The sequence below is a fragment of the Pinus tabuliformis genome, chromosome 3_1 (genome assembly GCF_031772625.1).
Source record: "Pinus tabuliformis cultivar Carrire ecotype Pingquan chromosome 3_1, CPIR1, whole genome shotgun sequence".
Classification (NCBI taxonomy): Eukaryota; Viridiplantae; Streptophyta; class Pinopsida; order Pinales; family Pinaceae; genus Pinus; species Pinus tabuliformis.
The window spans coordinates 875,269,301-875,413,479 of NC_142301.1; the positions used below are offsets into that span (position 1 = coordinate 875,269,301).

The 144,179-nt window shown below is 36.6% G+C and overlaps 2 protein-coding genes and 1 pseudogene across 2 annotated transcripts; 2 read left to right on the forward strand and 1 right to left on the reverse strand.

Annotated features, from left to right (window-relative positions):
• Positions 1-28,891: 28,891 nt before the first annotated feature.
• On the reverse strand, positions 28,892-30,757 carry LOC149190376 (DNA sliding clamp PCNA-like). The gene is made up of 3 exons (XM_089412131.1): positions 30,333-30,757; positions 30,063-30,215; positions 28,892-29,577 (listed from the first exon to the last, which is right to left on the reverse strand). Exons 1-3 carry the CDS (start codon positions 30,649-30,651, stop codon positions 29,438-29,440), a joined length of 612 nt encoding a protein of 203 aa, XP_089268257.1. The 5' UTR covers positions 30,652-30,757; the 3' UTR covers positions 28,892-29,437.
• A 787-nt stretch (positions 30,758-31,544) lies between these two features.
• Positions 31,545-70,646, forward strand: LOC149190377 (jacalin-related lectin 3-like). Its single transcript, XM_089410495.1, has 8 exons — positions 31,545-31,755; positions 31,880-31,935; positions 64,470-64,742; positions 64,841-65,098; positions 68,583-68,783; positions 68,882-69,127; positions 70,097-70,309; positions 70,410-70,646. The coding sequence occupies exons 2-8, from the start codon at positions 31,915-31,917 to the stop codon at positions 70,644-70,646; spliced, it is 1,449 nt and encodes a 482-aa protein (XP_089266621.1). The 5' UTR covers positions 31,545-31,755; positions 31,880-31,914.
• A 28,561-nt stretch (positions 70,647-99,207) lies between these two features.
• On the forward strand, positions 99,208-101,041 carry LOC149190378 (putative sugar phosphate/phosphate translocator At5g25400 pseudogene; annotated as a pseudogene).
• Positions 101,042-144,179: the final 43,138 nt, after the last annotated feature.

Sequence of the window (144,179 nt, forward strand, 5' to 3'; positions counted from 1 at the left end):
ATCCTTCCAAACATTTGTTTACTATCTCAGTTTGCCCATCAGATTGAGGATGATAAGATGAGCTATGAGCTAACTGAGTACCAAGACAAGAAAATAATTCTGTCCAAAAATTTCCAGTGAAAATGGGATCTCTGTCACTTACAATAATCTTTGGGTTTCCATGTAGCTTTTGAACTGTTTCCATAAATGCAGTAGAAACTGTACTGGCTTTAAATGGATGTGATAATGCACAAAAGTGTGCATACTTGGTAAGTCTGTCAACTACCACCATGATGACACTCTTTCCCTCAGACTTGGGTAAACCTGTGATAAAATCCATTGAAACCTCCTCCCAACGTTGGCTTGGAATGGATAAAGGTTGTAATAGACCCGGTGTCTTAATTGTTTCAACTTTATTTTGTTGGCAAACCAAACATTCCGCCACAAACTTTTGAATATCTGATTTAAGGCCATCCCAAAAAAATTCCTTCTTAACCCTGTGGTAAGTTTTTAAAAATCCTGAGTGCCCTCCTAAGGGAGAAGTGTGCAATTCCATAAGAATCTTTTGTTTTAGCTGGGAATTCTTACAGAGGTATAAGCGATCTTTGTACCATAACGAATCATTTTGCCAGCTAAATGTATCAGAAGTACTGGAATCTTGTTGTAGCTTTCGAATAAGTGCCCACACTTCTTCGTCATTCTTCCATTCCTCCCTTGCTTCGTTTATCCAATCTGGTTGGATAATAGAAATGGCACACAACAATGCTTCCACATCCTCATCCTTTCTTGAGAGTGCATCTGCCACCACATTTTGCTTCCCTTTTTTGTAGATGATTTCAAAGTCATAACCCAACATCTTTGTGACCCACTTTTGTTGCTCTTCAGAGGATAATCTTTGTTCTAAAAAGTATTTAAGGCTATCATGATCCGTTTTTACCTTGAAGTGTCTTCCCATTAGGTAGGGTCGCCATTTCTTAAGTGCATGGAGTATTGCCAACATTTCCTTCTCATAAATAGCTTTGCTTAAAAACTTTCCCTTGATTGGACGACTTTCAAAAGCAATGGGTCTTTCATCTTGCATTAGAACAGCACCAATTCCATTTCCTGAAGCATCACATTCCACAATAAAGGTTTTTGTGAAGTCCGGTGTAGCTAAGACCGGTGCTTGGCACATTGCCTCTTTAAGATGTTCAAAGGCCTTTGTTGCTTCCGGAGTCCATGAAAATGAATCTTTCTTCAATAATGTTGTTAGAGGTGCTGCTATTCTCCCATAATTCTTAACAAACTTGCGATAATACCCTGTCAACCCAAGAAATCCTCGCAGATGCTTTATGGATGTGGGGATTTTCCATTCCTTAATGGCTTTAATTTTGCTAGGGTCTACCTTAACTCCTTCATGAGATACAATATGACCCAAATATTCCACCTCCTGGACTCCAAAGAAACATTTGGATCTTTTTGCATATAATTGTTTCTCCTCCAATAGTTGTAGCACCCTGTCAACATGTTCAACATGATCCTTCCAAGACTTGCTGTAGATTAGTATATCATCAAAAAATACTAACACAAATTTTCTAAGGAATGGTTTGAAAATTGAATTCATCAAACCTTGAAATGTTGAAGGTGCATTGGTAAGGCCAAAAGGCATGACCAAAAATTCATAATGACCCTCATGAGTTCTAAATGCCGTTTTCGGAATGTCTTCAATCTTCATTCTGATTTGATGATATCCCGAACGAAGATCCAACTTGGTGAAGTAAATTGATCCATGCAATTCATCCAGTAATTCATCAATGACAGGAATGGGAACTTATCTTTAATAGTGAGCTTGTTGAGCTCCCTATAATCTGGACACATGCGCCATGATCCATCCTTCTTGTGCACCAATACTACTGGAGCTGAGAAAGAACTTTGACTCGGTTGAATTATACCAGCCTCTAGCATTTCTGCAACCATACGTTCAATTTCACTTTTTTGGACATATGGATATCTGTACGGCCTGATGTTTGGAGGAACACTTCCTGGAATCAGATGAATAGCATGATCATGATCACGCATAGGTGGGAGACCTTTGGGAGTCTCAAATACCTTGGAATGATTGTCCAGGACTTTTTGGAGATCTGGAGAAATAGATGATTCCAATGTGGAAACATCTAGCGAACATAATTGTGCAATTACACCTCTTTGCTCCTTTTTTAGAAGCTTTGTCATGCCATTAGAGCTGATTATCTTTCCTGGTTTCCCTGCAATACCCCTTAATTCAACTTCCTTTCCTTCCACAGAAAATTTCATGAAAAGTTCTTGAAAATTAAAAGCTATTGTACCCAAGGATTGTAGCCATTGGACTCCTAGTACAACATCAGCACCTCCCATTGGAATGGAAAGCATTGGGCTAGTCAATACATATTCTCCCATGGATAGCTTGATATTATGGCACTTTCCAGAACAATTTATTGTTCCTCCATTTGCAATCATCACTTGACACTCTGGTGCTGGATATAGGAAGCAATTCAATTCTTTTGCTACCCTACAATGAATAAAATTGTGGGTGCTTCCTGAATCAATCAACACTATTACCTTTTTCTTCTTGATTTGTCCTTCTATCTTGATGGTTTGAGGAGTGGTAATTCCCGCCAATGCATTACAAGATATGGTCGGATTTATTTGTTCTTCATCTAGGCTTTGTTCCTGGAATATATCCTCTTCTTTTGACCTTTCTTGCTCCTTTTCTTCTTCCTCTTCACAATCTATGTAGAATAATTTCTTCTCAGCACACTTATGACCTTTTGTGTATTTGCTATCACAATTGTAACAAAGCCCTTTTGCTCTTTTTTCTTCCAATTGTTGTGGTGTCAACCTTGTAGGTTGTGGAAGACTATGGGCAACAACACTTCCGTCTTTATAGTTGTGAGTGGTATGCTTCCTAGTTGCCATAATTTTGCTTTCCATTTTTCTTGCTAACCTGAATGCCTTCTCTAATGAATCAGGTTCCCAAAGGCGAACATCATGTTGGATATTATCCTTTAAAGACCCTATGAACACATCAATCCTATGCTCCTCTGGAATATCTTTTACCCTTATGTTCAATTTTTGGAACTCCTCAATGTGCTCCATTATTGAACCCTTTTGTTTGAGACTTATCAATTGGCTAAAAAAAGTGTTGCTTTTTGTATCCTCATAATGTGCTATCAATTCTTCCGTAAAAATTGCCCAAGTGATAAATTGTTTACGAGAACAAAGCCATTGATACCATACAAACTGATTTGGTTCCAAATATAAAGTTGCCATACGTACCTTTTGTGTGTTTTGCACATTATTGAGATCGAAGAATTGCTCCATCTGTAATATCCATGTGGCGGGATCCTTGCCATCAAACTTCCTCATATCGATTTTTGGAATATGGTGATTCTTCGATCCAACATTAGATCTATGGAATCATGATTAACATTTCTTTTGTTCTCATCATGAGTTTCCTTTACTACCTTTTCACCATTAGTAAGTATTTCTTGTAGAAAATTAGTCAAATCTGTCTTCAAATCTGCCATGCCTGTCTTCAAATTGTGTTCAAATCTATCTTCAAATTGTCCATCTTAGCTTCCATGCCATTCATCTTAGCTTCCACGCCATTTATCTTAGATTCCACGCCATTTATCTTAGCATCTGTTAGCTTTTGTGAGCGTGACATTTGTTGCACTTGTTCTTGTAATTTTGATATATCATGTAGCATTTCTTCCTCTTCTTCATGAGTCATGCTAGAGCTTTCAGGTTCCTTACTAGGTGTTTGCATTTTCTTTCCTCGGGGCATCAGTTACCGATAATAATGCTCTACTATGCCCTTTGAATTCCTTCAAAATAAATTTTCAAACCAAGCTTAAGCAAAAATTTTAAAAAAATCTACACACCTTTTTTCACTTTGTAGGAGCTCGATATTTCCTCTGATGTATCTCTGTACTTTCCAATCATCTAGTTCTGAACTTGTGACCTGTAGTAGCTCTCTGTGTCCTCTTTCCAATGCCACAAGTCTGACCCAAATTGGATTCTCCAAGGAAGAGTTATGCGAAATCTCCCACAGTGACTTGATTATAGACTAGTTCAGTAGAGCGAACTTGTACGACGTGCCACGAGTCACTGTTTCAACCTTTGGATCTGAAAAAACACCCACAAGAAACTACAGTCCGTCCTCTTTCTGTACCTTCTTACGAAATTTCAATCCGATCCCCAGAGAGAAAGTTATGACGATTTTCCCCAGGTCACCTGTTTTGAATGTAATTCAGGAGTCTGCAAAAAGACCAACTTCCTCAGATCATATCTCCGCAAATATCATGCGAAAAGCTCTGAAATTCGGACCCAAGGTTCAGCGCGATTTCTTCTCAAATGGGTTTTTTTTGCGACTTCTGAAACGTCACAGAAAAAAAGTTATAGCGAAAATGCCACGATGACCTGTTTGGAGCAGCGAAACCCTAGAATCCAAAGCTCTGATACCAAATGTTATGAAACCAGCTCAAGAAAAGATAGAAAAGATAGATCAACGCCTTAGAATTCAGCCTCTTCGAGGGGGAAACCTCCTTTACATTACATAAATGAACAATTCTTGGATGATACAAATGACAAAACCTCCTTTCTATATATAGGAGTCTAAGGAGTCACAATATAATCCAGCCGACCTAACAATAATAATATAAAGCCACAAAAATAACAATAGAGGGATTCTATGGGGCACAGAAATAACAATATGGGGGTAATAGGGGCACAACAATATAAATAAGGGGTATAACTACAATAGTAATGGGGTAATCACTAGTATTATAGGGACCCAACAAGCCTTAAGAGAAATGTGATAGCGATTCCAAGCGAAACAACGTGAACCGTTGATCAAGCGCCCAAATCAACGGTCCAGATTAACTGCCAAAATCACATCATAGTAAACTAATGGGAGGACTTAACACAAGCGTGAAGGCTTTCAGCAAGCCCGAGGTATTTATGAATTAAAAAGCGAAGGATTTGAGTTCTGTGGTAAACGATAATTTGGGCAGGCTATAGGCGATAAGTGGCATGGGAAGGGCTTCACCCAAATCCATACACTCGCCAACACATAGCATGGCGTAGGAGAGAGAAAACCACCTTTTTCGGTGGGTAATCCTCATACAAATTGGCCACCCGAAATGGCCGGCAGCTGTCGAATTAACGAGCATAGATCAATGGTGGAGCTTTAGAGTTCAATATCGCATTGATGTAATACAAAGGATGGACTTACTAAGAGGTCGAGGACTTGTGATATGTGATATCCAACCGCGATATCACATCGCAATATCGCATCACTGTAATACAAAGGATGGACTTACCGAGGCTCGAGGACTTGTGATATGCGATCGCTGATCGCGATATCGCATCACAGCAGCGCATCACGGAAATACAAAGGAGCGGCACTATGCGACATGCGATAAAGCAGACCCAAAAGGATTATAAACATAGTCTCATATTATATTTGAGTTCCAATAAAAATTTTCTATCAGGATTTCTATGATTTCTGTGTATTTCTTTGTATTCCGATAATATCATATGTGGACCAAATATGTGTTATATCGAGGATTTAGGCTAGAGGAAGGCTAAACGATCGCTTTGCCCACGCCCGCTAATCCTTTCGTTTCTAAAAGGAGTTCTTTGTGCCTTAAGCGTTTTGTTTTAACAAAATGTGTCCAACACCGAAAAGGGAGGTGAACAGAAAAAGGCCAGAAGATAGAGAGCCCGAAGAGGGGAGGTCGATAGACAGGGCCAAGAGGCTTAAAAACCACTCAATGGCAGAACAAGGGGACGGGGAGAGAGCAAAAAGGAAGCAAAAGACAGACGGAAAACAGGAGAGGCTATGTACTCAACTAGACTCGAGGATTTCAACTGAATCCCTGTTGTTTTTGTCACTATTGTGTGGAGACTCTGTTTCAGCTTACACTTGTAATATTCTACTCTTAAAGACATAATATAGAGGTCGACACTAAAAGCTTGGACCAAGTGACATAGCCAAGGGGTCTGGGGAACTCCATTATTTTAAATGTGTTGATGTATGCTTATTATGTTTTATAACTATTCATTCTTTGTACTATTCACAGTCTTTTCGATCCATTGCACTAAGTAATATAGGCATTTTCCTGCACATGAGTCTGCAAGTCCTTCTTCTTGATTGAAGATCTCATTACAGATCAAGTGTTATCATAGAATTTGGTTTTGGTTTTGCTAAGGTTAGACAAGCTTGTGTTTTATTTTGAATGCTAACTAGATTAAAGCTCAGACTAGGAGAAGGAGAACTTGTTGAGGCTAATCCAGAGATTGGAAGAGTCTATTCTTAGAGGAGAATGGTAGAAGAATGTCCATTGGGATTAGAATCTCAATTTATAGAAAGTTTTATGACAATCTGAGCTATGGTGGAAGAGATGTATCTGGAGTTTAAGAAGGGTCGAGGTGAAAGCACTGCAACACCCAAACCAGACAAAGGAGCAGAGGAACCTTTTCTAGTTTCCCCTCTAGAGGCAAAGGAAAAGGAGGAATGCCTCCTCCACCATCTCCTCCATCATCACCTTCATCATCCTCATCATCTTCTTGGCATAATACTAGCTCTTCTACGAAGAAGAAGAAGACGCATTTAATCAAATTAGATGTAAAGTTTGATTTGCCAATTTATGATGTAGAACTCAATGTAGAAAAGCTAGATAAATGGATAAGACAAATTGATGTATATTTTAGGGTATAGAACATTGATTTGGAAAGGAAGAAGATTCAGTTGGCTAGCCTTCGACTTGGAGGAACTGCACTAGTATGGTGGGAAGGCAAGACACAAGCTGATCTGCAAAAACATGGTAAAATCATTTCTACCTGGAATGAATTTGTTTTTTCTATCAAAAAGAAATTATATCCTTTAGCTTACATGTAGTAGGTAATGATGAGTTGGCAAACTCTTCGTCAGTTGAAGGGTCAAATTGTACAAAGTTATACTCAGGAATTCAGAAAGAGAGCTTTAACTCTAGGTATATCATTAGACTCACCTGAGACTTTATTGAAGTATATAGGTGGTCTTCATAGCTATTTAAAGCATACTATTCTCATGTTTAATCCCACTAGCTTAGATGATGTGTCAGTTCAAGCCACACATCTAGAAGCTAGAGGTAAGAATGTAAACCCAGAGGTTGGGGGATCATCTAAATATTTTGTAAGCAAGAGCAAGGAAAAGAAGAAACTGAAATGGAAGGAGAGGAAATAAAACACTGTAAAGAAGGATAAACCTTCATGCACTCATTGCAAGAAAGAAGGACATGATGAGGCACACTATTGGTCTTTGCATCCAGAATGGAAACCTAAAAATTTCGGTGGTAAGGAGAGAAAGAATGTTGCTGCTATTCAGCAAGACGTGGGATCAAATTCTGGTAATGAAACAACAATTACAGCCACATGTATTAAAGGTAAATATTCATAAGCATCCATGAGTAATTCTTCACAATCTGTTGATAATGAAAATAATGAGAGGGAAAGAAATGAGCTTTTTCCTATTAGAATAATTTCCAAGCATAATGAGATTGATACTTTATTTGATAGTGGATCACAAGTAAATTTGATTTCTAAAACAATTGTAAAGAAGTTGGGATTACAAACAAAACCTCATGAGAAGCCATATCCATTAGGTTGGGTGTGTGATAGAAAAAAGCTACAAGTAACGAGACAATGTAAACTTAGGTTTGCTATTGGATCAACATTTGTAGATGAGGTTTAGTTAGATATAGTTCCATTGTATATATGTGATATTGTTTTGGGAAGTCCATACTTGTATGATAGGAAATCTATTTTCTATAGAGCTGAAAATAAGTATCAACTCACCAAAGATGGAATAGAATATATTGTAAGAGCTCATAAACTCAAGGGTAACTATTCTCTCATAAACTCAGGATAGATGAAAAAAATTGTGAATTCAAGTAAGCAATTTTTACTAATGGTTGTAAAGGTAAAGGATCCTGAAAAATCCAATTCATTTGAAGGTTATCATTCTAATGAGAATGCTGATTTAGTTAAAGTTGTTTTAGAGTATGATGTTCTATTTCAAGAACCTAAAGGTTTGCCACCCAAGCGAAATATAGAACATGATATTTATTTGCAGCAAGATGCTCCATTACCTAACATTGGAATGTATAGGTTGTTAGCTTTAGAGAATGCAGAGATAAAGAAACAGGTACAGGAGTTGCTCGAAAAAAGGTTTATACGACCAAGCACATCACCATGTGGATCTCTAATCGTGTTGGTGAGAAAGAAAGATGGTTCGTGGAGATTCAATGTGCATTGATTATAGAGCACTAAATAAAATAACAATCAAGAATCGTTATCCTCTTCCTCGTACTGATGATTTGTTAGTCAATTAAAAGAAACAGTTTACTTTTCTAAGTTAGATTTACGAAGTGGCTATCATCAGGCTAGAGTTGCAGAATAGGATGCATGGAAGGTTGCTTTCAAGACGAAGCAAGGACTTTATGAATGGTTGGTTATGCCTTTTGGCTTAACTAATGTTCCTGCTACATTTATGAGAGTCATGAATGATGTACTCATACCTTTTATTGATGATTTTGTAATTGTTTATCTAGATGAAATTCTTGTTTTTAGTAAGACATGGGAAGACCATGTAAAGCAGACTTTAAATGTTTTATAAAGAGAAAATCTCTATGTAAAACTGTCAAAATGTGAATTTGACAGAACATCTTTAAATTATTTGGGTTATGTTGTAGGGGGTAGTGAATTGAAGATAGATCCCTCTAAGGTTGAAGTCATTGTGAACTAACCTAAACCCAAATCTGCTACATAGGTTAGGAGTTTCCTAGGAGCAACACAATACTGGAGAAAGTTTATTGCTAAATTTTCTTTGATTGCAGCTCCATTATATGCTTTAACATGATTGAAACAAGTGTTTAATTGGGGAGGAAAACAGCAGAAAACCTTCGACACCTTAAGAGAGAAAATCAGTACAACACTAGTACTAGCACATATCTTCCGTATATGCGTAACTTTCTTATATGTGTATATTTTCCGTATATGCATGTCTTTTATATATGTGAATCTACAGTATATGCGCAACTTCCATATATAGAAATTGCACATATACGGAAATGTGCACATATAAGAAAGTTATGTATATACGGAAGATATGCATATATCTTCCGTATATGCACAAATTCCATATATGTGCAATTTTCATATACGGAAATTGCGCATATACGGAAATTGTGCATACGGAAGATATGCGCATATCTTCGATATATCCTTAACTTTATTATATGTGCATATCTTCTGTATATGCACGTCGTTTATGTATCTTCATCGTATATGCGCAAATTCCATTTACATAAATTGCACATGTACGGAAATTGTGCATATACAGAAGATATGTGTAGATTCACATATATAAAAAAACATGCATATACGGGAGATATACACATATAAAAAGTTACGCATATACGAAAGATATGTGTAAGCGGTTGAGTATGATAGAGAGAGATACAATGGCATCCATACAGTAGCCTAGGGCAAACGAAACAAGGGTATCAGTATGGGGTTTTTCCATAAACTATGCAGAGTAGCTATGCAATTCCTCACCCTAAACGTGGTGGCAGAATGGTGGAATGTGAAGCAGGGTTACAGTAACAAAATGAATCAGGGTTGCAAGTTTAGCTACACCATTGATTTCTATTGGAGCACATCGCCACCATTGAACAATTACCAAGAAAACCCTGATGCATCACATGGGTGCCCTGCCTCATCACATGAAGAGGGTGTCATGGAAAACCCCTACTAGCTCGGTTGATAATCTATAGGTGGGACAAAGGGGTCCACAAGTAAACCAAGAGTGCCAAGTATCTCGAGTAAGCCAAATGTCCATGGAGGGGGTGCGTAGACATATATTTTAAGAAACATAAACATTAGCACTAATGAATGAGGTCCTAAGTATGACCATATATCATTTGAGGGGTTAACCAAAAATTATAACGTGTATATCATAAAAAAACATTGCAATATGTGAAACCATCGAATTATATCCACACTGAAATCTAACCTTAGCAAAGAGGTGTGTGAACCTAGGAGTAATCATGGTAGGTGTCAGATCGCGGTAGCAACATTAGGATAATTGTGAACCAATTATAAAAACACATAAAGTGGAGTCGATCTTACTTCCATAAGGCATATAGGTCAAACCTGAGATAGTTGCAGTAATTCTGGAAGAGGATGGGTGTATTTATGACAATAAAGGAGTTATTGTTATAGATAAGTTCATTTAGTCTAGAATGTTAATGCGAATAAATTAAGTTATGAATTGGAAAAAAAATTGGTTATGTTTCTTTATAGAGGGGAAATCTGATAGTACAAGAGTTGTGCCTCCTAGTCAAAGAGATACAAAATGGATCTTTGCCTCATCCTCTTCAATCTATTGTATTCTGCAATATACTTCAATCTGTCTTATCCAATTGTTTATATTTTCTGCATTAGGTTCTTCGTTAAACATGGGGAAATCAAATTTTACATCCAACTTAAAAAAAAAAGGATTTTTAGAAGAATTGCTATGCTGATTAGTAGAATGGTGGAAATAAGATGAAGAAGTGGAACATTCACTTGAATGTGGAGATGGAGGCTCAAGAGGTTCTCCTCCATTTCGTTGAAGCATTGTCCTCTACTTTCTCTTTCTTCTTTTCCTTTTTTTGCCACTCTCTTCTCATATTCTACAAACAACTTATCTACCTTATTTTCCATGTTGTAGAAGGAATTTACAAAATCTTTCTCATTCCCACTAGAAGCATCATCATCTACCATTTTCCTTATTCATTTTGCATGTCCAATATCTGAGTCAAAAGACTTAAGTTTTCCTTCACCCTTTTTGAGCTTAGCCTTATTCATACTCGTAATTCACATCAGCGAGAAAATCACTTTGATACCAAACTTGATCTAGTATGTCTCTGATACCAGCAAGATCCAAGATCTTTTCTTTGGTTGATTTTAGCAGAATTGCATGCAAGATAATGTAAAAGACATGTACGAAAATACTTAAATAAAAAGAAATATAAAGGATACCATAAAGACAACACACACATAAATTTGACAATAGAGTTCATCTAATGTGGACTTCATCTCCAAGCCCTACTTCAATACAAGGGGAGGTCACTTCATTCATCTCAACAAAAATTAAAATGAGTACATGGAAAAATACATCATTATACCTCCAATCTTGGGATTGACTTGAAGTTTCGTTGCTCAAAACATAATAATCACAACACTAGCAGGCATGTCTCATCCTTTTAATACTTTTGACTATAAACATAAGCCACTTAAGGTGCATTGTTGTCTCGAACGTCATGTCCAGGAATTAATAAAAAATGTGAGCTTCTGCCATGAGTCCGGATATCCACTACTCATATGCAAAAATAAACCATTCCATTGAAATCCTTGTGAAATTATAGTTAAAATGAGTATCAAATCATCTATATTCTGCCATTGTCATACCTAGACCCCACTGAGAATCTTTAAGATTCCTCAATAGCATTTAAAAATAATATTCTAAGAATATTTTTGGGAATATTCCACTATAATATGATTTTTCAACATGCGTGGCCATGGCAAAGTTCCACCCACCTGGTCATGGTTCCATTACCTTTGAATTTTGCCTGTTAGCCTCTGCTCACAGCTTCGCTCTGTGACCCCTCCATCGGTCCATTGATTAATGAAATTACAAGTTTATATACCACTATGTCGGTGGATATTCTAACATCCACCCCACTTAGCACATTGGTTGACATGGTTAAATAAAGTCATTGGTTGGTTCGGAGGTCGGGGATTCCAACCTTTCTGACCCCATATTTATAACACAAACAACATACAATTGGACTGTCTATTGTAACGAGCTTTACAACATGTCATATGTCTATTGCAATGCTAACAATCATGTGTTATATTAATAAATTTTGTTAAAACAAAATATAATCGTTCACTGTTATAGTTGGGTTGGAACTACGCATTTCGTCGTGTTGTCGTCGAACTAGTTATTTTTGGTTATATTATATCATCATTACACCATAAACCAGTTGTCGACATTCATCGTAATCATTTCCTATAATTGTGACCGCAAATAAAAACTATTGATAGACTTCCATATTAAATCAGTCAAATTGTCGTGCCATTTTTGGCCAAAATCTTGTCATTTTTTGTTGATCTAATTTCCAACCATTTGTATAACCGTTATATATATATATATATATATATATATATATATATATATATATATATATATATATATATATATATATATATATATATATATATATATATATATATATATATCGAGAGAGAGAGAGAGAGATCATTTAAAACTCATGTCGAAATATATATATGTATTAAGCCAATAAGCCAATTGCTAACCACTAAACAACTAACCATCGAACGAGTTTAAGTATATGTGTTTTAATATAACATTTTCCATATAATTTAAATTGTGGGCCATTGGTTAGATTTGTTTTCCATTTAATTTAAAACTGTCCACCAAGTACATAACTGCCACAAAGTTTATTTTGTTGGATTGGACCAATAGGCCACCAACGAGGTGCGAAGTGGGACCATCTGATTGGGCCACATGGCTTCTTACTATTGGGCTACTTAATGCCACTAAATCTAGCGAGGTGCCACCATATTTTCTGGTGCTCCTAACTTTAACCCTAACTAATACCTTCACCACATTTAGTGAGACTATGCCAACTTTAGCTGTTAAGTTGGCCGGAGTGCAATTTTGGCTGAACATAAATTCTACATACGAACCCAAATTGACGCTTCTTTTGCAGTATTGGAAAAATTATGACGAGTTCTCCAATCTAGTCTTAATTTCATTGCAATATGAGAACCTTTATTTTTGTGCCATTAGGGATCCACCTAGATCAGTACCCTTTAATATTCCTAGATTTCCTATTGTTAATGGAAATGTTCCCCTAGGGCTTTTGGGTTGAAACCCTAGCAGACTGAAAGTTGTCTATACAGAGAAACACACATTCACACAACCATTATGCTAATATAAGCAAATTCTATGATAAGGGGCGTACCTGAGGTCCTACATTTGAGAAGGTCCTTTAGGGTCCAAACCCTTCTTGGAGTTCCTTTTGCTCCTTTGACCTGCAAAACAACCAATTCAAGAGAGTACAACAGTATATGGACTAAATCTTATAAAGAAACCATCTTCATATTATAAAGAAAGGTAGTTAGTTATGAAATTTAAACAACCATTCACATATGAATTCTAACATGAATATCGTAAACATGAAGAAGATTTATATCAGGAACAAAGACATGTGTTTCTTTTATTATAGACAAATAAAGTACGGAAAGGAATAATTTCACCAGTCTTCCTTTCGTAGGCTCCAAGCAAAGCCTTCTTCCGGATTTGTCCAGTCTCAAGACTTTAACAAACTCCTTCCATGACTTACTCCATGATATCACAAGTAGTGGATGGACATCAACACACAAGGAAACAAGGGTTTCTTGTACAAATGGGGGAAGTGCAAGAGGCACAAGGATCTTTAGACCTGGTCAGGGAAATCTCAGAATAATAACCTTTCTCTCTCTCCTCTCCTCCCTTAGGCCTTCCCATTGAAGCCTTTTTATACTTCTCCCAAAGTAGTTTTTTAGTTGGGATTTGGTTGGGAACAGTTGGGCCACGGGCACTAACAGGTGATCAGCAGGTAAAACCCGCGATCTCCGCCCAAAATTAAGGAGTTTTATATTTTTTTAAGTGTTTTAATACATATACACGGGTTGGGTATATGCCTACCCGTGTATATACACGTTTAACTCAAGGCAATGTCGCGTATAAGGGATAAAACACTGTTTTTTAAATTTTGGACCAAGTCTGGAAGGAGGGGTTGCCCTAGGCCATGAGTGCAGCATCACAAACCATAAGAGTGAGATTTGGAGCTATAACATATGCCCCCTAATATATGAGGTCAGAAGGGGTACATGATGGCCGAAATGTATTAAGCAAGTACATGGAAAGGAAATCTGTCAAAAACCAAGAAGGACTTCACCAGAGTTCAGCCTGCCAAGCCACAAAAGGAGATCAGAAAGAAACACTGTCTGAGGCGGGAATACCCATGCTCAGAAAAGTAAAGCATGTCCGCATATCAAGTACAAGCGGATCCACTAAGTATAAAATTATAAATGATTGGAAAATACATAATGGATCATCTGATCATGATTGAACAAGTACATGTTTGAATATCACATATAAGACTATCAATGATGCCGAAAGATGCAACAGATCACTGATATCAAAGACTGATCCCAAAATATACCTACTGAACATGATGGAATAGGATGGTACTACACTGCAAACTCAGGTGCCAACATATAGAATGTTGCCATGACTGACTGCAACATATAAGGTGGAGTGGTATCAACTAGCAGCAACAGGAGCAACTGTCAAGTGAACCAATGAATGTTGATACAACCTGAGGTCTTCACCGACCGTCGTGGTACATTTCTACACCATGGGAATAAATGATCTGAAGTCGACCATGTGAGAAATCATTTGATTACCGGTCATTGATGTATACCATTAACAAACGCGAGACTACTCACCGATAATGATAATGAGTGTCAAGGTACCCAGTACAATATAAAAAGTGTGAATAGATGAGCTGGAGTCGAACACCTGTAAGAATCTATCGATCAGGAAACAATGATGGTTTCCCACTATCGATAGCGAAGGATCTACCACTAATGACTGCAAACCCCAAGGCACTACCAAATGGACTCTAGATCTTTGCCCCAGAGCAACAAGTCGGAGTCGATAGGGAAAGATCCGCTAGAAGGAAGGCATTAAGGCATCCTTCATCAATCTAGCGCGAGTGTAACCCGTAGGCCAATAATGTGGAAGGAATCGGATGAAAGAGATGTAGTAACCCAACCGAAGTACGTTTCCGGCATACACAAGATGTGGCTAGCGCACAACAGAAACCCTCTAAACCAACCAATAATGGAAGCTGACACAGAGGCGAGGTATCCACCAATAGGGTCAAATGGAAACCAAGGTACTGCACGAATCCCAATGTGTGATAATGTAAGTTGATGTCGAACACACGGGAAACCACTCAGTCAAAGACCCATGATACTGATCGATGCTGAGCACAATTTGACTTATCAATAATGAAAATAGGGCCAGGGTGCAGCTCTAGGCCTGTCCTCAGAGCAAGATGTCATCGTTGATAAGGACAAGACCCGCCAGCAAGAAGTCAATGGAGACCTTCTCAAACTGGCATGAGTAAAGGACCAATATAGCTGATGTGATGATAGACATGACATTGACAACCAGGGATGGCCGACTGAAAAATGAGTCAAGAGACACCGCAGAGAGTCCGACTCAGGCTAACTTCCCTTGAACAAAAGCACGACTCAATGTGACTATGTGGTAACATATGATGACTCTGTATAAGTCCGTCATGCAGGAGGCACGAACGAACTCTCCATATGATTGGAAGAGATAACCAATCGAGGGAGTACTAACTCAAAAACAAGGTTAAGGCGTACCTAAGTCAAACTAAATCCCGCCCAAACGGAGGAGACTTTGCTTTGAGTACTTTGTTCAAGGGTGACACGACTGACTCTAGCTGCCAACAATAAATGGAAATATTGTCCCGTTCCCGCTCTTTTTGGAATATTTAATTTTTTTGTCTTTTTCTATTAAGCTTGAAAAAGAATAAAATAATGCTATGGTATAGTGGAAAGAACGAGTGTCAGTGAAACAGATGATCAAGTTCCTGGGAAAGGAACATTCCTATGCTCAATGCAGGGAGGTGAAAATTGGTCAGTGACACTCAAAGGTGCGTTCCTTCCATGGGTCAAGGTGTGTCAAGCTGTAGAAGTCAAAGATATGCAAGGTTGATTTTGCAGTTGTCATGGTCAAAAGTTGGCTTAAACACGAGTCCAAGTGAAGCTGGCTCTAGGCCAAAAGGTGCAAGTAGTCAACATGCAATGCAGTAGTACAACTCAACACAAAGGAGCCTCTAGGGTATAAGGCCAGAACGAAGCGAAGAAGCTAAGAGGAATGAGTCTTCAACGCATAATTCATGGCGGGACTACAGAGGACTCCCGAGCCTACTCAAATCAGAGCAGCATGGGCAACAAATGTCAGTGAGGTGCTAACTACGATGCCCATGTAAAGGATGGCTCTACCATCGTGTCATGATTTAAAGAATCGGCGAGTGAAGATGGCTTACGAACCATAACACGATGGGGTCGACCCTATGGCAGATGTATCGACAAATGGAGGCTAGTATGCATAATGCAACAGAAAAATGGTGTCCCTAACCTATATGCCAGTGAGAAAACGATACTTGCCATGACGGGTTAGTAGTCATGGAACCGTCTCGAAACTATTGAAAAAATGTCCAAAATGTCCTGAAAATCAAACCATTCTCGACATTCCAAGCTCCCAAGTTAAAAGTCACATGAGGCCAAACAAAATAAAATTTTGAAAAAATTTTGCATTTTCAAAACCTATAAAAGAGCTTTTGGACTCACCATTTTCACCATTTGAGTTTGAGAGCAAAGAATTGGAGCAAAAGGAGCAAACTTCCCATACGCCAAATTCAACTGTTCAGATTCTTCAAAAACCTCCAGGTAACTCTTATACTTGTCTTGCAATTGATTGTGACTAGTTTTAAGATTTTTAATTAATGTTTTACTGTTGAATTTTTTGCCAAAAATTTCACCGCGGCATATACGCGGGTTGGTAATATGAAACCCGCGTACACGCGGGCCCTATACGCGACTGTGTGCACAGGGACCCGCGTATACGCCGCGAACATTTTTAAACAAAAAACTAACGGTTGAAAATCATTTTTTCCTCAGGATGCCGGTCACCTGGCGAGAAAGAGAGCATGCCGCGGTGGATAATGAAGTCATGAACGATCCTGATGCTTTGGATGCCCTACGGGGATGTGGTTTGCTTAAATTCTTCAAACTACCGAATATGAAAGCAAATACACATCTGCTTGAGATGCTCATTGATTATTGGAATATCGAGGAGGATGCCATTATGATTGACTAGATGCCACTCAGGATAGAAGTGGAAGATATCTATTTCATCACGGGCCTTTCCCGAAGGGGAGAATTAGTACATTCCCGCGGCAGGACACGGAGCAGTCTCTCGATTGAGGACTACGTACAGATATATTGCCCGAGACATCCCAAGAAGGTTGGGAGTCAGATTTCCATCACACATGTGGCGAGTTTATCACTAAGGATAATCTTGTTCACCATAGCTCGAGTGAATGGATCAGCCTCTCTTCATCAGGCATCACGGCTAACCATGAGCTTGGCAGTTGACTGTCTCACCATTGTATTTGACTGGTGTACTCCACTTCTGCCCAACATGAAGAGCCAGCTCACTTCTATCAAGAGGGGACAGACCAAAAACTTTGGATATGGGACTATCCTATGTTCTTTATTTTTTGAGAAGGTCCCCGCACTCCGCCCTAGGGTAGTAGTTTCCATCAGCACCCCACGAGATCCACGCATGGGCCGGTGGGCTAACCTGATGAAACGTCTAGGGGGTGGGGAGGTCCCACAGACTGCATTTGACAATGACTTCTTTACCTGGTGGGATCAATAGATCATCGCCATAGATGACTACCCTTATGCTGGGTCGGATTTCCGAGGAGATCCTGATCTAGCATTACCACCGACCGCAGCATGGGGTGACATTGGTAAGTATTTTTTGATTTTATGATTTTTTTTTGGATTTTTCAAATATAATGATGAAATTTGAAAAATATTTTTGATGGGATTCAAATGACTAATATGATGATCATGTTCCAGATATTGGGCCGGTACGACCAGATGGGTTCCCGCGGCATGGATGGCGCGGCCGAGGAGCCGAAGAGGCGGCTGATAATACAGAACGAATTCTACATAATGTCCAACGACACTTGGCGAGACTGAGTCACCGAGTACCGATGGCTGCTGTAGAGGACCTTCCTGAGGATATGCAGCGTCATGTGGTTGGCATGCCACGTGACTAGGTTCGCATTTTTCGTTGTGTGGCCAATGCGATAGTTACCTACTTAGCCGCTCATCCTAAACCGGGGCATTAGATATGTCAGACATGATTATGGGCATTTGAGTCCTAATTTTGTATATTTTTGGAAAAACATATGTACACTCAAGATGCTTTATGATATATATATATATATATATATATATATATATATATATATATATATATATATATATATATATATATATAGATATATATAGTTTGACTTTTTGATTCTTGATTTTATTGTGATGAATGATTGATGTGCCAGTCTAATGCTTGATTAGCGATAGAATCGGCTAACCAATTATGAGATCTTGGAATGTGCAAATAATTAATATAAGTAAATTATCTTTGCAGCAACCTCACCCTTAAATACTGGTGATATAAACATGGATCCCTTACCCGATAAATGTTGTTTAATTGTGACACTATCAATTGAGAATCAAGATAAACTACCAACGAGTCGATTTCGTGAGAAATTGCCTCAGATAGTAAATTAATAACGGCAGTATACTCCACCATATTGTTTGAAGCAGGACCAATGCATACTCCCCTTGATACCATCAACTGACCAGTTGGATAATAAAGTACCCAAGCTGCGGAAGCAAGATTCCGAGTGTGCTGACTAGCACCATCGGCGAACCCAAAATGGACCAAGTCATCCATCAACACCTGTCACAACAGACCAAAAAGTGTTGATATCAAAAAAATCTCAATGATATATGTACAAATATACATAATGTACAAAGAAGCCATTGCCTAACTCCTACTTAAGCAAAGTACTTCTTTAGGTAGAGCCCGTTTTGGGGCTCCGCCAACTTGTTTCCCTCAAAATCGATTAACTCATACGACCCTTTTTCTAAAACTCATTTAATAATGAAAGGACCGTACCACATAGGCTTAAACTTGCCTGCCCCCAAGGTGTACTTATCTTGGTCATAGACCAAGACAAGGTCACCTTCAGAAAAGACTTAAGCACAGACAGCTTTATCATACTGCATTTTAACCCCTTTCTTATGAGCCTCATTCATCATGGTGGCATCTCGACGCTGCTCATGGAGATGTTCCAAGTGAAGGAGGCACTCTTTGAGACTTGAAGTCTCTGGAAGGAGCTCAACAGCTAACTTAAGAGATGGAATTTCACATTCAACCGGAAAGATAGATTCCATCCCATAAACCAACTAAAAAGGTGTAAAACCAGTAGCAGTCTTTACGGAGGTTCGGTATGCCCAAAGAGTCGGATACAACATAACGTGCCAATTGGACCGATTTTTGTCGATTGTCTGTTGGAGGATCGTCTTAATAGTTTTATTGACTGCCTCGACCTGTCCATTGGCTTGAGGATAATAAGGAGATGAATGCTCCTGCCAGAAACCCAATTTTAGAGCCAATTCAAACATCAGTTGATTCTGGAAATGACTGCCATGATCAGTGACAATCTCTCTCGGGATACCGAATCTTGAGATAATCTGATTAAAAAGGAACAATGCTGCCATGTCACTATCATTTTTATAAGTGGGCATGGCCTTAGCCCACTTCGTAAAGTAGTCTACAGCCACGATAATGTACCTGTGATTCGTCGCTGAAGGCAGATTACAAGTTGTAAAATCAATACCCCACTTAGTAAAGGGACCGACGGTGACAATGGGAAAAAGAGGAGCTAGATGTGCACGCATCTTCCGAGTATAAATTTGACAGGGGTGACAGCGTTTGACCGCTTCCACACAGTCTTTAAAGAGTGAAGGCCAAAAATAGCTAGCACGTAAGATGCGCTGGGCTGTAGCAAGCCCTGATAGATGACCACCACAAGCTCCATTGTGGCAGTCATTTAGCACTAACTCTGCTTCCTCTAAGGTTAAACAGCGCCGAAGGATTGAATCAACCCCTCGACGGTATAATGTATCACCAATGATAACATAATTTTTAGCCAGGTGACGTAATTTTCGACGTTCATCCTTGGAGAAAGTAGAGGGAAACTTCGAAGTCTGGAGATAGACAATGATATCTCCATACCAAGGGTCGAGTGAAGAGATGAGGAATAAATGTTCGTCGGGAAAACTTTCCTCATAAACAGTATCCTCTCCACAAGGCAGCTTAGAAATTAACTCAGCGAAAACCATGGATTTCTTAGACTTGGCAGATAAGAACTCGAGATCAAATTCTTGCAAAATGACTATCCATCGATTATATTTGCCCCCAATCACTCGCCTACTGACGACAAATTAAAATGGATTGACCGCCGCTAAGACAAAAGTTTTACGTAGCAGGATATAATGACGGAGCCGCTGGACAGCATGGACAGCTGCCAATTCCAACTTCTCAACCGAAGAATAGCGAATTTCAGGACCTATTAAGCCTCGGCTCAAATAATAAATCACATGCTCGGTGAGAGCATCATCCTCTTGAATGAGAACCATACCAATGGTTGATTCTGCTGCAGCGAGATATAAAAGGAAGTCTCTACCATAATTCGGTGGACTCAAAAGCAGGGCAGAGCTAATGCCTTTTTCAAAGCATTGAACGACCGCTACGCAAAGTCGTCCCACACAAATGGAACTCCTTTCCGTAGCAAGCGCATGAACCCTTTAGTGATCTTGGCATAGTTTTCTACAAACCGTCTTAAGAAATTAGCCTTCCCTTGAAGACTTTGAAGTTGTCGAATTGAGGACGGGGGAGGCAACCGAATTATTGCCTCAACCTTGAAGGGATCAACCCGAATCCCTTCATTTGAAACAATGAACCCTAACAACCGACCAGACGTAACCGCGAAAACGCACTTGTTGGGATTCAACCGGATTTTATAAAAATGACATCGCTCGAAAACCATTCGAAGATGACTAGGGTGATCAGTTCTCTTTGGACGGCATTAATCGAAGAGGTTTGGGAAGCCGGAGGGTTAGACGATGTGACTTGGTTGTTAGAAGCAGTTTGTAAAGACAACTGCTGCAATTGGTTCAACAAGTTCACTGCATTTGTGTCTACCGACCCAATGATACCATCTGCATGGGGACCTGGCTTCGACTTGGCTATGTCAACCTTAGACCCAGGAGCATCTAGCAAGTATTTTTGTAGGATCCCAGACTGAGAGTAGATCAATTCTAATTTTTGGGCCCTAAAAATGGCTTGCTCCTCAAAATAGACTCCAGACATGGAGACATCCTTAGAGATCTCAGGTTGTAAAGATTTCAAAAACCATTCGCGACGATACTCCAGAGGGATTTCGGCTTTAATGAGCCTCTTTCTTCGTCTCCATTCCTGAATGTGGTCAGAAATGTGAGTTGCCTTATCCTGACGAAAAGTGGCCAGAAGTTCAGTTTTGGCATCATAATGGACAAGCAACTGGAAATGATTTAAGAAAATATTAGCTAAGTCAGCGAAAGATGTAAAGTTGTCCCCTGGCAACTCTATATACCATTTGGCCGCATTACAAGTCAAGGTGCATTGAAAAAGTCTCAACCTAATTGAGTCATCAATAAGGGAGTTCGATGAGCACCACAAATGGAATGTGGTTACATGGTCGCCTGGGTCTTCACCGCTCTTCCCTTCGAATTTTGGAATGTCCGAAGGGAGTTTGGTTGGGACTGGACGCCACGCCAGATTGTATTTGATTGGATCGTTTGTTAACTTAGTGAGATCTGGCAAGTTCAAAGTTGCCAGAAACCGAAGCCTAGGAGGACCTTGGGGATTCCACCCAGACTGGGCGGAGCTCCCAAAGCTCTGAAAAGATTGGCCTGGATTTTGGAAGGCACCAGGCTGCCCGAAGTAACTAGCAAAACCAGCTGAACCAAAAGGCAAGCCTTGTGATCCAGCAAAATTCAGAGTTTGACCAACTCCGGCCATAAAGCCTCCATAACTAGCAAAGTTTCCTCCTAAAGGATTATAAGGAGTTGATAACCCCTGATACGGATTCCAAGCCGAAGCTAAGGGAGGAATACTTTGAAACGAACTAACTGTGGAGTACGACCTATTCCCTTATTGGCCGAAAAATGGATTCCCAGTTCCCGTGCCACTAACCCCAGGTTTAGTCCAACCTTGGAAAGGATTGCTGCTTTGTCCTATAGAAGAAAAAGGCATGGATCCTATTGTCAGGTTGGAATGTGGTATATGACCACTTCCAAAAGGAAAACCCTGGAATGAAGCCGATCCACCCATCATGGACGTGGCAGCACTAAACGGAACTGATGGAATACCCTGTGAATGGGTGCCAAATGGGAAGAATCTAGAACTAAAAGCATTGGTTTGGGAATTTCCACTCATGGACAGAATGGAGGTAGACCCAACTAAAGATGTGCTAGCAAAAGATCCAAACAAAGAAGCAGAGGAGATGGAAATCGTTCCTCCCCCCTGTACCGATGTTGGAGTCTGCATAGTTGTAGCACTTGTAGTAGAAGCCATGCTTCCAGTAGTGGTCATCGACGATAAGCGCGTAATGTGACATCGACTTGACGGTTTATGCATCGGAGTCCCAACGTATTATAATACTTCTGGATGGCTAGATGGTAGGGGAGAATTCGGAGCCGCTAACGACTCTGAGAGTTCTTCTACCTCTATGTTATTCTCTGTTTGAAAGAGAACTCGAGAAAGAACTGGAGTGTTCCTCTCTTGTTCTGCGGAAGTGCCAGGCCTTGCTTGAACACTAATGCCCCCGAGAGGAGGATCAATCCCCGATGCGTCAACTGCCATGGGACGAAACCCACCAGCAGTATTACCTCTGCGCCTTCTAGGAGAAGGCTCTAAACTTGGTGGTGAAAGACCACGAAGTCTTCGAGACCGTCTAGGTGATCGGTCAGCCACTTTGAATTTTTTGTTAAGATCTAACTAAAGACTCAAAAAATTGAAAGCTAGGCCAACTAAGAGCACAGAGCACACACTATAAAGTCCCTAAAGATATCAGCCAGTCAAACAACTTCCAAGTATTTCCGCTCCGGGTGATTAGGACCGGACACCAAAATACAAGAAAGTGAATTAAGGGGCCTTCCGAAGATAGTCTGGGATGATGAGGGCCCAGTCCTATCAGCGAAGGTAACAAAGGAAGTTACGCTGACCTCCTAACAACAACCTGCGCTGGTACAAGCCCCCAAACTTCGCAAGGGTGCCCTCCCAAACTAGGAACAACAACAGTGTTGTCCCCAGTGGAGTCGCCAATTCTATTAAGGGAAATGTTCCCCTAGGGCTTTTGGGTTGAAACCCTAGCAGACTGAAAGTTGTCTATACAGAGAAACACACATTCACATAGCCATTATGCTAATACAAGCAAATTATATGATAAGGGGCGTACCTGAGGTCCTACGTTTGAGAAGGTCCTTTAGGGTCCAAACCCTTCTTCGAGTTCCTTTTGCTCCTTTGACCTGCAAAACAACCAATTCAAGAGAGTACAACAGTGTATGGACTAAATCTTATAAAGAAACCATCTTCATATTATAAAGAAAGGTAGTTAGTTATGAAATTTAAACAACCATTCACATATGAATTCTAACATGAATACCATAAACATGAAGAAGATTTATATCAGGAACAAAGACATGTGTTTCTTTTATTATATAAAAATAAAGTACAAAAAGGAATAATTTCACCTGAGTCATCCTTTCGCAGGCTCCAAGCAAAGCCTTCTTCCGGATTCGTCCAGTCTCAAGCCTTTAACAAAATCCTTCCATGACTTACTCCATGATATCACAAGTAGTGGATGGACATCAACACACAAGGAAACAAGGGTTTCCTGTACAAATGGGGGAAGTGCAGGAGGCACAAGGATCTTTAGGCCTGGTTAGAGAAATCTCAGCATAATAACCTCTCTCTCTCTCCTCTCCTCCCTTAGGCCTTCCCATTGAATCCTGTTTATACTTCTCCCAAAGTAGTTTTTTAATTGGGAGTTGGTTGGGAACAGTTGGGCCACGGGCACTAACAGGTGATCAACAGGTAAAACCCGCGATCTCCGCCCGAAATTAAGGAGTTTTATATTTTTTTAAGTGTTTTAATACATATACGCGGGTTGGGTATATGCCTACCCGCGTATACACGCGTTTAACTCAGGGCAATGTCGCATATAAGGGATAAAACACTGTTTTTTAAATTTTGGACCAGGTCTGGAAGGAGGGGTTGCCCTAGGCCATGAGTGTAGCATCACAAACCATAAGAGTGTGATTTGGAGCTATAACAACTATTAGCAAGCTTCTTAATCCTGAACTTGACATCTTCTAAAGAAAAAATATTTTCCTTTATAGGAGTATTTGTAATGTTTCCCGTGGCGTCCAAGGAGTCATAAAGATTCTTAATATAGATATTCTGATCCTTCAAGAGGATCGAGTTATCTTCTTTCATTTTACGAACAAGAATATTCCTCCAAAACTTTATGGGCTGAACTTTAGAGAGGTGAAGAAGACACTCATGCCTCTTATTCATATAACACATTTTCTTCCTTTTCATAAGAGCTTTATACAGTCTTATTTTTTCAAGTTCTATACTCTTGTTAGGAGCATCTCTAATCACTTTCTTGACAAACTTACAATCCTTATCATACCAAGGATTGGAAGTTTTATCGTTCTTTTATATGATACCTCGGTAGAGAATTTGTTAATGGTAGTGGGGAGGGTTGTAGTAAAATTGTGGTAGATGTGATCATATTATCATTATATGTTAAGAGACCTAAATCCCTTATTAAATATTTTAATAATAGATCCATTTTACTTTTGTCAAAATGAGTGTTCTTTTGGCTCTCACCTTTATTTTGCATGTGGTTGGTGTGGATATCAATATTTAGGGTCAAGAATAAAGGTTTGTGGTCAGAATCATGCTCATGGTCATCTAGGAGGTCAAAATTAACAATACAGTTGAGAACCCATGTATCAGATATTGCATAGTCCATAACATTGCTTCCAAGCCCATGAATATAATTCATTTGGCCAAGTGTGGGCCACTTATTAATCTTGTTACAAATAATCAAGTCTTGGGAGTTGCAAAGCTTGATTAACTCAATACCAAATAAGTTATTGGTTATATCTTTTGAATTTACTAGCTAAGTCATAATCCTTAATAAATCATAAGGAATTAGGGTTAGTGTTATTACTTAGTAGAGTGTCATGGTTGGTAGCAGTTCTAGCATTGAAGTCCCCAAGCATAAGAATAGTTGTAGTCTAACTTATAGACAAAATGAATTTTTTCATAATTTGGTAGAGATTTTTAAATACTTGAGTTGAACTTGTCTAATCTGTAGAATTCTAGTGCCCCTAGGGTTTTTGATAGTACTTTCTCCCTTTATGTATGCAAAAATGTGTTTTAAACAAGTACTAAATACATCTAAACATCCAAAAATATTTTTTAAACAACAAAAAATCACACTCTTGTTTCAGATTGTTGTCTGGTGAAAATACCATTTTATCACTACACAACTATATATATGTATATATATTGATATCCTACAAGAAAATCAAAATTTTAGTTAATAGAATTAATTATTTTTTAATAAAAAAATTCTATTTTATTTAATTTTTAAATAGAATTAATACATTCCATTTTAGAAAATATTGATAATAATTTAAAATATATATATAGGAAGTAAAAATATTATTATTATTTTCTTTTAAATTGAAAACATGCTATAAAATCTTTGTCAACCAAAAAAAATTATAAAATACTTTATTGTTACCTATCAAAATCATAAGTAAAAAACTTTTTTATTTTAATATTTTTATATTAATATAAAAAAACCTTAATAACCATAACCATTTCTATACATAATAGTTATAATTATATATACATATTGTAATGTAATATATTATTTCAAAATATATATATAACTAACTTTATTGTTGCCTATCAAAATATATATATGTATATTATTTTTCTTTGTATTAATATAAAAAAACTTTAATAACCATAATCATTTCTATATATAATAGTTAACTTATATTTTAATGTAAAATTATAAATAAATTAGTTTGTATAATTCATATAAAAAATTTAATAACTATAATCATTTCCATATATATTATAATTATCTTACATTTTAATCTAAAATTATAAATAAATTGGATTGTATAATATACATGAAGGTCTGGTCATTGGTCCCATTTATTCTTATTTTCTCTAATTTGATGGGGAGCAGGTGGCATGGAAAGGAGGTAAAGTAAAAAAATGGGAAGGTGACATGAAAAAGACGTAAAGTAATTTAGTTATCTTACATTTTATTCTAAAATTATAAATAAATTTGATTGTAAATTCATATATACATATTGTAATGTATTGCCTCTATATATATATATATATATATATATATATTATTTTTCTTTGTATTAATATAAAAAAACTTTAATAACCATAATATCATAATATTCTCTTTCAACTCTTATCTCTTTGCCAATATGCCTTTCTTTATTTGCATAGAAAAGTATTTCTTTCCACGTGTATCTTTATTTAGGATTTGAGAATATCTCAGAAATCTGGAAAATATGAGTAATTGATTAGCTCATATTTATTATATTTTACAATTTATAATTAAATTACTTCCATATAAATCTATTTTTTTCTTATATTTCACACTATTATAGTGTCTCGAAATCGATTGTTTCATTGTGCATTTTAGAGTTGATTGTAAAAGAAAAGTATACAAATATATAAAATACAATTAATATTTACCATTGGAAATTAAAATAAATCTGGTTTATATAAATTTATTGATTATAATATTTATAAGAATTTATAATGAAAATTATTTACTTTAAAAAATTAAAAAATATTAAATTGACAATATTAACAAAAAAAATTATCTACTTTAAAAAATACAAAAATATTAAATTGACCATATTAATTTTGGTGATTATATTTGGTAAACAATGTTATTGATTATCTTTTATCATATTAAATTTTAGTGTTTTGTTAATGAATTTTAAAAAAATTATTTAAATTTCAAATTTTATCTCAAACCTAATTCTATATGTATCTTGTCATTGTCGTGAGAGGCATCAAATCTATGCAATTTTTTTTCAAAAGTTCTACACTCCAAAAATAAGATTATGCATATCGAGAAATTTGTTCCCTATTGATGCTTAATAGATGAGAAATTTATTCCCTATTGATGCTTAATAGATAAAGAGTTAGATGGATCTAAGTTGTATCCACTTAAATGAGAGCAATATCATGGAACTAAATAAATCGAGAATCCCAAAGCAAATAAAAAATTCTATTTAATATAATTGGATGCTATTAATTAATGTTATAAATTAAAAAATATTATTCATAAACTAGCAATTAACTGAACTAAGAGTGTCTACATTACTCTCTATTTAAACTGGTATCATGATCTGCCTCCTCACTTTGCCTTACTAACCATAGTGAATAATTCGAAACACGTTTTTAAACAACAACAAAAAAATAAAAAAATAAATCTCATATATATTGATCAGATTTTTTTTTCTCATTAAAATGAGTCAAAGGCTGATTTGAAATGTGAACTCAAATAACACATTGTCACGAATCCAGAAAAATCATTATAAAACTTTACATATTTACAACATTTTTGTAAACCAAAAATTTCTCCAGAATATTTCAAATTCTACATTACATAGTTTTTTTACGTGTAAACATTGTGCTGGGCTTCTTTTGTGACGCCCGCAATCTTACGTCCTGTGGCTTTCGTCACGGTGCTTGCGTGGGTAAACTTTATGGAATAAGAATTTAACTTTTATACCGCCATTGTATCTGTTGAGATGAGATTCTATACCATCCCACCTATGATCACACAAAGAAGATTTATGGAATAAGAATTTAACTTTTATACCGCCATTGTATCCGTTGAGATGAGATTCTATACCATCCCACCTATGATTGTGTCTGTTGGGATGTGATAACACACACCTCATTCCGTCATTCACGTGATGCATGTTAAATAAAATGATTTTCGGATCACATCGATGTTTTATCAGCGTAATTTAAGGACCGAAAAAGAAGTTTGAAAGGCCTCGAAGGTAACACGCACCACGTGAATGAAAATTGAAATTGAATAGTCGTACACCGTATTATTTCATATTGAAAATACTGAGCATCGAGTAATCGACCCACGGCTTAAAGCAACAGAGTCTCTTCGCATGGCAATTCCTATTTCCAACCCCATTGAAACATAAATGCAGCCTGACATGCAAGGGATATAGCAGTTCTCTTGTATTTATGTTTCAATGGGGTTGACTTTGGCATTTTAGCAACAAGAGAACTGCTATATCCCTTGCATGTCAGGCTGCATTTATGTTTCAATGGGGTTGGAAATAGGAATTGCCCTGTGGAAAGTAAAGATGGGAAGGACGCATGGAATGGGTGAGGATGATGGACAGATTGAAAGGATGTGTGACACTCACCTGCGACACAGTCTCATGGAAAAGATGTAAAGTAAAGATGGGAAGGACGTACGACACAGACCTGACCAGCCCCAGCACCGCCTCGGGATTACCCGAATGGGGGCGGTTGACACTGAGTTAAGATTGAGTACATTACATAGTTTTTTTACGTGTAAACATTGTGCTGGGCTTCTTTTGTGACGTCCGCAATCTTACGTCCTGTGGCTTTCGTCACGGTCCTTGCGTGGGTAAACTTTATGGAATAATAATTTAACTTTTATATAGCGGGGTTAAATTTGACGGGTGACCCTACCGGTCAAGGAATTTTTTTATGACGTTTTTATTTTTAAACTGACCATCATATGACTTTTAAAATTTATTTGTACAAGTTTTATCTAATTTCAAATTGTACTCATAATTGTTCAAATTTTTCATTTAAAAACGAGGACCTAGGCTAAGAACATCACATCTGATCAAGTCAGGCACACTAATCCAAGGTTAAGCAAACCCATCTAAAAAAGATAGGGACCCATCTAATCCATCTAAAAACATAGAGGCCGCTCTAACCATTATAGGTACAGGAACCTATGTAGTCCATGTTTAGCACAGGCTCGTATGAAAAAATGGGGAGATATCTAACCCATCTAAAAAAATTGGGGACTGACCTGTAAAAAATATAGCAACCTACCAAACCTGGATTTAGGATAGACCCATGTTAACTAAATTGGGACTGTAATTCAGGATTTAGCAGGGCCCCATCTAAAAAATCAGGGGCCTGTACAATCAAGTGTTTAGCACAAACCCATCGAAAACTACAGGCACTATCCAGTACTTAGCACAGGCCCATTTTAAAAAACGACCTACCTAACCTAGAGTTTAGCCCGGATCCATCTAAACAACCAGGGTCTGTAATGTGTCTTGAGATTTTAAGATGCATACATCAACTGGCCAGCTATCAAATATTAGAATTCAAACATAAAGGAAACCTTAAGGTTGACAACTTCCAACTGGAACTGAATATCAAAGCTATGGGTTTGTGCTAACTTCATAAAGCATTGAAAATTATGAAATAACACGTGAAGCTTACCTTATCAACAGAAGGGTTTTGCCTACACACAATGTTAGCACTACCAATATCTCCCCTGGTTGAGAACTTCACTCCTTCCTTGCTCACAGAGATCACAACTGCAAGCAACACAATATGCAAGGGGAACATTATTGAATAAAACACATAACTGCATTGACAACCATTACACTAACAGAGTACTAAGATGAAATCAACCACATTAAGAAATATCTAGGTGCCTATAGTCAGGTTGGGACTGGAATCAGCCAAACTGTGCATGTGTAATAGCACATTGATGCATTTGACATGAGATACCCATATAGGCCCCAGGTTAATATGCATATGGCCTGGGCCTAGATTGGTTCATGTTACTCAAGTATGATATGCACCTGATCCCACTTTACATGGATTTTATCCTTATAGTAGCATGGATATGCCAAGCCCATCCCATTTTCTCAAGACCTGGCATTACCTTGGTTAGGTTATGGCTCAGCAGAACCAGTGGATTCACTCCAACCGACATTAACTGGCCTAGGTTCAAATACCAGGCCAAACAAAACGAGAGCTTTATGTTCAAAAACTCAGTAGCATGATTGTCACTCACCAGTGTCCCCAATGGAGCTGAGATCCTTGCAGATGCGAGCAAATTCTTGAGATGGCATTCTCACAATGGCATGGTACTCTGACTCTGGAATGCCCAAATGCTCGCTGTCAATGTCCATTAACTTCATTTCGAAGTCGGAAATCTTGTCCTGGTCTGAACCCACAGAAAAACAAAACCCATCAATTATAAAACCTAAAAGGAAAACGAAAGATTGAATGATTGGAAAAAAAAAAATGACACACTAGGTATATTGAGGTCGTTTCAACTTACTGGGGCTTTCGAACATGAAGGTAACGGTGTCGCCTCCATCGTCGGCCTTGATGGTGATGATGTCATCGTTGCCGGCGCACTTGAGCATCTTGGCCATGTTATTGAGGTTCATCCCCATGGACATGTTGCGGTCGCAGCGATAGTGCTCGAAGCCCTCAGATCTGAGCAACAGGGAAACGAGGGCAACGTGGCTCGAGTCCATGGCCTGCAGGGAGAAGCCCGTGGCCGAGCAATCGAAGTTAGCATCGGTGACGAGGTCCTTGATGGACTCCAGCACCTTCTTCAGAAGACTCCCCTGCACAAGCCTTAGTTCCAACATCGTTACAGTGAAAACAAACTCTGAGAGAAGAGGACTCTTTCCCTTGTGACAGAGCTCGAGAGAAACGTAATTCGTTCCGAGAGAAGAAAGATGGGTTGCGAGTGAGTGTGGATGTGTGTTTGTAGACTGAAATGGCGGGAACTCTGCTCTGTTTTCCCGCCAGAATAAAAGCATTACACCATATTTGACCAGGGCATCTACCAAAGACAAATGCCAACCAAGTTATTACCGATCCCGACTTGGATGTTAAATATATATATATATATATATATATATCAAAAAATTATTAAAAAAAAATTAAAACTTTTCATTTTCAAACATGCCCGTCAATATGACGGTATTAAAAATTAATAACACATTACCGCTGACGTGGATATTTGAAATTAGAACGTATTTTACGTGTAAAAGACCTAAAAATGGGTAGACGGGCGTCAAATTTAACCCCTGCCACCATTGTATCTGTTGAGATGAGATTCTGTCGCCATTCTCTCGGCTTGGATGGGATTTTATGCCATTCCCATCTCTGTAGATGTAAAGTAAAGATGGGAAGGACAGAAGACTAATGGGGGCTGGCGGCCCACAAAGAAGATTTATGGAATAAGAATTTAACTTTTATACCGCCATTGTGTCTGTTGAGATGAGATTCTGTCGCCATTCTCTCGGCTTGGATGGGATTTTATGCCATTCCCATCTCTGTAGATGTAAAGTAAAGATGGGAAGGACAGAAGACGAATGGGGGCGGTTGACAGTGAGCATCGAGTAAGGGACCCACAACTTAAAGCAACACAGTCTCTTCGCATGTGGAAAGTAAAGATGGGAAGGACGTACGACACAGACCTGACCAGCGCCAGCACCGCCTCGGGATTCCTCTTGTATCGACGGTATTGAGGCCTGTTGAGCGATCCAACGGCCAGCATTGGTTCCTTCAACTTTCAATACCCTTGGTGTCGCATCGAGGTTTCATTCTTCCGTCAGTGCTCACGACTCCTGCTTGGTCTCATTCCAGCTTCGAACCAGAGCTCTGTTGAGGTTTTTGAAAGGCTCTCGAAGTGCCAATCCTTGTCCTCACTGCCAGAGTTGGCATTCCGGCTAAGTTAGCAGTTGGTTGGTTTTCCTGATTTCGTTTTTCTTTCCTGCAACCATGTTTTAACCTTTCTTCACAGCAGACTAAGCTCTTTTCTAAGGAAATCTTCGAATGCTTAATCTATTTGTGGTGGTTTGCTCGTAGGTACACTTTGCTCTCGTTTTCGAGTTTGCTACCAGATGGCAGCGAATCCCAACCAGGTATGAAGGTTTTCGATTTTGTATTATAGTTACTCTTCCTGGGTTATGTTCCACAGAGAACATTTTCTAAAGTTATGCGATGCTGCCATAGGTTGTTGGCTTATCGACTATTATTTTCTTTGTGTCCTTCTGGTTAAGCTATTCTGTAGAGGGTTTGGTTTGGTAAATCGTCTCGGTTACCGGACAGTATACTTATTCGCTATTTCTTCATGTGCTTTTATATGGAATTATCTCCGTTGATATTTGTTGGGTTTGATTACCGTTGGGGTTTGGTTACAGTTGGGGTTTGGAAGCTCGTCTACCCGGAAACGGGGTCGAACCATGTTTTTCTTTAAAGAATTTAAACAAGTAATCCATCTGAGTTTAATTCTGTTACGTCGAGCGACAGGGTTTAGGCCCGAATCCTCACATTCAGGGTCTTGGACTCCCCTCTGGTTGCATACTTTCCTTCGAAAGAACTAGCTTAATTCTCTGTTGCAGAGTCATGACCAGACGCCGGTTTCCCTGTTCCACCGCATTCTGACACCTATTTTTCTTTTAATAAGAATATAGTCTAATTTATTTCTGAATCATGTCTCTATTTTTTTAGGAAGCTTGTTAAATTTGAGGGGATTTCACCTCTTATATTTTGAGCCACACTGGCCAACTCTGTAATTGTAATAGCTACCTTCTGTAAGTCCATTCTCTGTTTTAATTTTGGCTCTGAAAGACATGAAAGACATTTACGCTCTTAAGCTTGTTAATGTGTAATAAAATGGTCGATTTTGTATTATCCTGAGTTACTCTTCGTGGGTTATGTTCCACAGAACGTTTTCTAAAATTATGTGATGCTGCCATACGTTACTGGCTTGTCAACTATTATTTTCTTTATGTCCTTCTGGTGATGCTATTCTGTAGAGGGTTTGGTTTGGTGAATCGTCTCGGTTACCGGACAATATACTTATTCGCTCTTTCTTGATGTGCTTTTAGCTGGAATTATCTCCGTTGATATTTGTTGGGGTTGATTACAGTTGGGGTTTGGAAGCTCGTCCACCCGGAAACAGGGTAATCCCTCTGAGTCTAATCTGTTATGTGGAGCGACAGGGTTTAGGCCTGAGTCCTCACATTTAGGGGCTTGGACTCGCCTTTCGTTGCATGCTTTCCTTTGAAAGAACTAGCTTAATTCTTTGTTGCAGAGTCATGACCAGAACCTGGTCTTTAGGAAAATATTTCCATGTTCCAACGCATTTTCTTGATGTGCTTTTAGCTGGAATTATCTCCGTTGATATTTGTTGGGTTTGATTACAGTTGGGGTTTGAAAGCTGGTCCACTCGGAAACGGGGTCGAACCATGTTTTTCTTTAAAGAATTTAAACGAGTAATCCCTCTGAGTTTAATTCTGTTAAGCAGAGCGACAGGGTTTAGGCCTGAGTCCTCAGATTCAGGGTCTTGTACTCCCTCTGGTTGTGTACTTTACTTTTTAAAAACTAGCTTTATTCTCTATTGTAGAGTCATGACCAGAACTTGGTCTTTAGGAAAATGTTTCCCTGTCCCACCCCATTCTGACCCTGTCTTTTTAATAAGAATATAGTCTAATTTATTTCTGAATCATGTCTTTTATTTTTTTTTTAAGAAGCTTGCTAAATTTAAGGGGATTTCACCTTTGATATCTTGAGCCTGACCAACTCTGTGTTTTAATTTTGGCACGGAAAGACATTTACGCTCTTGAGCTTGTTAATGTGTAATAAAATGGTCGCTTTTGTATTATCTTGAGTTACTCTTCATGGGTTATGTTCCACAGAGAACGTTTTCTAAAGTTATGCGATGCTGCCATACGTTGCTGGCTTATTGACTATTACTTTCTTTATGTCCTTCTGGTTACGCTATTCTGCAGAGGGTTTGGTTTGGTTTGGTATCGTCTAGGTTACCGGACAGTATACTTGTTCGCTATTTCTTGATGTGCTTTGAGCCGGAATTATCTCTGTTGATATTTGTTGGGTTTGATTACAGTTGGGGTTTGGAAACTCGTCCACCCGGAAACGGGGTCGAACCATGTTTTTCTTTAAAGAATTTAAACGAGTAATCCCTCTGAGTTTAATTCTGTTACTTCGAGCGATAGGGTTTAGGCCTGAGTCCTCACATTCAGGGTCTTGGACTTGCCTCTGGTCGCGTACTTTCCTTTAGAAGAACTAGATTAATTCTCTATTGCAGAGTCATGACGAGAACCTGGTCTTTAGGAAAATATTTCCCTGTTCCATCGCATTCCGACCCTGTTTTTTTAATAAGAATATAGTCAAATTTATTTCTGAATGTCGATGAACGTTCGTGTATAAGGGTTGCACAGCTTCCCACAGATTATGTAGTCTCTGCTGCAGTGGGATACGCTGACCAACATGAGTCCTCCCACAGACTGTCTTCAGTACATACCCTCAATACTGCATTGGCCACGCACCTTAACAAACGCGCAATTCAGCGGAAATATCATAGATACAGTTTCAAATCCGGTAATTAAAAAAAAACACGGGGAAAACGAATACGCCATTACAGAGAAAACAAAAAACACTATACGCACTGCCAAAAGAAAACTCTTATGACTCAAATTTGCCCTGCTGCAATCTATTTTAAGAATTTGTGGCATATCAAGAATATAGCATACCATATGAACTTGGAATACGTGAAATAGGAGATTAATAAACTGGCATCAAGACGGTACCTTTCGGCGCTTCTTCGAATTTTACCTGCACACGAACAGAGGACGATGATAGGCCGTGGCTTCAGTCACGCAAGGAGGGTGTGGATTGCTGGTTTCCACCATTTGCAGATGTTACGGAGGAAGAAGGGTTGTGTGCAGCTTCGCCGTTAACTGTGAATGCAACTATGGGCGCTTCAAGGTTTGCCCCAACTGTTAGTGCGGTTTTAAACACATTGTCATGAGTCCAGAAAAATCAAAATAGAACTTTACATGTTTACAACATTTTTGTAAAACAAAAGTTTCTCCGGAATATTTAAAATTCTACAGTACATACATTGTGTTGGGCTTCTTTTGTACGCCCGCAATCTTACGTCCTCTGGCTTTCGTCACGGTGCTTGCGTGGGTAAACTATGGCAGCCCACAAAGAAGATCTATGGCAGCCCATTGTGTCTGTTGAGATGAGATTCTATACCATCCCACCTATGATTGTGTCTGTCTGATGAGATTCTATACCATCCCACCTGTGATAACACACCATCCCAACCCTGAAAGATGCGACGATATCCTTGAAAAGATTTGTGGAATAAGAATAACTTTCTGTCGCCATTCTGTCGGCTTGGATGGCGTTTTATGCCATTCCCATCTCTGCACCTGTTTCTTTTTTGCTTTTTTTGGTCGCTTGAATGGTCTGAGTTATACCCAATAGTTCCCATGAAAGATGCTTTCACTTCAAAAATTCCCATGCATTTCAGATTGAATGTACCCATTCAGCCACTCTCTCTCTCTCTATATTGCTCGGTTTCCACCTGAAATCTCAGAATTCAAGGTAGGTTTATGCCACCTCAATTTCAATCAAATTCTCTGCGCCTCCGCCTCCTTCTCCTTTTGAAGTAAACGTTAAGGTAATTCTCAATCGAAAGCATCTATCTATTTTGGAAGGATGACACTAATTTAAACTCCACTCCATTGGGTTTCAAGGCACGCTGTAAATGATGTATTTTATGGTTTACCAAACCCACAGGAATATAATTGCAACTTGAGTTGAATCCCGTTTTGAATGAATTTTTGGAACAATTCAAACTTAGGACAAACTAACATCAGCCATGGTACGTAATGTCTATATGTGCTTTGATCATCTATATAATTTTTTTCCTTTCTTTTATTTTAATATTTTATTTAAATTATTAATTAAGATCGGCATGAGAATATCGTCTCATATCAAGTTTTTATTTGTATACTCAAGTATATATATATATTATATTTTTTTCTTTTATTTATTTATTGTTAATTTTTTTTATTTAAATTAATATTTAAATATATTTTAGAATCTGCTATATATGTGAGAATAAGAACACATAGAGGATGAAAACCACTTCTTCTTAGAGTGTTCCGCGTATAACCACATTAGATCTAAGTTTCACAATCTTTGTTACAACACTGACCTTCCTAGCCTTTTACAATGTCAAAATTATAGTGAGCTCGGGAGGCTTCTCTCCAAGCTTTTTGAGCATAGGAATAAAATCTTAAATCAAAATAGATAATTTGTTTCTTTAGGTCCTATAGACCTTTATTTGGTCTGAGCGAACGTTAACCACCATCATCATCATCATATTTTAAATTTAATTATTATTTATAATTATATTTATTTTTCTTTAAATTTATATGTTTATTTTAAAAAATAATTAAAAAGCAATTTATTTATATTGATACATATAGAATGGTGTTCGATGGAGATTGTGATTGCTTTAATTATATATCTCAATAAAATAATTAAATTAATTAAATTGTAATTGTTTTAATTTTATTCACGAAAAAAGTTAGGCACAATAGTTATTTTAAATTTTATTTAATAAAAAAATATATTTTTATATAATCATATTATTATAAATGATAAATTTTTTATAAAATAAAATTATATAAAAAGAATAATTATCGTTAAAAATAAGTTTTTTTAATGTTTATTAAATGTTCAATTATTAATAAAAATGTCTTAAAAAAATATTGATCATATTTACAATTGGTTATTTTCTATATAAAATCTAAATAAAAAAATAATATTAAATTTTATTATAATTATAATATTATTTGTTTATTTTAGGAAATGAGGAAGTTAATTATTTGAAATTTGGTTTTTTCAAAATTTGGAGACTATATCAGTTGGCCCATGGGGAGGTAATGGTGGAAATTCATGGGATGATGGGGAAGATGGGGTGAATGCCGACATTTTTATAAGGAGTATGTTTTGTGTCATTTGCAAGAAAAATGGAATTAAGTCGGCAATCTTGAAAATTCCAGAAAAAATCATGTCGACAAGTCATGTGTTGAGTTGCCTCAGAATCCAAGATCCAGGGATCTTCATAATCACTACTAAGATGGGATGAAAGTTGTGATACTGGTGAGGAAGTAAAAACATATTTTGAGTTATCGTCATCTTGATCATTTGCAAATTGCGTTGAGTGCTGCTAGAACTTGGGAATTTTATTAAGAGATGTTCGACAATCTTTAGCATAATCCTCAACTTTATTACATCTTCGACACACAATTTGACTTAAGTCTCTTCCTTTTCCTCAAGATTGTGCTATGCCTCTGCTTTGACTTCTATGTTGAGATTGCCCTCTTCCTTGATTATTATTTCCTTGTCCCTGAAAATTGCCTCTTCCTTGGTTGTTTCCTCTACCTTGAAAATTGTTCCTTCCTGAACTGATGCCGTTGTTAAAGTTGTTTCCTCTACTTTGGCTTTAACCTCGACTTTGTGCATTATGTGTTGCTTAATTTTGATTGCCTCTGCCTATGCGTCGAGAATTGTTTGTTGATGATTTACTAGTGCTGGCCTCTGAGAAAAACATCTTCACCAACTTTCTTCTTCTTCCCAAAGGTTTTATCATGTTGAGTCAACATTTCACAAAGTTCCTCAAACTTTAGTTTCTCTAATTTCCTAGTTAATTGTAGAGTCTCCAAAAAATGTGTGTAGGAAGAAGGAAGTCCAACAATTACAATTGTTATCATAAATCTATCATCTATTGCTGGAAAACCAACATTAATCATTTTATGCGTAATATTCTTAAGTCTTGAGATATATTCAAGTACATCATCTCCTTCAGTCAATTTTTGTTGCAACAATTTTAATTGTAGATCAACTTTCTTTGATTCAGGCCGAGTATCAAAGAGGTCTTTAAAAGTTTTCAAAGCAGACCATGCATCTGTAGCATTTTCTATATGGACATACATTTCATCATTCACAGAAGATTTAATAAGAGCTAAGGCTTTGGCATTCTTAACTTCCCATTTTGCTAGGGCAGCTACATCTGTGGGTTTATTTGGCTTAATATCTCCATCACATATACCTTGCCATAATTCGTTGTAAATGAGAGTGCTTTCGATGAGACGGTGCCATGTTTTATAAGATTTTGTGCCTTCAAGTTTGTAGGAATCAAAAAACAAATTAATCAACTTAGGCATTGTAGTGTTGAAGCTTCGCACTAAGAATCAAAACAAAAATTTCAAGATGGATAACACAACAACATGCAAAAAAAATGATCTATCGGGGCTTGGCCTTTACCCTCGTATAGTCATTTAAGCAGGAGAAAAATGACTCAGCTTTGCACTTGGCTCTAGTCAATTTCTCAAAAATTACAGGGCAACTTTCAAAATTTGACTTTTACGAAGATGCTCTTGCAAAACTTGGTAAAAAAAAAAGTCCCCCCCCCCCCAAGTAAAATTACTTTGAGTTACACTTATCCCTTTAAAAAATTACAATTAAAATCCCCTTATTACTCCAAAATTTACAAATCATCTTATTACTCCACAAACAATAAATTCCAAAAATTAAAAAATCACCAAATCTCTCCAAAATACAATATGCATTATATTAAAAAAAAACTTTATGATCCAAGCTGATAGGCTTCACTCTGGCCTTACGCTGGCTTCTTTTGCTAGTTACACGCTGGTTGGCTTCTCTGATCTGTGATACCAATACATTATACCAATAAGTTATATTAACTAGTTGCTAACATAACTTCGGTGTTTTTTTTTTGAATTGGTTCCATCGTCAATGGAGATCAGTGGAGGGAAACTTTGGAGATGTATCTTTGCTTGAGACAGCCAATTTCAATTTCGATTGAGAGAACCGTTACAGATTTCAATCTCTGTGTATGATTGAGAGAACTGTGACAGATTTCATTCTCTGTGTACAATTTAGAGAACCGTGACATATTTTTTGCTAAAGGTAGCCACTTTCATTTTTGATTGAGAGAACCTTTACAGATTTCGCTGAAAACAATGTTGGAGAAGGGACAGTCATCATCTCACTCTTGCATACTTCGTTGTTTTGGCCCTGGTCATCCTCAATGCTCTTGATCAGGTTGATGCAAAACGGATTATGGATTGGGTCTATCACCTTCAAGTCCATCCATCAGATGATGTTAAAGATAGACATGGATTTTTTTTACAGCGTCCAAGGATCATCTTTAATCCAATTGTCAAAACATGCCAGATTTTTTATATCATTCCCCATCTGTAACTATAAATGCGGTTGAACGTCATGATCTAGGGGATGTTTTACCAAAAATTTAGAACTAACGCCATGTCATAACTCACACAAATTATTTATGAAAGAATTGAAAAGGACAGAGCAAATCTAGAGCTATATTCTGACTTTCCTAATAAATCCTTTAAGGCTTTCAGATCTAACTAGTATACTCACAATTTAAACATCATGGGACCATGGTTGAGTGGTCGGTCGGTTGTATATTGGATGTATATATTCATCGTAAAAAGCACAAGAAATCCTTTAAAATGGAAAAAGAAATATGGCATTCATCGTAATCTTGTGTATATCCTTCTGGTTTGCAAAAGCATTAGTGGGAGCGTCTAAGTAGCACTGCCAACCTAGGCCATAATCTGCGATAGGGTTTTGAAAAAAAACAAGACGCTTTGATAATGATGAATGAGAATACGATGGCAGGTGAGGAATATGATGGCTTTGTTGTCCAAAATAGTCAGGCACGACCTCGACCTCCCAAATATTAGATATTTAGCTAGCTCCACAATAATACATATTCAAGACAACAATGTTGATAATAATTCAAAAAATTGGTTTTCAGATTTCAAAATCTAGAATCAATAAAATAATGAAATTTCTTCTCTTTTGAACAAAAACTTGACAAATTTCATACCAAACATTCGTTGAATAATTCAATGGAGTTTTCCAAAAACTTGTAGAGCTGGAATCTCCTCCTCACATCAACTGCAGCATTACTGGAGCTTTGATACCACAATAATGGTAGAAGTGTCCTCAGACACATAATTTTATTAATTAGAAAAAAATAATTACATAATTTGATTTTGCAAGAGTTTACGCCCGAACATCCAAACACTCTTGCAATGAGCTATTTATAAGCTCCATGTCCTAACTAACTCTAATTATGGATCACTTATTAAATAACAAGTGTACATTTACAATAAATGCTATTCAAACGAACTAGCTAACAAATCTCCTGAAATAGATCCTAAGATACGACACATTTGGGGAGTCATATCTAGTTACAACAATATACTAATTCTAAATAATTAAACACTCTAGAATAATAATTATTAATTTAATATCTTAAATTAATAATTATATTATTTTAATTTTATAACCTATGAACTTAGTAAATTTTATTCTACCAAGCAGTTTCGTGAAAATGTTAAAGATCTGATCTTCGGAAGGACAATAAACTAGCTTGAGGACATCTTTGGATGATAGGGGGGAATGTTAGATGATCCAAAAATACGATTTTATAACCTATGATAAAATTGTATTTTTAGATTATCTAAATTTTTCTTCATAATTTTTTCACACATTACCCTACTAATTTTCATCAAAACTAAAATAATAGCTTAAAGTCCCAATGCATACAAGATTAAGTTTAAAAAATGGATTTTGACATTATGCAACACCCTAGAGATAAGAAAACATAGTTCTTTCTTGTCATATTGGCTTCATATGAGCTTAGTCATCAAAAATAATTGGAAAAGGAGAGAAAAAAATATAAAGGAATGAGGAACAAAAAAAAGAGGGAATGCGAAATTAGGGGAAAAGTGGTAGAATTTAACCATGATAATGTCGAGTGTTTCATATTGTCGTCAAGAGTGGAAGTATACTAAGCACATATCCCAAAACATAATTAAATTTAATAATTTCTCTTGTTAAGAGAAAAATCATCAAGTGAGGCAGATAATGTTAATAGGTTTTGGAAAATCACTAAGTTTGATAGTCAGTAAGCACAATTATCAGCTTTGGAAGATAAGAAACACTCCATGGTGGTTGATTTGACTTTTGAGGGTGAACCACTAACATCAAGTACTAAGAATATTGACTCAATGGCGTTCATGTATTACTAGATTACCCAACCAACCATTTACCTTTTATTAGGGAAAATATAAAAAAATAGTAAAGTTTGTAATGTGCATATACTCTTATATGAGCTATAATTCCAACTTTATGCACATTGTATATTTCAAAATTATTTCAACTTAGCTCATAGTTGGCTCTTGCAACTAGATTCTATACTTTAATACCTCAATTTCACATTGTGGTCACTCTACTAGGTATAATTCCTTCATTAGGGTGCCCTCGATACAATAATGATTCCCTATAATGCAATATGATGTATACTATCATTATATTAAACACATAAAATAACAAGAGCAACATTATCAACATGCATAAGCACATATAAACCACACACACAGAGAAGATGTAGCACAACATTAAGCACATGGAACCATATTTCTAACACTTATCTTGTGCAAATGACATTGATTAGCTATAGACCTTCGACATTCCATCTATCCATAAACCTTGTTACTCTAGCTCTATCAATAGTAGGTCACCTGAGAATTGGGACTATGATTCCATAATGGAAATGGCTATCTAATCCAATCAAGTCTCATAATCAGTACAAGTAATGTTTAGGATAAGGTATAAAACTCTAATAACAGTTCCAACCACACTCTCATTCCAATCAAACTACATAAACTCAAGGAATTGTACCCACTTCTCAACTTCAAAGTCCCTCAATTTGTCCAACTTCACATCTAGGGACCTAACCTAGACCAACTAAGATGTCTTAGAGTTGTGGCTCTAGGAACTATAACTAGAATAATGGACTCTTTAGGTTCCCTCCAAGCCTCACATTTTGGTTATTCGTACTGACCCAATTCCCCCTCCAGTGCTCCAACCTTCCCCTAATAAATGGAAGGAGTATTGGCAATAGAATCCCACCTATGATTCACAAGTTTCATGGTGAAATAGGGCCTCATTCCTTTATAAGATAAGGCACACCATACATAGACAATAAAGGAAAAGAATAACAATGAAAATGAATGTATTTTTCACTATTTCCATGCTTTAATATGTATCTCTCTATTGGAAAGCTGTTATCAAGGATCATATGCCCGTGACTTGGGAACTCATACCTATACTTATGAACTTAGGAAATAATATATGAATTATGACACATTTTGGTTATTCGTATTGATTTCTCTGTCGCCCTAGATGACCCAAATATTTTGAAATGTTTAACTCTAGGTATTCAAACCAAAGGATATGAAAATTTCCATGCAAAATCAAAAAATTTGACAGTCTTTTATATTACCTGTGTCCGTTTTTATAATACTACCATTCCTGCAGTTTTACATTCTCCTGGTAAAGATTCTGGTAGAGTAACCCTTGTACAATATGACTCTGCCTATAATCTAGTCGCCCCTGTATATGTCTCCCATAAAGATCTTTGTCTGCCAGATGATTGGGTTACCAATTGGGGAAAACCCACAAAGAAAATTGTTGTTGCCGCCCAGTCTATTATCACCGAAACAGATGGTAAGGTTATCACCAGATTCCCCAGAGTAAACACAGCTCAGCGTGGTGGACCTTCTATCACTTCAGTACCTACAACAGTTTCTGTCAACCAATTACATCCTGCTCAGTCTAATCCTCCACCGCAGTTTGTAATTGACCAAGCAGTGTATGAGTCTATCCGAAGACTTCTCTCACAACTAGGCCCATCTCAGCCTTTTAGTTCAGTTTGTGACCATCCACACCGCTCGAAAACATTTTGTCAATTCTCATCTGATCCTCCTACTCCTCATGGAGAATCATCCAGTAATCACCGTGTAAATATGATCAAGTTTGTGCCGCCTTTTGATGAAGATCCTTCTGAGCAAAGTTACAAAAAAGTTTCTTTCTTCAATCCTCAAGAAGATCTTCTTGTAAATTCTCTTAATCCTACTAGAGCTTTGGGTTTTGTACATGAGTCTAGCATCCCAGCCTATAGGAAAAATCCTATTGATAAAATTCCCAGTTCAATAGAAATTCCTTCAGATGAAGAGATAATTGCATTCTTGAAGATTTTCAAAGGAATTGGTCCTTATGATCCAGAAAATGTCTGGAAGAAGAAAATGTTTAATTGGGATATTTATACTCATGAAAAAGAACATTTATATATGCAAGAAATGCTCCTTCTAGAAAAGAAGGACAGAAAAGCTTTCAACCAGCAGAACAATGAGAGATGGAAAGAATACATGAAAGCTCAAGACATGTGGATATCATTCTATGAATGGTATTATCCCTCTGCAAGTCAAGTAGAGAAATTACTAATAAAACAATTTAGGAAGGAGGCTAAACAAAAAAGAATCAAAGCACCTGAACAATATATAGAAAAGAAATTAGAGGAGAACCATGTTATCATTCCTTCTCCTCTCCGCACTCCTGAATTCTCTCCTAAGATCCAAAATATGCTCTCAAAGCCTAATCTGCCAAAACATTTGATTGCAGTAAGAGAAAAAGGAGAAGAATTAATAAAGTATGTATGCTCCCAGTTTTATGTTAACATGATTAGATCAAGAACCCCAGGGAAGCATAAGTGGGAACTTCTAGATGGTTTTATCCAAGAGATAGATACAAAATTCCCGCCATGGAAGAATTTTGTAATCCGACAGCAAGATGGGAAAATGTATAAACTTCTTCTTTCTCATCCTGATGATCCTTCTTTGTCTGCAAGAGAAGCAATTGCAGCAACAAATTGGACAAACTTAGCCATATCAAGTTTAGAAAAGTTTGTCAGAAGTAAATTCAATTCTGTAGAACATGCTTGTGAAGAGATGAAATTGATGCTGGAAAGAGTTTTGCAGAAACAAGACTACAATACAGTCTGTCTGAATGATAGTGTCAAGACCATTGCGGAAAATGATCAGACCATCGCCCAGAGCCTGGACAGGGTATCAATTCAAACATATAAGAAGATCCATGAAGTTGCTAAAGCTCATGGAAGAGAAATTATGAAGGTAAACAAAAGCTTTGATATTGTAAAACATCAAGTATGGGTTGTATCTATTGGAGTGGAATCATTGAAAAAGAAGCCTAGTGCAGAGGCTTACAAATCCACCGCTCTGTTTTTCGAACCTAAAACATCTATCCGATACTCTATAACCCCTTAAGTGGAAAGTTTGATTAAAGCTCCCAGTGCTATAAACTTTCCACCACCTACTTCTACACATCCTTATTCTTTGTTTGCCAATCCCAATATTTTCAGTAAAGTTCCTTATTTGTCAGAAAAACATCCATCTGATACTCTATAACCCCTTAAGTGGAAAGTTTGATTAAATCTCTCAGTGCTATAAACTTTCCACCACCTACTTCTACACATCCTTATTCTTTGTTTGCCAATCCCAGTATTTTCAGTAAAGTTCCTTATTTGTCAGAAAAACCACATGAAGAAAAGTCTGATGAATTCAAAGGAGATAGTTTTGAATTCATATTTGGTGAATCTTCCCATGACAAGGATGAAGTAAATACAAGCCTCCACAAGATAGAAGCAGCTCCAGAACTTGAAGATCTTGAGGCTTGTATTAACAATTTTTCTACACAAGATAAAGAGCAATTTGGCATCACAGAGCCAAAAGAAGGTATTGAACACCAGGTTAATGCCACCTCTTCCAGATCCAAGTGGAATTCTACTTGGGATCTAGCCCTAGACCGAAGAGATTTAATGAAATTTGAATATCACAAAGATTGGTCTGCCAATTCCACCTATTCGTGGAATATTGATAACTGCATTGAGGCAGAGGTCATGTCAGTTTTACATTCTATGCTAGTATGCTATAGAACATATCTTGCAGATGACATTGGCCCTATTAATGCCATTAGAAGAATAATTGGAGGTTTTGAAGGTACTTTGGATGCATGGTTAAGAGCAGAAACATTAAAAGAACCAAACCTTCTTCCTTCTTGGGAACAATCAGTCATGCTGAATGAAGATGGAACCACATATATGGATCCTGTTACCCATCTTCCTGTAAATAATATGATAGGAAAGCTACTTTATGGAATCACAATGAATTTTGTTGGTTTTCCTCAGATCACAAATGAAATCACAACCATAACATTGTTTGCTATGAAGTTGCATAATATGCAACATTTTGATGAATATTTTAATGAATTCTTGCATAGGCTCCATACTTTCCCCTGATTTGATTTTAGAACCTAAATGGAAGAAAATTTTTGTTGCCTCACTTCCACAATGGGTATCTTCGGCAATTGTAAACAAACTTCCAGGGAAAGTACGAGACTACAAATTTGGTGTGATCAGGCAAGCAGTCAAAGTTGTAATTGTTGAACTTTGTTCACAAATGAAGATTGCGCGTGCTACTACAAATCCAAGAAAACCACATGGTTACCAGTAGCTCTGCAAGCAATGGCACTTTGGAAAAGCTGGTAATTGTAAGGGCAGAGGCGAAGGAAAAAATTCCTTCTAAGAAGAATTCCCAGCATCCCAAGAACAAACCAAAGAGACATTTCAAAAAGAAGCCATACAAACATACAAAAATTTTTTCAAAAGAAAATGAAATAATCTGTTACAACTGCAACAAAAAAGGGCATTAATCAAACAAGTGTCCCGAAAAGAAAAAGGAGTCTTCTAAGAAGAAGATTATATACATGAATAATAAAGGAAAGGTCAACTTCTTTGATCTTCCAAGAAGTTGTGATGAACTGATCAGTTTTGAGTCTGACTCAGAAAATGAATGAACTATGCAGATTACTCTTCATCATTAGAAGAAATATGCAGGGATCTTCATTGCATTAAATGTAGATATTGTGAATGCAGTGATTCAGATGTCTGCAACTGCAACGCAGTAAGAATGATGAAGACAGATTATTAAGAAACTAGCTGGGATCTCTTCGCACAAATGATGGCCGCAACAGATCCACAGTGGAAAGACATGTATAAAACATTATTGATGGATCATTTGAAAGAGGTACCCCCAATCTTAAAAAATCAGCCACATAAAGGGTATGGTCCTCTTGCTACATTATTCTCAGTAGAAGCATTAACAAGGTAGTTCAGGACTAAAGACTTTGGAGAAGATCTTCCACAGACTCTTACAGCCATTCATCATTCTATCAAAATTGCTAAGGAACACTGTGAAATAAAATAAGAAACTATGTATTGAAAACCGTCGAGATCTTTCAGTAAAAATGATGGGATTTAAAGGTGCTTCTACTTCAAAGAATCCTTCTCTTTCAAGTCAAACAGAGAACTGGGTTTATGTTGTGAATCTTATCTCTGAACAGATGCACAGGCAAGAGCCACCAGAAGAAACAAACGAAGATGATAGGATATCATTAGGATGCAATATCATGAACCGAGATGTCATGTATTGTATCAAGATGAGAGTAAGGATTGGGAACCAGTATGAAGACTCGAAAGTCTTAATGGATACTGGTTCAAGATTAAACATTGTTAGTGATGCAGTAGTCAGTGCCCATTTGAGATGACCTACTGAATGTCCAAGAGTTATTACAGCCAGTGGAGAAATAGAAACAAAGGAGGAGGCAGAAATTGAAATATTTTTGACAAAAGATATGGGAGTAAGAGTGGTATGCCCCATAGTTTCTAATATGGATTGTGCTAGGTATTTAGGAACTCTATTTTTTCAAAATTTAACAAAACATGGAGCCAAGCTTGACGTCGCTACTCAAAGGTATGGCTATTTTGTCAGCTTAAATGATGGAGAGATATTCTTTCATTTTATTAATTCAAATGCACCAAATATACTAAGGAGAATAGAAAGATTAGAGAGTCTATTGGCTAAGATGGAAGTAAAGAAGGAATCCCTAAAAACAGAGGAACTTTTAAATAATGGGAAATATGCAAAGGAAATAGCTGACCCCACTGCCAAATTAAAATAATTTTGTTCAGATGATTCTAATGCCTTTTGGCATATCCATAAGCATGAGGTTGAACTCACACTAAAAGCTGATTTTAGTCGTAAACTCAGGAGATCCAAAGTAGTTCCGATGAATGAAGAACAAATGAAATTTTGCAAAGAAGAAATTAAAGATCTTTTGAGAAAGGATTGATAAGGAAAAGCAAGAGCCCTATTTCTTACGTTGCATTTGATGTCAATAAACATGCAGAGATTGCTAGAGGTAAGCTTAGACTGGTGGTTAACTATAAACGTCTGAATGGCATTCTAGACTATGACGCTTATCCCTTGCCAAAACGATCTACCATTCTGGCCCAAATATCAAAATCAAAGTTATTTTCTAAATTTGATCTAAAGTCGGGATTTTGGCAGGTTGGTATCAAAGAAGTAGACAAATGGAAAACAACTTTCTCTATTCCACAAGGACATTATGAGTGGAACATCATGCCTTTTTGGTCTCATCTGTGTGCCTTCAACATGCCTTTTGGTCTCATCTGTGTGCCTTCAACGTTTCAAAGAATAATGGATGAAACTTTCGAAGGTATGGATGAATTCCTAAAGAAATACATTGATGATCTGTTGATATATTCTGATAACATACCAGATCATATCAAACATTTAAAAAATTTTCTGAGAAGATTCAAAGAGATGGGTATAGTATTATCCGCATCCAAGATGAAGCTCTTCAAGACCATGATAGATTTTCTGGGATATAATATCCAATATGGCTCTTATACTGTGATCCAAAGAAGTGTTAATTTTGTTGATCATTTGCCAGATGAAATAACTGATAAGAATCAGTTACAAAGATTTCTAGGGAGTTTTAATTATATCTCAAAATTTCTGAGTCATTGTGCACAAAATAGGAAATTATTGAATAAAAGACTCCAGAAGATCCCAATTCCATGAGATGAAAACTGTACCCAAGCACTAAAAAGAATAACGGAAAGAGTAAAGAATATCCAGCCTTTGTCTCCAATAAGGGAAGAATGGAAGAAAATAATCATGACAGATGCCAGTGAGGCTGGATGGGGAGCAGTTTTGTGCCAAGAAAATCCAAAAGACCGGAGAAAAGAAAGAAATAGAGGTATGCCAGTATGCCTCTGGACTTTGGGCCAAGAAACAGTTAAATTGGTCCAGCTTGAAGAAAGAATTGAGAGCAGTCTGCCTTGGCATAACCAAGTTTATATATTTTGTAATATATACTAAGTTCACAGTAAAGACAAACTGCCAAACTTTGAAGTATGCAATCCATAAATGCCAATTTGAAGACGCAGCAATGGTCAAGTGGATCATGGAACGAGTCAATATTCTTTTGATATTTGGATTTGTTCCTGGAGATAAAAATAGTTTTGCAGATATGTTGAGTAGGGAATTTTTATCAGAACATTCCATCTTTTCTTTAAGTAGAAATTTCATAAGAAGATATGGAAGCACTGTTGAAATTGAAACGCCAAATGTGTGGGTAAGCTATGATTTTGAAATTCCATTACTTGTTCATGATGAAGCTTGGTATTCAATCAAAGAAGTCAGATATAGAGAAGATATTTCATATCTCTGGACAGAGACAATGCAAGATGAAATGAATGAAGAATCAATCGAGGCCTTGGAATATTTGGAACACATTGGTAGTGTATTTTATACTCTTGAGAAAGATGATGAGGACGATGACAGAATGACAAGTTGCCACATCACATTCAGGAGATTTGATAACCATTTTCATCAGGATAATTAGGACCCTGATAGACATAAAGAATCATTCTTTATAGCTATGAATCTCTAAAATTGTTCAGCCAATTTATTTTATTATGTACAGTCTTCGTTTCTATTTGAAGGAATGACAGCAGAGGCCCTAGAACGAGAAGACCCCACACCAGATTGGTCCATTGAATGGTGGCAAATATATGGAATCTCAGCTTTGGTCATTAAGCAGTATACCCTACACATGCTAAAGATTCCTGGATTCAGTGAACCAAGAGCCCACATGAATGGAAGTGTAAAAATCTGTTGAAGATATTGCCGACATTGAAGATCTTTCATTTCTGCAAGGAATCCGACGTTGTCGTCATATCAGATGGTTTTTCACGAATCATTACAAGGCAAGGACAATATCTTCCAGTACAAATTATGAAGATTTTCATAATCAAGTGGATCTAACATCAAATCCTTTTCAGTACATCAATTTCCAGGAGCCACATGACAATCACAATTCGCAGACTTGTGAATCAGAAAAAGAAGTGAGGGACCAGTACTTCAATAATTACTTGGTCAAAAGATTCTGGTATCAGCGTTATACACACCCTCAGATAAACTATTACATGATGGATTAGTGTTGTCTTTCCAACCGACAATGGTGTTGGACAAGCTTTCGTGGGTTCCCTTGTCCTGGAATCTTCACTGTATAATTATTGTACAAAAAGAGATTTGCATATCTCTACTTTATGTATTTTCGAGCTTTCATGGGTTCATTCATCTCTTGAACCTCCACTGTGTGAATAAAATTGAGTCCTAGATTCGGTCTCCACATGCCTCTGGCTATCCGTAAAAGGAGAAGAGATGAGATAACATGGGACAGCCTTCCCATGCCCGAATCTAGATTTCGGTGATCTGATCAGCCTTGATTAGCATCTTGCTTTTGAGTCATCAGCGTTGTACATTCTGCTTTCGGCAATTCACAAATACTTGTCCCCTTTGTTGGTTTTATAAATATTTCGAATCACAAGGTAAGGGGAATTTGGGAATGAAGAGTTAGAGAGTCTAGAGGTTTGAGTCGAACTTTTCCCTGCTCTGCATCTGCGGACTTTTAGTCTGAACTGCTTGCACCACGAGAAGAGTTCTAATTTGTAAGTGATTTGAGAACCCTGCGCATTATTACTTGATGCTAATGTGAACTTAAAGTTGCCAATTCATATGTTGTTCTATGAGTTTGTAAGTCTGTAAGTTTTTGAGAGACAGCGTGCACGAATGCGAGGTAGTCCACGAATTTTTTAAGATTTTGGCTTAAGATATATTCGTTAAATGCTGCTGCAGTCAATCTAGGGAAGAAAATTCAGCGTTGGAAGTGTCCACTGTAATCTTCAATATTTCAATCAATAAAGAAAATAATTTCTGCATACCTATGTACCATTTTCAGGATCAACACACTCAAATACATAGGTATGCAGAAATTTCTTTCTTTATTGATTAAAATATTGAAGATTACAGTAATGGACACTTGCAAGGCTGAGTTTTCTTCTTCAGATTGACTGCAGTAGCGTTTAACGAATATATCTTAGCCAAAAGCTTAAGAAATTTGTAGGCTACCTGGCATGCGTGCAGGCCGAGTCTCAAAAACTTACAGACTTACAAACTCATAAAACAACATATGATTTGGCCACTTTAGGTTCAAATTAGCATCATGTACTAATGCGCAGGGTTCTCAAATCACTTACAAATTGGAACTCTTATCGTGGTACGAACAGTTTAGACTAAAAGTCCGCAGATGCAGAGCAGGAGAAAGTTCGACTCAAACCTCTAGACTCTCTAACTCTTCATTCCCTAATGCCCCTTACCTTGTGATTCGAAATATTTATAGAACCAACAAGTGGGATAAGTATTCGGGAATTGCCGAAAGCAGAATGTACAAAGCTGATGACTTGAAAGCAAGATGTTGATTAGTTCTGATTAGATCACCGAAAGCTAGATTCGGGCGTGGGAGGACTGTCCCATGTTATCTCATTCCTTTTCCTTTTACGGATTGCCAGAGGCATGTGAGGATCGAATCTAGGAGTCAGTTTTATTCACACAGTGGGGGTTCAAGAGATGAGTGAACTCACGAAAGCTTGGAAATACATAAAGTAGAGATATGCAAATTTCTTTTGGTACAATAATTACACAGTGGAGATTTCAGGACAAGGGAACCCACGAAAGCTTGTCCAACACCATCATCGGTTGGAAAGACGGATATGACCGCAGCGTCAGATTTCTTGCAAAAATGAAATATCATTGATATCAGCGACATCTTCGACAGTCTTGTAAATTATTTTGTTCATGTGGGCTCTTGGTTCACTAAAGCCAGGAATCTTTAGCATGTGTAGAGTATACGGTTTAATGACCAAAGCTGAGAGTCCATATATTTGCCGCCATTTAATGAACAAATCTGGTCTGGGGTCTTCTCGCTCTAGGGCCTCTACTGTCATTCCTTAAAATAGAAATGAAGACTGTACATAATAAAATAAATTGGTTGAACAGTTTTGGAGGTTCATAGTTGTAAAGAATGAATCTTTCTGTCTGTCAGGGTCATAATTATCCCGATGAAAATGATTCTTTCTGTTTGTCAGGGTCATAATTATCCCAATGAAGATGGTTATCAAATCTCCTGAATGTGATGTGGCAACTTGTCATTCCGTCATCATCCTCATCATCTCTCTCAAGAGTATAAAATATATTGCCAATGTGTTCCAGATATTTGAATCTTTCTGTCTGTCAGGGTCATAATTATCCCGATGAAAATGATTCTTTCTTTTTGTCAGGGTCATAATTATCCCAATGAAGATGGTTATCAAATCTTCTGAATGTGATGTGGCAACTTGTCATTCTCTCATCATCCTCATCATCTCTCTCAAGAGTATAAAATATACTGCCAATGTGTTTCAGATATTCCAAGGCCTCGATTGATTTTTCATTCATTTCATCTTGCATTGTCTCTATCCAGAGATATGACATATCTTCTCTATATCTAACTTCTTTGATTGAATACCAAGCTTCATCATTAACAAGTAATGGAATTTCAAGATCATAGCTTACCCATCTATTTGGCGTTTCAATTTCAACTGTGCTTTCATATCTTCTTATGAAATTGCAACTTAAAGCAAGGATGGAATGATCTAATAAAAATTCCCTACTCAACATATCTGCAAAACTATTTTTATCTTCGAGAACAAATTCAAATATCAAAAGAATATTGACTCAGTTCCATGATCCACCTGACCAGTGCTGCGTTTTCAAATTGTCATTTATGGATTGCATACTTCAAAGCTCGACAGTCTGTTTTTACTGTGAACTTAGCATATATGACAAAATCTTTAAAATTGGCTATGCCAAGGTAGACTGCTCTCAATTCTTTCTTCAAGCTGGACCAATTTAACTGGTTCTTGGCCCGAAGTCCAGAGGCATACTTGCATACCTCTATTTCTTTCTTTCCTCCAAATTTTTTTGGATTTTCTTGGCACAAAACTGCTCCCCATCCAACCTAAATGGCATTTGTCATGATGATTTTCTTCCATTCTTCCCTTAATGGAGACAAAGGTTGGATATTCTTTACTCTTTTTACTGCTTGGGTACAGTTTTCATCCCATGGAATTGAGATATTTTGGAGTTTTTTATTCAATAATTTCGTATCTTGTGCACAATGACTCAGATATTTTGAAATATAATTAAGACTCCCTAGAAATCTTTGTAACTGATTCTTATTAGTTATTTCATCTGGGAAATGATTAACAAAATTGAGACTTCTTTGGATCACAGTATAAGAGCCATATTGGATATTGTAACCCAGAAAATCTATCATGGTCTTGAAGAGCTTCATTTTGGATGCAGATAATACTATGCCCATCTCTTTGACTCTTTTAAGAAATTTTTTTAAATGTTTGATATGATCTGGTATGTTATCAGAATGTATCAACAGATAATCAATGTATTTCTTTAGGAACTTGTCCATACATGTGAAAGTTTCATCTATTATTTTTTGAAATGTTGAAGGCGCATTGATGAGACCAAAAGGCATGATGTTGCACTCATAATGTCCTTGTGGAACAGAGAAAGTTGTTTTCCATTTGTCTGCTTCCTTGATGCCAACCTGCCAAAATCCTGACTTCAAATCAAATTTAGAGAATACTTTTGATTTTGATATTTGGGCCAGTATGGAGGATGGTTTTGGCAAGGGATAAGCATCATAATCGAGAATGCTATTAAGAGGTTTGTAATTGACTACCAATCTGGGTTTTCCTCTAGCAATCTCTGCATGTTTATTTACATAGAATGCAAAGCAAGCAATTGGACTCTTGCTTTTCCTTATTAGTCCTTTCTTTAGAAGATCTTTGATTTCTTCTTTGCACAATTTCATCTGCTCTTCATTCATCGGTACTGCCTTAGATCTTTTGAGTTTACCAATGAAATCTGTCTTTAATGGAAGCTCTACCTCATGTTTATGGATGTGCCAAAAGGCATTGGGATCATCAGAACAACATTTTTTGAATTTGGTAGTGAGATCTAATATCTCTTTGGCATACTTTCCATTATTTAAAAGCTCATCAGTTTTTAGAGATTTTTTTTGTTTTGTTTTGTTTCTATTAATTTTATTTTTTTTTAATCATCTTAGACAATAATTTTTCTAATCTCTCTATTCTCCTTAGTCTATTTGGTGCACTTGAATTAATAAAAAGAAAGAATATCTCTTTATCATGGAAGCTGACAAAATATCCATACCTTTGTGTGGCAGCGTCAATCCTGGCTCCATGCTTGGTGAAATTTTGGAAAAATGAAGTTCTTAAATACATAGCACAATCCATATTAGGAACTATAGGACATACGACCCTTCCTTCAACATCTTTTGTCAAAAACATTTAAATTTCTGCTTCTGTCTTTTTTTATTTTATTTCACCGCTAGCCGTAATAACTCTAGGACATGCAGTAGGTCGTATCAAATGGGCACTGACTACTGCATCACTGACAATGTTTAATCTTGAACCAGTGTCCATTAAGACTTTCCAGTATTCATATTAGTTTCCAATCCTAACTCATCTTGATACAATACATGACATCCCGGTTCATGATATTGCATCCTATTGATATCCTATCATCTTTGTTTGTTTCTTCTGGTGGCTCTTGCCTATGCATCTGTTCAGAAAATATGATTAGTAACATAAGTCCAATTTTCTGCCTTTCCTGAGAGGAGGGTTTTTTGAAGTAGAAGCTCTTAGAGATCCCATCATTTTGACTGATAGATCTTTGTGATTCTCTATGCATAATCTCTTAATTTTCTTTTACAATCTTCCTTAGCTCTTTTATGGCTTGATTAATGGCTGGAAGGGTCTGTGGAAGATCCTCTCCAAAATCTTCAGTTTTGAATTGCCTTGTAAGTGCTTCTACCGAAAATAATGTTGCAGGAGGAACATATCCTTTATGTGGCTGGTTCTTTAAACTTGAGGGTACCTGTTTCAGATGATCCATCAATAATGTTTTATACATGTCTTTCAATTGTGGATCTGTTGCGACCATCATTTGAGTGAAGAGATTCCTGTTATTCTCATCAAAATCCATCTTCATCATTCTTATTGCGTTACATTTGCGGACGTCTGGGTCACTGCACTCACAGTCTCGGCATTCAGTGCAATGAGGATCTCTGCATATATCTTCCTTTGATGATGAAGAGTAATCTGCATAGTTTAATTCATTTTCTGAGTCAGACTCAGAACTGATCAATTCATCGCAACTGCTTGGAAGATTGAAGAAGTTAACTTTTCTTTTGTTATTTCTATATGTAATCTTCTTCTTAGAGGATTCCTCTTTCTTCTCAGGACATTTTTTTGCGGTATGCCCTTTCTTATTATAGTTGTAGCAGATTATTTCCTTTTCATCTGAGAACATTTTTACATGTTTTGAAGGCTTCTTCTTGAAATGTCTCTTTGGTTTGTTTTTGTATGTTTTTAAGGCTTCTTCCTGAAATGTCTCTTTGGTTTGTTTTTGGAATGCTGGGAATTCTTTTTAGAATGGAACTTTTTTCTTCGCCTCTGCCCCTCAGAATTGCCAACTTTTCCAAGGTGCCACTGCTTGTAGAGCTGCTGGTAACCATGTGGTTTTCTTGGATTTGTAGCAGCACTCACAATTTTCATTTGTGAACAAAGCTCAACAATTACAGCTTTGACTGCTTACCGGATCACACCAAATTTGTAGTCTCCTACTTTCCCTGGAAGCTTATTAACAATTGTTGAAGATACCCACTGTGGAAGAGAGGCAACAAATATCTCTTTCCATTTAGGTTCTAAAATCAAATCAGGGAACAAAGTATGGAGTTTATGAAGAAATTCATTGAAGTATTCATCAAAATGTTTATGAAACTTCATAGCAAGCAGTGTTATGGTTGTGATCTCATTTGTGATCTGAGGAAAACCAACAAAATTTACAATGATCCCATAGAGTAGTTTTCCTATCATATTGTTTACGGGAGGATGGGTAACAGGATCCATATATGTGGTTCCATCTTCATTCAACATGATTGATTGTTCCCAAGAGGGAAGAAGGTTTGGTTCTTTTAATGTTTCAACTCTCAACCATGCATCCAAAGTACCTTCAAATCCTCTAATTATTCTTCTGCAGACATTAATGGGACCAATGTCATCTGCAAGATATGTCCTATCATATACTAGCATGGAATGTAAGACTGACATAACCTCTGCCTCGATGTAGTTATCAATGTTCCACGAACAGGTGGAATTGGCAGACCAGTCTTTATGATACTCACATTTCATTAAATCACGGCGGTCCGGGGCTGGATCCCAAGTCTAATTCAACTTGGATCTGGAAGAAGTAGCATTGACCTGGTGTTTTGTATCTTCTTCCGGTTCTGTGATGCCAAATTTCTCTTTATTCTGTGGAGAAAAATTGTTAATACAAGCCTCAAGACCCTCAAGTTCTGGAGCTGCTTCTATCTTGTGGAGACTTGTATCAACATCATCCTTGTCATAAGAAGACTCACCAAATATAAATTCAGAAACACTTCCTTTGAATTCATCAGATTTTTCTTCATGAGGTTTTTCTGACAAATAAGGAACTTTGGTGAAAACACTGGGATTTGCAAACAAGGAATAAAGCTGTATAGAAGTAGGCAGTGGAAAGTTTATGGAACTGCGAGCTTTAATAAGACTTTCCACTGAGGGAGTTATAGAGTATGGGATTGATGTTTTAGGCTCAGAAAACAGGGAAGTGGATTTATAAGCCTCTGCACTAGGCTTTTTTTTTTAGTGAATCCATTCCAGTAGATACAACCCATACTTGATGTTTCACTATATCAAGGCTCTTGTTTACCTTGATAATTTCTTTTCCATGAGCTATAGAAGCTTCATGGATCTTTTTATCTGTTTGAATTGATAGCCTGTCCAGGCTCTGGGCGATGGTCTGATCATTTTCTACAAGGGTCTTGACACTATCATTCAGACAGACTGTATTGTAGTCTTATTTATGCAAATCTCTTGCCAGCATCAATTTCATTTCTTCACAAGCATGTTCTACAGAATTAAATTTACTTTCGACAAACTTTTGTAGACTTGATATGGCTAAGTTTGTCCAATTTGTTGCCGCAATTGCTTCTCTTGCAAACAAAGAAGGATCATCAAGATGAGAAGGAAGAAGTTTATACATTTTCCCATCTTGCTGTCGGATTACGAAATTCTTCCATGTCGGGAATTCTGTATTTGTCTCTTGGATAGAACCATCTAGAAGTTCCCACTTATGCTTCCCTGGGGTTCCTGATTTAATCATGTTAACATGAAACTGGGAGCATACAAACTATTAATTCTTCTCCTTTTGCTCTTACTGCAATCAAATGTTTTGGCAGATTAGGCTTTGAGAGCATATTTTGGATCTTAGGAGAGAATTCAGGAGTGCGGAGAGGAGAAGGAATGATAACACAGTTCTCCTCTAATTTCTTTTCTATATATTGTTTAGGTGCTTAGATTCTTTTTTGTTTAGCCTCATTCCTAAACTATTTTATTAGTAATTCCTCTACTTGACTTGCAGAGGGATAATACCATTGATATAACTTTCTTCATTATGGCATAAATCATACATTCCCGATCTTAGTTCTTGTTCATTTTGCATAGCATCAAAGTATTTTGAACCAAATTTTCCCATAGATGCAGAAGAACTTGCAGAGTCCATTTTCTTCAAATTAAAGAAAGATAAATACCCGGTATTATATTTGCAGTATGATAATAGGAAGAGATTGTGGCTTCCTCTTGCTGGCCTGATGGATGGCTGGAAGAGTCTTAGGAAGATCCTTCTGAGCAAAGTTAAAAAAAAAGTTTCTTTCTCCAATCCTCAAGAAGATCTTCTTGTAAATTCTCTTAATACTACTAGAGCTTTGGGTTTTGTACATGAGTCTCGCATCCTAGCATATAGGAAGAACCCTATTGATGAAATTCCTAGTTCAATAGAAATTCCTTCAGGTGAAGAGATAATTGCATTCTTGAAGATTTTCAAAGGAATTGGTCCTTATGATCCAGAAAATGTCTGGAAGAAGAAAATGTTTAATTGGGATATTTATATTCATGAAAAAGAACATATATATATGCAAGAAATGCTCCTTTTGGAAAAGGAGGACATAAAAGCTTTCAACCAGCAGAACAACGAGAGATGGAAAGACTACATGAAAGCTCAAGACATGTGGATATCATTCTATTAATGGTATTATCCCTTTGCAAGTCAAGTAGAGGAATTACTGATAAAACAGTTCAGGAATGAGGCTAAACAGAAAAGAATCAAAGCACCTAAACAATATATAGAAAAGAAATTAGAGGAGAACCATATTATCATTCCTTCTCCTCTCCGCACTCCTGAATTCTCTCCTAGATCCAAAATATGCTCACAAAGCCTAATCTGCCAAAACATTTGATTGCAGTAAGAGCAAAAGGAGAAGAATTAAAAAAGTCTGTATGCTCCAAGTTTCATGTTAACATGATTAGATTAGGAACCCTAGGGAAGCATAAGTGGGAACTTCTAGATGGTTCTATCCAAGAGACGGATACAGAATTCCTGCCATGGAAGAATTTTGTAATCCGACAGCAGGATGGGAAAATGTATAAACTTCTTCCTTCTCATCTTGATGATCCTTCTTGTCTGCAAGAGAAGCAATTGCAGCAACAAATTGGACAAACTTAGCCATATCAAGTCTAGAAAAGTTTGTCAGAAGTAAATTTAATTCTGTAGAACATGCTTGTGAAGAGATAAAATTGATGTTGGAAAGAGTTTTGTAGAAACAAGACTACAATACAATCTGTCTGAATGATAGTGTCAAGACCGTTGCAGAAAATGATCAGACCATCGCCCAGAGCGTGGACAAGGTATCAATTCAAACAGATAAGAAGATCCATGAAGCTGCTATAGCTCATGGAAGAGAAATTATGAAGGTAAACAAAAGCCTTGATATTGTAAAACATCAAGTATGGGTTGTATCTACTGGAGTGGAATTATTGAAAAAGAAACCTAGTGCAGAGGCTTACAAATCCACCGCTCTGTGTTCCGAACCTAAAACATCTGTCCCATACTCTATAACCCCTTCAGTGGAAAGTCTGATTAAAGCACCCAGTTCTATAAAATTTCCACCACCTACTTCTACACACCCTTATTTTTTGTTTGCCAATCCCAGTATTTTCAGAAAAGTTCCTTATTTGTCAGAAAAACCACACGAAGAAACGTCTGATCAATTCAAAGGAGATAGTTCTGAATTCATATTTGGTGAATCTTCTCATGACAAGGATGATGTAGATGCAAGCCTCCATAAGATAGAAGCAGCTCTAGAACTTGAAGATCTTGAGACTTGTATTAACAATTTTTCTACACAAGATAAAGAGCAATTTGGCATCACAGAGCCAGAAGAAGGTATTGAACACCAGGTTAATGCCACCTCTTCCAGATCCAAGTGGAATTATACTTGGGATCCAGCCCCAGATCGAAGAGATTTAATGAAATCTGAATATCATAAAGATTGGTCTGCCAATTCCACTTATTAGTGGAATATTGATAACTGCACTAAGGCAGAGGTCATGTCAGTGCTACATTCTATGCTAGTGTTCTATAGAACATATCTTGTAGATGACATTGGCCCTATTAACGCCATTAGAAGAATAATTGGAGGTTTTGAAGGTACTTTGGATGCATGGTTAAGAGCAGAAACATTAAAAGAACCAAACTTTCTTCCTTCTTGGGAACGATCAGTCATGCTGAATGAAGATGGAACCACATATATGGATCCTGTTACCCATCTTCCTGTAAATAATATGATAGGAAAACTATTTTATGGAATCACAGTGAATTTTGTTGGTTTTCCTCAGATCACAAATGAAATCACGACCATAACATTGCTTGTTATGAATTTGCATAATATGCAACATTTTGATGAATATTTTAATGAATTTCTACATAGGCTCCATACTTGGTCTCCCAATTTGATTTTAGAACCTAAATGGAAGGAAATATTTGTTGCCTCACTTCCACATTGAGTATCTTTGGCAATTGTAAACAAACTTCCAGGGAAAGTAGGAGACTACAAATTTGGTGTGATCAGGCAAGCAGTCAAAGCTGTAATTGTTGAACTCTGTTCACAAATGAAGATTGCACGTGCTGCTACAAATCCAAGAAAACCACATGGTTACCAGCAGCTCTGCAAGCAATTGCACCTTGGAAAAGCTGGCAATTCTGAGTGGCAGAGGCGAAGGAAAAAAAATTATTCTAAGAAGAATTCCCAGCATCCCAAGAACAAATCAAAGAGACATTTCAAAAAGAAGCCATACAAACATACATAAATGTTCTCAAAAGAAAATGAAATAATCTGTTACAACTGCAACAAAAAAGGGCATACATAAAACAAGTGTCCCGAAAAGGAAAAGGAGTCTTCTAAGAAGAAGATTATATACAAGAATAAGAAAGGAAAGGTCGACTTCTTTGATCTTCCAAGAAGTTGTGATGAACTGATCAGTTTTGAGTATGACTCATAAAATGAATTGAACTATGCAGATTACTCTTCATCATCAAAAGAAGAAATATTCAGGGATCCTCATTGCACTGAATGCAGAGATTGTGAATGTAGTGATCCAGAGGTCTGCAACTGCAACGCAGTGAGAATGATGAAGACAGATTATGAAGAGACTAGCAGGAATCTCGTCGCACAAATGATGGCCGTAACAGATCCACAGTTGAAAGACATGTATAAAACATTATTAATGGATCATTTGAAAGAGGTACCCCCAAGCTTAAAAAATCAGCTACATAAAGGGTATGTTCCTCCTGCTACATTATTCTCAGTAGAAGCATTAACAAGGCAGTTCAGGTCTGAAGACTTTGGAGAAGATTTTCCACAGACTCTTCCAGCCATTCATCAGGCTATCAAAGAGCTAAGGAATACTGTGAAAGAAAATAAGAAACTATGCCATTCATCAGGCTATCAAAGAGCTAAGGAAGACTGTGAAAGAAAATAAGAAACTATGTATTGAAAATCATAGAGATCTTTCAGTAAAAATGATGGGATCTAAAGGTGTTTCTACTTCAAAGAATCCTCCTCGTTCAAGTCAAACAGAAAACTGGACTTATGTTGTAAATCCTATCTCTAAACAGATGCACAGGCAAGAGCCACCAGAAGAAACAAACGAAGATGATAATATATCACTAGGATGTAATATCATGAACCAGGATGTCATGTATTGTATCAAGATGAGAGTAAGGATTGGGAACCAGTATGAAGACTCGAAAGTCTTAATGGACACTGGTTCAAGATTAAACATTGTCAGTGATGCTGTAGTCAGTGCCCATTTGAGACGACCTACTAAATGTCTAAGAGTTATTACAGCGAGTGGAGAAATAGAAACAAAGGAGGAGGCAGAAATTGAAATATTTCTGACAAAAGATATCGGAGTAAGAGTGGTATGTCATATAGTTTCTAATAATATGGATTGTGCTATGTATTTAGGAACTCCATTTTTTCAAAATTTCACAAAGCATGGAGTCAAGCTTGACATCGCTACTCAAAGGTATGGCTATTTTGTCAGCTTAAAAGATAGAGAGATATTCTTTCCTTTCATTAATTCAAACACACCAAATAGACTAAGTAGCATAGAAAGATTAGAGAGTCTATTGGCTAAGATGGAAGTAAAGAAGGAATCGCTGGACTAAGGCATAGGGAGATGATGATGCCCATTTGATCTGCAAGGCCCAAAAATGTTGGACTAAGGCATAGGGAGATGATGATGCATGCCCATTTGATCTGCAAGGCCCAAAATTGTCTGATGATTTAACCTTTGGAGTTATTTGTTGTCGTCGCACTAGTAAACTTTGAAATCCACATAGTCATGTCCATTGTCTTTGGGATTTTGTCTCCCCGGTGTGGTAGACTGGTGAGGTTATAAATAGAATTTTACAAAGTAATTGGTGGTTTTTCTAACCATAGAAGGTCATTACGGTACCAACTAACAATATACTTAGTGACTTCTTCCTTTGACTTCTTCCTTCAACCATCGTGAATATGCAGCTAATGGTGTGTTGAGGTTATAAATAGAATTTTACAAAGTAATTAGTGGTTTTTCTAACCATAGAAGGTCATTACTGTACCAACTAACAATATACTTAGCGCCTTCTTCCTTCAACCAACGTAAATATGAAGCTAATGGTGTGTTGAGAATGTCCCAGATGCTTGTTGGTTGTAATATTTGGTTCTACTTGATCCATTCATTATTAATTTTGGCCCACTTCATGAATGTTTCAACATGATTTCCCAAGAAGCATTGTTGATTTTTTCTTGTCTAATTTTGTTGATTTGGACCTGGAAATATATTGCAGTTCCTTGGTCAAATTTGGCTTTTGTCCTTTGTTCTACAATGAAATTTGGTTCTTGAAAACGCACCCTCTTCTTATCCATTTTTAAATATTCTTGGAACTCTTCTGTTCTTAGACACTCAAGTAGTTTGGGATCAGAAATAACCAGACTTGGAAACTCTCGAAATTTTGGAAGTTCGACCACATTGTGTAGTGAAAATTCAAGAAAACTAATAAGCAATGTTGCATGTATCTTCATGTTTATAGTTTTCGAATTAAACGCTGCATTGATTTTGACCTCAAGATCCATTTGAAGTTGTTTTGTCACAATAACACTCATATTTTGGATATTTGTCAACTCGTGTGATGCAAGTGGTTCTCCATATATCCATTTGATTCTCCTGAATTTTACTTTTTTTTTTTTGTATTTCTACTTTTCCATTGGTAAAGTAAAATGACCTCCTTTGGCCGATATCACCAGCTTGATGTATAATATTGATCATTTCAGTCGAGTTGGTAAGTTGGTTGGTCCAACTCCTGAAGATGGCGGCTTCACTGGGGAGCAATATCATACCATGTGGGTTCATATATTGGTAGATATATCGGGGGTAAAGGGTTTTTATATTGGCAAATATAAATAATGAAGCTTAAAGTTAATGAAAAAAATATAAAGGGGTATAAAAAATGCTAATGGAAAAATGGATACTTACAATATTTGGTGAAATAGGGGTTTTTTAAATTGGGAAGCTATATTGGGTTCATATTGGTAGGGGGTTAAATAATGTGATTTTTAGATGTATTTTCCAATATGTAGACAAATTGAGGGTATTTTTTAATATGCCACGAATGCACATGATATGACAAAGGTTCTCTAAGTGAATCCCCTGTGCTTTTGATTTGAGCTTTATTCCGTCTAGTCTAGTCAATTTCTCTATAATGATGTTCTCTTAATTCTGTGCAACGTTCTTCTTTTCTTTCATGATAATGTCCGTTCCTCTGTTGTGCCTTCTTGTTTAGATAATTTATCAAATATGATCCTTGCTCCATTTACTTAACAACCTTTTGTTTTGATGGTACAATTATTTTTTTCCCAAGATTTTGTAATAGTACTTCTACTAACTTAATCCATTAAATGACTATTAAATAGAAAGATTTGAGCTTTATTCCGTCTAGTCTAGTCAATTTCTCTATAATGATGTTCTCTTAATTCTGTGCAACATTCTTCTTTTCTTTCATGATAATGTCCGTTCCTCTGTTGTGCCTTCTTGTTTAGATAATTTATCAAATATGATCCTTGCTCCATTTACTTAACAACCTTTTGTTTTGATGGTACAATTATTTTTTTCCCAAGATTTTGTAATAGTACTTCTACTAACTTAATCCATTAAATGACAATACTAAATAGAAATATACTAATGTACATTTAAAATGTTAGCTTAGCCTACCATAATGTGTTTTTTAGACTAACCCATGTGACTAGGGCCTCATATAGGTTTTCACCAGCCACATGCTAATACTTATCAAGAAATATATAATGATTTATTTCCTTCACAACCTTTTGTTTTGATGGTACAATTATTTTTTTCCCAAGATTTTTTCATAGTATTTCTACTAACTTACTAACTTAATCCATTAAAATGACAATATTAAATAGAAATATACTAATGTACATTTAAAATGTTAGCTTAGCCTACCAATGTGTTTTTTGGACTAGCCCATGTGACTAGTGCCTCGTAGAGGTTTGCACCAACAACATGCCAATAACCAACCTCAAAATTGAATTTTTAACTCTCTTAAATCTCTATTCTTAATGCACCAAAGTCCATATAGATTAGTATAGTTTGTCCTAATTCCTATTTCTTGTATTCATTGAGATTTTAGCTAAAGTTTTTGTTAGTTTGTCCTAATTCCTATTTCTTGTATTCATTGAGATTTTAGCTAAAGTTTTTGTTAGATTATAAAAATTTCATTTTTTTATTAAATATTTAATAAATTTAAAATATAAAAAAATTAATAAATTTTTAAAAATATTAATCAATTATATTTTTACCAAAATTCGTTAAATATAAGAGTTAAAACGTTCTTCCTTTATACAATTAAGAGAATTAACCAGCATTTGTTACTTAGATAATTAGGAATCTGATTTCCTAAGCTGGTTAAATATAAGAGTTAAAATGTTCTTCCTTTCACACAATTAAGAGAATTAACCAGCATTTTGTTACTTGGATAATTAGGAATCTGATTTCCTAAGCGTTATACTTTATACATCAATCTAGAAAAAGATAAAAGCTTTGCCAAGGCAAAGTAATAGTGCCATTTTGCTCTTTGCACGGGCCAACACGTCTCTCTTCTAATAATGAAGAGTAGTTACATTAATCCTTTAAAACCTTAATATCAATTAATCAATATTTAGCTTGTCAAATTGCTTTTGTGATGCGTTTAAAAGATAATTTTCTAATTTTCTACCATCAAAAAAAAGATTATAATAAATTCAAACCTGAAGATGTTAGAGGATAATACCAGTCTTTTATTTAAAAAGAAAATAAAAATTTAGGTTTATACACTAATATTTGAAAATATTAAAATTGGTGTCTATATAATTTCCTTTATATTTCATTAATTTAAAATAAATGTGAAAGTTAATTAATACAATTTTTTTTTTCAGTCAAGTTGAAAAATTAATTAATTTGAGGTCTTTGTGAAAGTCAAGTACAATTATTTTTAATTTGTCCATTTACTAGAAAAAATAATTAAATTGAAGTCTTGAAAAATTAATTAATTTAAGGTCTTTGTGAAAGTCAAGTACAATTATTTTTTCTAGTACATGGAAAAATTAATTAAATTGAAGTCTTTGTGAAAGTTAAATAGATTTTTTTCCTAGTAAATGGACAAATTAACTAATTTGAAGTATTTGTGAAAGTTAATAAAGCACAATTTTTTTTGTGGTAAATGTAAAATTAATTAATTCTAGGTCTTTATGAAAGTTAATAAAGTACAATTTTTTTGTGGTAAATGGAAAAATTAATTAATTTTGAGGTTTTTGTTTTCTGGTCAAGCCCATATTATTTGATTGTCCAGGGGAAGTTGGAGACCAGTGGGATGATGATAGAGTGCATTCAGGCATTCGCCAAATAATAGTAGTTTATGGAGATGATGCCATGGATTCCATTCACATTGATTATGATAATAATGGAATAGATTCCATTCACATTGAATATGATAATAATGATGGAAATCCTTCTTGGACGGAGCTGGGAAGAAACCCCCAAAACAGATTAAGACGTTTGCAGTCAGAGCCTACAAGAAGAGGTGGAAACCAAATTGCGAAGGTGATGACTGAATAATAATAAATATGTTTTATAAATAATGTGCATTGATATTGTTTTAATTTTTATATATTGATTAATTTATAATTTATTTTTTACAGATTCGATTGCATTATCCCAACGAAATTCTCACTTCCATAAGTGGACGTTACGACACTTATTTAAGGTCATTGACTTTTCAAAGCAACTTGAAGAAATATGGACCTTATGGTATTCAACGAGGGACTCCCTTTGAATTACCCAATGGCAATTTTAAAATAGTGGGCTTTCGTTGTCGGAGTAAATCATATTTGGATTTTCAACGTCGGAGTTTTTCATGTTTCTATTGTATTGGAGTTTTTCTCTCACCTTTTCGAAAGGTATGTTTTCATAGTATGTCAGTAGAATTTAATTTTTAATTAATAAAAATATGATTTTTCAAAATGTTATTATTTTAGATATGGTTTCATAGTATGTTAAATAATAATATTAATTAAATTATAAGTTTGAATAATTTTAATTTTAAGTTTTTTAATTAGATTTTTTTTTTTATTATTATCTTAAATATAGTATAATAAGTAATTTTTTAAAAATATTATAAAATTTTAAATATATTTTAATTTATTTATTAAAAATAAATAAATAAATTAATATATATATATATATATATATATATTTTTTTTTTTTTTTCTTTTTGAAAATATTTAGAATTATAGATTTTTAAATAAAATTCATAGCACTTGAACTAGTTCAGCACAAGGATCCCTAATACTTCATGGATCACTTTTTAGGTTTCATATTTTTAGTGTTGATGGTGTGTAAAAGGATTATTTCCACATATTTCAAACGGTTTATCTTTTATACTTACTCTATGGTTCAATGAGCCATTGTCAAATTTTAAATGCATTTTTTTTTTCATTTTCCTAGATGGTTTATTAAGAGGATTTATAAGAGGATTTCATTTTTGTTTTTGTTTTCCTAACAATTAATCAATCTACATTTGCAATGTTGGTTAAATGAATTTTGAAAATATGATTGAACATTTTCAAAAGTATTTATATATTTTTTTGAGAGATTGTCAACTTCCTCAATGCATCATTTGAATGAGCCCTATAATGCATTAAGTGATAATTTTTTTATGCTCATTTAAAGAATAATATTTTGAAGTTATTTATGACTCGCTGGGAGACATTTAAGCTTTAAATTATGTATTTCAAAAATTTCCATTAATGTTTCAATAAGGCGTTAAAGAAAATTTGAACTTGTTCATTTAACACATGATCTCCTTGATGTTTAGAATTGATGGTGCATTTGTACCAACCCTCTCAAATTAATGTTGATTAATACACAATATTTTAGAGAAACATAAAATCTTCCAAATATGTTTGAATATAATATGTTAGGAGGAGGCCAAAGTCTATAAAAGAATGTCTATGTAGTCAAATGTCACATTTTTTTTGAAGCCTTCCTTTAAAGGAGGAGCATAAAAAAACAAATCCAATATTCAAATTTTCTATGATTCCCCCCCATGCTGCCACCTCCTATGGCTAGTAAAAAATGTCTATGTTGAGTGCATTTGATGATTGTAGTCTACTTGTAGACTTATGAAGCTTCTTTTGTACTCCAACCTTGGAATTCTAAGTCAAATTGGTTAATGTAGGTATGATTTCCTCTCTTTTAATTTTAAGCATTACCAAATTTAAATTGATGTTTACATATTCATCAAAAATTTAGATGAAAAAGTTAATTTATTTTCTTGATTTCAATCTTTAATGTTTTGTTTTAATTGGTGCCTTACAGCTCCAATTCCCTATAAATGATCAAAATTATCAACATTTGTGAAATCCCCATGACACTTATACATGTATTTTGGGCTATGAATTTGATGAGAAGAATTGGACTTTTGCATGTCCCTTTGAACATTCATCTCTCTTTGGAGACAATTTATCATTATCACTACCATCATCGTCATAACCCAATCCTTCATGTCATGGTCATTCCTTCACCTCGATAGGATTAAAGATACCTTGTCCATTGACTCTGAGGCCTCTTCAATCATAACCCATCTGATTTAAAAGTGTCATACCAATACCCTTGTTATGCTTTTCAAAGGCTTCAAAACATTTGTTATCAACATTAGTTGAAGGAATCAAATTAGGGGTATTACAATATTTTTGTCATTTTGTCTATCTTAGAAAGAAAACTCAACCCACGTTTAGAATTATGGATGAATTACTCACCCTAGAGTCTTAATGGCCTTCATGCCTACCAACTTTACCTCCATGTGGTGAATCATTGGCTTGAGAATCCAACAAGCTTCCCAAGTGAGTGATTTCATATTTTATTTGGATAAACATACATGGGAACTAACTTCATAATTGACATATGAGTTCACACCTTCATTACTTTATTCAAATTACATCTCTAATTGGTTGAAACATTGGATTCCAATGGATGTTCCATAATTGTAATGTTGAGCTAAGACATTGGTAGCCATTGGGAGTCATGCAAGATTTGATGACTTTATTGCTCTTCACTATCTTTTAAGACATTAAAATTAATTGATGATACCTTAAACTTAGCAAAAAGCTTCATGTGAAATATTATGATTATAAACATTCTTTGGATGATGTTTGATAAGTAATCAAAATCAATTAAAATAAGTGTTCATCAAGACAATTGGCTTTTCACATTAATCGATTCATAAGTTCTTTGTCTTACATCGATTACTAAAATACTTATTCATAAATTTAATGAACACTCTTCTAGTGACTAATTAAAATTCTTAATTTTCCTTCATATTTCAAATTCAAATGTCTAAATTCATATTTTCATAATGACAAACCTCAAAATTGAATTGTCAACTCTCTTATTTCTCTATTCTTAATGCACCATAGGCCATATAGATTAGTATAATTTGTCCTAACTCCTATTTCCTGTATTCATTGAGATTTAGCTGAAGTTTTTGTTAGATTATAACAATTTCATTTTTCATTTTTTTTAATTAAATATTTAATAAATTTAAAATATAAAAAAATTAATAAATTTTTAAAAATATTTATCAATTATATTTTTACCAAAATTCGTTAAATATAAGAGTTAAAGCGTTCTTCCTTTCACAATTAAGAGAATTAACCAAAATTTATTACTTAGATAATTAGGAATCTGATTTCCTAATCGTTATACTCTATACCTCAATCTAGTGAAAGATAAAAGCTTTGCCAAGGCAAAATAATAGTGCCATTTTACTCTTTGCACGGGCGAACACGTCCCTCTTCTCATAATGAAGAGTAGTTAAATTAATCCTTTGAAACGTTAATATCGATTAATCAATATTTAACTTGTCAAATTGCTTTTGTGATGCGTTTAAAAGGTAATTTTATAATTGACTACAACCAAAAAATAGGATTATAATAAATTCAAACCTGCAGATGTTAAGGGATAATACTAGTCTCTTATTTAAAAACAAAATAAAAACTTAGGGTTGTATTTTAATATTTGAAAATATTAAAATTGGTGTCTATATAATTTTCTTTATATTTCATTCATTTAAAATAAATGTAAAAGTTAATTTATTACAATTTTTTTGAGGTTTTTGTGAAAGTTAAGTATAATTATTTTTTCTAGTAAATGGAAAAATTAATTAAATTGAGGTCTTTGTGAAAGTTAAGTAGATTTTCTTCCTAGTAAATGGACAAATTAACAAATTTGAAGTCTTTGTGAAAGTTAATGGAGTACAATTTTTCTGTGGTAAATGGAAAAGTAATTAATTTGAAGTCTTTGTAAAAGTTAATGAAGTACAATTTTTTTGTGGTAAATGTAAAAATTAATTAATTTGATGTCTTTATTTTCTTCTTGTTGTAGTGTGTGAAAGTTGGTCCATGGGGTGAAGGCAAACGTGGGGTCTTATGGGATGATGATAGAGTGTATTCGGGCATTCACCAAATATTAATAGTTTATGGTGTAAATGTAGGTGCCATAAGCTCCATTCACATTGAATATGATAATAATGGAAGTCGTTTTTGGTTGGAGCATGGAAGAAGTACTGGAAACAAAATTGGAAAGGTAATCACTGAATAATAATAAATATGTTTGATAAATAATATACATTGATATTGTTTTAATTTTTATATGTTGATTAATTTATAATTTATTTTTTACAGATTCAATTGAATCATCCCATAGAGTTTCTCACTTCACTAAGTGGAAGTTACGACGCTCGTGGTATAAGATCATTGACTTTTGAAAGCAACGTGAGGGAACATGGAACTTATGGCATACAACGAGGGACTGACTTTTCAATCGCAAATAGGGATGGGCAAATAGTGGGCTTTTATGGTCGGAGTGATGAATCTTTGTGTTGCATAGGAGTTAATCTCTCAGATTTATACATGGCAGACATGGCAAGGGTATGTTTTCATATTATGTCAAATTAATTAAATTAGAAGTGGTAGAATTGATTTTTTAATTAATAAGAATATGATTTTTCAAAATGTTATTATTTTAAATATGATTTTATAGTATGTTAAATATTAATATTAATTAAAGATTATAAAAATTTCATTTGTTTTTTTTTTAATTAAATATTTAATAAATTTATAATATAAAAAGATTAATAAATTTTTAAAATTATTTATCAATTATATTTTTATGAAAATTTGTTAAATATAAGAGTTAAAGTGTTCTTCCTTTCACACAATTAAGAGTATTAACCAGCATTTGTTACTTAGATAATTAGGAATCTGATTTCCTAAACGTTATACTCTATATCTCAAAAAGCTTTGCCAAGGCAAAATAATAATGCCATTTTTCTCTTTGCACCGGCGAACATGTCCCTCTTCTAATAATGAAGAGTAGTTACATTAATCCTTTAAAACCTTAATATCGATTAATCAATATTTAACTTGTCAAATTGCTTTTGTGATGCATTTAAAAGATAATTTTATAATTTTCTAGGACCAAACAAAAAGATTATAATAAATTCAAACCTGAAGAGGATAATATCAGTCTTTTATTTAAAAACAAAATAAAAACTTAGATTTATACACTAATATTTGAAAATATTAAAATTAGTGTCTATATAATTTCCTTTATATTTCATTCATTTAAAATAAATGTAAAAGTTAATTAAGTACAATTTTTTTTTTCTATTAAGTTGAAAAATTAATTAATTTGTGGTCTTTGTGAAAGTTAAGTATAATTTTTTTTTTCTAGTAAATGGAAAAATTTAATTAAATTGAGGTCTTTGTGAAAATTAAGTAAATTTTTTTCTTAGTAAATAGAAAATTAATTAATTTGAGGTCTTTATGAGGTAATTTTTTTTCCAATTAAATATAAAAATTAATTAATTTGAGGTCTTTATTTTCTTCTTGTTGCAGTTGCAGTGTGTGAAAGTTGGTCCATGGGGTGAAGGCGAACGTGGGGTCTTGTGGGATGATGTAGAGGATCATGGTGGAGTGTATTCAGGCATTCGCGGAATAACAGTACGTTATCATCAACGTGCCATATGTTCCATTCGCATTGAATATGATGATAATGGAAATCCTGTTTTGGCGGAGGAGCATGGAAACAACCATGGACGACGGGAAACGGTGATGACTGAATAATATTAAATATGTTTTATAAATAATATGCATTGATTTTGTTTTAATTTTTATATATTGATTAATTTATAATTTATTTTTTTTACAGCATCAATTGGAGGACGGAGAGATTCTCAATTCAATAAGTGGACATTACGACGCTCGTGGTATAAGCGAATTGACTTTTGGAAGCAACTTGAAGACCGTCTCTTTTACTGAAGGGCTTATTAGAGGACGTAGACGAGGGACTTACTTTTCAATCCCCATTACGGATGGGAAAATAGTGGGCTTTTATGGTTGGAGTGATGAATATTTGCGTTGTATAGGAGTTTATCTTTCAAATTAACACACTGCGTTGTCTCTAAAAGGTATGTTTTCATATTATGTCAAATTAATTAAATTAGAAACCATAGAATTTAATTTTTAATTAATAAAAATATGATTTTTCAAAATGTTATTATTTTAGATATGGTTTCATAGTATGTTAAATAATAATATTAATTAAATTATAAGTTTGAATAATTTTGATTTTAATTTTTTTTATCGGAATTTTTTTAATCTTAAATATAGTATAATAAGTATTTTTTTTAAAATATTATAAAATTTTAAATATATTTTAATTTATTTATTAAAAATAAATATATTTTTTCCTTTTAAAAATATTAAGAATTATAGATTTTTAAATAATAAATTTTAAAAACATTAAAAAAAATATATTAAAAAAATAAACTTTTCTCCCTTACTTAAATTATATCTAATTTATATTAAATTAAACATCTTATTTAATAAGATTTAAATTTTATATTACAATTGTTTTTTAAAACCTCATACATATATATAAATGATTTGAATTTGATTAAAAAATATAACAATTTTAAGTATAATTTAAATGATTTAATGATTAAGAATATATATTTCTTGAAAAGATATTGTACATTTACATTCAATAATAAAATATGTATACAAAATTCCGTAACTTTCTTATAATAGTGTATTTTTTTTTCTCTGTAAAGACTAAATCTATTAAGTAAACGTATGGTACAAAAAGAGCTTACAACCAAGAGAGACAAGAACAAAGGTAGCCGGAAAGGATAGGCTATCCACCTCGGCTCCTAAGAGAAGAAGGGCAGAGAGCAGAACTGAGCATGAAGAAGCAAGAGGAACAGAGGAGCAGGAACAGAACAAAGGATTCTACCCAACATGTGTAGAATCAATTATTCGGCATTTTTTCCCTTTCTTTTTACCTACTTTGACCCAATCAAAAGAACTTTGCTGGGCTGGTATGATTTGCAAACTGAGATGTGCTGGCGGAGAGGCCTCCTTGTCTGAATCCGAGGCAGAGGATTCATGATTCCTTTTCTGTGAGACTGGTAGAACAGACGGATCTACAGGACCAGCCGCTGGCAGAACCTGTGCTGGCTCTGCTGCTAGTCCTTCCATATTCTCTTCCTCTTCATCCGCGCTGGAGTCAAAGTCGTCCATGGGGGGGGGGGGGGGGAACATGTGGCTTCCAACTTTTGGATTTTTGTTTATGAATGGATTTCTTCTTTTGGGCCGACATCGTGGGACAAGAGCTTTGGAGGTGTCCTGTATGATGGCAATTTCGGTAAAGAAAAGTTGTGTTCTCGTAATCCAATGTTTGGGTCCAATGGAAGTCTCCAATTTTGAGATTAATCTGGTCCGGGAGACCTTTGCTCATATCTATTTCTGCACAAATTCTGGCAAAGGTGTATAAGCCTTTTTCCCCTCTAGTGATGTTTGTGTCTAGGAAGCGGCCTAGAGAATCGCCAATCCCTTGGAATACAACAAAGTGCCATAGATGCGCCGGGAGATTTGGAAGTCTGACCCAGATGGGAAGTTTAGTGATGACTGTTGTAGAAGGATCAAAATCTGGGAACCAAGGGGTGAGGAATAGGCCAGCTGCACCCCAGAACCATGGGCCATCAGTTAAGGCTTTTTGATAGTCCTCACCGAAAGCAAACACTACGATGAAGAAGCCCTTTGAGCATAGCAGAACCTGGCAGTTGTTGGTCTAGTTAGAGTGAAGCCATTGGTAGAGGTCTGCTGTGCGTGGCCATAACCCATTGAACCTGCAGATAATGGCATGTTCAGCAAACTTTTGAGTTAGGTCATCCAGCGATGGATGCTTTATTTCAATGGAAGGGGTTTCTTCCAGTTTGTCCACCAAAAAGGGCTTGGGAGCCTGAGCTGGTGGAGCTGTTCTCTTAGGCAGCTGAGCATGGAAAACGTCCTTGTATGAAAATGCCTCAGCTGTGGAGGATTGTTCCCAAACTCCCCCTCTCAAACGAAAGGTAAAAACAATGGAAGCATTTCTCTTAATGCTGTAAAGAGACAAGGGCTTAAGATCCTCGAGCTGTTTACCTTCATAGATAAGTCGATGTGCTGCAAACGGAATCCCCAACTTGAGTTCTAGAGCAAGCTTGAGGTCTTGCACTTGATCCGACGCTCTCACCCATTGTAGCAACGTTTTGCCCGAGTTTAGCCTGATCAGTATCTGGAACGAGGCAGAAAGATCAGAGAGCGGCTTACTTCTGCAGATCTGAGACGTGAGAAGGTTGGAACTTTGAAGGGCTTTCTTTTCCTGGACTTGTTGCAGGGGTTTGTGAGGAGATGAGGAGAAAAACCTAAAGTCGTTGGTTCTGTCATTGCAATCCGCCCCAAAGAGTTTCTAGATGCTCCATCCGCGCCGATTCAGGAAGCTTGAAGAATTTTGTAGGTCAAAAACAGAGAAATGGCGAATCTGGGGGGATAGAGAAGGTATAAATATGAATGAGCAGCCTTTCAGGGCAAAGAATTTCTTCCCACGAGCCGCCGCCTGGGAAAAAATGAGAGCATAGTCTGCAGGTTCGTTCTTAGCCCATGCATCTGCAATCTGATGGGGGCTGTTGTATCTAGTTGCAGCAGAAGAGTGCCAAGAACGGGCTGCCCCAGCGACCAGATCGGAGTAGAATATATGGGGGGGACTTTCAAGGGATATTTGAAATCATGCAAACCAGAAATGAGAGCGTATACTTGCGTTCCCTGAGTTGAACGCGCGTCTCCATCTGCGGCAGGGCTGAGCAGGGGCCAGACAACGGCCGAAAGAGGGGAGGCGGCAGAAACTCGGCTAGGGTTCATCTTTCGGCTCCGGTTCCGCTCCCTGAAGTTTTTTTCCTTATAATAGTGTATTAAACGTCATATAAACAATATATTTTTTTTCATCTTATAGTATAATAAAATATTTATATATTTAAATTGTTTTTTAAACAAAATTTTAATATTTTATAGATTATATAAAAAGAATCAAGAATATATATTTCCTGAAAAGATATTGTACATTTACATTCAATAATAAAATATGTATACAAAATTCCGTAACTTTATTATAATAGTGTATTAAACGTCATATAAACAATATATTTTCTTTTCATCTTATAGTATAATAAAATATTTATATATTTAAATTGTTTTTTAACAGAATTTTAATATTTTATAGAATATATAAAAAATTAAAACATAAGTTGTAAATATACAAATTAAAATTTTTTATATAACTTGAATTTTTAAAAGATTATAAATATCCAACAATATACATTAAAATTTTATAAATATCTAACACTATATATTTATACTCTTTATGTGAGTTTTTAAGTTCATACTCTTTATGTGTAAGTTTTTAAGTTCAATTTTTAATGTATATAACAAAAAAATATATTTAAAAAAATGCATTTTTTTCAATTACCCAAATTATATCTAATTTATATTAAATTAAATATCTTATTTAATAAGATTTAAATTTTATAATTAAATCTGAATTTTTTTTTTTTATCTTAAATATAGTATAATAAGTAATTTTTTTTAAAATATTATAAAATTTTAAATATATTTTAATTTAGTTATTAAAAATAAAAATATTTTTCTTCTTTTAAAAATATTTAGAATTATAGATTTTTAAATAATAAGTTTTAAAAACATTACAAAAAAGATATTAAAAAAATTAACTTTTCTCAATTACCCAAATGATATCTAATTTATATTAAATTAAACATCTTATTTATAATAAGATTTAAATTTTATAATTAAATCAGATTTTATTTTATTTTATTTTGTAATCTTAAATATAGTATAATAAGATATTTTTTAAAATATTATAAAATTTTAAATATATTTTAATTTAGTTATTAAAAATAAAAATATTTTTCTTCTTTTAAAAATATTTAGAATTATAAAATTTTAAATAATAAATTTTAAAAATATTACAAAAAATATATTTTAAAAAAAATAAATTTTATTAAAAAAATTAACTTAAAATTATAAATTTTTAAATAATAAATTTTAAAAACATTACAAAAAATATATTTAAAAAAAATAACTTTTATTAAAAAAATTAACTTTTCTCAATTACCCAAATGATATCTAATTTATATTAAATTAAACATCTTATTTATAATAAGATTTAAATTTTATAATTAAATCAGATTTTTTTTTATTTTATTTTGTAATCTTAAATATAGTATAATAAGATTTTTTTTTAAATATTATAAAATTTTGAATATATTTTAATTTAGTTATTAAAAATAAAAATATTTTTCTTCTTTTAAAAATATTTAGAATTATAAATTTTTAAATAATAAATTTTAAAAACATTACAAAAAATATATTTAAAAAAAAATAACTTTTCTCAATTACCCAAATGATATCTAATTTATATTAAATTAAACATCTTATTTAATAATATTTAAATTTTATATTACAATTTTTTTCATAACCCCATACATATATATAAATGATTTGATTTTGGTTAAAAAATATAACAATTTTAAGTATAATTTAAATGATTTAATGATTAAAAATATATATTTCTTGATTAGATATTGTAAATTTACATTTAATAATAAAATATGTATACCAAATTCCTTAACTTTCTTATAATAGTGTACTATACGTTAATTTTATATAAACAATATATTTTTCCTTAACTCTCTTATAATAGTGTATTAAACATTAATTTTATATAAACAATATATTTTTTTTTCATCTTATAGTATAATAAAATATTTATATATTTAAATTATTTTTTTAACAAAATTTTAATATTTTATAGAATATATAGAAAATTAAAACATAAGTTGTAAATATACAAATTAAAATTTGTTATATAACTTCAATTTTTAAAAATTTATAAATATTCAACAATTATACATTAAAAATTTATAAATATCTAACACTATATATTTATACATTTTATGTGTAAGTTTTTAAGTTCAATTTTAAAAATTTATAAACATCCAACCATGTACAATAAAAATTTATAAATATCCAACACTATACATTAAAACTCTTTATATATAAGTTTTTAATTTTATTTAAGAAGACCTATTAGTATTATTATTAAAAAATCAAATATCTAAATTTTTTTGTAGCTTATTTTTTGATATGATAGTGTATACTACACATCCAATTATCATATACCTACCAACATTGTTATAAAAATTCACACTCACAATTATAAATTTAATTAGAAAATATTAATGATTTTAATCATAAAATGTTTTAATTATTATTGTAAAATTTGTAATATAAAAAGTTATTATTTCCTTGCCCCATATATATTAATAAAAAATTTTGCCTCTATTTTTCTTCTATGTAAATTTTTTCAAATATATGATTTCAACATTTTATTACTAAAGTGTGGTTATTTTACTAATATTACTAAGTGGTATGTTAGCATTTATCACTAGTTCATTAGCATGCCATCCATCTTCCTTACTAATTGTTGATTTGAACAATTAACTTTTTAAACATTATGTTGGCTTTTAATATTAGTTGCAATTTTGAAACACAATCTTTATGAGAGATATTGACTTATTTTTCTTTCCTAGAGGTCGAAGGTCATCAATAAACACCATGTTACTCATATCATCCAATCATTCTCTAAACTTGTAAAAGATGTTGATGCTCATATGCAAATCTCTTGGCCACTAATTGTGACCCTAGCATATCTTCTGTCCTCATATTTAAAGGCCTCCTATTTTATTAAATTTGCAAATTATTCACCTTCTAATTCATTGCATACATTTTTCCCTTTTTTATTTTCATTCTCTATTTGATTGAGATGATGATTAGGTGAATAACTATGCATATACCTTGACGTGCTTCAATGTTTACATACATAGTAGTAATCACTTGCTTGACCCTTTTTTTTGGTAGATCCCTCTAAAGTCACCCATATGTTTTTTTACTATTTAAATTGAAACTTAGGCTATCGCTCTTTTCAAGCATGTTATTTAAGTGGATGTATTTCATTTGAAGAGTTGTTGCACATTATCCATGGGGGATTTTGTTACCTTTGTTGCAATGAGTAGATGTGTTATTGGGACCTATTTAAATATCATCTTTGCAACACCCATGATGGAGTAGTAGGATTTCCTTTAAGTTTTTGAAACATTGGTTGTAGAAGAAACTTAATATTTCATTGATTTCTTTTTTGAAATTTCTTTGCAATGTCCATGATGATGGAGTAGTAGGATTTCCTTTAAGCTTATGAAACACTGGTTGTAGAAGAAACTTAATATTTCATTGATTTCTTTTTTGAAATTTCTTATTTTGGTTTTTTTTCTTAAGTGCTAGATGATTAATTGAGAATTCTTGAGTTTACCATTTTCAAATGAAGAAATTTCTTACTAAATCATTAAACTTATTGCATGTTTGAATCCCATTTCAAGGTGACCCATCAATCTCTCTTTTAATTTTATTTTTCAAAACCCTATGATGATGTTCATCCAATCATTCCACGTGTTTTATCTTAATGCATCTTTGGGAGTTCCTCATTAATGTAATGGCCTTATTTTTAGATTTGAATGCTCATATTTAAGTTTATTTCAATCCAATTTCACGTGTTCCCAATACCCTTCTTTGCATTTGAATTTTGAACTTTTTGAAAGGCATTGATGCTTCATTGTAAAATTCATAGCACTTGAATTAGTTCAGCACAAGGATCCCTAAAACTTCATGGATCATTTTTTAGGTTTCATATTTTGAGTGTTGATGGTGTGTCAATGGATTATTTCCACATATTTCAAACGGTTTATCTTTTATACGTACTCTATGGTTCGATGAGCCATTGTCAAATTTTAAATGAATATTTTTTCATTTTCCTAGATGGTTTATTAAGAGGATTTCTAAGAGGATTTCATCTTCATTTTTGTCAAGCCAAGCTCTATTATCTATCCTCTAAATTACCAAAACCTGCTATGTCTACGAAAATTCTCCCTTCACATAATCTGCCGAGTGATAATTTCTCCTGGCGCCAACAAGATTCCGCGATAAAAGGTGCATTTTGTCACCTGTTTAAATTCACCAATAACCCCTTAAGCACCAAATTAGGGTCACGTGGCGCGCATGTGGCTAGGGGCTAGGGCTACCTACTTGCCCCTGTTGTCGAAGCTCTAGTTCTGTCGGGATAAGGTCATATGTGGCATTGATATGGCTAGGGGTCGAGGCCAAATTCCCACACCATCTGGATTCTGTTCCTTCCACTCTGGGATAAGGTATCATGGGCATTGATGTGGCCGAGTGACATGCCTAACTACCCGCCCCTACCTCTATAGCCCTCAACTGTGTCCGTCTATGGTTGCATGGGCAGTGTAAGAGACTGGGGCCCGGGCTTAGTCACTTCCCTCTTTGCCATAATGCCTTGTTAGTGGTCCTATGATGAGCACTGAGACTAGGGGCTGGAGCTTCTTTCTCTCCCCTTTCCCATTCTCCTGCAGACGTATGATGATAACGTGACTAGGGGCAAGTGCTTACCACTCGGTCCTTCCTCCCAAACCACCAAACCATAACATGACAAATTTAAACAACTTCTCTATACAATTAAGAATCAATTGTGTGGCTTGGCGGTAGAACATTTAATTGTGTTGTGGGTGGTCTACGGGTTGAAACCCGCCGAGGCCATTTGACCCTTATATAAATTTTTTAGCCAATCATAGACAGCCACATGGCACCCTCATATTGGGCCACCCCAAAACCAAAATGACCAATCAAAACGAGCCACCTACAACTTATATGGGGATGCCATGTTTCGAGACCAAATTGGTCCAATGTATTATGTATCCTACACAAGCAGTTGATGACATCAGCTATAGGGAATGACTAGTCAACAACTCGGTCAACCTTGCAGTTGACTTTTTACTTTTTGAGAAAAAAATTTCAGAACAACATAACTTTCTCATGTGACCTCGAAGTGAGGCAATTCAAGCATTGTTTGAATCAAGACAATAGACACTACGACTTGAAGCCAGTTTTGGGAGATTCCGAGCACTTTTATTTTTGAGCCTATTTTTTTTATCTCTGGATCGTACCCACTCTACTAGGAACTTTTGGATCTTCAATCAACAAATATGTGAGGAAAAAGTTCATTTATTTTCCGGATTACAATCCTTCATGTTTTGTTTTAATTGGTGCCGTAGAGCTCCAATAAAGGTACTCCACCTTGCCTTTGTGTGAAGTCATTATCTTCTTGTCAAGAATTTTGGCTTGCTACAATTCTTCTAAACATGCAAGAATAAAAAATTCGATGGATGGAATCTGAGCATTTTCTCTAAGCCGTATTTCTTTTGCTCAAACAAAATTCACCTTAAAGTCTCTTTTTTGCTGAACCCAAACTCGATTTTCCACCTGGAAATTAGAAACTTCTATGCTTGTCGTGCAGTGCTTTGTACTTTGCTTTGTTGTCCTCAAGCTGAACTTGCACTCTTAGATGCACTGGCTACATTTGTTCAATGACATGCTTAGCTTTATCCACATTACCATGGTCATCTTATGCACAATATTTAACAAATATAAAATTCACAAACAAGATTCACATTGAAATACTTGTATAAGTGAGTGTTTGACAGAATTGTACATATACTGGATGAAATACAATGCTCATCTGAAATTTCCTAAATGAATGAACGAATGGACTCATCATCAAGCCAAAATAGCATAACATTCCAAAGAAAACACACTTATTACAAATAAGTGATTTGTACATGACTTCACCTTACAAAGTACTTAAACAGGAATATACAACAAGTAATTACAATTTTACAAAGCAAGCAGAATGTATAAAATAATCTACCCATTCTTTTCCTAACTGGGCTAATGGGTTCTCTTTTTACACCCTCTTTGCTTGAACAGATGATTTAAGAACTACATCAGTTTCCACTTTGCCACCTGTTTCTTTCCTTGCAAGGGATCACATGACCTCTCTGTTCTTCTTGGGACAAAGTTTTAGATGGAGTTTCCACCACTTTTCAATATAGCGCCCATTCATGCTACAATGGGTAGAAAAATTCTTACCCTTGCCCATTGACAAGGAAGTCTTCATAACTGAGAGAGGTTCCTCATATCTTTTCCCAAGGATTTGTTCCATTCATTTTACCATCGCCTTACATTGCTCACAATCAACCACACAATGGCCAGATGCATCACCCTTAACTTGCTTCTCTTTCCTTGCAAGGGATCACATGACCTCTCTGTTCTTCTTGGGACAAAGTTTTAGATGGAGTTTCCACCACTTTTCAATATAGTGTCCATTCATGCTACAATGGGTAGAAAAATGCTTACCCTTGCCCATTGACAAGGAAGTCTTCATAACTGAGAGAGGTTCCTCATATCTTTTCCCAAGGATTTGTTCCATTCATTTTACCATCGCCTTACATTGCTCACAATCAACCACACAATGGCAAGATGGATCACCCTTAACTTGCTTCTCTTTAGATTTAGTCCTCAAAAAAATCACAAAGAGACATCTCCTATGCTCCTTCTCAACTTCGCTTGGACTTCTTCTGCCCGTGGCCACTTCAAAGGTATATATACGATGTTGTGCTCTTAGGATGGTTAGGAATGAGGCTCCTCCTCTCCTCTTATATATACCTTTCTCTAGGGAAACAACTAGTCATTCCAAGAGGGTCTTTTAACTAAGGCCGACTTGAATGTTCTATCTTTTTTGCCAACATGTGTTAAAAATAGCAACAAGCAATTCCAATTTAATTTGTCCTTGAATTAAATCGAAATTCTATTCTCATAGCAACTTTTAATAGTTAACTAAGTTAAATTGACTTAGTTGAATTAGGAAATTCGAGTTGGAAGTCTATCTAGAATCATGTACAATGATCCCTAAATTTTAGGGGCCCATGTTGAGTTCTTATTGAGTTGTAATTATTTAATTCATTTTAACTGAGTTAAATTCAATAAAACTAGTTCTAACTGTTGGAGGAACTAGTGAATAGTCAAGTGAATTAAATTAGATATAATTCACATGGAGTGATCAATTAGATACATGATAATTCACTCAAAAATAACTGATGCATGTCAGTTTAGAGGAAGACCTAGAGGAGATTAGGGTTCAAGGATAATGTACTATCAGTTGTATAATATTTCGAGTTGTACAGATGGTGCATGAAATGAGTTGAGGGCCTATGGATGGATTGCGCAGTATTAGGAATTTCACAAGTAGAGGCTTGGTAGGCAAAAAAATTGTCTAAGTTGTCTAAGTGTTGGCTTGAGCTGGGTTGTGAAGCAGAGAGATAGATTGTACTTGTGTAGGAATTGTTTGGGTTGAACAATCATTGTATTTTATTCTCAGAGATTTTGGTTAATGTAATATGGAGAGTCGGGGTTTTTAGAAGTTGCTTTCCCTAGAGAAATATTGTGTTATGTGTGATTGATATTCTTCCTTTTTTGCTTATTGTTTTCATTGATCAATTTTGGTTTCCGATTAAGAGTAGAGTAGATTCTTGCCTTGTGTTTTAGCATATCACGTAAGTTGTTGAATCTATAGTAAACATGTACATGGTGTCAGAGATAAAGACAATATATAAGAAGATAATTCAAGTTTGTTGTGCAAGTGAAATCAAATTTGCAGTTCATACTTAAGAACAACAATATGGTTTTCTATGGTTTGAGACTTGAGTATGCATTTGCGGAAAGCTCAAATTACATAGCTTGGAAGGACAGGGTGGAGGCAGTGTTGGAAGACAATGGCCTCAAGGAATTCATAGATCATGACATTCTTAAGCCTCCAACATCTAATGCTAAAGATCTCACTGAATGGAGAATGTGTGTGGCAAAAGGGAGAAGGATTATCCTAGAAGGAGTTCGAGACCACATTGTCTCGGGTCTCCATGGTAAGGACACTCCATATTCAATGTGGAAGACATTGATGGACTTGCTTCAAAATAACAATGTTCATAGGAATTTGGCATTGAAATATAAACTCAGAAAGATCAAGATGGAAAAGGGTGACTCAATTCTGAAGTACTTGACCAAGTTTCAGGATGAACTTAGAAGTGTCAGGATTACTGTTGCCAAAGAAGATATGGTGAGCCTAGATCTTCTAGGAATTTCCAAGAGCTGGCATAGTTACGACGACTTTGTTAGTGAGAGGGAGAAGCTACCAGATTGGGACAGGCTGTGGTCGGATTTGGTACAGGAAGAGATTTGGTGGAACACCAGAGATGGGACGTCTTCCAAAGAAGTGGAAGAGGACTTTGCATTAGTCATCAAAGAAAATAAGCCAAGGGAAAGAATTCCCAAGGTGAGGAGGGAAGCAAGAAGAAGGATTTGTCGAAAGTCAAGTGTTTTCATTCTCATGAGTACGGGCACTTTGCCATGAATTTCCTACAGAACAAAGCAAGCAAGAACGAGCCCATAGTTGTAACAACAGGTGAAGCTCTAGCTTCACAATTCAAACTTGATTTCACTCTCATTTAATATGTGACCAACACTGTAATGGGAAGCATGTGGTATCTCGACAGCAGTGCCTCGTTCCATATGACAGGGAGTATATATCTCTTCAGTGACTTTGAGGAGAAAGACCTCAAGCAAAAAATAGAGTTTGGAGATGATGGGAGGTATAGCGTGATTGACATCAGTACATTTACCTTTCAGAGGTAGACTGGCTCCCCTCTCACGATCACATATGTGATGTATGTTACAAGACTAAACAAGAAACTTGTTTCCGTCGTGGTATTGGAAGATCGTGGCTACAATGTGATTTGCAGTAAGGGAAAGGTTTTCCTTAGACACATCACCACGGGACAGGTGAAAAAGATCATTGCAAGTCAAGAACATGTATGCTCTCAAGGTCGAATATGCATGCAAAACCTTGAGGAGCAAGGCAAAGGTTAGAGACTTGGTCGTTGAGAGGGGGAGTAAATTACCAACATGCAGCCCTAGAAGAAGCCTCGGGATGATTTGGAGAAACCACATGTAGAAGCGCAGGAGGTGGAGACACCGACTTTTGGAAATTATTCTAGAGATGGGAGAAAATGCGCTGACAGGTTATTCCATGATGCTAGAGAGAATGTGGGAGCATCCACATCACAACACAGGAAAAGGAGGTCAGCTGAGAGGTACACTGGATGCATGGATCTGATGAGAAGATGTGCAGAGATTAAGCCATCCTCTTTTGAGCAAGAAGTGCAAAAACCAATTTGGGTTGATGCCATGGTTGAGGAGTATGACTCCATTGTTAGGAACAATGTTTGGGATGTGGTCCCAAAACCGACAGATAAGTCAGTGGTGAGTTCTTAATGGATTTACAAGGTAAAACGAGTAGTGGATGGTAGTGTGGAGAAACACAAGGGCACGTTTGTGGCCAGAGGTTTTTCTTAGGTAGAGGGGATTGATTATGATGACACTTTTGCTCCTGTTGCAAGGTCCTTATCAATCAGATCCATTTTGGCACTATCATCGCATATGGGATGGAAGATACATCAGATGGATGTAAAGACAACCTTCCTTAATGGCATGATTGAGGAAGAGGTGTATATTGAGCAACATAAAGGTTTTGAGACCTTCAACAAAGAGGTGCATGTGTGTCGACTCAAGCGAGCATTGTATGGGTTGAAACAAACACCCTGTGCATGATACACCCTGATCGATAGTTATTTCACCAGGTTGGGCTGCAGCAAAAGTGAAGCAGATATGAACCTTTACCGTATTGTGGTTTGAAGGTAAATTGTTGATTATTGTATTATATGTGGACGATTTTATTCTAACTGGTGATGATAAGCTGATCAAGTCTTGTAAATAGGATCTTGTAAGAGAGTTCGAAATGAAGGACTTGGTGCTCATGCACTTTTTTTTGGGCATGGAAGTATGGAAAGTTAATGAGGAGCTTTTTGTCTCTCAAGGAAAGTATGCCAATGAGATACTGAAAAGGTTCCACATGGAGAGAAGAAAACCCATGGAGACTCCTCTAGCATGTAACTAGAGGAAGGATGATGCTACTTCTGGTGAAGTAGTGGAAGCTACTATTCATAGGCATCTTGTGGGTTCACTCATGTATTTAGTGAAGACACGATTGAACATGTGCTATGTAGTTAACCAACTTAGCCAAGCGATGGTCAAGCCAACCAAGATGTATTGGAAGGTAGCCAAGCATGTTTTGAGATACCTCAGAGGCAATACTCAGTATGGTTTATGGTACAAATGGATAGAGTGAGTGAAGCTTCAAGGCATCACTAATGCGGATTGGGTAGGGAGTGCATCCGATAAGAAGAGCACATCAGGGGGGATCTTCAGTATTGGGTCAACAACTGTTTCATGGTATAACGATAAACATAAAACAATTGCACTTAGTTCAACAGAGGTAGAGTACATTGTTGTTAGTGAAGAAATATGTACAAAGATTTCTTAGTAGAAAATAGATATTCCTAGGTAGATGGAATTAATTTTGGTGAAATTTTTTCTCATTCTACTAAAATAACTTCTATTAGATTCATTTAGTCTATTGTTGCTACTTTTCTTCTTGAATTAGAGAAGATATATACAAGGATAACAATCATACATGGAGATAATGAAGAAGAATCTATATGAAAGAACTAGAAGGCTTCACATTCAAGGGGAAGAAAGAGTTGGTTTGCAAGGTACAAAGGTCCCTGTATGGGTTAAAATAATATCTAATGATGTGCTATCAAATGTTCGATAATTGTATACTGGAACTTGGTGTCCAAAGGATCAAAGATGAAAAATGTCTGTATTCCAAGTTAGTTGGTGATAATTTTATTTATGTTGTCTTATATATTAATGATATGTTGCTAATAAGAAAGAACCAGGAAACCAACAAATTTGTGAAAACTTATTCGTTTTCTGAATTTGATATGAAATATCTTAGTGGTACAACTTTTTTTTTGGCATGGAGATTGAAAGATATTGACAAATTAAGAATCTCTAGTTGAATTAGATGATATATGTAGAGACACTATTTTAGAGGTTTAATATGTGAGAATGTACATTGGTCAAGGTACCTATTCATGTAGATATAAATTTATTCATAGATCAATTCCTTAAGGCATAGGAAGAGTGAGTGGAGATGTTCCATGGTCTCCATGCTAGTGTTTTTGATAGTTTGATGTATGAAACTGTTGTAGTCTAGCAAAAGGTGTGCATGGGTTATCAGTAAAAAGGACAAAAATAACTCACATAATCATAAACAACATAAGAAAGGTATAAGAGACAAAAGGTATTAGAGAACCAGGAAAGAAGTACTTTTTATTATATTCTCTTAATGAGAAAGTCAAACCATTCTATTGATGTGCATCTATATATATATCATGTGTTTACAGTCATAACAATTTAATTTTTGGAACTGGCTATCCTTGGCTAACTCAAACATTCTACTCGACTAGTAAGCCAACCAACTTTACACTATGTATTTCTTATATTGACTCAATTGGGCTAGCCAACTAAGTCGACTAGCCCCTCCAACATCTCCCCCAACCTCAATTCCTTCTTTTACCCAAAGAAGGGGGATATTTGGAGACTTACAAAATTTTTTTACAAAATTTTATACAATAGATAGAAAATAAGAGCAGAATTATCAAAAGATATCATGGATCTGTTGAGGGAGAAGGCTGCAATGGTGTCTATTCATGAGATGCCTACCTCACAGTTGTGTTTGGCTGATCCACTGATGCTTCCTGTCCTCCAACCCAAGACTTCAATATTAATATTCCTCTTCTTTCTCTTTCTATTGGTGACCAATCTCCTTTGACCTCAATTTATTATGTATATGATCTCTATTTTAGGGTTTGGCCGCATCCTGAAAGACTTGGTTCAAAAAAGTAATACTTAGGTCATGGGGGAGTTGGCTCAAATGACCATGCTTGGGATGGAACCTTTGGAAATGTTTTTTGGTGGATGATAGGTGCAAGAAGTTGTAGATGTTGATCAAATATTGACCATTCTCTTACAACTAATCTTTCTTGCACTTCCGATGTTTTGAGTTGTGATAGATACTACACCTTATTGCTCACTGTTGATTGATGCACTGGTCGTTGTTCAACTCATCCTTATTGTTCCAATTGATTACACTTGGTTAAGAATTCATTATAATTATTCAATGGCATTGGAGGCTTCTATTTGTGACTTTTTTCCGTCTCTTGGCCACTGGATTTCCTCTTGCATCAGCTGCACTTGTAATTTTCTTTCTTAGCAATCTTGGCTTATAGTGTAGACTTTGCTCAAGTTTTAAAATCTTCAAGAGAAGATGTTATGAAACCAACGCACAAAAAGATAGAAAAGGTAGATGAACGCCTTAGGAATAAGCCTCTTCAAGGGGGCAACCTCCTTTACATTACACAAATGAAAAATTATTCAAATGACAAAACCTTCTATATATAGGAGTCTAAGGGGCCACAATATAACCAAGGCGACCTAACAATAATAATACAAAGGCACAAAAATAACAATAGAGGGATTCTATGGGGCACAATAATAACAATATGGGGATAATAGGGGCACGACAATAATAATAAGGGATACAATGACAATAGTAATGGGGGAATCACTAGTATTATAGGGACCTAACATGCCCCTCTCCTTCAAAAAATTGTTGTCCTCAACGCTTGAGTAGTTCTGGATGCTTCTGTATAAAATTCTCATCCTCCCATGTGGAATCTTCAATGGGTAAGTTCTTCCACTTGATGAGATACTCTGAAATTTATTGATTTCGTAGTTGTCGAGTTCTTGCTTCTTTGACTGCTTCAGGTTCCAATATGATTTTTCCTTCCTCATCAAGTTCTGGAAATATTGTTTGAACTGGAAGCTTGTCATCTATAACATTCTTTAAGCATGGAACTTGGAAAACTGGGTGCACTCAGGAAGCTATAGCAAGCTCCAATTTGTATGCCATAGTACCTATCTTTTGCAACACTTTGTATGGACCATAATACTTTGGTGATAATTTAATTCAGTTTAACAGAGTTAAATTTAGTTAAACTAGTTCTCACTGTTGGAGGAACTACTGAGTGGTCAATTGAATTAAATTCGATTTAATTCACATGTAATCATCAATTAGATAATTCAATTAAAAATAACTCATGCATGTCATTTCAGAGGAAGACCTAGTTGAGATTAGAGTTAAGGGATAGTGTACTATCAGTTGTATAATTTCCTAGTTTTACATATGGTGCATGAAATTAGTTGAGGGAATATGGATGGATTACACAATCACGGGTGGAGAATTTCCCACTTAAATATGGGCTAATTCTCTTAGGAATTGCGCAAGGAAGTAGGGGCTTGGTAGGCAACAAAATTGGATAAGTGTTGGCTTGAGTTGGGTTGTGAAGTACAGAGATAAGTTTTACTTGTGCAGGAATTGTTCGGGTTGAACAAGCTTTGTATTTTCTTCTTAGATACTTTGGTTAATGCAGTATAGATAGTCGGGGTTTTTAGCAGTTGCTTTCCCTAGAAAATGATCCAGGTGGGTATTGGTGGTCACATGCCTATTCCACCTAGACCCCCCAGTCAGTTTGATATGTTTCTTTGTTCATTTTAGAATTTACTATTTTTAGCTTTTTTTGGGGTCCTGAACTTCCAGAGCAGTGTTAACCCCATAAAAGACGTTTTTTTTTGGGTCCAGAGCAATTTTGAGCCCCTAAACGACGTTTCTTTTGGGTCCGCGGCAAGACTATAGCCATAGGCAAGGGCATGCGGTGAAACCTGTAGTACTTAGAGAGACCTTTCCAACAAGGTATTGTATGCACCGAACGGAGATAATATGACCAAGTTGTGACTCCGGTAGGTTGGTTGCCCAACTAACCCCAACGAGGCCCAAAAACTCGTGGTGTCACATCTCCTGGGGTTAGGGTTTTGGTTGTTTAGGGCTTTCTCATGTTTTACAATAATAAATAGGCCCTTGAGCCTCATTGTAACACAGTTTAGAGGCATGTAGCTGCAACATCTCTTCTCAGAGATAAGCTACCATTATCCGAGCTGTCTTATTTCCATTTTGTTTGTAAGCACAATTCAATATTTCTCTATTAATGAAATGAGGTGTTTTTCTGCTGCATCTCTGTTTATGATTATATATGTAGGTTTTTGTGTTCCTGATTAAGTTTGGATCAAAGAAATATTTTGTTATGTGAAACTGATATTTTTCCTTTTCTGCTTATTGTTTTCATTGATCAATTTTGGTTTTCGCTGAAGAGTAGAGTAGATTCTTGTCTTGTGTTTTAACATATCGCATAAGATGTTGAATCTACAGTAAAAATCTACAACACGAACATTCAAAAATTCATATCTTCATTTTTACATGTCCTTTCTTGGTGTTCTTCACGACACCTATCTCCTTTAGGGTCCCCTACAGTCTCTAAGGGCCAACTCAATAACAACCCTCGTGGTTTTGGCCCCACATCTTTGGGTACAAAACCCTAATCTTGGGTTTTAATCCCACAAACCATATTTGTGTGCCCATTCCTCCAAAATGCTTTAGCCCAGGATTTGTTGTACCTCATAAGCTACAAATCTCAACAAGAACTTCTACACATACTTAAACAAGTCAACTGAATGTTGTGGCATTGCAAACATGTTTGAATTCACTTGTAAGATCTACCAGGTTAGGAGGACGATTGAAAGGATGAATTCAGAAGGACTCGTTCTCGATCTAAGGTGGTTAGGTCGAGCAGTTGGACAATCTTGCTAGTTGGGATTTAGATACTTGGGCTTGATGGCATAAGTCAAAGGTCGGGTTGACTAATAGGTTAGCTTCGAGCCCTTTAGTAAAGCAGAGGTTGAGCCGATAACTAGGTTGAGAGTCAGGCTCTTTTGATAAGTTTAAATATGTAGGTTCGTGGAATTAGGTGGACCTCCCATTTCTCAGAGGAATGTGCTTGTCCACGTGGATTTTTCCATGGTGGCGGAGTTGGCACGTTAGGTGCCACATAGGGCATTATATGGTTTCTACGTGGAAATCAATGATGACGTGGAAAGGTTGTAATTGTCTTAACTTATAATGATAATATCTTATGATACGTAAGTCAGGTCAAGGTAAAATTTATATCATTGGAAAGATATTTCTCATATGAATGCAATGACGTCATCCACTTTAGGTTTTGAGAATGTTGTGAAATATTGAGAATTTTATACCCCATTTCCATAATTGTAGGATGGATATTGGGTCAGAATAGTGGGCACCTCCTTCTAACCCTGTTTGGGCTAGGGGATTAGGAGGGGGGTGCACTATAGTAATAGATTCAAAGAATATATGTGAAGATAAGAAAGATAACATGATTATGTTAATTTATTGAAATAGTAGGAAAAAAATTACGAAAGCTCCTACAAATTTACCAAAACTAAGTGAAAGGAAAATCCTTTGATAAAATGGTAGTCTTGGATGTTGGAAAGAAGCTTGTGAGTAGCTAGAAGAAGATGGGAAATAAATATCTAATGATTATGATAATTTCCTAGAATATTTCAAGTTTAGTTTGAATGAAAGTTACTCACTCCTAATCAGAGCCAATCAAGGATTCCTTGTACAATAGGTTGAAATAATGAGTGTTTTTTACAAGAAAGAGTAAACACTTGGAAGGAGTGATATTGAGAAAATAATCAACATCAACAAAGTGTTTATGAAAGAATATATTTCCTTTTCAACTATGGATATGATCCTATTGAAAGTTTCCTTATTTAATTTAGAAAGAAAATTTTAGAAGTTGGAAGATAGGATAATTTTCAAGTGATCCCCAGTAGAACGAAATCATTATCCACACTCTAGATAAGTTGTAAACATTTATAATCCATGGAAAACTGATGTAAAAGACAAAATACATGTAAAATAATCTCCTATTCTTTATAGGGAATATGAAGAGTTAGACAACCTAAACGCTTCATTTTCCCATCCTTTCATTTTGTATAAACAAGATATATGGATATACTAAAAAGGGGTTTTTTTCTTGACATGCAATGGCATTTCTTGTTGATTGATAAGTTAATATTAGTGAAGCATTTGAATGATTTCGGGTGATGTTATGATTTAGTGTGGATTATAAATATGCTTCTAAGACCTATAGTAATTGCTATTAGTTATGGTAGAATATTTCATATACATGATGCTTATTTTTATTTATTTTTATATTTCACCTTGTGTTAAAAGAGAGCTACAAAATTGTTATTTCAAGTTAGATTGTAAGCTATTTTGGTTTTATTATATATTATATAATTTTTTTTTATTAATTTATAAATATTAAAATTAATTCCCATTTTCCTTGGTAACATTTATGTTTTTTTTGTGATGCTCTTTCACCCTAAATGCATTGTACTTTAACAAGGTTTCCCTTGAGTTATCTCTATTTGTCGCATTACCATCATTTTATTGTTGTGAAAAGTATCTTCTTGTGAAAAATCATGCATCTTCTTTATAATTTCCACTATTGTGGCATTCTCATTGATGAGGCTTTCGCTTAAGTTAGTGAACAATTATTTTGATAACTTGATTAAACCTTGAGATTCCCAATGCTTCTTGATATGGTAGTACCATATGAATGATAACCCAATAATAGGGAGAGGAATAATGTTAGTTGCAACCTCTTTGAGGATTCAATGTGCTTCATGTGGCCCCATTTCATCTACAACAATTTTTTTACATTATAATATTGAAGGTGCCTTCCTTAATATTGAAAATGCCTTCTTTATTGTTGCCCCATTTGAGTTGGTCATTCCCCTCTGAAACAAGAATCTTCCTTTTTTTCCAAAATTCGCAGTAGTGCCTCTATTTTTGATTTCAGTGATTGTCATCCCCAAATTCTATATTCTTCCAGGTTCTCCATTTGTCTTCTAGACTAGGTTGTTCCCAAAAATCTTTAACCCTGAAAAGCACTCGGGTGTCTATTTTTTTCTTTAGGTCCAAAAAGTCCTCTCTTGACAGAGTAGATTCTTGTTGCCATCTATCCTCCCAAAACAGAGCAAGGTCCCCTTCTCTGATTTCCCAGAAACTGTTTTTTTGAACTAATTCTCTATTCTCCTAGGCCTTATTCCAAATGTGGGGTCCTTTTAGGATTCCCGTCATCCTTATGTGATCATTCTCTTGCCAAGTGCTGGCATTTTTTTTTTCCATACACGAGCCCACTGAGCCTTTGTCTCTTTTACCCAACGCCACCATAATTTTTCTCCTAAAACCTTGCTGAGTACATCTGGATCATCCAGTCCAAGGCCCCATGGAATTTCAGTTTTTAAAGCTTATCAAAGGCAACCAAGGCTCATTTCTCTCTTCTCCCCCTTGCCGCAAAGAAAGTCTCTTTGAATAGCTCTCATTTGTTGTAAAACACCCTTTGGAGCTGGAAGTGCAGACAACATGAAAGTGGGGATTGATTGCAAAACAACTTTTGTAAGCACCAACCGACCTGCCAAGTTTAAAGATCTGATAGTCCATTTTCTGATTTTATCCTGCCTCTTATTGATTATCGGCTCCCAGATGTTTTTGCGCAAAGGATTATCAGTTAGAGGAACTCCCAGATACTTGGAAGGAAGGACCTCCCTTTGAAAGCCTAGAATTCTGGAGATGTTTCTCTGAATAGCGATATTAGTATTAAAGAAAAAAATCTTAGATTTGGAAAGATTTACCTCCATACCTGTGGCCATAGCAAAGTCACGCAAGACTTGTTTATAAGAGAGAGCTTCTTTTACCATGGGGATTTTGCAGCATACTGTCGTCAACAAATTGTTGATGGGACAAAGCTTGTCCATTTTCAGAAAGTTGGATACCCTTGATATAAACCACTTCTTTCGCATGCCTGATAGACTGTCCCAAGGTCCTTCCATCATGAGGATAAAGAGAAAGGGAGATAGCGGGTCTCCCTGTCTGAGACCTCTTGAGGGAGTAAAGGTCTTGGAAGGAGAGCCATTAACCAATATTGAAAAGCTAGAAGTGACCAATGCCATAACCCATCTTACCCAGTTATGATCAAAGCCAAAGGCTAGAAGGACTTTCTTAATATAGGTCCAATTTAGCTTATCATATAAGCTTTGGCAAGGTCCAGTTGCATAATTATTCCCGCCTTCTTATTGCTTAACAATGAGTGCACCACTTAATGCACTTGAATGATATTATTGAGAATTTGTCTTCCCTCCACATAACCTGATTGCTCCACGGACACAAGAGTAGGGAGAAGGGGTTTGAGTCTATTGGCAAAAACTTTTGATATAATTTATAAACCACATTGCACAAAGCTATGGGCTTGAACTTGTCTAGAGTCAGAGCATTATCTTGTTTGGGGATCAAGGAGATGAAGGAAGTATTGAGCGCCTTTAGAATGGTTCTATTCAACCTGGAATCTTCCACCACATTCATAATATCTTGTTTAACAATGCTCCAACAGGCTTTGAAGAAATCCACATTGAAACCATCAGGGCTTGGCTCTTTGCCATTCTGCATATCCTTAACTACATCACTGACCTCCTCGTTAGTCACTGGCTTGTTGAGATTGAAAATTTCCTCTCTAGATATTAGCCTGGGTATATGGCTTGTTAAGTCCTTGATAAAGTGTTCTCTGTCTGCAGTGGTCTCCTTTGCTATACCTTGAAAGTGCTGGACTAGCATAGATTCTATTTCTTCATGGGATTTGTGAAGATGACCTCTCCCGTCGTTGATTGAAGAGATCCTATTATGGGATCTGTTCGCCATGGTGGATTTATGGAAAAATTTGGTGTTCCGTTCCCTTTCTTTTAGCCACTGAACTCTAGATTTTTGTCTCCAATATATTTCCTCTTGTTTGCATAAGTTCTCCCATTCTTGATGAAGTTTGGTAACTTGGTCATCTCTGAATCTATCAAAGCCCTCTGTAATAAGAGTTTGATTTAGAGTCTGCATCTTATATTCAACCTGTTTTTTTGCTGCAAAAATATTGCCAAATTCCTTCTTGTTCCAGTGTTTGAGTCTGAGCTTGATGTATTTTAGCCTTTTTTGAAGCAGAAACTTTTTTGTTCCCTGAATGTGCAGATCCTCTTTCCACCATCATTCTATGTTACTAATAAAATTTGGGTGGGTAAGCCAAATATTCGCAAATCTGAAAGGCCTATTCTTGGAGATGCCTTTGCTTTGCATCTCCATTTTTACTTAATGGCCCGGGCCACCAAAGGGGAGAATTCTCACTGTCATTTCCTTCTCTGTGAGCATAAGGTCCTCTGAATATATGAATCTATCTAATTTTGAGGCTATTTGTGCCTCCCCTCCTCTCTTGTTGTTCCAAGTAAAGAGGCCGTTATTCATATCAGTGTCAACTAGCTTCATATTATCTATGGAAGTTAGAAATGCTGTGGAATCTTTATTCAAAGTTCTTGTTCCCCCTTTTTTTCCGAGAGTGATTTGATCATGTTGAAGTCCCCGCCGATTATCCAAAGAACTCCTGCATGTCTATCTTTGAGGTCTACAAGAGAATCTAGAAATTTGAGTTTATCATTCAGTTGTTGTGGCCCATAGACATTCGTGACCAAATAAGTCTCGCTGTCTCCCACAGGTTGTATAACCAATGATAAATAATTCCTAGATGCCTCAGCATCTATTATGTGAATCTTTTGGGGGTTCCAAAGAGTGAGTATGCCTCCAGCTGTATTTTCTTCTTTAACTTCAAGAAACTCAAATTTATTGAGCCATTTACTATTAAGTTCTTTGATTTTTTGAATGGAACATTTAGTTTCCTGGATAAAGATCATATCCGGAGCTTCTTGTTTCATTGTATTGCTAAGTAATCTTTGCTTCCTTTTATTACCTAAACCTCTGATATTCCAAGATGTGAACTTCATTATTAAAGATTTGTAAAGGAATAACTGGATAGGTCTTTCATCTTACTTGAATCAATCATTAGCTTTCCACATTCCATCAGTAGCTCGTTCTGCTTTTTCCTACCTCTTTTCTTTCCTGGGTATATGGGAGCTAGCCCTGGTGTGGTTTTCATAGTTTTGACTCCTTTGTTGCTCGACCTTTCGTTGTTGATTTGGTTTTCCATCCCTTTGTCTTGAGTTTTCCATAGGAACAACTACTGTACTCTGTTGAACTCTTCTTGAGGTAATGAGTCTACCCCTCCCATGGTTTCCTTTTTCAAGAATCCTTCCAGATCTAGGTTTTCCTTGTCCAGAATCTCATGCAGTTCCTGATCCTCAGTTTCCATCTCACTCTGAGTCATTTCTTGATCCATCTCTAGTTCTTCATCATTCAACAATATTTCTTTCTGTTTAGTAGCATCCTGTGCTTGTTCCCTATCTTCCTCTTTCTCCTTTTCCCCTGAACTTCCTTCCATTACCTGATCTTCATTTGATATTCCTTCCTCTTCTTCGAGAACTTGGAACCTATTCAGATTGGCCTGTTGCCTTTCTGTTTGTTGTTGCTTTGGCCCCCTTTTGCCCCCTTTTCCTCTATGTCCCACTTTGTGAAAGCTTTCGGTGTCTTTCATGGGGGTTGCTTTACTTTTGTTCTCTCTTTTGCTGAGAGGACAGTCTCTAAAAAGGTGCCCATGCTCATGGCACCTGTGACATCTAAAGGGAATATGTTCGTAATCTACTGTTTGCACCCATTCTTCATCAAAGACTTCCAAGATGACCTCGTCTGGTAGGGCTCCCTATAGGTCCATCTCGACACATATTCTTGTGAAGGAGGTGTCTTTTCCCCTTCTGGTTGCCTCAAAGGTTTTAACAAAACGTCCTAGTTTATTTCCTATGGTAGATAACGATTCCGTTTGCCAGTAATCAAGAGGTAGGGAGTATAGTCTTATCCAAACTGGAGCCGAAGTAAAAGTTTCTCTCTCTAAGACAAAATTCATCATCCACGGCTGTATGTAGAGGCCTATTCCTGGGTAGAGGTAGGGTCCTCCTTCAAACACCACCTCTTTATCCTCAATATTTGTGAAGACCACAATGAAGAAACCCTTTGACCTAAGGTTTAGGTCTATGCTTCCTTTCAGTTTCCAATGGTATTATAAATCATGACATCTTACCTCATGTACTTGTTGATATCATATATAACTTGTTTTATGTGGTTATCAAAGCTATTTGAGATAGATATAGGTATAACATACTAAAATAAAGGAATTGTTATTTTTTTTTTCTAATTTAAAAATAAATGCAGTTTCTTAAAAAAATGAAATATTTACCAAAATACCTTAATAATGGTATGTCAATGAGTTTCTCCCCCCACAAAATTTACTTTTTTTTTTTGTTAAGATATTCTTTATATTTGAAGTAAATTTAATGAGAAATTTAAATTTTTGAATGACATCTTTTATAGCATTTCTCTCCTACTCTATAAATAACCATGCAATATTGTTGTGTTGTCCATAATTAGAATAATCAATCTAATTTCCATCTTACTTGATTAGCTTCTTGAATGTCACTACAAACTATGGTAATTTTATCTTTTTATTCCTTCTATCTAATTTTCTCCATAATGCTTCAATAACATTCTTCCTAATACAAATTGTATTAAACAAATGGGAAATTTGTAAATGTTCATATAAAGGAAACCTAGGATGAAGTATATTTTCCTTCTAGGTGAAAAATAATTAAAAAGCAATTAGTTATTATATATAGTAAAAATAATTGAATATAAATACAAGTTATATAATAGGATTATGTATGATATGGATCAAAATCTTAACTGGATTATTGTTATTATATTCCAATTTTTATAATCGAGGTGTCATTCCTTGTGATTTTTTCTATTTTCTTCATTTTTATTAGAACACCATTTCTTGGTAGCTTGATATTAATGGTTCTTAGAGAGAAAGTGCATGTACTCATCAAAGACATATTCTCTTTAACTTATTAAAGGTAAACATATCATTTTGGGATCACAAAATATTCATGTTAATTATCCTTTATTTAAATACATACAAGACGAATTACTTTTAAAAATAATATATAAACCAATTATTCATAAAATGTATGAATAATAGTTAATATGAATACTATTAGAGTATAATGCTTTGCTAATGAGCGAAATAATATGTTATCCTTGGGGTAAAGAGTTTATTGTGCAAGTATTTCTTGGAATTGAAATTGTCTTTGCCTCATTGCTAAGGCTTTGGGGATATTAAGCACAATGATTCCAACCCATAACTTTATAAGTTAATCATTAATATGACCCATAAATACATCCATATATTTAAATTTATATTGAACTAATTACTTGAAAATACACATTTTTTTACCTTTTACATATAAAAAAATATATGTAGCAAACAACTAAAGTACAATTGAAATTATGTGTACTAAAGAACAGACTTTTAACAAATACCTAGAACAATCAATGCTAACATTATATGCTCTATTTTTGTTCACATCCTTGAAAGAAGAAGATTATTATTTATAACAAAATAGGACATGACTGGTAAATAAATATCAACTATCCAAATTGATTGATATATTATCATATGTCGATAAAAGTCTATCAATAAAAGGATATTCCTTAAAAACTAACCATTTTTCCTCCATGTCTTGAATGTGATACCATCTATAGGCACTCATATAAAACCATATTTATTTATTTTGTGGGCACGGTAATCTATAAATTGCACCATGTTTTTGCACTTAAACAATGGATGGAATTGTGGAGTGATGACAATATGATGGAGAATGTTGTGGGACAACCTATTCGTTACTTTATCATTTAAATATCTTCTAATTCCAACACTACTCACATTTATATAAATTTTAAGATTAATTTTTTCAAAATTCCAAATACATAGAAATGATTCATAAAAACCATTAACAACTATACAATTTGTATTGACATGTGTAAATGGTATTGTTGTTAGAGTTCTGACATCATTGTGATACCTAAAAAGAATAGTAGATTTTTCAAAAATTTCAAAGCAATTATGAAAACAAACCATTTCAAAAATTTCAAAGCAACTGTGAAAACAAACCATTTCAACCATGAATGTCGAAAAAAAAAGTGATAATTTGTGCCCAAATATAGTAGTTTTCCAAAAGTGATAATCTGTGCCCGAATATAGTAGTTTTCCAAATTCCCAATTACTTTAGAGAAAATGGTTTGTGTGGTTGAATATAAAAAATATAAAAAATATGTTTTTGGCCATGCAATTTGCAAAGAATGGGGAGCTTAAAAGTGATATAATGTCCCAAGTTTGATAGAGTATATGATTATGAACCAAGATTTGACTAGGGACCTAGAGTTTAGCTATCCAGATGTTATGGAAATGACTAATAGTGCCCAAAATGACTTTAAATTTGAACCTAGGTCCAAATTTATGATTTTGCACATTGAGAAAACCCTAGCTCTACAGAAACATATAAAAAATATGTTTTTGGCCATGCAATTTGCAAAGAATGGGGAGCTTAAAAGTAATATAATGTCCCAAGTTTGATAGAGTATATGATTATGAACTAAGATTTGACTAGGGACCTAGATTTTAGCTATCCAGATGTTATGGAAATGATTAAGAGTGCTCAAAATGACTTTAAATTTGAACCCAGGTCCAAATTTATGATTTTGCACATTCAGAAAACCCTAGCTCTACAAAAACATATAAAAAATATGTTTTCGGCCATGCAATTTGCAAAGAATGGGGAGCTTAAAAGTAATATAATGTACCAAGTTTGATAGAGTATATGATTATGAACCAAGATTTGACTAAAGACCTAAATGTCACTTCACTTCTAAAATTACTAGGGAAAATTAAATTATGTGTTCTCTAGGTTTCTATGCTTATATTGTTTGCCAATAGTCATAAAAGTTATTTTGACTAGTTATTCTTTGGATTTTGAAGATCCGGATGATTTGGCTTGATCACCTCATTGATTTTATAAAAAAAATTTAGTATCCTTTTTTATGATCTCCCTGGTATTAGTTATGTTTGTGTTAGTTTGAAAGTTCATATCATTTATGGCCATTCATTCCATTATTAGACCCTGGTATTAGTTATGTTTGTGTTAGTTTGAAAGTTCATATCATTTATGGCCATTCATTCCATTATTAGACCCTGGTATTAGTTATGTTTGTGTTAGTTTGAAAGTTCATATCATTTATAAAATATTTGTGGCCATTCATTCCATTATTAGTCCTTGCCATTTACTATTTAGGCAATGGCATGGGACAATGGCATGGGCGTATAGTAATAGGCAATGGCATGGGACAATGGCATGGGCGTATAGTAATCGATTTAGATGGCTTAACATTAGTTCGCCCAAAATGACAATGGCATGGGCCTATAGTAATAGGCAATGGCATGGGCGTATAGTAATCGATTTAGATGGCTTAACATTAGTTCGCCCAAAATATTTAATAAGTTTTTAGGCGTCGATGTGCTATGTCGTGCTATGTCGTCCGCAGACCATATTCTAATTTTTTCTGTGGTCTTATTTAGCCTCTTCCCCAAGGCGGAGGGGTGATAATCTTATATTATTTTGGTTTTGTGTTTTTCATATTTCGAAATTGTCGCCGAAGTTGCCATGTGTTCGTGTGGTGTTGCTGAAGTTGCCACATGTTGTGGTGTCTGTGGTGTTGCTGAAGTTGCCACATGTTGTGGTGTCTGTGGTGTTGCTGAAGTTGCCACATGTTGTGGTGTCTGTGGTGTCTTTACGGGAATTTTCTTCCCATTATCCAGGGTACTTGCTTGCAGAGCCTTTCTTCTTAACCAGTAACCCAGGTTCCAGGGCAGAAGAGAACTCTGAAGCAGAAGCAGCACAATAGGGAGAGCTATAAATAGGGAGAACTATGAAGCAACACAATAAACTCTGTCAACAATTGCTACAAATGGCAAACTCCAAATAACAACTTAGCCTACCTTTCTATCACTTTTAATTGCTACAAATTGCAAACTCCAAATAACAACTTAGCCTACCTTTCTATCCCTTTTAATCTGGACCTTAGCCTACTGTGCTATCACTTATAATCTGGACCTATGATTTTGGCTATCACTTATAATCTGGACCTATGATTTTGGAAAGAAACTCAGCAAACTCACCCACCATTTTCGGGTTGCCAGAGGACGAAAGGGTCTTTCTGATGGGCCAACAGCTCTTTGATATGAATCTTCGGAGATCATCTTCTTTCCAACTTGCCGACAGATTGGTTTCCATCCTGTCTCGAGTCTGCTTGGCGTTAACACGTCGCTGGTTTTCTTCATGATTGAACCGGGCTCTGAGTCGGAAGTTGCTTGGACTTAACACATCTCTGGTCTTCTTTATGACTGTACCGAATCTTCGGAGATCATCTTCTTTCCAACTTGCCGACAGCTTGGTTTCCATCCTGTCTCGAGTCTGCTTGGCGTTAACACGTCGCTGGTTTTCTGATTGAACCGGGCTCTGAGTCGGAAGTTGTTTGGACTTAACACATCTCTGGTCTTCTTTATGACTGTACCGCGACCCAAAGTCTTGGGCTCTGAATCGTAAATTGCAGCAGAGAACTTGGTGGGCGGTGTGGAATTGGGTTTGCCATGAGGAAGGAAGCCCAGAATCTGTTAGCCGTCCGAGGAAGGAAGCGCAGAATATGTTACATTGTCGTCCGAAGAAGGAAGCGCAGAATTTGTTAGCCTTATTGAGACCTGTCAACCCTAAATGGAGCGTCTCCACTATCTGTTCGTCCATCTATCTGTCTAGAATGTGCTGTTAACAATACCTTTACAGGGAGAATAAGAAAGCATGAGTCACTAGAAAGTTGCAATGTATGTTTCTGTTTTAAAGTGTAGCAGAAAACAAAATTGAATAATGGTAATCTAGATAAAAAGGAAGCAATAACAGACAATAATAATAAAAATATGGCTGCTTATCCATTTCTGTGTATTTGTTGTATTTAAGTAAATACATCTTTGGTACTGTTAATGGGGGACTTCAAATTTTTGCAGTTAACAACATAAGCTCCAGATTCAATAATGTCCTATGGTTTCAGGCTACAGCCGACAAGTCGTTAATTTGCCACAGTGACAGGCTGCTACTTCAAGTTAAGGATACCAGGAAGTTCAAATCATCAACAATTTTGAAAGCTCGAGGCCAAATTCCACTTGTAGTCGTAGCTGGAATGGCGCCAAGAAAGGTAGGTGCGTCTTCTTCCTCCTTAAAGTCCCCACAGTGATGCTCTGTAGCTAACCGCAATGAATCTTCTGCTGCACTAAAGAAAATTGCTGCCTTATTGAGATCTGTCAACCCGGCAGAAAGAAAATTGCTGCCTTATTGAGACCTGTCAACCCTAAATGGAGCATCTCCACTATCAAATCTGCTCTGGTGACTACATGTACGATCAACAATTTTGAAAGCTTATACGATCAACAATTTTGAAAGCTTATACCTCTGGTGGTGAGCCTGGTAGATTTCCCAGTCCATCCGCTGAAAAACTATGTGTTTGTGTTTAGCAATTGAGTTTCTTCAAGGCAATCGTTCTCTGGTTACCTCTCGAGGCAGGAGGCACGTGTAGCCCATGCAAATGCAAATTTTATAAATTACAGCTACCACATAGCATATTAATCATTTTACACAAAATGCTATGTGGCACCTACCATGAAGGGCATGTGTCACATCGTTCCATTTATCAAAACTCTGCCATCCTTAACCTCAGCCTTGTTCATTCCTCAGCCTCATGCCCTCCTTAACCTCGGTCTTGTTCATTCCTACCTTGGCCTTGTTCGTATACAGATGCTTAAGGCCCTCATGCCTGTTGCAGTGTATTCCATTGGAGTTTTGTTGGGAAAGGAGTGTTTCAGTTCAAAGACTATGGGAAACATGGTTGGAATCTCTTTAGGGGTTGCCATTGCTGCATATGGGGAAGCCCAGTTCAATTCTAGGGGTGTCATGTTGCAATTGGGTGTTGTGGTTTTTGAGGCAACACGGTTAGTCTTGATTCAAATACTTGACCGATAAGGGGATTAGTATCAATCCAATAACATCACTGTACTATGTTGCCCCTTGCTGTTTTGTATTCCTGTCAATCCCTTGGGCAATAATTGAGTTCCCGGTTCTAGCAGCCTCTTCTTCATTTTATCTGGATGTGAGGCTTTTTAGTCCCAACTGTGCATGTGCATTTCTGCTGAACTTGGTAGTTTTTCTTTTGGTTGGTAAGACATCGGCCCTTACAATGAACGTTGCAGGTGTTGTCAAGGACTGGCTCCTGATTGCCTTATCATGGTCTGTTATAAAGGACAGAGTGACTGGTATTAATCTGTTAGGGTATGGCTTGGCTTTCTTGGGTGTTTGCTTCGACAATCATTTGAAATTGCAGTCACTTAAGGTAAAGGAGGCTCAGAAGGAGGTCTTAGATGGAGATGAAGATCCGAGTAGGTTACTTGGACAAAACCCAGATACAGAAGGCAAGAACAAGAATGATGCCAATGTCTAGATTACGCAGGAAGGGCTGTTGATCTTGTTTTCACAGGTATCATGTCATGTACCAATGTGATGTAGTTTGATTTGCCTTTTATCTTATGAAAGTGGTTCAGGGCTGCATCACAAAGAGTAAACTTTCACCCACCCTCGTCCCTTTGAAATTCATGCAGCACATGTAGTGCAGACCATAACAAAAATGAAACCCTGGTGGATAACAACTTCAGCAATGGATCAATGTTCTGTTGACTGTCGAGTTTATTCTTTGTGGCAACCAAACCCTTTATCACAGGATGAATAAAGAAAAAGCTTCATTGTTTGTTGATCATTCTATCCATTGTTTCCTAATCCTATTTTAATTATCTTATTAGTCAAAAGGTAGAGATTTTAAACTTTGTAGCACGACAATTGCAATCGCATTCTTTTGGATTGATGATTTTAGATGCGGGAGCCTCTTAATCTTGTGGAGCATTGTATTGTTTGGATGAAGGTCAGTCAGGAGCTTTGTGTGTAGTTTTAGATATTCTGATAAATGTCTTTGGTTCTCATAAAAAAAATTAAAATAATGGCCTCATAAATTCCTTCAAATTGAACAGTTCAAAAGAATTGTGCAGGTGCATGTTGCTTTGGTATGCTGAAAGTTTGGGTCTGAAGGTATAATTTGGTTTTTCATTTCATTTCAAATACTAGGCATTTATGATATAGAAGGTAAACACAGTTATAGTAAAAACTTCCGAACTACACCAATTGGACTCTAACTTCGATAGCCCAATCCAGAATTAACTACTCACAGGACCTGAATGTGTGCTATTGTTTAAAAGTTTTCCACTTCCAGAGCTCATTCTGGTATTCATCGATAACTTCAGTGAGTTAGCAAAAGGTGTAGCCTCTGAAGCATTTTTTAATCACTGTCTGCCAGGTTAATGATATTACTTATAATGCCATGAGCTGTCATTTGCAGCATTAACCATTGTTATCATTCTAGACCAAAAGAATGAAATTCATTCTGGTAGTTGGCACTAGTTTGATGTCATTCAATATGTTCTTGTTGGTGTTTGCTTGAGAATGACTCCATCATGGAGCGTGCTTGAGCTTCTAGTTTTTAATGACTTGCTTGAGTTAATTTGTTCCTAACCTATTTTCAGGATCTGTTAAGTGTCCTCTATCTATTCTGATTGGCTTGACTAAGCAGTGACAATGGCAAACTAAAGCTATATTTTATAACCTCCCTACAGTGAGTTAGCAAAAGCCGTAGCTTCTGAAGCATTCCATAATTACTGTCTACCAGATAGATGATGTTACTTTTGATGCTATCAACTATCATTTGTAACGCTAACCATTGTTATCATTTTAGGCTAGAAGACTGAAAATTTATGCTGGTAGTTGGGAGTAGTTTGATTTCATTCAATATTTCCCTGTAACGGTAACCATTTGTAACTTTTGATGCTATCAACTGTGATTTGTAACGGTAACCATTGTTATCATTTTAGGCTAAAAGACTGAAAATTTATGCTGGTAGTTGGGAGTAGTTTGATTTCATTCAATATTTCCCTGTTGGTGTTTCATTCTGGTAGTTGGGAGTTAATTTGTTTCAACCTATTTTCAGGGTCCAGAAGTGTACTCTAGAGTCTATCGATTCTGAGTAGCTTGACTAAGCAGTGAAAAGAGAACAAAAACTGTGTCAATTTTAGGTCAATTGGAGACACTTGAAAGTCTGTTCAATGAAGCACTGGCTGCAAAAAAGGGTGTAATTGCTATTATTCTGTTACTTTCCAGTCCTTTGTATCAATGGGATTGAAATTGACAGTTCTATTCTTAACAATTATGAACTGTGCAAAATTGCAAATGGATAGCAGTATTCCTGAATCCAACGTGGAGTGCCTCATTTTAAGAATTTGCTCCTTGATATTGCTCAAATATATATGTTGATATTGCTCAAATATATATGCAGTATTTAGAGCAGATTTAATCACGCTCCAGTCTTAATAGCAGAAAGCCCTCTGCAAGCCAAGAAATAAAAATAATTAAGGTCTGTTCTAACTTCTAAGCCTCAAGTTATTTTCATTAGGAACAAGAAATCTCACCGGAAGATAAATTGAGAGAACCGACAGATATGTGCGGCAACTTCATATTTGTAGTACTCAATTTTAATAAGGAATTTATCTTGTAGACTTATTTCAACTTATCTATTCATTTACTGTGTTACTGTATTCAGCTGCAATATTGGATTCATTGCAGTAAGATATTCGCAAGGGCTAATATTCAGTTATCTCTCTCTATGGGATCAGTTCTTGCCCCATGGGCTACAGACACGGGACATTTAGCTACTTCAAAGATAATCTGATTGCATTTTAAGATCCCTTTCAATCATAATTTTGTAAGAAATATGATGTTCTATTTAATATTGAGCAATCAGTTATATTGAATTTCCTAGTTTAATCTACTTCTTGTAATTTGAGATCCATTTAGATTGTAATATGATCATCTTACAGTGTTTTTCGAAGTTGAATGGTTTTTACCTATTGTTCTTTTTGCAGTTTACCATATATTCATTTGCAAATCACTCTCTATTTCTGATTTTGCTCTTGCATCATGGCTCAACAAGCCACGTGTTGCATCTTTCTCTTTGAAAGCACAATGTCGTGTTGAATTAGTTTTCTCAATTTTGAGTTGTGATTTGATACCTCTGTCAACCATCAATGTGAAGTTCCCAAAACACATGCTCTGCCTCCTTAGTCATGGATTTCCTGCCGAGAAGTGTTTCACAGTTACATGGAAATGTAGTTTGAAAAAGAAACAGGTGGATTATGTTGTTTCTTGTTATAGCTTGTCCCTTCCTTTGCTTCATTTTGCTTCTGTTTCTTGTTAACAGATTCTGGGCATCCTTCCTCGGATGACGATGTCACAGATTTGGGCTTCCTTCCTCGGATGACGATGCAAGACTTTGGGATAGCATACGTGCTTAAAAACCCTCCCTTGGTGATTTAAAACATACGTGTCATCCTAGGTATCTTCTTTAGGCTTTGAACTTTGAGCATCTAAGCCCTATTCCTACCTCCTTTGGAAGGAGAACATGCTATCCCTCCTTTCCCTTTTGGAAGCAGAATTGTCATTCCTGTTGAATGTAAGTTGGATTTCTCTTGTCACTAAGACCTTACAATTCAGGTTAACAGAGTATCCGTACAAGTGACACTATCGAAACTTCAATTTGCTTAGGCATTCAATGGGTTTTGGCAATTTCCACTTTCAGTCAAGTTTCAGGCCAATTACCCATTTCAGGATTGAGCTGGAGACACAGAAAGTCTCCGGGGTCTAACAAGTTCTCACAACACTGCTCAAAACTTGTTGTGCAGCGGTGGTCCAAACCAAGCCAGCGGCATCATGGCAAAAATATCATTCCCAAAAAACTGTTGATAGGGTAGAATATTGCACCTTCTTCTTGACAAATAGAATATTCAGCAGAGTTGGAGTTATCAATTTGTATAGGTTGCTTGGCAGATCTTTCACATGTATATGATTTCTAGTGATTTTACATGGTAAGTGAAATTAGCTGTTGACTTGTCTCTTCTAGAAGTCAGACATGCACTGAAAAGTGTACCCATGAAGCACTTTGCAAATGAAATCTTCAAAGGTTGTTTGTGTGCTAGGGGAGAAGATTTTTATAGCCATGTCACTCACGAAAATACCTATGCACAATCACTATGGCTGAAAATGAACGGCGGGATCAACTTGAATGAACTAGTATCTTCCCCTTCTGATCTGTACTAAAGGCAGGAATGTGGGTTGTTTATCGGCCTTATCTCTCGGCGAGCTTGAAGTTATTGTATTTGGATCCCTGTTTTACTCTGGATGCTTGTTTTACTGGTCTTGGAATTGGTTGTCTATATCATGTCCAATCCTCTCAGAGTGTTTGAAAAATTGATTGTTTTGGTTGTCTATATCTGTATAAATCTCTTAGCATGTTTGAAATTTTTTGCATTGGCAGGGACTTGTTGCTATGCAGCCCTCCTTGTTAATTCATATGATGAATCCTTTTATACGACAAAAGCGTTAACGTTGTTGAATGTTCACAAGTTTATATTTAATTCAATGATCATTGCTGTTATCATTACATTCCCCATGCATGCTTCTAGTATCATGTTGGTTATTTTTGTTTTGTGAATGATATGTCTTCTCATCCTTGTCCAGAAATTTACGTGTATTAAATGAAATTGATTTGAGCTTGCTAGATAAGCACAAAATCTATAAAATCTATCATAGAAAATGTGTATGTGTTGGTTAGCTAGGGTTAGCTAGGCATAAAAACAATTTCGAAAGCGATTTATTTCTATGGAATTACATGTATCAATGATAAATCTAATTATCTGAAATGCACTTCATACTAACGTTTTATATCATCCCTTTGTTTTATTGTTAGGTTTCCCAATCCGAGGAAATAGAAGATGGAAATGAAAATAATGATAAGGTTGGATAATTTGAGATAATGATGATGGTGGTGGTTTCACTAAATATGAGAGTCCAAATACTAGTGTAGATGAATAGGTTATTTGTGTGATATCATTGACATGTTGTATATTTTACTTCTCTTATGTAAACATAAATATGTTCACTTTATGGTTTGGACATCATATTGTCTTGTTTCATTGAGTGGCATTAGGAAATGGTTATACAATCATCATTTTGATTTTTTTTAAATATGACAATTATAAAAAATTGTTTTATAGGATATTATATATATGTCTATTTGAATTGATTATTTAGTTTTCTATCATGATGTCCATGACATCATGATGTGATTATATTGAAATCATATATACTGACTTGTTTGATTTGATGGAGATGATGATGTTGCTACAAAATTTCCTTTCTTATATCGTTTTTCAAAGTAAAATTTTAGGTTCTAGGGATGGGGTGGGGAAAAAATCGACCTCCCCCTTATCTTGAAGGCAAGATGGAGGATGTTGATACTATGCCAATGCCACATTATAAACTCATTTAAGAGCACGACATAGATTATTATTTTCAAAACTTTAATATTTCACATATAATATTTGAACCTTCATGGGGGAGGCTATAAAAAACTATTTTTCCCAACCATTCAGGCTAAACCAAATTGACAAAATGTTTGGACATTAGGGACTACCTAGGGAAAGAAATAACCCCACCTCTTTGCCCAAAGTCAAGATTAAGGTTGTTGATACCATGTCAAAGCCACATAATATACTCGCTTAAGAGCACATATATTACTCTTTTCAAGAACGTAACATGTGATTTACAATATTTAAAACTAGGTGGAGAGGATAACAATCATTCTACCCAACTGTCCAATTTAAACCCAATTGACATACTTTTCTTGTATCTATTGAGCATTGCTGATTTTAATTAATTGCAATTTTGTATGGAAAAATGATTATCTTGAGATATTGTTTGTATAAGGAAGATTTTATGGGTGCACATTTTTTTTAGTTAGGATGTATGCATTTAAAGTGGAAGCCTTAGTGGAAGAAAATATGGTGTTGAAGTGTAAGTTATAGTTAAAAAAACATGGTGCTAGAGTTGAAGTTATAGTGGAAATAAAGCCAATTTCTAAACGGAAGCAATAGAAGAAACATGGAATGTTAAAGTGGAAGAAAAAATTTTCTACAAGCGAAGTTGTAATGGAAGAATCTCAACGCTAATGTGGAAGCCATTATGGAAGTAAAACTTATTATGAATAAAAACAAATATTAGAAGATATAGACAAACTAAAACTAGATGCCAAGGTAGAAGAAATGCTAGAAATTATATTGGAAGCAAAGCTCATTTTGCTGTAAAGAACAAAAATATGGTAAATTTGGTGGTATAGAAGAAGCTACATTATGAGAAAAAATCAACATGATACACAGTACTACTGTAGTTAAATTGCATGATGCTAAACCTAGCACAAAAGTGTGATCATAGATAAAATTTAGAAAAACAATTAATGAAAAATGTAATGTGAGAAAACTTTGTCATTAAAATTAGTACCAAAATCAATGTAAAATAAAAAAATTATCGTTTAACATCAAATTTTGTGTTGAAAAAAGTGTTCTACATTGATAAGGAAAAATACAGTGAATTTAGTGATAAACTTGGTGTTAATACTCACCTTAATACTCCAAAGACACCTCAACACTTGTCTTTGATTCAACATCTTGATGGTACATCTGGATTAAAGCTTAGTTCTCCCACACTTGCTCCATGTCTGCTGTCAATGCATCTGCACTCTTAAGGGGTAGGAATCCTATATGCTCTTCCTACCTCTTTGTGCCCAAACACATGCTAGCTATCCCAAGAAGAATGACCCAAAGGTTCCAATCTCATAAATCTATTGATTGCCAATTTTGTGTTCCATCTACTTCCTTTCAGACTGAAGAACCTCATTCTCCTAAAAATGATTCTCAAATCTTCATTCTTGATATTAAAAGCTTCTCTTCCAAGAGCTCAATCTGAGATATCTACAAAAATTAATGAGAGACACTTAGAACCTGGAAATACTAGAAGAACATTCAGCAGTGGAACAAAGAAAGCAAACCAACAATGGTTATGTAAGAAAGATATGTTTGATCCAGATCAGACAGAATCAGCGGAGTTACACGAGTATACAAACTATCAAATTGTTTGTATGTTGCAAAATATTGATGATATAGCCAGAGATGTTTTAGAAGTCAGAGAATATTAAAAAATTGCATTCTAGCTACAATGAAATTTTGGGCACACAGAACGAACATACCCAACAATTGAATGATATTAATTCTAATATGGGTATTATTTTCAAATCTCTTGGTCATTTAAAAGATGCTCTTTTGGCCCCTACTTCTCCTCCACATTACAAAGAAGTAGACCTGTCAAGTTCCAAATTAACATTTATTTCTTTTGAACTTGAGTCCTCCAATAAAAGTATTCTTTTTAAGGGGGGTAGAGAATATTGGTAAACTTCAGATTGAAAGAATTCAGAAAGGAATAGATTTAGCCAAGGAGAAAACAGAATTAATGAGGAATCAGCTAAACAGATTTCCTTCTCTTGATAGTCTGAGACTACCAAGACAGTATGTTAGTCTCAAAAGTTTGATTGAAAATGGTCAACCATCTGCTCCAAAAGAAATATTAGCCATGTCTGGAGTAACTGCTAATCAAGGTGAGTCAAGTTTTAAGAGAGATAGACATGAGCCTTATTTCTTTTCACACAAAATAAGGAAAGACCATGAGGACACTACTGCTCATGAAGCTTCTGCTTCTAGTCCTTTTGGTAGATATTCATAAAGATTACAGACCACCTCCACAATCTTAGATAATCTCTCAGGAAAGGGATATGGTAATACTTTGCTAGTGAATATTGATTGCTTAAGTAATGAAGAAGTGATTAATGTCCTACATAATATTCATGCTTGGGCATTACAAAGGAAAGCAGAAACTAAGGCAAGTTGGTCTGATATTGTTACCCAGATTGTTTGGTCTTTTACTAGTATTGCAAAAATGTGGTGGGATAAATTGTCTGATAAAGAAATGACAGATTGTTGAAAATGAAGATGATCCCTTGAAAGTCTTGTTTGATGCTTTAAAACATGAGTTTGTGGGACATGTGCCAGAAGATTCAGCTCATCATGCCTAGTTATTCCCGTCTCAAAAATTATGTGATATTGATTATCTGCAAGAATATTTTTGCACTATTCAAAAATTGCTATATCAAGCTCATGACTCTCATAATGTTGCATATCTAAGATATTATATAGCCTCTATGACAGGAAAAATCCCAGATCTGATAAATCAGTACATAGAGACTAATAAGATCAATATTGAAAATTCATCTTTTGCAGCTGTCCATCAGATGATAGTCTCTATACTTCAAAGAGAGTGTGTTGCAGAAAAGGCTAAAAAGGATTTCAAAAAGCAGATGCATTTCAACACCGAGTTATGCAATACTTTTCCTGAAACATATAATTTTGGTTGCCATTCAAAATCCAAGAACAAAGCATTGAATAAATCTAAGGCTACTTGCTCATGTAAACCTGAGAAGTAGTTTCCTAAGAAAAAGAAATATTATCCTTCTAGAAAAACTTTCAGCAAAAGAAGAGTAGTATTTAGGAAAAGATCAAGACCTTCAAAGAATGTTGATTTATTTGTGGGAAAGAAGGTCACTATGAAAATAATTGTAGAGAGAAGAAAGATGAGAAAGAAATGAAAATTATGGATATTTTCTCCACAATTCATGATTCGAAAGAATGGGATCTTATATCTCATTCTGAAGGTGAATATTTTGAGGTTTCTAGTTCCTGATATAATAAAAATAGATCTGGATGGCAGTTCCTCTGATTCAGAAGAAACTTTTATTCCTGACGTAAAAATGTTTTACAGTTCTTCTGACAATTTACAGGTGAAGATTACAACAGTCAAAGCTAAATTGGCTCAGCGTGATCCAGTCCAGTTCACTGCAAGAAGGATATTGGCAGAAAAACTTGAAAGTCTTAAAAAACAACGACCTTCCGGGAAGAGGAATAAGGAAAAATTCACAGATGAAGAGTTCATAGAAAAAGAATTTGATTCCCTGTTCAAGCCACTCCAGATAAAAGAAAGTTCATCATCAGATTCAGGTATGGACAAAATCAGTTCTTTAAAGAACAAGATAGAACAATTAGAATCCTCAATTCATCATACTAGATCAGAGATGATTCAGTGATTATCCAAATTCCAAATGCTTATCTCAGATTATGATGATTGTAATTCAAAATTAACTAGTTTGTTGCTTAAGAATGTTTCAGAAGAATTCCCTCAGAAAGATACCAGTATATAAGTAGTCAAAGTAATGAGAATTGGGGATAGAGTGGTAGTCCCTATAAAAATCAATTGCCAAAAATAAAAGATTACACTCTTTATGCTCAAATTGATTTTGGAGCCATGAGTAGTTGCTACAAGTATGGTGCAATTCCTTCCTATTATTGGCAGCCGACTAAATTGCAGTTTAGAGCTATTACAAAAGATGTGATGGAAATCAATCATATAGCTCCTGGTTTTCCAATTTATTTGAATGATGTCTAGGTGAAAGTCACATTGTACAGTTTTGATACAGGTTCTGACTTTCTTTTAGGACAAGATTTTTTGAATGATCTATTGCCTATCACTTTTTGGTAAAGGCACAGTGACCTTCAGCACCTTTGAAGGTCCAGTCATCATGCCCTCGTCTAGTGATTATCAAATAAAAGTACAGCCGACAGACCAAGATTTAGTCTACCACAGCCTCCAAGATCTAACCAAGATTAACAGGATTGTCAAGAATGCAGAACTTCATGGTCCCAAAACTTTGGAGAAAATACTAGACAAGCTTCGGAAAGATTGCACTGCCTCTAGGTTTGATGCATTCTGGACCCGTGAAAAGTATTTTGTGGCTCTTCCTTATAAAGAAAATTATGTTCCAAAGCCACAAAAAGCCAGTGCTAATCATATGAGCTCCTCAGAGCAAGATTTATGTCGACAAGAGATAGCACAATTATTAGAACATAAACTGATAGAACCTTGTAAAAGCCCTTGGGCTTGTCCTGCATTTTATGTGAATAAACACAGTGAGCTGAAAAGAGGTAAGAAGCGGATAGTCATCAACTACAAAGCTCTAAATGATGCCTTGTTGCCAATCCAGTATCCTTTGCCCAACAAATAACTATTACTTGCCAAAATTGCTAATGCCAATGTTTTCAGCGAATCTGACTTAAAAAGGGGTTTTTGGCAGATAGGCATTTTTCCTGACGATAGATACAAGACTGCTTTTACAGTCCCCCATGGCCAATATCAATGGATTGTAATGCCTTTTTGTTTGAAAAATGCTCCATCAGAATTTCAGAAAAGGATGGAAGATATTTTTGGTGGGGGGTAGTACATAATAGTCTACATAGATGATTTGCTTGTTTTTAGCAGAGATGTAAATAGTCACAAGATGCATTTAGAGAAGTTTTATGAGCTGGTTTATAAGCATGGTCTCGTTCTTTCAGATTCAAAAGAAAAATTTCAGATTGTTAAAGTCAGAATAGATTATTTGGGACTGCATATAGAACAAGGACATGTAAATCTGCAACCTCATGTTCTAACCCATTTGTTGAAATTTCCTGACGTTATTCCAGATATTAAAACATTGTAGAGATTTCTTGGTTGCTTGAATTATATAAGACAGTTTTATGAGAAACAAGCAGATGATACAAAAGTCCTTCAGAAAGGATTAAAGAAGCAAGTAGCAGGATGGACAGAAGAAATGACCAATGCAGTCAGAAGCATTAAAAGTAAAATCACAGATTTGCCAAAGCTTAAGCTACCACATATTAATCTTCCATTTATTCTTGAGACAGATGCTTTTGATCATACTTGCGCTGCGGGTATTGTTACAAAAGCATGGAAGAAAAGCACTGGTATGTGCCTATTCCTCAGGTACATTTGATGACACTGAAAGAAAGTATCCTTCTTCACATAAAGAGATACTAGTTGTTAAAAGAGGAATAAAGCGGTTTCATTTGTTCTTAAAATGCGTCATATTCTTAGTTAGAACGGATTTGAAACATATGAAGAGCATTTTGGCAAACAAAACATTGTTTGAGCAAGGGAGTACCAGGCTATTGAGATGGGCATTATGGCTTGATGGTTTTGATTTTGATATAGTCTACAAATCTGGTGCTGAAAATTATCTTGCTGATATGCTCACAAGAGAAGGTTCACAAGAAATCAAAGAAATCAAAATGTTCAGGGCATTGCGACAAGATGAAGTTTCAAGCTCAGTCTAGTCTAGAAGAGTCAGTGAAGTAATAGTTTGTAGTCAGTGTCATTACCATTTTTTTTGGGATTGTTTTGTAAAAAAGTTAGTCTTTACCGTTAAGTCTTAGGGAACTAGTTCTGCAAAAATGGTTTGATTTTGAGGATGGCATGTGGTCATATGCTAGAGAGTTACCATTTAGAGAGAGACCTTGGAGAGTTTATTATACTTTGTCTAGAGAAGCAGAGCCTTCATATCTTGCATTCATCCAGAACATTGACTAGACATGGCATGATTACTTTATCATTCATCAGAAAGCCAGGATACATGGGTCTGTCAGAGTCATATTTTTTGTTGTAAATATAGATAGTGTTGTCAATTGGTGGAGTCCTTGGTTCAAAATATTTTTGGTCAAGTATATGCCAAGAGTCAATTGGATGTTAGAACATGATACTAAGTGTACACTTAGTGCTCTAATGTGGGAATTGCATATAGCTGCTCAAAATGATTATGTCATAGAGTTCACATTAGTTCATCAGGATTCAATGGTAGTTGCAAATGAAAGAGACCAATCTTTTAGTGTCTTTGTAAGTTTTCAAGGTAGGGTTTCTGTCGAAGAACAATACAGAGCTCAAAATCTGTGTTCATTCCCATTTTATTGTTGTTTCAGAGAACATGATCCCCCATGGTTATACATTCCTAATGATGTTTTTGCCCTTGAGTTAAATGGCTTCACAGATTATTATCAAGAAAGGGATCTTCATCATCAACATGATCATGAAGAAAGAGCAAACATCGACTGATTGCAAAAGATCACTCTAATGAAATCTTTGCAAAATCACCTCTACTGATATGGAATAATTGTTTTTGGTTTCCGTGGGATTTAGTCTAGTTAAAAATCTCCACTGTGTAAATACTTTTGTAAAAAGAGCTGATGTCCTATATTTCGGCCATTCTGTTGATAAGATTTGTTTTCTGTATGTCAAGATTCAGTCCCCATATGGCCTAGCCTCTAAGGGACGAGATAATGTAGAATGTAATGAATAAACTCAAAGACCACCCTCAAACAAAAGAATTCATTAAAGATGCACTCGAACTAAACTTTCTGTTGTCGCAACAGCAAGAAATATTCTACAAAAAATCTCATTGATCAAACCCTATTGTGAAACAAGTGATGCATTAACCAACCAAGTGGTTGATTAGAGATTAGAATATGAAGAGATCTATAAGAGGATTTCAGAGTTTATTTCTTGGTAGGAATTTGAAGAAGGTAGAAAATCCGATCTGCCAAATATTGAGGAGTCTCACAAGGATATTTTATTCACAAATTGGGACATATAGTTGAAGCAAGCAGAAAAGGCAAGAGAAAGAGTAGCTAGTAAAACAAACAATATAATTGAAGATGTGAACCAAAACCTTCATAGTGCCAATATTATCAATGAACGCAGGCCATAAGTTCTTCGAGACATCAAACAGTTAGAAAAACAATGGAAAGAGATCACCAAAATGCAAGTTGAGGAAATCAAACAACTATCTAAGTTTGATTGGGAAACCTATTGGCAGTGTCTGGTAAACAACACAGTGATTGGATGACTTTGCGTTGTCTAACAAATTCCGCACAAAAGATGGTGCCACCTATCTCTGATGTTGTATTCATGGGACCATTAGGATTAAGAATTGGCTATCCACCCCAGATGCAACGAATGATAGATATCTGTGAACTCAAATACCGAATGGCTGACTAGAACCATTCAATTTGAAAATCTTGTCATCATTTTTTTTTCTATTTTAGTTTTTATTTTACTTATTTTGAGGAAGTTTGTTTGAAACCTCCTCAATTTTTTATGTAATAATCTATTTTTGATACATATGTTGTATTATTTAAACCTTTCTTATGCATTTAGAGAGGGGTCCAGGATTTTATCAAAAACACTTTGCAAAGGCTTGCATTTCTGTACTTTTGTGATTGCCTTGATGAGATAATTAGAATAAGATCATGATTTTCTTCGAGATTGAAGCATACTCTATTGAATTTGTACTTTTGTAATACTACAGTATATTTAGTTGAAAGGAAGCAAATCAATATCGCTGACTTCATTAGGAGAACTTCTCATATCTAGTACTTCTATCTTTATGGTTGAGTTTTGTTTATGAATTGGTAGTAATATTTCTTATATTCTGTTATGTATGAAATTTGAGCTATAGTTTGACGTTATTGCACTTTTGTAAAATGTCGTAGCTGTGATTCCTTATTGAGTACATGGAGAATTGATATATGCGATATAGTTTCCACAATTATTTTGCCTAACTATTTAGTCAAAATAATTATCATTAACGATTTCTTCTCTTATAGCAATTGAATGATTACCTGTTGCTCTAAGATATCTTTGTAGATCGCATGAGTTAAGTTATTTCCAGGTATATATTAAAATAAATGTTAGAATAAATAGAAGCACGTGTTTGATTTTTTAATTAGATAATTTTAGTTCAGGCATTTCCCCATTATACCTTATATCAAACCAACATCATCATGATGGGAAAATAGTCCCATTATCTCTAGTGGAAGCCACCGTACCAAACGGAAAATGCCTGCTTCCAAGGTCCAGACTAGGTGGTTATCCCCCATGTTGTTGCAATGGAATTCCAGGGCTTCAACATTTTGTTGTTAGAAGGAGGGCCATGATTGTGAATGGAAAAGGAAATTGATCATAAATTGTTGGGAACAGGATCCCCCAAGGACAATTTTGGGTCAAGTTTTGTAATAAAGTTGTAAAGTCTCTGTATTTTGTGGTCGTGGAGCACGAAGGTGTCATGAGTCATAAAGGGTTGTCCACCCTTATTTTGTAAAGTCTAAAGTTGCCTGCAAATATCTACCGGACCATGGAATTGTATAAAAAGAGCTAAGTAAGTAGGCTTTAAGTAGTTTAGAGAAGCAAGAAGTCTTGAGCGATAAGGTAGAAGTCTAAGTTTTGGGTTGTAGCGTAGGTAGAGGTTCTGCAACTGAGTGCACAAAGGCTTAGGGTGGAAGTCTGCCGCTAAGTGCGCGAACCCCCACAGCTGTGTGCGCAGGGCGGATACAGTCTGTAATCATCTGAAGATATCAATAAAGAGAAGCATTCTACAAATTTTTTGTCTTTGTTTCCTGTTAACGCATCTTGTCATATTGTGTATGAATTTCATTTACAATGCTTATGTAATGTGCGAATGTGTGTAATTACGTTGGTTAATTGAACGCAAGAAAGAATATTTGTTTACGCGGCGCTAACCGTGATTACTTAATAAGATAAGTAAGACACTTAGGGTAATTTGGGAATTTACACAATACGCTACCCTCGCAGCATGAAAGTACCTGAACCGAAGGTTAGGGCTGCACGAAGGTCAATCGTACCCCTTCACGGAGGTACCGAAGCACAGAACAAAGGGCTAGACAAACAGGGCCGTAGGACTTGGGGACTTACGTGAAAGAAAGAACAAAAGGAATAAACTGACATCATGACCATCTCAGGGTGCGGAAACATGGTTCCAGCATCCACCCATACTGCTTCAGGTGAGACTTCGGTCTGCGCTCCGCGGGCTGATGTCGAAAGGCCCAGTAGTGTTGGGATTTGTTTGGATAACTAACGTTGAACCTGCCGGGACCAGAATCTGCATAAGAGATGTTTGATGTCGTATCACTAGAATCCAACTAAGAAAGAGATCAATAACTGGTTGGATAGGAAGATCCATGAATTCACAGCGCAGGAGAATAGAAACCCACAACTGACAAAGTAAAAGTCGTTGGACGGTACCTATATATAGAGATCCACGAGATTTTTTTCTGTTCTTTTCCAGTTGAGCTATACGAGTGGATCACAAAGCTAGCGGATAGCCAAGGAAGGTGGAGATTTGACGGTCTTATTGTCTGGACCCCAGAGTTAGTACATAGATTGGAAGCATCTGATGATAAGATTGCATGCGTTGTCGATCATTGGCTTGATCGCTTCATAAGAGGATTTGTGACTAAATTCGCAGTCGATACCTTAGTTAGCTACAGCGAGGCAGAGCGACGCTTTTTCAATGGTCCGCGAGGTAAGTACTTGAAGTCTTTGAATACCTGGATTAAGTTGTTATTGTGTGAAAAATGGGAATGCAGCTACCTTGATGTTCGGAGCCACGCGAAGCGGAAAAACTTACAAGAACGAAGGGAGAAAGGGTCCTGAATATAGTCCATTAATTTCACCTCCATTGGGTGACGAAGAGGAAGTAGCGCAGGCTTCTCTGCAAAGTGCTATTCAGTTAATAAGTCAAGGATTCCCACGACTTCCACCTCCACCCACACCACCTTCAACTTCACCACCATCACCTGCGACTTCACCCATACCACCTCCACCTCCATTGCAGTTCAGCATGGCAAATTAAGTGAAGGTGCCTTTGTTTAAAGGCTTGGGAAATGAGGACCCGGACTAGTTCTAGTTCGTTGTGAACGCTGTATGGGAAGCTCAGTGCATCACGGATGATCAAGTGAAGAAGGCAACATTGGTTAGTGCTTTGGAGGATCGTGTGCTAACTTGGTACATTAAATACTCTAATGATAACCAAATGCTGGGGTGGCAGATATCTAGATTGCTCTGAATTAAGAATTCAGTGGGCCTAAATCCGAGACAGTCGGTTGTGGGGTTTAAGGAAATCACGATGAAACCAGGTGAGACACCTTGGGAATTAGATCAGAGGTTAAATTGTAAAGTCCGCGAAGCTAATATGAAATTAATAGATCGATAGCACTACGAGTGGTTCGTGGCTTCGCTCCTGCGACACCTAAGGGTTGTGTTTTCACAACTGAAGATAACGACTCAGGCAGAGGCCTTGGAGATTGCAATGAGATTGCATGAAACACCGATGCAGGATCCGAATCTAGGGGTTCACGAGATTCATGCGTAGTTGCAAAATCTTTGTATTGAAATGCAAAGTTTGAAGCAGGACATAATAGTGTGACCGGAGGTGCGTGAAGAGGTATGGGCCCTGAAATGTAAAGGTCAAGGGCATGATAAGGACCATTGCCTGGTCTTTGCGAACTATATTTCAGGAGGAGGACTGATGCCATTGAGGACGGAAGCTCAAGCAAGACCGAGCACAAGGCCTACATTGCGGTGCGCTATTTATCAGGTAGCAGGAAAACATATGACAGATAACCATCATTTGCTGCAGAAGTTTGTAAAAACACCACAACTAATTCTCCGCAACTTCTGTAGGTTGGTAGGGCATGATTAGCGCAATTGCAGAAGCTTAGCCCAATTGCAGAAGCTATGAATTGATGATGGATAGAACACCCTCCTATAGGGTTTAGGCAGAAAGGCAACCCCCTTGATCAGAGCGTAGGGATGGCGCGAACAGGATTTTAAGGGCGCGGATGAGGCCGGGGCGGAGGAGGACATGGCAGAGATTGGGGACAGCTAATATGCTACAATTGCGGAGGACCGGGACACTACGCCCGCGATTGCACTAACCCAATGCGTCCGTCGTGCAAATATTGCACTCTCTTTGATCATAAAATAGAGGGTTGTTCTACGCTGATAGCAAGGATACGCGACAAAGGGGCGCTACCACCTGCAGAGGATGAGGTCTGAGCCTCGCAAAGAGGACCCGAATGTGAATACAGTGCTCCGAAGTGGAACTGCAACAGGAGATGGTAAGGGGAAACAACCTGGAGACAGTGCATGGGTTCGCAAAGCTCCGGTGAAGGAGGCTGAAGTTGATTTGGAGCGCGCACGCGAAACATTCATGGAAGTAAAGAAGAGCTTCGCTGAGGCTTCCACCTCAGGGAGAAAGGATAAGCTGGATTAGGAAATGGACCCTTCTATGCTTACGACCTTTCTAGAGACCTACATGAAGTTGCTGCGCGATAGCAAGGCCATGAAGGGATTACAAGAGCTTATAAATAGATGCGTCGGAAACACCCTAGGTGAACCGTGCGTGGTACGAAAGATTGGTAAGCATAAAACAAGGATAGGATGAGAGATGACACTGACCGCGCAGATATGAGAGTATGAAACAGATCAGGTTATTTTGGATCTGGGGTTAGATGCGAACATCCTACCAAAGCAGACTTGGGAACGGATGGGAAGATTTGTGCTGCAGTGGTCTCTGATTCAGTTAAGGATGGAAAATCAGCAAAAGATCATCCCCATGGGGCGGCTGCAAGGGGTGACTGTAGATATTGAAGGCGCGAGCACATTGGCTGACTTTGAAGTAATAGAAATTGTGGATGACAGCAACCCCTACCCTGCACTCCTTGGGATCGATTGGGACACTGATATGAACGGGGTAATCAAACTAAAGAAGTGAAAGATGATTGAGAAGAAATCACTTCGCGTAATAGTGCCCCTAGATCCTGCTGAAGGATCGCACTATACTAAACCAATCCGCGATTATGAGAGCGATGATGATTTGGACGATATATATAAGATAACAGCGCGAAACCAAGATTGGGTGAATCCAATGGATGTACGAATTGCATGGGATTGTGAGAGTTCCTGCACCTCAAACTTTGATGAAGAATTAGAGCGCTGACAGAATCGATTACATGAAGTAACCAAGCTACGCTGTAACATGATGACCCGATCATTGTGCTGTGTGTCGTCAGAGGTAAGAAATCTGCCCTCTTATAATGGCCATAATGATGTAGATGTATTTTTGGATGCATTTAAGAGGGAGGTACCAGAAGAGCAGCTCTTCCAGCTACATTTTCAAGGTGGTGGGTTACGCACAGAGGTAGCTTTGATGATTGGCACGAGTGTAGGAGGATGATGAGAACAAGCTTTGGGAAGCCAAAGGTAGGAATAACAGACAAGTATGAAGGGAAGGATGATTTGCGCGCACATTTTGCCAAATGGGTCGAGGCTTATGGAGTGAAGGCCCAATATGAATGGGTGCACTTGTTCTGTCACACCTTGGATGTCATTCCAGTAAACTGGTACTTGGAAACAGAGCTTTGCCATGGTACAGGTGAATGGTATATTCTGCGCGAAGGATTCATAATGACATTCATCTTTGAAGACAAGTTTGACTGTATTGACGAGGCACTACAAGAAGTGAAAGCAACAATCTTTAGGATATTGCAGGACCCTTTGGACTTGGCTCAACTTGATTGGACTACTCAGCTGAGTCGCCCTGGAATGCTATAGCATAACTGTTGAAGAAGAAGATGAGGATTCGTGAAAGATTAACATCCCTGAAACAGAAGGTCACCGCGAGGCCGAAGGACTGCAGATTGAGAATTCTGATATGAACATACCACTGAAAACGAAATAGGTAAATATTGGTACGGAGGCAAAACCCAAGTTCACGAAGATTGGAGATTATTGGGATGACGCGATGGTGGATAAGGTCACTGAATTTCTCTGTGAATACCAGGATATGTTCCCTACCAAGTTTATGTATTTAAAAGGTATAATTGGAGACCCAGGTGTTATGAAGATCATGTTGAAGCCCGACGCGAAGCCGGTTAAGTAAAGACCTTACCGCCTCAATCCAAAGTATAAGGAGAAGGTCCACTTAGAGCTAGAAAAAATGTTTGTGGCAGACATCATTGAGTCCGTAAAAGAATCTGATTGGGTAAGCCCAATGGTGGTACAGGAAAAGAAGCGGAAGGATGGAATAAGGATATGCGTAGATCTAAGGAAGTTTAAGGACACTTGTGTACATAATCCTTTACCAACTCCATTCATTGATGAAGTGTTGGACAATGTAGGTAGCCAGGAAGCATATTCCTTCCAGATTGAAGCAAGAGGATATGAGCAAGACGACCTTCGCGATTGAGTGGGGATATTTTCAGCACACTGTAATGCCTTTCGGATTGAAGAATGTGGCTGTGATTTTTTTGCACGTAGTCATTGCAGTGTTCAAGGAATTTATTCACAAGTTTATGGAAGTGTACTTTGATGACTAGACTGTCTTTGTGCTGGTGAAACGCCATGTGGAAAGTTTTCACCTGATGCTAGATACCTGTCGATGATACCAGATCACGCTCAATCTGAAGAAATGCCTATTTTGTGTTCCTTTTGGGACCCTGCTGGGTCGTGGTTTTTAAACAGGGACTGATGGTAGATCCTACAAAGATCGTGGTGATACTTAATTTAGAAGTGCCGAGGAGTGTGAAAGAACTGCACGCTACGCTAGGACATACTGGATATTACAGAAAGTTTATCAAGGGCTATGCCTAGATCACCACGCCTGTGGAGAAGTTGTTGAAAAAGGATGTCACTTTTGCTGGAACGAGGACTGTAAGAAAATATTGGATGTACTAAAAGAAGATATGGTCACCGCACCGATTTTAGTCTTCCTGGATTGGAAGAAGGAGTTTTGTGTACATGTCGACGCGTCATGTATGGTGCTGGGAGCAGTACTGACACAGGCTGGTGGAGGAGACTTGGAGCATTCTATAGCGTTCACAAGCAGAAGGTTATCTAAGGCGGAGAAGAACTATTCCACCACCGAGCGCGTAGAATTAGCCATGTTATACGCGCTCCAGAACTTTAGACACTATTTGTTGGGTGTCCATTTTAAGATGTATACAGATCATTCCGCATTGAAATACTTGGTCAATAAGCCTGTGTTGGGGGGGGGCGAATCTGCAAATGGTTGTTATTGTTTTACGAGTATGAATTTGAAGTTATTGTGAAACCTGGACGATTGAACGCGGGACCAAACCATTTGTCGCGCATCGAAACAAGGGAAGAGCCCACTAATTTGGAGGAGGGATTGCCTGACACACAACTATTCGCAGTGCGCATTGGAGATTGTCATTTTGAAGATGTCATACACTTTCTAATGATAGGAACTTCCCGAAAGGTTACACCGTCCAACAGAAGGAGTTAGTGGTGCGCGCGTCACACTTTTTTGTCATTCCCTGGTATTTGTACAAAATGGGGTCCAATGAGATATTGTGAGGATATGTATCAGAGTTTGAAAGGAGTAGTATCCTTGTAGACGCTCATGGGGGCACTGCGGGAGGACATTATGCAAGGGAGAGCGACTGCATAGAATATTCTACGCGTGGGGTTGTGGTGGCCAACCCTCCATCACAATTCGAAAGCTTACTGCAAAGCGTGTGATGTGTCAAAGTACTAGCAGGCCATCGCAGAGGGATGAGTTGCCTTTGAATCCAGAAATGACGTTACAACCCTTTGAAAAATGGGTGATAGATCTTGTGGGGCCCATTCAGCCCCAAGGGAAGAAGACGGTAGTAAGGTACGTTATCACCGCGATGGAGTATTTGACTCTATGGGTGGAGGCACAACTTGTAAAGGATTGTACAGGCGCGACTGCTGCAAAGTTCTTCTTTGAGTATTACTGACGCAATTTGGGTGTCCAAATATTTTGATGAGTGATCGCGGTACGCACTTTCTGAATGAGACGATTAGTGTGCTAACGGAGTAATTTCAGGTATATCACCAGAAGAGCACACTTTATCACACAGGCTAACGGGACGATGGAAGCATTCAATAAAGTGCTAGAGAACGCATTGACCAGGGTTTGCAACACTAAGCGAAGTGATTGGGACCTGCACATACCCACGGTACTATGAGCCTGTTAGACGACATGCAAGAAGTTGACTGGACAAACATACTCTAGGCTTGTATATGGTGTTGAAGTAGTGATGCCTATGGAATACATTGTGCCTAGTTTTCCCATAGCGACACTCATGGGTATGACGGATCGCGGAGCTTTGGAAGAAAGGCTTGTGCAACTTGCTAAGCTTGAAGAAGAAAGATTTCTAGCTTGATTTTATCAATAGGTCCAAAAGTAACGCGGAAAAGCATGGCATGATCAACACATTACGCTGCACATCTTTAAGGTAAATGACTTAGTTTTGTTATATGACAAGAAGTTTGATAAATTTCCAGGGAAATTCATAATGAACTAGTTAGGGCCCTATGTAATTAAGGAGATTACCGAAGGAAGAGCAATTCAGTTGGTCAAATTGAATGGATATCCCTTCCTAGGAAAGGTGAATAGAAGTCGATTGAAGCCATACACCGGTGGTCCGGCTATGTGACTATATGAAGGTAGCAAAGTCTTAGCGCTCCAAGCAGCTTAAAGGAGGCGCGAGAGTATAAACTACACTGCTTAGGTTGGGGAGCTGCGCGATTGAAGGATTATGTGAAGCAAGGAAGTGTCACAAGGTTCGCAACAACACAAAGGGCATTGCGATACTCAGGGAGAAATCATGTAGGTCAGCTGGAAAGTGATCATTAAAGTCACTGTTCATGATTTGACGGTAGAAATGCAGCCAATGTAGCGGGCGGCCAACATTTAAGATGGAATTTATGAATGAAATCCTTGAAAATCTGCTGCCAATCTGGCATTAATGAACCAAATGTGGGGGAAACTATTGGATTTGAATTCAAAATGCCCTATAAATTACATGTGGTTGTCCAACAAAAAACACTTGGCATTTTAAGAATTGAGTTGTTAAGGTTTCAAGCGCACATGAACCATGAGAACTTCGAAGCTCTGATAGCCAGTTTAGTATTTGAGACATTGTCGAAGGTGACACAGGAGTTATTGAAGAAAATCATGTCGGCACCGGTAGAAGCTATGGATACCGAAGATTCACCCTATCACTTGGTTTCCTAAGTATGTCCCTCCACACAAAGGCAAGACCAAAGTACTAAAAGATATCGACAAGAGCAAGGTCCCCTTGCAAACCCCTCTGCTGCTAGATGAGATTGTTTTTGAAAGACCGCGCTTGGGGCGGGTTCCTCTGTTAAAAATCAAAGACTAGGACTTGGCTGACCATGAGAAGTTCCTACACTTGGCAACCGAGCAACTAATGCGCCGCATTATCGATACAACCATCTGGATGACCTCATTGGAGCCGCGGAGGTGGTTCAGAGGATTAGACAAGGCATGTCTACTCAACTTGCTATGGGTGCCGCACTACAACCGCACCCCAGTTACAGTATTGGTCATCAAGCAACTACTATGCTTGGTGCATGATGGGTGTCTGCAGCTGGAGGAGCCAATACCCATCACTGACAGATTGATCCACAAGATCACGTGGTTGCCTTACACAGGAGAAAATCCGCCATGATGTTTGGCGGAAAAGGTGGCGAGCAGGTCCTTGCGGAGGCCATGAAAGAGAAATTTAAGCAAGTGAAGAATCCGCGCGTATATGCCATATAAAACATTATTGACCCTGCTGTAAAGGTGGCTACATAGATTTTGGTAGGGAGGGTGATGATGAAGTGTCGCACTGATGAGGCGCCGACGCTGCTTGTCGCACTAGCAGCCGAGTGTGTCGAAGGAGTTCAGTTTAATTGGGCGAACTATCTCCGTGGTGAGTTCCTTGCGAACTGCCGAGAGGCCCAGGAGCTCAACAAGACGTTCTATTACACGTGGCTCTTGCTGTCTATTGTGCTGGTAGCATGGGAGCTACTAGAGGATAGTCCATTCCCTTCGGTCGTGCCAGACCTACCAGAAGCAGCGAAGCACACTTTGTTGTGGGCGACCAAGGATGCGCAGCGCATCAAGGACAACAAGATCTTATGGATATTGATGGAGATGAACATCCGCATGGCCATCAATCGCAAATCGTGGTTGTCACCTACGGTGTTTTCCAACCTACCGGGCTACGCAGGGTTTAAGGTAGATTTTCACCATGTGTCCATCAGGGCGGGGAACGACCCTGTGCAGATATGGTATGACTTGCCATACCTTGCAACGGATGACGCCATTAATGCAGTACTTGATTGCTGGCCGACAGAATGGTGCACTACAATAGACTTGGTGATGGAAGGGAGCAAGTCCTAGGTAGAGCGCTATGCCGCTCAGCAGATGGAGAAGCAAACAGGTGGAACAAAGTGGGTCTCTGACAAAGGCGCGAGGTCGCCTTCAACTAAGACAGAAGAAGAGATGGACGAGCAGATAGAGTAGCACGATGCGGACCCACAGGCGACGTTCGCCCGCATGAAGCATCCAAGAGAACAAGAGAAAGGAGGGCCGAGGAAGAAGTCCAAGGCCACTAAGATGTCGTTGGACCCAATAACCCTCACAGATGGCAAGTTGCACGAAATTGGAGACACGGTGCGAGATGTCACTGTAGAGGCCTTACTGTTGGAAATAATACTGAGAGGTGGGGGGTGAATCAGTATTATCTAATTCTTTTCAATATTCCTCTATATTTATAATTTAATTTATTCTTCAGATGTTGACCATTAATTTGAATGTCAGTACCATATAATATTGAACAGGAACAAGAAAAACAGACAGTCACACCAAAGAACACTAGATATAAGGTGGAAACTCAATGTGGGTGAAAACCACCTGCTGCAATGTGTCTCTATCTTCTTTCAATGAAACTTCTTTTACAATGATTCTGTACTGGTGCAGTGCTTTACCAGTACACAGGCTGCCACCTGCAGAGAGCTACAACCCTCTCTCGTTTTCCAGACTCTCCTGGAAGGGAGCTACAACCCCCTTAGCTCTTGTACTGGTTGAGCTACTAGTACGTAGGTGATGACCTACTTCTTTTCTTCGAGGGACCAAGTTTCATCAATGAACATCAAAAATCATCAAGTACATGTGAATCAACCAATCTCCTTTTACAATCAACTAATGAATCAACCAATAGCCTCTCAGAATGCAGTAACCAGACAAGCAATACTAGTAATCAAAACCCAGAACTCTGCAGCAATAGACAAAAGGCATCCAACTAATATTTCAAGAAAATTCTGCAACTTCACTAATAGAAGCCTGCGAAAATTCGCACTTCTGCTGTGTCTAGCCTGCACAACTCTGCACCAGATCTGTCTACTCGACAGTGCACCTCTGCACCTGATCCGTCTACTGGACTGCGCACCTCCACACTTGATCCGTCTACTAGACTGTGCACATCCGCACTTGCGCCTTCTACTAGACTACGCACCTCCGCACCTGCGCCATCTACTAGACTGCACACCTCCACACCTGCGCCGTCTACTGGACTGTGCACCTTCGCACCTGCGCCTTCTACTGGATTGCGGACCTCCGCACTTGCGCCATCTACTGGACTGCAGACCTCCGCACCTGCGCCGTCTACTAGACTGCGCACCTTCGCACCTGAGCCTATCTCGTATGCGGACCTACGAATATAAACACTTTATCAGTCCTCAATTGTACCACAGTCTGTCGAATTCACAGATCTAAACATGCGCCAAAGAGACCTCGACTTATCAGTAGATCCATCTTATAATTCACGGTTTTCTCCTTGATTCAGATCTAGCTTCACAAACCGATCACCAAAATTTCAGGTCTTAAGATATTCAATATTCACAAGTGTTTAGCCAAAAGATCTCCTTTCCTTTTTATAGGCAGGCCCTTATTCAAACCATGGATCAAAGCCATAGAAAGCCAATACAAGGGACCCAAAACCGGGGGTCAATATTTTAGATGCAATACCACAGACCAAAACCATAGGATCAAAAACGTTGGACTAAATACCATGGATCAATCATAAAAATTCCATGTGCGCGCACTTCTCTGCATGAAAGTGAGTGAATTTGATGTCTGCACCTTTCGTTCGGAGAACCTGCGGGTATGTCCGCACTTCTTGTTTGGGGCACCTATGGGTCCGCATCTTTTGTTAGGCGCACTTGCGGGTATTTCATTTTCTATTATTTTGAGAGGCTGAGCAGTGATTTGCCACTTGAGTGAGTGGCCATCAACGACAACACTTGTGCCATAGCGCCAAACCAGAGTCATAATTCCAACAATCTCCCCCTTTGGACTTGATGGCAACCCTAAGATCCTCAAAGTCATTCTCCCCCTTTGTCATCAAGGGCAAAGGGTTATGCTCCCCTTGAGAACACGCTGAAAACTCTGCTCTGCTGTGCTGATCGTGCTCCCCCTAACTGTAGGCCAGATCTGCAAAAGAAATTTTCTTCAAGAAGAACCATAATCCACCATACACCATAAATGACCTTTCTATCATCAAAAGACTCTATACATACATTCATCACCCAACCAAGTGGGGATCATCCTCCCAACCAAGTGGGGTTACACCAAGTACATTATATCATTCATCCCAGACATAGGCTGTTACATGACCTTGATAAAAGAAATATAAGACGTAAAGACAAAACATTAGCAGCAATATTCAAATCAGCATCCATGTTCTCCTTCTGTACTTGCTCCTCCAAGATCTTCTACAATAATGCCAAGAATGCATTATTAGAAGAATATATGCTCCCCCTGAATCTTTGACCAATCCATAAACCAACGAATGTACGCGTATACCACATATGAAACTTGCTTACAACCAACAATCTCTGAAATAGACAAGATTCAACAGCAAGATGATGCATCAACTACCCCCATATTTTTCCTGAGGTATTCAAAGGTCTCCCTGGGCAGCGGTTTGGTGAGTATATCAGCAACTTGTTCCTTAGAGGGAACATACTCCAACTTGACCTTTTGTTCAAGCACTTGTTCCCGAAGAAAATGATATTTGATAGGTATATGCTTGGTCTTCGAATGAATGATTGGGTTCTTTGAAATGCTGATAGCACTTGTATTATCACATAGGATGGAGATAGGTGGAGTACAAGTGATTTGAAAGTCCTGCAAAGTTTGCATCATCCAAAGAAGTTGTGTGCAATAAGATGCAGCGGCCACATATTCTGCTTCAGCTGTGAATAATGCTATTGAACTCTGTTTCTTGCTTAACCAAGATACTAATTTGGAACCCATGAAGAATGCACCACCACTAGTGCTTTTTCTGTCATCTACGCTTCCGGCCCAATCTGCATCTGTATAAGCATGAAGTGTGAGATCTGTATCTCTAGTATACCATAAGCCATAGTTTTGAGTTCCTTGAAGGTACTTGAAGATTCTCTTAACTGCCTGAAGATGAGTTTCGTTTGGATTTGCCTGAAATCTTCCAACTATTCCCACTGCATGCATGATGTCTGGTCGGGTACCTGTTAAATAAAGCAGACTTCCAATCATGGATCTATAGGTTGGTTGATGCACTGCTGCTGATTCATCATTTGCACTGAGGTTGCATCCTGTAACCATAGGGGTACATACTGGTTTCGAATCTTCCATGCCGTATTTCTTCAAGATCTGCTTGAGGTACTTGGTTTGAGATTAAAAGATACCGCCTTCATTTTGTTGGATTTGTAGACCAAGAAAATATGTTAGCTCTCCAAGTAATGACATTTCGAATTCTTTCTGCATCACGAAGGAAAAGTTTTGACTCATAGCTTCTTCATTACTGGCAAAGATAATATCATCTACATACACAACAAGTATTAGCAATTTGTCATTTTCAATTTTTATATAAAGATTTCTATTTGCTGATCCTTTTGAAAAATCTTGTTGATGAAGGTATTTGTCCAAGCGATAGTACCAAGCCCTTGGAGTTTGTTTAAGACCATAGAGAGCCTTTTTTAGTCTGCATACAAGATTTGGATCATTCCCAAGGATGAAACCATCTGGTTGCTCAATGTACACTTCTTCTTCTAAATCTCCATTCAGAAAGGCTGATTTCACATCCATTTGAAATACTTTGAACTTCTGAAAGCTATAGAGAGCAAGGAACATTCTGATGGCCTCAAGTCTAGCAACGGGAGCAAAAGTTTCTTCAAAGTATATTCCTTCTTTTTGAGCGTACCCTTTACAAATAAGTCTGACCTTGTTTCTAATTACTTCCCCATTTTCATTCAACTTGTTTTTGAAGATCCATTTTGTCCCTATGACATTCTTATCTTTTGGTCTAGGAAGCAACTCCCAAGTGTTGTTCTTTTCGATCTACTCAAGTTCTTCATCCATTGCCTTGACCCAGCATTCATCTTTGCATGCCTCTCTTATATTTTGTGGTTCAGTGGAGGAGAGTAATGCAAAATAGCTTGAAGCTTCTGCAATTGTTCTTCTTGTTTGTATGCCTGCCTCCTTTTGCCCCAAAATTTGAGATTCTGGATTATTCTTTTGAACATACCTGGATGGAGTCTTTTCTTCTATCCTTATCTGTTCCTCTGGTGCCTCATGGGTTTCTTCTTCATCATGAATCTGATTTGATGTTGATGGATAGTCCTCATCATCTTCGAAGTCTTCAGATCTTACTTTCCTAGGTGTGTTTTCTTTTTCATCCACCACTACATCAACGTTGTTGACAATTATTCCAAGCCTTTTATTGTAATGTTTGTATGCTTTGCTGTGAGGAGAATAACCAAGGAGAATTCTTTCATCTGCTCTAGGTTCAAACTTGCCAAGATTTTCATCATTATTTTTAATATAGCATTTGCTTCCAAAAATTTCGAAATGTTTTACCGAAGGAGTCTCACCATACCAGAGCTCATGAGGAGTTTGAGTGCTGTTCACCCGGATATTTGTCTTGTTGAGAATAACAACTGTAGCAATTGCGGTTTCACCCTAGAAGGTTGCGGGAGTTCCAGACTCATCAAGCATAGTACGAGCCATTTGTTGAACCGTTCTGTTCATCCTTTCTACTACTCCATTTTGCTAAGGAGTCCTAGCTGTAGAGAATTCCCTTCTTATTCCATGTTCTTCACAAAAGTCGAAAAATTCATTCGAGGTAAACTCCCCACCTCTATCAGACCTGAGGCATTTGATTTTGTGATCTGATTCGTTCTCCACCAAGGCTTTGAATGATTTGAATTTTTCAAAGGCTTCGTCTTTGTGCTTCATAAGTCCTATCCAACACATCCTGGAAAAGTCGTCAATGAATAATATGAAATATTCTTCTCCTCGAGGTGACCTTTTCCTAGATGGGCCACATACATCAGTATGGACAAGTTCAAGTGGCCTGCTAGCTGATCCTTCCTTCTCAGGGAAGTTAGTTCTGGTTTGCTTACCAAACTGACACGATTTGCAAATTGTATTGTCTGGAATTCTGATGTCTGGAAGGCCACGAACTGCCTGGTATTTACATGCTTTCCTTATCTGTGAGAAGCTAAGATGCCCCAATCTTTTGTGCCATAACCAGTGTTCATCATTCTTGCTTAGATAGCATTGATGTTGTCCTTCTTTGAATATGTATAAATTATTTGGAGTCCTTATACCTTTGATCACTATTTTTCCTGTATCAATATCACGAACACTACATCCATTTGATTGAAATATTACCTCCGTTCCTTGATCACACATATGACTGACACTCAATAAATTATGCTTTAACCCATCAACATACATAACATTTCCAGCTTTGACCTTTTCTTTCAACTGAACAGAACCTTTACCTTTTATGAGCTCAGGGGTGTCATTTCCAAAAGAGACCTTCTTCTCCTTCTCTAAGGCACTATATGACTGAAGTTTTTCCTTATCACCCGTCATGTGTTTCGAATAACCACTGTCGATGTACCATTGATTTTCTTTCCCTTTCGCATATAAAGCTATACCACATCTCTCTGGTTGTGGTTCCTTCATTCTCCATGTTTTGACACTTGAGGCTTGCTCCTTCTGAGTTGTCTGCGGAAACTTGCTCCTGCATTCAGAATCTTCATGACCGAAGTTGTTACAAATAGAGCATTCTATTTCATTTTCACGAGCAAAAAAGTTATTGTAGGTTCTTTTCACGATCTCAGTCATACTCCTTTGTTTTTGAGCTTCTCTAGTCATGATTGTCTTATAGTCAACACACTGAGCTGCTTTGTGGCCAAAGTTATGACAAGAGAAACATTGGCCATTGAAGAAACTCCTGTGATTATCAAATCTACCAGCCAAATGATTGTAGTTTCTATTGGCATCCATTCTTGAGGAAAATTGAGAAGGTTTTACCTGAGGCTGGTTGTAGCTTCTGTTTGTCCTTAAAGTAGATTGCCCCCGATTTACCTGATAGTCTTTGTTCATTCTTGAGGTAAACTGTCCTTGATTTACCTGATGATTTCTATTAGGCCTTTGCTTGCTCCTCCTTGCTGCATCAAGATAACTTTTGGAGGTGGATGCTTGAGATGCTTCTTCATTATATCCCAGACTTGTCTTGATCAGTGGAGAACGCTGCACATTGATAATCTCATCTAGAGTTTCAGATCCTTTAACAAATCTAAGATTAAGAGCTTTTGTTTTCTCAATCTCTTTTCTAAGACCAACAATTTCACATTCTAACTTTTCATGAAGTTTTTCTTTTTCAGCCAGTTGGAATTGCAGAGTATCAATAATCCTATTTTTCTCTTCTAAACAAATTTTGAGTTTAGAAATCTCGTCATACAGACCTTCTTCATCTATATCATCCATGAAATCATCATCTTCAAAAGCCATTAAAAGTCTATAATTGTTACCTTATTCATCTTCATCACTATTTGAAAGTCCATCACTGTCTTCATGAGTGTAATAGCTTTTCTTATTTACATTTTGTTTCTTGTTCCATCTAACAGGTTCCTTACCTTTATCAAGCTTACCTTTATGAGGACACTTTGCAGCATAGTGACTGACTCTTCCACAAGCAAAGCATTTGAAAGGTAACTTACCTCTGAATTTTCCAGCACCTCGTTGAAGGTTCTTGACAAAATTTGATTCTTCTTCTTCTTCTAATAGATGTCCTGACTCATAGTAATCTCCTTTGCCTGAAGCCTTGAATGCAGCTTTTCTCCTGTCTGATGGTCCTCCTTTCCTCATTTCGTAAGTAGTTAGAATTCCGTGCAGCTGTGACATGGTAAGGTTCCGTAGATTCTCCTTTTCTTTTATGGTAGAAACTTTTGATTCAAACTTAGGGGACAAATATCTTAGAACTTTTTCAACCACAACAGCCTCTTTTACTTCTTCACCCAAGTTTTTCATACAATTAACAATCTCATCAACACGAAGGAAATAGTTAGCCACACTTTCATCATTGTGCATTCAGAGATTTTCATACTGAATTCTGAGGGTTTGAAGTTTTGCTCGTTTTCCCTGTTCCTCTCCTTCATAGCTCAGAACAATCTTGTCCCATATTTCTTTTGCGGATTTATACTGCATGACCTTGACGAATTCTGATTGAGATAGACATCCTAATAGAGTATTGATAGCCTTTGCATTTGTTTCATATTGCTTCTTACCAGCCAGATCTGTAGGTGTTGCTGACGGAAAAGTGTACCCTGTATCTATGATATCCCAGACTTCTGTACCAAGAGATTGAAGATAGGCAGTGACTCTTACCTTCCAATATACAAAGTTTGTTCCATCAAAAATTGGTGGCTTGATCGATGCTTCTCTCTCGTAGTTGCTCATGATGATAGATCTTCCTTCAAGCGATCAAGCTTCTTCTGAAGGACCTGCTCTGATACCAATTGTTGGAAATAATACTGAGAGGGGGGTGAATCAGTATTATCTAATTCTTTTCAATATTCCCTCTAGATTTATAATTTAATTTATTCTTCAGAGTTTGAACATTAATTTGAATGTCAATACCATATAATAATGAACATGAACAAGAAAAACAGACAGTCACACCAAAGAACACCAGATATAAGGTGGAAACCCAATATGGGTGAAAACCACCTTTTGTTCGGAGAACCTGCGGGTATGTTTGCACTTCTTGTTCAGGGCACCTGTGGGTCTGCATCTTTTGTTAGGCGCACCTGTGGGTATCTCATTTTCTATTATTTTAAGAGGCTGAACAGTGATTTGCCACTTGAGTGAGTTGCCATCAAGGACAACACCTGTGCCATAGTGCCAAACCAGAGTCATAATGCCAACACTTACAACAGTTTAAGCAGCAGCAACAACTAGTATTGCGGGTTATCTAGACAGGTATGTAGGAGGTGCAGACTCGCTAATCACAGGCTGGCATGATGTCTACTAGCCTCGCTATCGGCACTTCAGAAGCTGCTGAGATGCTGCGCGCGAGGGTATCCAGCGCGATAGTGCTGGCCGATGGAGCACTGACCACACAGAATGAAGCTTATAGGCCCACTGTTAGCACCCTCAAGGGAGTAGGGTTGAATTTGGCAGCGCTCCTTGGCGAGGTGCTTCACCTATTACAGGATGGAGTGATTACGGAGTCAAGGGCCCGTGAGCACCACACTCTACAGGTGATCAATGAGCAAAGGATCAACAATGAGTAGATGGAAATACAATGAGACTCTGCCATTGCCACCATGACTAAGGCTACCGACCAAAACAAGCGTATACTTCAGGTCGTGGAGGAGGCATGCTGAATGGTCCCAGAGTTGGCTATTCCTAAGAAAGAACTAGTCGAGGTTTGCATCTACAAGCTGGCTACAGGTGTGCGCGACACTAGTAAAAAAATGGAGAGGGTTCAGTTGGAGTTGCCCCTGCAGATCACAGAATTACAGTGGAAGGCCCAGCGTTCAATTCTACCAGAAGTAAAGGAGCAGCGTGCAACCGCTGTCACAAAGGGTATAACGGCAGTCGAAAGTGCAGTAGCGGACTGCACACAACTCTTTGAACAATTGTTCGAGGTCCTTCATTAATCACTTTAATCACTTCGTTAACTCATCTATAAAAGCAAAGATATCCATGGAGCAAAAGGGATAGAAGTGAACATAGGTACATACTGCCGAATTGAGAACCCAGTTGTGCCTTGAGATAAACTAAGTTTAGCAATGGGCCTTGTTGTTGCACAAAGTGTATAGGCACCATGACAACGCACAGAATAAGGGTTGTCACTCTAATCCTTACTCATTCTGTTTAGAATCCCTCCTAGATAAGTCAAGGGGGGTAGTCCCTAAGGTGAATGGACGAGGGTAGCCTGTGGAACACGAGCTCTAGGAGATTTTAAGGATGAACAACTTGATGAATTTAGAAAAAGTCTTAGTCAATTGAGATAGATAGAAACAATCACAAGACAAAAATGAATACAGAGCAGTGCCTTTAATTTGAATTAACCAAAGACTAAATAAATGACTAGTCATCCAGAGCAAATTATAATGTGGCAAAGTGAAGATCATGAACGATTAAACGCAAACGCCCAAAACTTTATCATGCAAGAGATTCGAGATTTAAAATGATTTTCAATAATGACCTAGATCTAGAATTAATTAACTTTCTCCTATAGTCAATATAATTTTTAAAACATTAGTCGCACCTTGACAATAGAGAAATCACAAAAATACATTTAATCATCAAATAACACTAATGAACTTTAAATTAGTATTTTAATTATTCCTTAGGCAATTAGTCGAATGAAGAAATCAAGATCTTTTAATGTGACGTAATTAAAATGAATTAAATGGTTAAAAATTAAAATTTTAATGGGCCATAGGCCACATTAAAATATTAAATGTGAAAGCACCAATCCCTTTTTAGTTTATTTTATCCTCAATCACAAAGTCAGAAAAAATAAAATAAAATAAAAAATTAAATTTTAGAAATTTTTATGATTTTTAATTTTGTAAAAAAAAAAAAATCAAAATCAAATGTCAGAAAGATTTAAAAAAGAAAAAGGGCCTTTTTTTTAATAGAAATTTTCGATTTTTAAATTTTATTATGCTTTTAAATGTTTAGATTTTTTAATGTTTTAGATGAAAATGAAAACAAATAAAAATAAAAAACCATAAAAAAATGATAAAATGTTTAACATAAATCAAATCAGAAAATTAACTGAAGGGAAATCGAAAATAATAAACAAAAATCGAAATTTTGAAATGGGATAGGTCTAACTCAAAGCAAAGAATAAAATTAAACTTTAAACTTTCTTAACCTATAAATGAAAAAAAAAGGAACAATGCTAACCCTAACCCACTAAAACATAAGAAGTAAATAAAAAGAAACAAATCGAAATGTTTGCTTGTTGCTTATGCAGGTTTTGACGACGGAATGGAAGTGCAGCGAGGAGTCTGTGAATTGCAACCGGCGAGAAGGACGCAGGGGCAATGGGGCAGCGGGGGAGGGATGGTTGCGATGGAGCTGCAGAGGGAGCAGAAGAGAGTTGTGCAAGAGTGAATGGAGCAGCGTGCAAAGGAGATCCAGGGGCTACGGAGAGGTGTTTGTAGGCAGAACTGTGGGAAAGGATGGTTGCGGGCTGGATGGAGGATTAAGGAGTGAGAAGAATGGATACGGGCTGTGAAGAGTTGAGAGCTGTGGGACGAAACTGTTGCGAGGGCAAGGAGATACCACATGCAGCAGGAGAGGAATTCGCAGGCAGAGAAGCGAGGCGATGGACAAATTTCAAGGGTAAAAGGAGTTGGGTAGAGGGATGTGTTTGCAGAGTTTGAAGTTAGTGATGGGATGATTGAAGAAAACGCAGATGGGAGAGATGGCAGCAAGGTTGGGTTTTGCAGATTCGTAGAGAATGCAAGTAGCAGCAAAATGTTGTGGGCCTTGTAAAATAAAAATAAAATTTTTGCAGCGAAACGAAAACCCAACCAGCAGATCGAAAAACTCAGAAAAATGGTAGCCAGAAAACCCCAGAAATTCTTATTAAAATGTTAAATCCTTCTACTTCAGATTTATTTGAAACCTTTATAAATTTTTCCAAATTTAAAACTTTTTGAAAACCTTGGATTGCAAATTTTTTTGAATAATATCCCTGCAAAATTATGCAAATAAAACCCCAGAGATCCAGATCTTATCTTCCAGGGCCTAGATTTGGACTCTACATGGGTTTCTTCCTCAGATCTGTAGCTGCACGACAACAATAAAACACCCAAACAATATATACAATGATAAAAAATAAAACTTAGAAAAACCCAATTCAGAAAACCAAAAATAATTTTACAGATCTATGCACAGGAATGGCAGATCTATCAGATCTGAGGAGTGTGAGTGCAACTCTGCTCCCATATCTGATAGTCTAAGGCTTTCAACAGCCAGATCTATCAATTTCGCACATAAAGAATTAAATTTTTAAATTTTAAAGGATGTGCTTAGCTCAAAACGCTTCATGCATCACCAATAAAAATCTTATGATAAGCCCGAGATTAAATTAAGCTAGGCTTTTTAGAAAACATGGATCGGGAGTTGGCTGCTCCTAAAAATCAAAACTTTCCTACAAAACTCAATTTAGCCATCAAAATAGAGCGAGAAAATGATAATAAAATTTAGATAAATAGAGATACTTGCTATTACATTCGAAATTTAAATTATGACTTAAATCCTAGTGACTGACCAAGATACCTGTACTCAAATCACTCTTCAGAAGCTATTATCAATTGCTAAAAACAATTACACATGAAAAATGACACATCTTATAGTATTTCCATGAAGAGTAACATTGACGAAGATTAACCCCAAAGTCTTTCTTTATTATTCAAAAAAAAGATTACACGAGAGCTTTTCACTTAGCACAAGACTCTAAGGTCGAACAAATTGACAGATGAATGACTTCTTATTTAAATATAAATCCTCCAACGGCTAGTTCGAGTAATCCTCATCAAAGCAATCTCGATCGTTGATGAGGATTAAAATTTCTTTTAATCTCATTCGTCGAAATATTAAACTCTTGAGGAAATTCAAAATTTTCAATTAAATGCATTTTAATTAATTCAAAAATAAAATAAAAAAATTGAGTTAATTTCTTCAAAAATTTGACTTTGACTTAACCCCGAGGGACCAAAGGATTAAAATTTAGCGAGCTAGGACCTAGAATTAATTAAATTTCTAGCTTATGATTTTAAATAATTTTTTGCCAGAAAATTTAATTAATTAACTTACGAGGGGATAAATTAATTTTTCAACCCTCAAGACACTTTACATGATGATTTTCATATTTTTTACATCTCAAGGGGGAAAACCCATTTGTAAAAGACTCTCACAGACTACCCGTTTCTGCGACACAAATATAATCCAGTAGACCAAGGAATCTGTAATAAAATAACCTAACCAAATAGTTAGGATTATTCCCAAATCACTTTTACATAGACTCGATCTAGAACACTAGGGCTCGCCTAAGATCCCAGTGGCAAAATCCATTCCGGCTTTGTGGTAAGACTGAAGGAAAACTATGCCGATCATTCGAGAATGGATCGGTGAGAGAATGTAAATCATCACCAGAAAAGTAGGTTTACCTAGGTCGTTACATACACGACTCTGACCTCAATAATGGCTACTCTCTTTTAGGAATAGTACATTTCCAAGCCAAGAATGGTAACCCTAAAATTCATTTGATCTTCTAATGAGTACTCTCTTACTCTCAATTTGCAATTTATAAAGAAAACACAAGCATAGAGAAAGAAAGGAAATAACTCGAAAGAGTTCTTTGTATTTAGTTTTTTAATAAGAGAGCAAACACTTTCTTATATAGATTACATTAACACGTCAATCCACTTTATGAATGTGGGATTGATCAATAAGACATAAAGCAAAAATATAACATAAAGTTAAATGCCTAAGTCTAATTAATTATTGACCATTATTACATATTGAATTGAGGCTTCTGAGATCCATAACAAGTTTATAAGAAAAGTTTTTGGCGATAATCACATCAAAATTCATTTGTCGACGCGTTTCGAACCAGCAAATGTGGTTCATTGTCAAAACAAGATGAGATTATCGCGTCGACAACCACATGGACAATGAACCACACTTGCTAGTTCGAAATGCGTCAACAAATGAATTTTGATGTGATTATCACTGAAAACCTTTCTTATAAACATTATTACATAATTTAATACCCTCCCTTAATGGTCAATTTACTAACTACACCAAGCTTATCCCAGAACTTTACATATTTTTCAGGACCCAAAGGCTTGGTAAGAATGTCTACAGAAATCTTTATATCCACCATGGAAAATTTTTGGGGCTAATGTTCACCTAGTGGGCTAATTTTCCATGATTTTTCCACAAAAAAGATTCGCCAATTTCTAATTTTATAAAAGGCGATTCGCCCAAATTTTAGAATATAAAATTATTTTACCTTAAAAATCACCAACATTATATAGAGACTATATATAAAATCATTATAAATTTGAATAAACTTGGATTCTTTGCTTATGTTATACAAAATGCCAAAGTTAAGTGTCCCTTTCACATATCTCAGAACTCGTTTTGCTGTGGTCCAGTGTTCTTTTGGCGCTCTCATGAACCTAGAAATGTAGCTCATGACAAAACATAAGTCAGGTCTAGTGGCTGTAAGATATATCAAGCTCCCCACTAGTTGCCTGTATATGGACTCATTAACTTCCTTAGAGTCCATCTAGGCTGAAAGTTTCAACCCTTTCTCCATAGGTGCAGATGAGATTTTGCAATCTATCATTCTGAATATGTCCAACAAACCTCTGGCATATTTTGATTCTGATATGAGGATGTTGGTTCCTGTTTTCCAGACTTATACACCTAAACAGTAGTGTAGGAGGCCTAGATCAGTCATGTCAAAAGCTTTTCTTATATTATTTTTGATCTATTCTATAGCCTTTTATTCACTACCTGTGACAATGATATCATCTACATATATAACTAGAAGAATGATATCATTACCAACTCTTTTGACATACATGTTGGAATCTGAAGGACTCCACTGTAACCCTTGTTCATCCAAATATCTGTCAATCTTAATGTACCATGCTCGAGGTGCCTGCTTAAGCCATATAGAGCCTTCTTCAGTTGACAAACCAATTACTCCTTTCCTGAAACCTGAAACCCCTGTGGTTGTTCCATGTAGACTTCTTCCTGCACATCTCCATTTAGGAAGGCACTTTTCACGTCCATTTGATGGACTTTCCAGCCAAACTGTGTTGCCATGGCTAGAACCAGATGAATGGTGCTCATCTTTGTTGTGGGAGCAAAGGTTTCTTCATAGTCGATGCCTTCTCGCTGAGAGAATCCTTTTGTAACCAATCGTTCTTTGTGTTTTTCAAGTGTACCATCTGCTTTGTACTTGACCTTGTAGACCCATTTGCAGCCTATGGGTTTCTTCCCTAGTGGAAGAGATGTGAGATCCCAAGTCTGATTTTTCATCAAACTCTCATGTTCATATGCCATGGCTTTCTCCCATTCAAGTATTCCTTTTGCCTCCTCAAAGTGTTGTGGCTCTTAGATTTCCTGTAGGTTAGCCATAAGAACAAAGTTAAACATAGATGGTTGTTGAATGCTCTTTCCTTTGGATGATCGTCCCCCGATCATTTCTCCTATCTGAAAATCACCAATGGTGTTGTGCCACCATTTTGGCCTTGTTTTGGGACCTACCCCACCCAAAACAGTATTGCCACCATGACTTGGGCTTCCTATAGGAACATCATCTGATTGTCGAATCGAACTGTCAAGAGTAGAAATCACCAAACTATGAGTCTCATCTTCCCCCCTTCAGGGGGAGCTGCCTGAATCTTTTGGTACCTCTAGGTGTTCGGTAATTCGGGACTCAGAAGAAGATTGGAAAGGTCTAATATCTTCATCAACAACAACATCTCTATTGAATATCACCTTATGAGTGGCTAGATCAACCAACCTATAAGCCTTGTGAGTGTCACTATACCTTGTAAGCATCAGTTTCTTGCTCTTTGGATCTAACTTGGTTCTTTTGTGAGTTGAAATCCAAGTATACGCAGTAGATCAAAAGACTTTCAAATGACTCACTTTAGGCTTTCCACCAAACCATGCTTCCTCTGGTGTCTTCTTCTTTATCGGCATCGTTGGAGATCTATTCTGCAAGTAAATTGTTGTGAATACTACTTCAGCCATTACCTGTGTGGAACAGAGCTGTTCTACATCATACATCTGGCCATCTCCGTGATGGTGGAGTTTCTTCTTTCAACTACTGCATTGTGTTGTGGAGTGTAGGATGTGGTGCATTGTCTCTTTATGCCATGCTTAGTACAAATTTTTTGGAATTCTTTGGAACATAATTCTCCACCATTATCAAACCTAAGAGTGGTTATGTGACAACTTGACTATTTTTCTACTAATGCTTTGAACTTTTGATATTCATTAAACACTTTAGATTTTAATTTGAGAAAATACACCCACATTTTTCTACTAAAATCATCAACAAACAAAATAAAATACCTGGCACTAGTGATTGATGTCATACTCATTGGTCCACAAACGTCTGCATGAACCAGTTGAAGGACCCTTTGTGCTCTCCAAGCCTGTGCTTCATCAAATGGTGATCGATGTTGCTTGCCAACTTGGGAAGCTTCGAAAACTCCTTGGATCTTTAGTGATATATCCAAAAGTCCATTAACTAGTTTCTCTTGAGCCAACTGAGAGAGGTAAGTCGTATTGAGGTGCCCATACCTCAGATGCCATAGTGTACGAATCTCTGATGCAGATTTGGCTGCTAATGCATGTTCTTTTACCTGACCAATGTCTACCAACCTGAACAAATCATGATCTTCTACACCAAGAGAAACAATCTTCTTGGTGTTCCTTTCAACTATATAGCATTTATGATTGCTAAAGTTGATATCTAGATTTGGACAATGTCACATAATATGACTAATTGCTAACAGATTGAGTTTCATGCCTGGCACATAGTAGACATCGAGAAAGAGTAATGTTTTTTCTCCAAAAGAAAGTTGAATATGTCCTTTACTAGCGACCTTATACTCGGCCGCACCACCAAAGATTAATGAATCCTTCGATGAACATGCCCCGAACTCCTCTTGCCTGTTGGTGAAATGTCGAGACGCTCTAAAATCAATATACCATGCAGATCATTTGGACTGGTCTACTTGGGTTGTGGCTATGAAAGCATAGAAGGTTAATTCCTTCTCCTCGATGTGCTCTACAACATGAGCCTTTGGCTGAGACCCTCCCTGGTTGGATTTTTGGTCAGATAACCTTTTCCTGCATTATTTCTTCACATGGCCAGTCTTGCCACAATAATGACAAGTGATGGTCTTCTGTCCCTGGGGACCATCCTCCCCACTTTGCAGGCCTTTCTTCTTGGCCCCATTTCCTTTGCCTTTGTAATTAGCTGCAAAGGCCTGCTCAACACCCTTTTTCCCAGTGCTGCTACCGAATGGTTTCTTCCATTTGTTTTGCTTTAAGAGTTTATTGCAAATATCTTCGAACTTCAGGTTAACATTTGTAGTAGTAATGTTGAGGGTTTCAAGGAAATGCTCATAGGCTAGTGGTAAGCTTTTTAGAATGATAACCACCATGCCCTCTTCCTCCATCTTCCGACCAATGGCTAGCAATTGATCTCAGATGTCCTTGATCTTGAGCAAGTGCTCTTGCAATGAGGCACCTTCACTCATCGTGATCAATAACAGTATGTTAAAGATCTTTCAAATGCGTCCAAACTGCAGTTGAAGTTTTCCCTATTTGAACTTTAGGAAGCATCTCATCAGTAACTTACAGTCTGATAAGCATCATGGCCTCTCTGTCATAGCCATCAAACTTTTCCTGATCTTTGCCCGCTATTGTGGGTCGGGTAGTTTTTCCTTGAACCACCTCATCTAAGCAACATTACTCAAAGATTGCAAATATACATTGTTTCCACGTGTTGTACTTCTTGCCAGAGAACTTTTAACTGTTTTCCAACATGATATTGTTCAATGAAGCCATCTCTGCAAGTCAAATTTGGGAAATCTACCACCAAACTGGTCAAAAGCGCCTCAAAAATGCTGAAAAATAATAGATCAGAGACTAAAAACACCAGATCTGGAAATCTGGTCCATAAATCAGGTATAAGCATATCCAATCTGCTATATAACAATCTGATTTGTCACAATTTGAGAGAAATTTCAGAATTTACAGCCAAATTTAAAAAAATTGACACCCAATTTGGACAAATTGCAGTCCAAATTTGATGATTACAGTCCAATTTCGAATAAAAAACAGCTCAATTCAGATTTAATTTCAAAAATTGATCTTCAATTTCGAAAATTGACCCTTAATTCGAAAATTACAGCAAGAAATTTAAAAATTCCAGATCCTACGACCATACGGCTGCTTGGCAGTTGTTTGATGGCTATACTGTAGCTATTTGACAGCTGGTTTTGGCAGCTGGAAAATGGCAGCTATTTGTATGGAAACAATAATAGCGCAAGAATTCACTGATGTTCCATACTATTCCGTACGACTATTTTTTAAATGGAAAAATCACTCAATTGACCCGAAAAGCTTTTGTTCTCCACTGTGCTACGATGGCGATCCCTCGATGCCTCATTGCCGGCAGCAGTCCCTTGAATCTTCACGCTATTACAATTTTCTGGCTCAACAACCTCGCTTTGATACCATATAAAGAAAACACGAGCATAGAGAAAGCCAAGAAATAACTCGGAAGAGTCCTTTGTATTTAGTTTTATAATAAGAGAGCAAACACTTTCTTATATAGGTTATATTAACATTGAGTAAATCCACTTTATGAATGTGGGATTGATCAATAGAACATAAAGCAAAAATATAACATAAAGTTAAATGCCTAAGTCTAATTTATTATTGAGCATTATTACATAATTTAATGATTAAGCACAAATTTCTATAGTGGAAATGAAAGTATGGGCACCAAAGGTAAAACCCTTGGAGGAACCAAGCTAAAATGCATTGGTACCATGATTGTTGGGTTGTGGAGTCAAGTATTCTTCATTGGGGTTCTTTAGCACATTCAAGGAATCTTAAAGATCCTTAAAGATCATTCTCTTGGAATACAGTTGTAGACAACCATGAATAGGTTCAAAAGTTCAAACCAAATCCTCCAATATCCAAAAACAACAAAAATGTCAAGTAAAAAATGAATAGATTCATTGCAAAAGGTTGCTCAAAATGACACTTCCCTAGTATGGATCATTGGCATTCTAGTATGGATCACCATGATGCTTGGCATGTATACTTGTTTCCTCATTTCACCTTGCTGGTTATCATTTTCTCCTAGTGTTATAACTCAAAATGACACTCCCCTAATTCTACAAGAGAAGCAACACAGGGGGAAGGTTGAGATGCAGAAAAAATCTTCATGGAAACCCTAAAAAAGTCCAATTTTGCCTCTTTAACACCTCCCTAAACATTGTCCAATGCCCCAGATGATATAGCAAGGAGAGTTGAATGCCCTAATTCCTCTAGCACAAAGCATTGAAGTGGACAAGGTTGCTAAAGTGCATGGGGAAGGGTTGATAAGGTAAAAAATGATCATAATTTCAAGATAAGGATGAAATGACTAAATCAAACTCAATCAAAAAGATGTCCAATTTCATTTAATCACTTTCTTAACTCATCTATAAAAGCAAATAACTCCATGGAACAAAACAGAGAGAAGTGAACAAAAGTACATACTGCCAAATTGAGAACCCAGTTATGCCTTGAGATAAACTAAGGTTAGCAATGAGCTTGATTGTGAGCTTTGGTTAGAGAAGGAGCTAAGGACAAAGGGCCAAAAGGAACTACAATTAGGTAAGTTCTTTGAAATTAATAAGAAAATACTACATGGAGCAATACCCACTCTAACCTCAATATTGTCTACTCCCATTTTAGGAATAGTACATTTCCAAGCCAAGAATGGTGAGGCTAAAATTTATTTGATCTTCCAATCAATACTCTCTTACTCTCAATTTGCAATTAAGCACAAAGGTTTCTATAGTGGAAATGAAAGTATGGACACCAAAGATAAAACCCTTGGACAAATAAAGCTACAATGCATTGGTACCATGATTGTTGGGCTATGGAGTCAAGTATTCTTCATTGGAGTTCTTTAGCACATTCAATGAATCTTAAAGATCACACTGTTGGCATACAATTGTAGACAACAATGAATAGGTTCGACAGTTCAAACCAAATCCTTCAATATCCAAAAACAACAAAAATGTCAAGTAAACAACGAATAGATTCATTGCGAAAGGTTGCTTAGTTCCTATTACCCATTTACATACATGGGTAATCCTAGGAGAAAAAATCTCCTATAATGCAACTTGTTAGCTAGCAACCCCTACCTTATCTACAGAAAGCTAGTCTCAGATGTATGTCACCCATTCTTTGGCCAATATATTCATTTGCCTAACCTTTGCATCTAATGAAGGTGGGGTCAACTCTTGTGAGGTACTTTGACCATTATTGCTTGCAATTGATTTCAATTAACTTTTTTGGCATTCTAGTATGAATCACCATGATGCTTGGCATGTATACTTGTTTCCTTATTTCACCTTGGTGGTTATCATTTGCTCCTATTGTTATAGCTTGAAATGACACACCCTTAAGTCTACAAGAGAAGCAACATAGGGGGAAGGTTGAGATGTAGAAAAAGCTTCATAGAAACCCTAAAAGAGTCCAATTTTGCCTCTTCAACACCCCCCTAAACATCATCAAAAAGAGTTCCAATGCCCCAGATGACCTAACAAGGAGAGTTGAATGCCCTAATGCCTCTAGCACAAAGCAATAAAGTGGCCAAGGTTGCTAAAGTGCATGGAGAAGGGTTGACAAGGTCAAAAATGACCATAAATTCAAGATAAGGATGAATTGACCAAATCAAGCTCAATCAAAAAGATGTCCAAATTCATTTAATCACTTTGTTAACTCATCTATGAAAGCAAAGGTCTCCATGGAGCAAAAGGGAGAGAAGTAAACATAGGTACATATTGTTGAATTGAGAACCCATTTGCGCCTTGAGATAAACTAAGGTTAGCAATGAGCCTGATTGTGAGTTTTGGTTAGCGAAGGAGCTAAGGACAAAGGGAAAAAGGCCCTACATCTATGTAAGTGCTTTGACATAATAAGAAAATACTACTTCCCGCCCACTTACATGTATTTCATGTGATTTTTGAATATATGCATTTTGGTTTTTTATGTGCTAACATTAACATAGTTGTAGGTAGTAGAGTTTGGTAGCTTTTAATTGTCTATTTTGTAGGTCATTGGTGCAAGGAGAAAAAAGTTGGATCTCAAGGTCCAACCATTGAAAGCAATCAACGATCTGGCTTTCATGTCAAGCGTGTCTTCCATCTCTTCTCTTTTTCATTTAAATTTTGTTGTGCATGCATGTCTGGAGGGATAAAGTAGGTCATAGGAATTGTTTTTCATGAGTCTTGGGCATACTTGTGGGAATTGGTACTCTGGCAATTTTTGAGAGGAATGTTTGGCTAAACATAATTGGTAGTGATTTCGAGGAGTAACCCAGAAGGTTTCTTTTGGTTCTTTTGCTTTCTTTCATTTTTATTGCTTTTGAGTCTTCATTACGATTTCCGAGAAGATTAGGCCTAAAAAATTTCTGCCTGAAAACTAAGTATTTGGGTTTAAAATTGCTTAAACTCTCCTGCCTAGCCATGGAAAAGCAATGGATCCCTGTTCAATGCCTTGATCGGACCATCACAAAGCGTTCAACTCTTTGTCAAGCCTTTGACAGAGCATTGGAACATTTATGAGAGGGTTTTTTGTGGTTTTCCCTATAATTTTTTCATCTTTCTTGCAAGCTCCTAAGCCTAAGGCTTAGGTCAGTGTGGAGTCTTACCCACCAAAGATTCTACTGAGTCAGTCACCCTCAAATTCACTTCAAATAAGGGGGTTTGAATTCATTTCAAGGGTCTTGAATCCAATCTTGGGTTTGATTCACTACAAAGACATTAGAGTGGAACACAACTCTATTGCCATGGTCTTGTAACCCTTTTGTTTGTGCCCACTATAGTGAGTGTGTTGAGTCATCATACTCATATTTTTAATGCACGCTTGCTTGTAGGTAGGGTTTTAAGTTTTGGGTGCATCTTTCGTTGTTGTTTCTTTTGGATTTTCTTCGCTTGTTAATCGATTTCAAACCAAATC

What these genes read in the sequence shown, in the direction of transcription:
- LOC149190376 (XM_089412131.1), bottom strand. Translation starts at nt 30,651, where the DNA reads ATGTTGGAACTAAGGCTTGTGCAGGGGAGTCTTCTGAAGAAGGTGCTG. An exon ending in CTTCATGTTCGAAAGCCCCA is followed by an intron (nt 30,216 to 30,332) that starts GTAAGTTGAAAC and finishes CTGTGGGTTCAG; the next exon opens with ACCAGGACAAGATTTCCGAC. An exon ending in CAGCTCCATTGGGGACACTG is followed by an intron (nt 29,578 to 30,062) that starts GTGAGTGACAAT and finishes TGTTGCTTGCAG; the next exon opens with TTGTGATCTCTGTGAGCAAG.
- LOC149190377 (XM_089410495.1), top strand. Translation starts at nt 31,915, where the DNA reads ATGGCAGCGAATCCCAACCAG. An exon ending in GTGGAAACCAAATTGCGAAG is followed by an intron (nt 64,743 to 64,840) that starts GTGATGACTGAA and finishes TATTTTTTACAG; the next exon opens with ATTCGATTGCATTATCCCAA. An exon ending in ACCATGGACGACGGGAAACG is followed by an intron (nt 70,310 to 70,409) that starts GTGATGACTGAA and finishes TTTTTTTTACAG; the next exon opens with CATCAATTGGAGGACGGAGA.